The 144,179-nt window shown below is 43.4% G+C and overlaps 1 protein-coding gene across 9 annotated transcripts; it reads left to right on the plus strand.

Moving 5' to 3' along the window:
* Positions 1–712: 712 nt before the first annotated feature.
* XPNPEP1 (X-prolyl aminopeptidase 1) lies at positions 713–65,270 on the plus strand. 9 transcript variants are annotated; one of them, XM_033183343.1, is made up of 21 exons: positions 713–868; positions 11,074–11,162; positions 19,545–19,669; positions 35,631–35,694; positions 36,893–36,997; positions 40,111–40,203; positions 40,513–40,656; positions 42,347–42,442; positions 44,891–44,972; positions 46,811–47,021; positions 48,817–48,906; positions 49,554–49,604; positions 51,404–51,462; positions 51,594–51,671; positions 54,212–54,283; positions 56,717–56,777; positions 58,281–58,350; positions 59,235–59,408; positions 60,112–60,188; positions 61,348–61,446; positions 64,728–65,270. In XM_033183343.1, exons 1-21 carry the CDS (start codon positions 837–839, stop codon positions 64,854–64,856), a joined length of 2,001 nt encoding a protein of 666 aa, XP_033039234.1. In that variant the 5' UTR covers positions 713–836; the 3' UTR covers positions 64,857–65,270. The 9 variants fall into 9 exon arrangements, with proteins under 9 accessions (XP_033039234.1, XP_033039242.1, XP_033039289.1 ...); XM_033183351.1 differs by lacking the exon at positions 11,074–11,162 and having other exon boundaries at positions 725–868; XM_033183363.1 differs by lacking the exon at positions 35,631–35,694 and having other exon boundaries at positions 786–868.
* Positions 65,271–144,179: the final 78,909 nt, after the last annotated feature.

A 144,179-nucleotide genomic window follows, 5' to 3' on the forward strand; every position in this document is an offset into this window, starting at 1 on the left:
CCCGGGCTGGAGTGCAGTGGCGCTACCTCGGCTCACTGCAAGCTCCGCCCCCCGGGTTTACGCCATTCTCCTGCCTCAGCCTCCGGAGTAGCTGGGACTACAGGCGCCCGCCACCTCGCCCGGCTAGTTTTTTTTTTGATTTTTAGTAGAGACGGGGTTTCACCGTGTTAGCCAGGATGGTCTCGATCTCCTGACCTCGTGATCCGCCCGTCTCGGCCTCCCAAAGTGCTGGGATTACAGGCTTGAGCCACCGCGCCCGGCCTGGACGTTAAGTTTGAAGGGGCTATTTACTATCCAAGCGGAGCGGAGAGCTGGATTTTGAAGCTCTCTGGGGACATACTTTTGGGGACATTTCTAAAGCTTGAGACCCTGCTCCAAAGCCTCGAAGACCCTGTCGAGGTTCTTCCAGAGCCGGCCACGTCCCTCTCTTCTCAGCCCTCCTAAATTAAGCCGTAAAATCCCTGGGACAGTAGCCCCTTTATTCGGCAAAGTCCTTTTTCCTCTTTGAGGAACGACGACAAAAACGAATAAAAATGACGCGCAGCAGCACCGCGTCCTTTCCCCGCTCGCTGCACGGAGTGGAAACGCAGCCTGGTGTGCAAGAACAGGCCCCGCTCTGGGCTGCAGGCGCTGCGACCACTAACCCTAGCTCCAGGCGTGTGGGCGGGGCCTGCGTGTGGGCGGGGCCGCGGCGCCAGGGCACGCCACAGGCGGGGGCGTGGCCGACCCGGCGCTCGCCCGCCCGCCTGCTCTCGCGGTTCCCTGGCGCCGGCCCTTCAGCGAGTGATCAGCTGGTCTGCGCTCCCCTGACGTGGGCTGGGGCACGTCACCGCCGAATGGCAGCCTCCAGAAAGCCACCGCGAGTAAGGTGAGGGCACTCCGCCGGGAGCCGCCGTCCGGGCAGCGTGCAGCCCTCACTGCGCGGCCGCGTGTGTTGCACCTCGGCAGGCAGGGACGCGCGGGTGAGGAGCCCGGCCCACCTCAGTCTGGCTAGGGCCGCGCTCTCCGGAGCCCCGGAACGGGAGAAGGGGGAGGGGGTCCATGAAGCCGGGCGAGATCCTGTTCGTTTCCGGCGGGTCGGTGGGCACGGGGGCGGCCCGAGCCCGGTTCCTGGACGCGTATGCCCGCGGAACTGCAGCACTCGGCCCGAGGGGGCGGCGGCCGTCACAGATCCCGGCCCGCGGGAAGGCCCCGCTCATGGTGGAAGTTGGCCCCTCCTGGCCCCTCCTCGTGCCCGGCGAGGTGGGCGAGCCTCTGCCCTTGCTCCTGTTACCCAGGAATCTAAACCTCAAGTTACAATCTCGACAATACTGACTCCTGCAATTCGCTCTACTGATCTGTCACTGCCACAAGAATAGACGGTCGCGGGCTCTTCCCCACCCAAATGGTTTCAGAGGCTGTGTAAGGGGATATTTTGGTATAACCTCCAGGAAAATCCCCCCAGTAGCCTGCCCTGGGCTCTCCATGGGCACAGGAAGGTGAGAAGGATAATTTCCCGGCCTCAAGTTAAACATGTTTTAGTTTATTCCCCTCCCACAACCAGGCTATACTTATAAGAGCCTCTGATAAAGTGGGAGACGGAGAGAGGTGTTCAGAGTTCATGGAGGCCACAGGCCACTCGCTGGCCATCCCCAAGGGGTCACCCACCTGCTAATCACTTGAGACATGAAAGCAGTCACTTTGCAGCGTGGCCAGCCTTTCTTGCCGAACACAGACTATGGCTCTTGGCTTGTGTTTGTAAGTAGGGGGGTCCCAAACCTACCTTGACCTGGATTTGCCCTTGCCACAGCTTGTTAGCGGTGAACAGAAAACCAGACCCACCCTGTGGAAGTATGTGGGGAGGGGTGGAGAACTTCCATCTGGAAGGAGCTTCCTGTAAGTGAAGTGCTGGAAATGGAGTCAGGCAAGTGGATAATGATGAGTTAGGCTGTAGGCCTCAGGTGGCCTTCGAGGGCCAAGGTGATCTGTGCTGGATTTATGGACGCACAGCCTTTTAGGAGCAGAAGAGTCTTTTCTACACCAGCTGGTAGAGTCTTTCACCTCAAGGGAAAGTCCAGTGAAAGGCTGAGAGAGGGGAGGCCATTTTCCGTAGGTAGAATTTGAGTGCCATCCAGTGTAAAAGTGAGCACTTCTTTCAGTGTAGGTAATGGAAACTGAACTCAAATTGATTTAGGTAAAATGGGGTTGAGCTGGCTTCTAGTGTGGCTGACTCCAGGAGCACCACCAACATTGGCTTCAGACTTGACTTCTCTTTTGCATCTCTTGGCTCTGATTTATTCAGTATCGGCTTCATTCTCAGGCAGACTTTCTCCTTATGGCAGGTTATGACAGTTCTAGGCTGACAGCCCCAGCAGAGAAGTTGAACCCTCCTTCCTAATGGAGCAGAAGTCCCTGATCTGATTCTCACTGGGCTGACTTAATTCTCGTGTTCATCTGTGAAGCAATCATTATGGCCAGAGGGAGGGATTGACCAGCTCTGGGTCCCAGAACCTGATGGGTGTGTGGATAAGACTCCTTTGAATCCCTTGGGCTGAAATGGAGAGGGTACCTTCTCGAAAGGAAAACCAAGGTTCCCATCGAAAGAAGAGATAGTTTCTGGGTAGGCAAAGACAACATTGCTTACTTCCCAACCTTGGAACTTGTTCCAGTTTACCCTTGTCTCATCCCACTAGGTGTGATTGAGCATCTTGTTCCTTGTTTTGCCCCATGCTGAACACTACACATGTGTGATTCTCATGAACTGGGGATTGCAGGTGGGTGAGGTATTCGGAACCCTGCCAGAATTTCTTTGAAAAGGAGGGAGAAGGCTTTTTCTAGTCCTGCCATAACCATCTTACACAAAGATTGAAAGTGCTCTGCATGCTTCTTGCCCCTTACCCACTTTGTGGCTCATCATAAAGTTGAGAAGGTGAAGGTCGAAGAAGTTTTGGGAAGGGTAGGAGCACTGAGCTGGAAGTTGGGAGGCCTGAAGGCTGGTTCTGGCTGTGTCAGCAGTTAGCTGTAAGGCCTTGAGCTCGTCATTTGATCTCTGTTTCTTGGTTTCCTGGTCTAGAGGAAGGAATTGAGTTGGATAGTCCCTGAGGTATATTCTTCTAGCTCTTAACATTTAACGATAATTGTGCTTTAAAAGAGAACTTAAGAATTTTATTTGTCCAAACAAATGAAGGGTGGATAGATCTTGGACTCTACAGAGACCAGGATGTGACAAGAGCAGAGCAGCTGTAGTATTGAGCTGCTTTGTAGCTCCTGTGATCCTGACAGAAAGGTGGAGGTGTTGATGCTCACATAGAGAGTTTGAGCTCACCTGGCAGACCTGGTTTCTGGTCTTGGCTTTGCAGCTACTGAGTTATATGGCCTATGGTAAGTTATCTTTGCTTTTTTCTTTTTTTTTTCTTTTTTTTTTTTGAGACGGAGTCTCGCTCTGTCGCCCAGGCTGGATTGCAGTGGCCGGATCTCAGCTCACTGCAAGCTCCGCCTCCCGGGTTTACGCCATTCTCCTGCCTCAGCCTCCCGAGCAGCAGGGACTACAGGCGCCCGCCACCTCGCCCGGCTAGATTTTTGTATTTTTTAGTAGAGACGGGGTTTCACCGTGTTAGCCAGGATGGTCTCCATCTCCTGACCTCGTGATCCGCCCGTCTCGGCCTCCCAAAGTGCTGGGATTACAGGCTTGAGCCACCGCGCCCAGCCTTGCTTTTTTCTTCTGTAAAATGAATGAATAGGATTATCTCAAGATAACCTTGGCTAGGCATGGTGGCTCACACCTATAGTCCCAGCACTTTGGGAGGCTGAAGTGGGAGGATCACTTGAGGCCAGGAGTTTGAGACCAGACTGGGCAATGTGGTGAGATCCTGTCTCTTCAGAAAATTATTAAAAAAAATCAGGTGGGTGTGATGGCACATGCCTGTAGTCCTAGGTCCTTGGGAGATTGAGGCAGGAGAATTGCTTGAGCTCAGGAGTTTGAGGCTGCGGTAACCTAAGGTTGTGCAACTGCACTCCAGCCTGAGTGACACAGCAAGACCCTGTCTCTAAAAAAAAGATAACCTTCCAACTCTGTAGTCATGTGTCTGAACAAGTCATTGGGATCACTTACTTACCAGCTTAGAAACTTATGTATGAAGTAATGGGAAATTGGGTGAGAATCTGACTTGTATCTCTGTCCACAAGAAAGAGACGTTATAAAATTTATAACGGCTTTATTGAGATACAACTCACTTACATGCAATTCATCTGTTAAAATGTACAATTCAAGTTATTAGTATAGTCACAGAGTTGTACAACTATCATCACAATCATTTTAGGTCATTTTCTTCATCCCCAAAAGAAACCCACAATCAGTCACTCCTCATTTTTCCCAACTTCACCTCAGCCCTTGGCAACCACTAACACTGCATGTCTACTTCCTGTCTTTATAGATTTGTCTATTCTGGACATTTTATGTGAATAGAATCATATACTATGTGATCTTTCGTATTAGACTTTTTCCCTTAGCATGTTTTCAAGGTTCATGTATGTCGAGGTGTGATTTCTTTTTTCTTTTCTTTTTCTTTTTCTTTTTTTTTGAGACGGATCCTTGCTCTGTTGCCAGGCTAGAGTGCAGTGGCACGATCTCGGCTCACTGCAGCCTCCACCTTCTGGGTTCAAGCGATTCTCCTTCCTCAGCCTCCTGAGTAGCTGGGACTACAGGAGTGCACCACCACACTCAGCTAATTTTTGTATTTTTAGTAGAGGTGGGGTGTCACCATGTTGGCCAGGATGGTCTCTATCTCTTGACCTCATGATCTGCCCATCTCGGCCTCCCGAAGTGCTGGGATTACAGGTGTGAGCCACCGCGGCTGGTGTTATTTCTTTTTATTGCCAAATAACATTCCATTGTACGGATAGACGCTTTTATTTATCCATTTATCAGTTGAGCATTTGAGTTGTGCCTACAGTTTGGCTGTTACAAATAATGCAGCTATGAATATTTGTGTACAACTTTTTTTTTTTTTTTTTTTTTTTTTTTGAGACGGAGTCTGGCTCTGTCGCCCAGGCTGGAGTGCAGTGGCCGGATCTCAGCTCACTGCAAGCTCCGCCTCCCGGGTTTACGCCATTCTCCTGCCGCCGCCTCCCAAGTAGCTGGGACTACAGGCGCCCGCCTCGTCGCCCGGCTAGTTTTTTGTATTCTTTAGTAGAGACGGGGTTTCACCGTGTTAGCCAGGAGGGTCTCGATCTCCTGACCTCGTGATCCGCCCGTCTCGGCCTCCCAAAGTGCTGGGATTACAGGCTTGAGCCACCGCGCCTGGCCAACTTTTTCTTTTTTTTTGAGATGGAGTCTCGCTCTGTCGCCCAGGCTGGAGTGCAGTGGCCGGATCTCAGCTCACTGCAAGCTCCGCCTCCCGGGTTTAAGCCATTCTTCTGCCTCAGCCTCCCGAGTAGCTGGGGCTACAGGCGCCCGCCACCTCGCCCGGCTAGTTTTTTGTATTTTTTAGTAGAGACGGGGTTTCACCGTTTTAGCCAGGAGGGTCTCGATCTCCTGACCTCCTGATCCGCCCGTCTCGGCCTCCCAAAGTGCTGGGATTACAGGCTTGAGCCACCGCGCCCAGCCGACAACTTTTTATAAGGATATATATTTTCAATTTTCTTGATTATGTACCTAGGAATGGTTTTCCAAAGCCATTACACCATTTTACATTCTCATCAGGAATGTTTGAGGGTTCTGATTTTTTCCATACCCTCACCTGCCCTTGTTGTTGTCAGTCTTTTTTATTATAACCTTCCTAGTGTGTGTGAAGTGGTATCACATTGTAGTTTCGATTTGTGTTTCCCTAATGACTAGTGATGTTGAGCATCTTTTCATGTACTTCTTGGTCATTTGTGTACTTTTGCTGGAGAAATGTCTTTGAGATCCTTAGCCCACTTTAAAATTGGTTATATGTCTTTTTATTGTTGAGTTGTAATAGTTTTTTTTTTTTTGGCAGAGTCTCCCTCTGTCGCCCAGGCTGGAGTGCGGTGGCACGATCTCGGCTCACTGCAGCCTTCACCTCCCGGGTTCACGCTATTCTCCTGCCTCAGCCTCCCGAGTAGCTGGGACTGTATACAGGCACCTGCCACCACACCCAGCTAATTTTTTTGTGTTTTTAGTAGAGACAGGGTTTCACTGTGTTAGCCAGGATGGTCTTGATCTCCTGACCTCGTGATTTGCCTGTCTCGGCCTCCCAAAGTGCTAGGATTACAGGCGTGAGCCACCGTGCCCAGCGAGTTGTAATAGTTCTTTATATATTCTGGATACTAGACTCAACAGATTTGCAGATATTTTCTCCCGTTCTGTGGGTTGTCATCCATTTTCTTGATGGTATCCTTTGAAACACAAACATTTTAAATTCTGATGAAGTCCAGTGTATCTCTTTTTTCTTTTGTTGCTGTGCATTTTGATTTGTATCTCAAGAAGTCATTGCCTAATGCAAGGTCAGGCAGACTTATGTTTGTGCTTTAAGAGTTTTACAGTTTAGCTCCTATGTTTATGCCTGTGATCCATTTGTGTTAATTTTTGTTTATGGTATGAGGTGGGTTAAACTTCATTTTTCTTTTTTTGAGACAGGGTCTCTCTGTGTGACCAAGGCTAGATTGCAGTGGGGCGATCACAGCTCACTGCTGCCTCAACCTGTCTGGCTTAAGTGATCCTCCCTCCTCAGCCTCCTAAGTAGCTGAGACCATAGGTGTGCACCACCAAACCTGGCTCATTTTTGTAAATTTTGTAGAGATGTGTTTTGCCATGTTGCCCAAGCTGGTTTTGAACCCTTGGACTCAGGCAGTCTGCCTGCCTCAGCCTCCCAAAGTACTGGGATTACAAATGTGAGTAATTGTGCCTGGCCTTTTTTTTTTTTTTGAGACAGGATCTTACTCTGTAACCCAAGCTGGAGTGCAGTGGTGCTATAATGGCTCAGTGCAGCCTCGACCTCCAGGGTTCAAGTGATCCACCCCACCTCAGCCTCCAGAGTAGCTGGGACTACAGGTGCATGCCACCATGCCCGACTAATTTTTGTATTTTTTGTAGAAGTGGAGTTTTGCCATGTTGGAAACTTTATTCTTTTGCATGTGGATATTCACTTGTCCCAGCATCATTTGTTGAAGAGGCTATTCCTTCCCCCATTGAATGGTCTTGGCATCCTCAAAAATCAGTTGACAGTTGTGAGGGTTTATTTCTGGACTCTTAATTCTGTTTTACTCATTTGTAAGTCCATTCTTATGCTAGTACCACACTGTCTGGTATTTAGGTTTGAAATTGGGATGGAAGAGTTCTTTTCAAGATTCCGTTCTTTTTCAAGATTGTTTTGGCTATTCTGGGTCCCTTGCATTTCCATATGAATTTTAGAATCTGCTTGTCAATTTCAGCCTACAAGCTAGCTAGAATTTTGGCAGGGAATGCATTGAGTCCATATATCAATTTGGGAAGTACTGCCATCTTACCAATAGTAAACCTTCCAATCCATGACCATGGAATAGCTTTTGTTTATTTAGGTCTTCTTCAGTTACTTTCAGCAGTCTTTTTTAGTTTTTATGGTGTACATTTTGCACTTCTTTTCTTAAATTTATTTCTAACTATTTTTTGTTTTTGATGTTATTGTAAATGGACTTTTCTTTTTCTTTTTTTTTTTTTTTTGAGACGGAGTCTCACTCTGTCACCCAGGCTGGAGTACAGTGGCGTGATCTCGGCTCACTGCAAGCTCCGCCTCCCGGGTTCATGCCATTCTCCTGCCTCAGCCTCCCCAGTAGCTGGGACTACAGGCGCCCGCCACCTCGCGCGGCTAGTTTTTTGTATTTTTTAGTAGAGATGGGGTTTCACCGTGTTAGCCAGGATGGTCGTAAATGGACTTTTCTTAATTTTATTTTTGGATTGTTCATTGCAAGGATATAGAAGTCAAATTGATTTTTTTTTTTTTTGGAGACGGAGTCTCGCTCTGTCGCCCAGGCTGGAGTGCAGTGGCCAGATCTCAGCTCACTGCAAGCTCCGCCTCCCGGGTTTACGCCATTCTCCTGCCCCAGCCTCCGGAGTGGCTGGGACTACAGGCGCCTGCCACCTCGCCCGGCTCGTTTTTTGTATTTTTTAGTAGAAACGGGGTTTCACTGTGTTAGCCAGGATGGTCTCGATCTCCTGACCTCGTGATCCGCCCGTCTCGACCGCCCAAAGTGCTGGGATTACAGGCTTGAGCCACCGTGCCCGGCCAAATTGATTTTTTTAAGTATTGATTTTTGTATCCTGTGTTCTTGATGAACTCAGTTAATGGTTCTGATTTTGTTTGTGGATTCTTTAGGATTTTCTGTATTCAAGATTATGTCATTTGCAAATAGGGGTAGTTTTACTTCTTCTTTTCTAAACTGGATGCCTTTTGTTTCATTTTCTTGCCTCCTTACCCTAGATAGAACTTCTGGCACGAGGTTGAATAGAAGTGCTAAGAGTAGACATCCCTGTCATGTTCCTGATCATGGGGGAAAGCATTCAGTCTTTCAACATTAAGAATGATGTTAGGTCGGGCGCGGTGGCTCAAGCCTGTAATCACAGCACTTTGGGAGGCCGAGACGGGTGGATCACGAGGTCAGGAGATCGAGACTATCCTGGCTAACATGGTGAAAACCCGTCTCTACTAAAAAATACAAAAAACTAGCCGGGCGTGGTGGCGGGCGCCTGTAGTCCCAGCTACTCGGGAGGCTGAGGCAGGAGAATGGCGGGAAACCGGGAGGCGGGGCTTGCAGTGAGCTGCAGTGAGCTGAGATCCGGCCACTGCACTCCAGCCCGGGTGGCAGAGCGAGACTCCATCTCAAAAAAAAAAAAAAAAAAAAAAAAAAAATGATGTTAGCTGTAGGTTTATGTAATACCCTTTGTCAGGTTGAGGACTTTTTCTTCTAGTTTGCTAAGTACTTTTATCTTGAAGGGACATTGGAATTTGTCATGCTTTTTCTGCATTTGTTGAGAAGACCGTGTAGATTTTGTTCTTTATTCTGTTGATATGGCCTGTTATAGTAATTGATTTTTCATATATTGAGCCAACCTTGTATTCCTGGGATAAGTCCCACTTGGCGATGATGATCCTTTTTATGTTGTTCTAGATTCAGTTTGCTGGTATTTTGTTGAGGATATTTGTATTTATATTTTACAAGACATATTGGGGTGTCTTACTTTTTAATGAAAGAATAATATGTTTACCCTAGTTAAGAACATCCCATTCTGTCCAGTAAAACTAAAGTCACAGCCATATGAAAGCAGGCCTAGAGTCATTGGTAAAGCTGCCTGGTTATCTGGTTCTGGCTGTGTAGTAGACTGAGCTAATGTGTCCCTCTCTATCTTTACCAACATGTAAACATGTGGTTAAATTATAACTTAATCAACTTTGAGTTCATAGCTAAGTAAAATTCAAAACCTTTTCTATGGCCCACAGTAGGCCCCCTGGTGCCTCTATGACGTTGTCTCTGAAGCTCTTACCTCCCCATCCCCTGATACAATCACACTGTGCTGGCCGTCTTACTTTTCCTCAGGTACACTAGACATACTCCTGCCTCATGGTCTTTGCACTTGCTGTTCCCCTGGAACATTGTTCCCCTAGCCGTTCACATGGCTTGCTTCCTCACTCTTTTTAGGTCTGTGTTAAAATGTGGTCTGTTACCAGAGAGGCTGTCCCTGGCTACCCCATATGAAATAATCCTTCCCCTTACCTCCCTGATGCTTTCTTCTCCTTGCCCTGCTTTACTTTTGTTCACAAAACACGTTCTTATGACCTGACCTATTGTGTACTTGTTTTGTGTCTGTTGCTTTCTCTTCCCTATCCTCTCCCCAATCTCCCTGCCTTGCCCCGTGTTCATTTGTTAAAGTCAGAGATCTTGTCTATTTTGTTCACTGTTGTGTCCAGAACAGGGCCCGGATTATGGAAGATTTTTCAATAAGTATTTGTTGACTGAATGAACTTGAAAGAAAGAGAAATCCTCAAGTGCCAAAAATGTAGAGGGAACCTAACACCTGAATGGTATACTAGTAACCTCAGCCTGGGAAAATTATCAGATTCAGATATAGACCTTCGTGCCTGGTGTCCAGGGCATTAGACTATCCCCATATGGGAACAGGAAGTTTGTGTGCAAATCTTCTAGCTAAGACATTAATGTGGGCCAGGCGTGGTGGCTCACGCCTATAATCCCAGCACTTTGGGAGGCCGAGACGGGCGGATCTCGAGGTCAGGAGATCGAGACCATCCTGGCTAACACGGTGAAACCCTGTCCCTACTAAGAAATACAAAAAATTAGCAGGGCGAGGTGGCGGATGCCTGTAGTCCCAGCCACTCGGGAGGCTGAGGCAGGAGAATGGTGTGAACCCGGGGGCGAGCGGAGCTTGCAGTGAGCCGAGATTGTGCCACTGCATTCCAGCCTGGGCGACAGAGCGAGACTCCGTCTCAAAAAAAAAAAGAAATTAATGTGAAAGTCTTAGAAGCAAGCAATCACAGAACTGCTTATACAAACCAGGACCCATCACATTCTTATAGATAAATAGCCTCTATTGAAGATAAGCTGTTAATGAAAGATCGATCACAAAGCACAGAGGGAATGAACCACCAAGAGGGAGAGGCAGCAGACCCAACAGACATGAGGGTTAGTCTCCCAAGATCTGTTTGAAAGTATGGGAGAAATTATAAAATAAGGGCCTAAAATAATGAAGGCACAAAGAGAAGGCATAGAAACCAGAGTGAAAGAATAGGACACCATAAAGAAAGAACGGGCCGATGTGAAAAAGAATCAAATAGAACTTGTGTAAGGAAAAAACATAGTCATTGAAAATAAGTCTTCTTAGTCTAGTTAAACAGGAGGTTAGACATAGCTGAAGAGAATTTATGAACTGGAAGCTAGAACTGAGAAGGTTAACCTGCAATGGCGATGTTTTACACCTGCAAGTTTTACATCAAACTTTTATTTATTCTGCCACTGATAATGAGGGTGAGAGTTCTTCTGATTCATGTTAGAGAACTGTTAAGTGAAGCGATGCCTCCTCTGATTGAGCCTTGCCACCTTTATTGTGGTCAAAGTCTGCAACTTCCTGTTCTTTCTCTCGTTAAGGGCGAATCACCAGGATTTTCAGCTGAGAAATTTAAGAATAATTGAACCTCACGAGGTGACACACTCAGGAGACACAGGTGTGGAAACAGGTAATAATTTTGTCTGGAAATTAGATGGAACATCTGTAAAGGATTTTAGATCTCCACCCCAACCCCAGGTTGGGTGAGAAAAGAGGGAAAGGAATTAGTAATAGATCATGACTGGGTGTGAGTATCTGGAAGTTAAAAACCAGTTTGTTTTTTGGCTTCCTAAGTGGTTGGTTACTGTTTCTATATATTTACCATTTTTTAGAGAATTCCAACTTTTTTTTTTTTCATTTTCCATTTTTGTTGGGGTGGTGGTGGTGGAGTAGGAGATAGGTTATTATTGAAAATGTTCTGTATTTCTCTAGTATAGTCCTTTATTGATTATCTTAGAAATTAGCTTTCAATTTTGATCATAAGATTGCAAAATGAGAAAAGCTTATAATATATTATTGTGCTTTATAAATTGAGTGTGCATTTAGGAAAGTCTTTTTGGGAAATATTTCTTGGCTGTCCCTTCTCCCTAGAACTGGTGAATTGTCTGATGGGTTACCAGAAACCTGAATTCTGAAAAGTTGTGTATTACTGTATTTCTATCCCATGTAAGCCAGTACTGTTGTACCCACTACTCAGGAGAACCACTTTTTTGTTTTTTTTTTTAAGCTGACTGAAAAATTGATGTCTTTTTTTTTTTTTTTTGGCTCACTGCAAGCTCTGCCTCCCAGGTTCACGCCATTCTCCTGCCTCAGCCTCCCGAGTAGCTGGGACTACAGGCGCCCGTCACCATGCCTGGCTAATTTTTTGTATTTTAAAAGTAGAGATGGCGTTTCACCATGTTAGCCAGGATGGTCTTGATCTCCTGACCTCGTGATCCGCCCGCCTTGGCCTCCCAAAGTGTTGGGATTACAGGCGTGAGCCACCGCACCCAGCCTGAAAAATTGATCTCTTAAAGTATATAAGAAACCATGCCTATCTAATCTCTCTTTGGAAAAGTAATGCTATAATTGCATGCAATTTTAGATCCTTTTTCTTTAAAAAATATAGATGTATCCCACACAGTTTGGACCATATTAGGAGGTAGCAGAGGAAGGAGGAAAAAGAAAGTAAAGAAAGGAAAAACGTGATGGAATCATCAAACTTGGAATTGGAAGATAACTTCTTTTTCTTTTTGTAATGTATGAGGAAATAGAGGTTAGGAAGCTTCAGTTGCCTGAGGTTGTAGATCCCAGTTGGAAACTGGAGCTCACTTGTTTTGCTTCTGTGGGTCTTAGAACACTTTAAGCCTCTGTTATTCCCCCAGATAATATGGTGTAATAGAGCATGGACTTGGGAATTGCTAGACCTTGAGTCTTGGTTCCTGATGATCCAGCTGACTTGGGCAAGTACTTAACTCCTTTTAACTCCTGTTCCTTTATGTGTAAAATGAGAATAGTGAAACCTGCCTTGGAGAATTGTTGTGAGAATTAGCCACTAATGTATGTAAATCCCTTAGCCTTCCCTCAGCTGTGCAACAGAGAGACCAACCACTACCTCTAAAGCTATGGATGCTGAAAGAGCATCTATGCCTGTGTTAAGGTGCTGAAATTGGAGTAAATGGCCCCTTCCATTCTTATGATGAGACATGTGGGAATTCCAGCTAGTGCTTCAGATCCAGATTCAAATATTTCTTGAGCTCCTGCAGTGTATTAGATGCTGTGCATGGTGCTTTCACACACATTATCATGTTTAATTTGCCTGGCCGCCAGTGAGATAAGTATGGTGTGTTTTTTATGTACAATCAGTGAAAAATCTTGTTTGTGATAAAGGCTGAAGTTGTGGGAGCTTATTTCTAAAAGCAGACCTATATAGGCAAGACTTTTAAGTGAGTCATTCTCTGTAAGGCATAGTTTGAAAATATCTGGCAGTGTATGGGCTAATGTTTCATCATGGACTAGGCCTGTTGCTCTTGGCTTCCTACTTTCCTGCACACTTTGCTTAGCTCTTGACTGTTTCTAACATTTCTGAAAAGTCATAGGATATGGAATGAGCAGATGTCATAATACAGCACCTTGCAAGAGCCTATCTGTCACTGAAGATTCATTACTATTCATTGAGTCTGAAAAAATCATACACACGATGTTGTGAATTTGATTTAGCCATCTTCAAGTGAGCGTATGTATATGTTAGTTATAGATACATGGATACAGAGATGACATCATCCCTACCTTCAGGAGAAGTGGTATGTACACCGATTACACGATTTATCACATTGCATTTATGGTTAGTTGTTTAACTCTAATAACATTAAACATTTACATGACGTTTGTTATTTGCCAGGTACTGTTTCTAAGTGCATACGTATAGTAACTCATTTACTCCTTATTACAAATTACGAGGGTCATCAGCTACAACTTTCACTTCCTCCATCTTGGCTGCCTTTTCAACCAGTGCCTTAATGGCTAGGACTTATATAATTGCACCAATTTTGTTCTCACCTTAGCTCCAGCTGCTCACACATTCAGTCACTTTCATCACCTGTTTTCCTTGTGGCTACAGCTGCCTCAGCCACCAGGGCCCACTGTACTCACTTCAGTGGTAGCTGCCTCACTGCCTCAGTCATTGCCTGTTGCTGTCTTCTTCACCTTCACTGTTGCTGCCACTGCTCCTTACCACATCCTAACTGTTGGTTATGGCATTGGGACTTCTTTCATCATGTCTGATATTGATGATAAAGAAGTAGTTGCATTTCACCCAGAACATGAATGTGATGGGCCTGAAGGATGAGGAAGTAGGAAGAGGGAAAGTGTTGAGTGTCGATGGGGGCAGGTAGCATTGTGGAGGGGAGTGGCAGTGAGACTGATGAGGCTCATGATTCTGTGGGGGTCTGATCCACCAGTCACCAGGGGAAACGTGATGATATGATGGTGGTGGTGATGAACGTCGGAATGTGGAAATGAGGAGGGAGGCAGGTTGTGATGACCGGGAAGCAGAGGATGATTTTGAACAGCTCCAGTTTGTTTTTGTTGGTTTTTAGTTTGCAGTTGAAGATTTTGTGCTCATCATTGGTTGTGTTAACTTTATTGATGAAGTTAGTGACTGATAATATTGATACTATAATCAGTACTAAACATCCAGTAGTGCCACCAAAATCCATAAGTCAGAATGTACCTAAATGGAAGGCACATTCTATAAAGAAATAAATGATCTTGAAAGAAAGTATATTGGACTCTTACATTTTTGCATTTTAAAACTTCTGAAGCCAAGGATGTACTCCAGACCAGTTAAGTCAGATGTTCCCACGGGCCGGGCGCGGTGGCTCAAGCCTGTAATCCCAGCACTTTGGGAGGCCGAGACGGGCGGATCACGAGGTCAGGAGATCGAGACCATCCTGGCTAACACGGTGAAACCCCATCTCTACTAAAAATACAAAAAAAACTAGCCGGGCGAAGTGGCGGGCGCCTGTAGTCCCAGCTACTCGGGAGGCTGAGGCAGGAGAATGGCGTGAACCCAGGAGGTGGAGCTTGCAGTGAGCTGAGATCCGGCCACTGCACTCCAGTCCGGGCGACAGAGCGAGACTCCGCCTCAAAAAAAAAAAAAAGTCAGATGTTCCCCAGATAGTCCTAATGTGCAGCCAGTGTTGAAGTCCTGCTCTAAAGAAAGCTTTGTTTTTGCTTGACTGTTTTTAAGAATGATAACTTGCTCAGAAATATGATTTGAGGCCAGGCGCAGTGGCTCAAGCCTGTAATCCAAGCACTTTGGGAGGCCGAGGCGGGTGGATCACGAGGTCAGGAGATCGAGACCAACCTGGCTAACATGGTGAAACCCCGTCTCTACTAAAAATACAAAAAAACTAGCCAGGCGTGGTGGCGGGCGCCTGTAGTCCCAGCTGCTCGGGAGGCTGAGGCAGGAGAATGGCGTGAACCCGGGAGGCGGAGCTTGCAGTGAGTCAAGATGGCGCCACTGCACTCCAGCCTGGGCGACACAGCGAGACTCCGTCTCAAAAAAAAAAAAAAGAAAATGATTTGAAATCACAATAAATCTATTCTGAAGCTCCTGAAAGAGATCAGAGTAAAATTTTTAGATGCTGGCAAGCTTGTGAGATCACGATGGCCTTTATTTTCAACCCCCAGTGGAGGTGTTGACATATAAACTTGGATCAGACCAGATACTTCTGATCCCTTTTTCTCTGATAGGTGAGAAGTTATAGGCTCAGTAGATTAGGCAAAAGGAAAGGATAGCTGGATGCAGTGGTGTGTATCTGTAGTCCCAATTACTTGGGAGGCTGAGGTGGGAGGATCACTTGAGCCCAGGAGTCCAGCCTGGACAATGTAGTAAGACCCTGTCTCCCCTCAGAAAAAAAAAAAGAATGCTCCTCTGAACAATATTCAGAAGCAGCTGTAATGCAAGGAACATGGATGTGCTTGAATTATGAGGACAGTTTCCATTGACTCTTCCTTTGAGTACTTCTCTCTTCTGAGACTCCAGAAGTTGAGTCCTAGGGCCTGTTGTTGAAGTTGCCCTTGCTGCAGATGGTAAGTGAGGCACTTTTTCTAGCTCAAGATCAGTATGGTACCCCATAGGGGATTCTGTTGGAGATAACCATAACAACTGAGGCATAGAAGCCTAAGGTGCTGGTGATGATGAAAAGGAAGAAGCAAATGAGTATGCTAAAGAAAAAGATCCAAAAAGGACCTATGCCCAGCAGGGTTTAAGCTACAGTAAGTCAAGATGTCAGTCCTTGAAGATCACCTCATGTAATTGCCTTGATTTAACTCTCCATTACTTACAGAGTCGTATGTTACAATGTTTTTGATTAAGTAATTTTTTTTTTTAGAGGCGGAGTCTCGCTCTGTTGCCCAGGCTGGAGTGCAGTGGCGTGATCTCGGCTCACTGCAAGCTCTGCCTCCCGGGTTCACGCCATTCTCCTGCCTCAGCCTCCTGAATAGCTGGGACTACAGGCACCCACCACCACGCCCGGCTAATTTTTTTGTATTTTTAGTAGAGACGGGATTTCACCATGTTAGGCAGGATGGTCTTGAACTCCTGACCTTGTGATCCGCCCGCCTTGGCCTCCCAAAGTGCTGCGATTACAGGCGTGAGCCACTGCGCCCGTCCAAATATGTTTATTTGTTAAAAAATGAGTTGGCAAACTCCAAAACACCAAAAACACCAAATGAGTTGAAATCTTATGTCTACCTAAAACCTGCACACAGATGCAGCTTTATTCATGGTTACCAGAACCTGGAAACAACCAATATGTCCTTCAGCAGGTGAATGGATAAATGGTGGTACAATCCAGACAATGGAGTATTATTCAGGGGTAAAGAAATGAGCTATCAAGCAATAAAAAGACATGGAGGAACCTTAAATGTATATTCCTTTTTTTTTTTTTTGAGACAGAGTTGTGCTCTTGTTGCCTAGGCTGGAGTGCAATGGTGCAATCTTGGCTCACCACCACCTCTGCTTCCTGGGTTCAAGCAATTCTCCTGCCTCAGCCTCCCGAGTAGCTAGGATTACACACATGTGCCACTATGCCCAGCTAATTTTGTATTTTTAGTAGAGATGGGGTTTCTCTATGTTGGTCAGGCTGGGCTTGAACTCCCGACCTCAGGTGATCTGCCCGCCTTGGCCTCCCAAAGTGCTGGGATTACAGGTGTGAGCCACCGTGCCTGGCTTAAATGCATATCTTTTTTTTTTTTTTTTTTTGAGACAGAGTCTCGCTCTGTGGCCCAGGCTGGAGCGCAGTGGCCGGATCTCAGTTCACTGCAAGCTGCGCCTCCCGGGTTTATGCTATTCTCCTGCCTCAGCCTCCCGAGTAGCTGGGACTACAGGTGCCCGCCACCTCGCCCGGCTAGTTTTTGTATTTTTAGTAGAGACGGGGTTTCACCGTGTTAGCCAGGATGGTCTCGATCTCCTGACCTCGTGATCCGCCCGTCTCGGCCTCCCAAAGTGCTGGGATTACAGGCTTGAGCCACCGCGCCCGGCCTGAAGTTGTTTTTTTAATGTAGACATAGGACTACAGCTATGATGTTTATCAGAACATTAACTAATATCAGTGATTGTTGAGAAAAGGTCTTTTTGAAGAACCAACTAAAGTAGTTAAGTCAGCGTGCATCATCTGTGCTTCCACTTAGTGAGTACAAGAGACTATCCCTGACCATAGATATAGATGAAACAAGTTTACGAATTTCTAGTAGGACCACAGTTAACATCTTTTACATTTCATTTTAATTAGTTTTATATTTCTATTCCTATTTGTATTTTCTTTTTTTTTTTGGGACGGAGTCTCGCTCTGTCACCCAGGCTGGAGTGCAGTGGCCGGATCTCAGCTCACTGCAAGCTCCGCCTCCCGGGTTTACGCCATTCTCCTGCCTCAGCCTCCCGAGTAGTTGGGACTACAAGCGCCGCCACCTCGCCCGGCTAGTTTGTTGTATTTTTTAGTAGAGACGGGGTTTCACCATATTAGCCAGGACGGTCTCGATCTCCTGACCTCGTGATCCGCCCGTCTCGGCCTCCCAAAGTGCTGGGATTACAGGCTTGAGCCACCGCGCCCGGCCCTATTTGTATTTTCTAAAGCTGGTGATTCCAGCTCTGGTTTTATTTGAATGGTAGACTCCCCTGGAGCCTTGGAACTTCGTTTGAAAACCTTGAGTCTCATCCACTCTCGCCATAGTTTAGATGAAGTATTGAGACAGAGTCTCGCTCTGTTGCCTAGAGCTGCAGTACAGTGGCGTGATCCTGGCTCACTGCAAGCTCTGCCTCTCGGGTTCACGCCATTCTGCTGTCTCAGCCTCCCAAGTAGCTGGGACTACAGGCGCCTGCCACCACGTCCGGCTAATTTTTTTGTATTTTTGGTAGAGACGGGGTTTCACTGTGTTAGCCAGAATGGTCTTGATCTCCTGACCTCGTGATCCACCCGCCTCGGCCTCCCAAAGTGCTGGGATTACAGGCATGAACCACCGCACCTGGCCACTCCCGCCATACTTTAAAAGAGGAGAACAGAGCATTGAGGCCCTGGCCCCCTTCTCCCTTGCACAGCTGGTTGGTAGCAGGTATTCACTAGAAGATAAGACTTTTGACTCCTAGTGGACGGAACTTTCTTCTCTAACTCTGTAGCTGGGTATTTAACAAAAGGTTTATAAAACATACTTCTTTTTTTTTTTTTTTTGAGACGGAGTCTTGCTCTTTCGCCCGGGCTGGAGTGCAGTGGCCGGATCTCAGCTCACTGCAAGCTCCGCCTCCCGGGTTTTACGCCATTCTCCTGCCTCAGCCTCCGGAGTAGCTGGGACTACAGGCGCCCGCCACCTCGCCCGGCTAGTTTTTTGTATTTTTAGTAGAGACGGGGTTTCACCATGTTAGCCAGGATGGTCTCGATCTCCTGACCTCGTGATCCGCCCGTCTCGGCCTCCCAAAGTGCTGGGATTACAGGCTTGAGCCACCGCGCCCGGCCAACATACTTCTTTTAAAGCAGTCAAATTTAAAAAGCAGAAAAATACAAGAAGACAATAATCACTCCAAATTTACCTATTCAAAGGTAACCACTCTTAACACTTGGGTGACTGTCCTTATAGAAACTTCTCTCTGCATATATACATACACAACTTTAAATAAGAACAATCTATATGTTTTTTTTTTGTTATCTTTTTTGTTGTTGTTGTTGTTTGTTTTTTTTTGAGATGGAGTCTTAGTCTTTCGTCAGGCTGGAGTGCAGTGGTGTGGTCTCAGGTCACTGCAACCTCCGCCTCCCGACTGCAAGCGATCCTGCCTCAGCCTCTGGAGTAGCTGGGACTACAGGCACGTGCCACCACACCTGGCTAATTTTTTATATTTTTGTAGAGATGGGATTTCACCATACTGGCCAGGATGGTCTCTATCTCCTGACCTTGTGATCTGCCTGCTTTGGCCTCTCCTAAAGTGCTGGGATTACAGGCGTGAGCCACCTTACCTGGCCTGTCATCTGTTTTTAATCACCCACAAGTGTTCTCTAGGTATCTTTCCAAATCAAATATGTAAGTCTATGTAATTCTTTTCTAGGTCTGTGTAATTTGTAATGAGTACACAGTATATTGTTGTATGTATTATAGTTTAACTATTAACTATAAAATCATACACTTCTCCTGTTTTTTTCTACCATAAACAAAGATAAACACTTAAATTTCTGTATACTTGTTTATCTCCTATTCATGAGTGAAGTCCTAGGAGTGAAAGCGGTAACCAGTCAATTTGAAAATGGTTAGTAACTAAACTTTTCTGGCCACAAATGGCTATTTGGAGGTAGTATTTAAGAACTGTGAACATTGGTGTTTCTGGCAGCTTTGGTCTCGGTCTGGTGGTGGGGTGGTCAGTTTGAAGACCTAACTGGGAGTGGGTCAGAACGTGGAAGGCACTTCTCTCTGTGGCCCACTTTGAACTGGACATTGAATTGCAGGGGGCAGGCGAGTTTTGAAATAAACTCTCCTGTTGTTGCAGACAGCAGAATGCCTCCAAAGGTGACTTCAGAGCTGCTTCGGCAGCTGAGACAAGCCATGAGGAACTCTGAGTATGTGACTGAACCGATCCAGGCCTACATCATCCCATCGGGAGATGCTCATCAGGTACTGCGTGGAAATGGGCTGTGATGGAACCCCTCAGCCTCTCCTTTCTTTTCAGTCTTTTTTTTTGCCCAACCCTAATGCGTTTGTAGGATTCTAATTGTCAACCCACAACCAGGGCCACAACCAGGCCTTTCCAGGGCTTGCTATGGGGATCTGTGTCCAGTAGGTCTCACTGAATGCTTGTGGATTGGCCCTGGGTTCCTTGATTCCAGTGACTTAGCCATCTTTCAATGAAGAATTAGTGGGCAAATTAAGGGACAGAAGTTCTAGAACTTTCTGTTGCTGGCATACTCCACATCTCCTCTGCCACACTCTGTTCCTAGCAGAATTGTTTGCCCTGTCTTTCTTTTGCCCAATCCAGGAGAGTTGGAGAGGCAGAGACCTCGTGTGATAGGGTTGACGGGCAGTAGGGTAAAAGGATTCTAGGATCCAGTGTGAGGTCATTGAGTCAGCAAGTGTTTGAGTGCTTACACTGTGGTTATGGTGCTGTGGGGTTCAAAGATGAACTTAAGGTTGAATGTCTGCTCTCACTGGGGTTATGGTTTAGTGAGAGATGAAATAATATAAGAGTGCTATTCTTCCACAGAATCATCTGTAAGTATAGTTTCCCCAGCCTTTGCTTATGTATAAGGCCCTACCCATCTCAGGTGTTAGACATGATACAGAGATGAGAATTGTTCCTGGTTTTAGGAAGCATATAGCTTAATAATGGAGTTGAGATGTACATGCACATACCTGTATTGTAAAATGTGGTAAGTGTGATCAAGAAAATTTGGACAGAAGGCTGTGGAAGTTTGAGGGCGAGAGGGGAAGATGATAAAGAGCTTCATGGCGCAGGGGAGGCATTTGAATTGGACCTTGAAGGATGGGTGGAGTTTGGGTAAATAGAGGGATGGGGTGGAGAAGGAGGAAAGAGGTTCTAGGTAAAAGTATTAGTGGCAGTGAAGGCAAGAAACAGGGAAGCTTCGAGTGCTTTTCAGAAACAATGGGACAGGTTTCCCTGGCAAGAGACCAGGGAAGTAAAAAGCAGTAGTGGGAGATAAAACTGTTGTTACAGGATTCTTCAGCTGCAGGTTATAGAAACTGCCTTGAGATACCTTGATCAATAAAAATGCTTTTATAAGGATTCAAGGGCAGAACCACCATATTGGCACAATGCCAGATTGTGAATGGTGCTCTCAGAGTTATGCATGTCAGGGCCTCAGATAGGGTGTCTTGTGGAACCTGAGGGTAAGAATGCAGCAGGCCCTCAAGAAGAACTGGGACGGGAGGGTTTTCAGGTCTTGCTGCCTATCAGTTTCTTCTTTTCAGCCAACTGGGTGGGTCGTATAAACCTGACAACACCTACATTTATATCTTTTCCTCTCTTACTTTCAAAATACCAGATTGAGCTAGAACCTTAATCCCCCAAATTCAAAGTCCAGGGTGAGAACTTGATTGGTATGTGTAGCAACTTGGTTCTGTATGGTCCTGGTTACTCTGTGTGTGTGCACGTGCGCGTGTCTGTGTGTCTGTGTCTGTGTATCTGTGTGATGTCAGACATCACTAATGGGGGTCCACCAGTCCACCATAATGGAGGGGCTGGTAGATAAGGGTATTTCTGTAAGTTGAGCAAGATCCCAAAACATGTCCATTCTGGCTGGCTGACTTCTTGCCTCTCCCCAGAGGTCCTAGTCTACATGATTGCAACAGTGTCAGGCCTGTGTTAACCTGGGGACAACTCAACCACAAGACTGGATCTCTGCCTGGAGACATGGATTTCTAGCCTTAGGAGCAAATGAAGGGCTTGAAATGAATAACCAAGGGGATTGGATGTTTGAGGCAATGGTATGAAGTTTAGGATACTTTGTTTTTTTTTTTTTGTTTTTTTTTTGAGACGGAGTCTCCCTCTGTCGCCCAGGCTGGAGTGCAGTGGCCGGATCTCAGCTCACTGCACGCTCCGCCTCCCGGGTTCACGCCATTCTCCTGCCTCAGCCTCCCAAGTAGCTGGGACTACAGGCGCCTGCCACCTCGCCCGGCTAGTTTTTTGTATATTTTAGTAGAGACGGGGTTTCACCGTGTTAGCCAGGATGGTCTCGATCTCCTGACCTCGTGATCCGCCCGTCTCGGCCTCCCAAAGTGCTGGGATTACAGGCTTGAGCCACCGCGCCTGGCCTAGGATACTTTGATGTTTAGAACAGTGTTCCCCAAACTGTGTTCTTCAGTATTCCTGTTGTGTCTTGTAAGATGCTCTACAAAAAATATATTGGTTAGTTGAAAAAATAATGAAATGAGCTGAACAGCGTTTTTTTATTGTGGTAAAAAATGTATAATATGACATTTATTTTGATCATTTAAAAATGTACAATACTGTAGCGTTAACTACATGCACGTATTTTTTTTTTTTTTGAGACAGTGTCTCGCTGTGTCGCCCAGGCTGGAGTGCAGTGGCCGGATCTCAGCTCACTGCAAGCTCTGCCTCCCGGGTTTACGCCATTCTCCTGCCTCAGCCTCCCGAGTAGCTGAGACTACAGGTGCCCACCACCTCGCCCGGCTAGTTTTTTTGTATTTTTTAGTAGAGATGGGGTTTCACCGTGTTAGCCAGGATGGTCTCGATCTCCTGACCTCGTGATCCGCCCATCTCGGCCTCCCAAAGTGCTGGGATTACAGGCTTGAGCCACTGCGCCTGGCCTACATGCACATATTGTTGTGCAACAGATCTCTAGAACTTTTTCATCTTGCAAAACTGAAACTGTATATCCATTAAACAGCTCCTCCCAGTCTCTCTTCTCCCCTTCTATCCCTGGCAACCACCATTCTACTTTCTCTTTCTAAGATTTTGCTGGGCCAGTCATGGTGGCTTATGCCTGTAATCCCAGCACTTTGGGAGGCCGACGCAGGCGGATCATGAGGTCAGGAGTTGGAGACCAGCCTGATCAACATGGTGAAACCCCGTCTCTACTAAAAATACAAAAATTAACCAGGTGTGCTGGCACATGCCTGTAATCCCTCCACTTAGGAGGCTGAGGCAGGAGAATTTGCTTGATCCTGAGAGGCGGAGGTTGCAGTGAGCCAGCCGAGATTGCGCCACTGTACTCCAGCCTGGGTGACAGAGCGAGATTCCGTCTCAAAAAAAGTTTGCCTACTTTAGATAACGCATGTAATTGGAATCATGCAGTATTTGTCTTTTTGTGACTGGCTTATTTCACTTAGCATAGTGCCCAAGGTTCATCCATGTTGTAACGTATGACAGGATTTCTTTCTTTTATAAGGCTGAATAATATTCCATTTTATTTAGAGACTTTTTTTTTTTTTTTAACCTGTTCTGTGGATGGTCATTTCAGTTTTTTCCACCTGTTGGCTATTGTGAGCAATGTTGCAATGAACACGGGTTTGCAAATATCTTTCTGAGATCCTGTTTTCCATTCTTTTGGATATATGCCCACAAGTGAGATTGCCAGATCATATGATCCTTCTATTTGTAATTTCTGGGGGAGCTTCCATACTGTTTTCCACAGCACCTGTACTATTTTGCATTCCCACCGATGGTGCACAGGGTTCCAGTTCTTCCACTTCCTCACCAACACTCGTTATTTTTTGTTTTGTTGTGAGGTGATGGCTCATTGTAGATTTGATTTGTATTACCTGATGATTAGTGTTGTTGAGTATCTTTTCATATGCTTTTTGGTCCCATTTGTATATTTTGTTTGGAGAAAATGTTTATTCAAGTCCTTTGCCCCTGTGAGTTTCATAGCTGCAGGACTTCTCAGGGCCTTTAATATGCTGATGTGCACTCTACCTCTAAGGAGGGGATAAAGTATTCAACTTTTTGCGGACTTAAATGTCCATGGAATTTTCTTAGTTATTTCAGGGGTGGGGTGGGAGAATCTAGTGTTCCATGGAATACCTTTATGTGTTGTTCTGTGATAGCACTTTTCATCCGATGATGGGTCTTGCATGTAGAGGTGGATGAAGGGAGAGGTCAGAGTGAGAGGTATATTCAGGCACCAGCCCACTGGCTGTTCAGCCTGGCAGAATATAGGAAAAGTAGAATATCAAGCTGGAAGCGGGGTGGTGGCATGTGAGGAGGCCATGAGGCTGGGTACATAACTGTTAAATTTAGTAGGCAGTGGGAAGGTGAGGATAGACTTGGTGAGGTTCATCTGTGTTCTTTAGAATAGACAAATAAGATTGATCAACTTCAGGCTGGGTATGGTGGCTCATGCCTGTAATCCGAGCATTTTGGAAGGCTGAGGCGGGCCGATCACCTGAGGTCAGGAGTTCGAAACCAGGCTGGTTAACATGGTGAAACCCCCGTCTCTGCCAAAAAATACAAAAATTAGCTGGGTATGGTGGCTCATGCCTGTAGTCCTGACTACTTGGGAGGCTGTGGTGGGAGAATCACTTGAACCTGGGAGTGGAGGTTGCAGTGAGCTGAGATCATGCCACTGCGCTCCAGCCTAGGCAACAGAGCAAGATCCTGTCTCAAAAAGCAAACAAACAAACAAAAAAAACAACAAACTTTGACCAACTTCATATGAAGCAAAGTATCATCTTGACCAAGGACTGGATGAGTAAGTAGGCTGGCCACTGTGATTTGGGCCTGAGTTATGGTAGGAGTTATAGGTAGCAGAGGAGCTGGGCACTCCCCTGTTTAAGAAGGGCAGACCATTGCTTTGTCTTCAAGGAATTTTGTTTTTTCTTTGGGCCCCTCTGATGAGCCCTTCCTTGTTTCCTGTCAGTCCCAGGCCTCAGCCTTTGGATGTGGGCTTCATGTCACATGGATTCTCTGCTGGACTCACCAGTGGCATTTTTAATTTGCTGCCCTTCAAGCATTGGACAGTTGCCCTAGGCCAATTTGATTGCAGTCACCCTATTAGTGTTGAGCAGATGATGGTTCCTGCAACTGGAGCACATTCTGATTATGTAGCAGTTGGTTTGGCCAGTTCTGTAAGTCCCCTGGCACAGTTGTCTGAAATTGGGGCCCTCCTCCGAAGGGGTTCTCACAGGCCATCATGGAACCCCAGCTGAAGACTCCTTGATAGCTCTACTATTTGTGAATCTTCACGTCCAGGGGAGGCCTCAGTATACAGAAGGATTCGACCAGCTTATGTTACTTGAATTAAAAGTGGAAGGTTTCTGGTTAAGGGTGTGTTGGCAGCTTTGTAGTCTTTGTATTTCAGTTTCAGTTTTCTTTTGCCTGGAGTTAGGATATTATCTGTGTGTTTACTGGTAGGAGACACCGACATCTTGTAGCTAAGTCAAGTTCATCTTGATGTTCTTGGTTCTGGGTGCTGTTCCTTTTCCAGCTTTTTTTGTTTGTTTGTTTGGTTATCATAAAGCTGATTTTTGGATACCCTGACTGATACTTAAAAATGTTCTATCTTTGACAGTAGGTGTGGCCTAATACACCCAAAGCAATTCCTTCTGGGAGTGGCAGTGAGGCCATCCAAGCCACAGGGTATGTTCTAGGCTTTCCCTCAGCTCTTTATCTCCTGCTAATGATCCTGCAATATCGGAATTAGATGGCTTTTCCCTCCATGAGGAAACTGAGGCTTTAATCCCAGACAGATGTGTTTTCTAGCAACATCCTGAAAATACAGAATGTGTCAAGCTTGCTTGGTGTTAGCTGTTGCTCTTATTGCAGAAGTTGCTGTTTAGACTTCACACTCTTACATTTTTTGCACTCTTGCTGTCCTTCCATCTTCATCACCCCTCTCCACTTTTTCTTTTATAATCTTCACTGTCATTTCTACTGCTGTAGCTTAGCTGTCTGTCTTACGTATGTGGGGAAGTTGTGTTTTGTTTGCATGTTTTCTGACTGCTGCTCGGGCCTAGGTCCTGGGGCAAATGACTGCTACTCGGGGCTAGGTCCTGGGGCAAATGCAGAGGGCAGGTAGTTAGCATCTAGGTAAATGTATGAGCTCTAGAGCCTCTCTGGGTTCAGAAGCCAGATTTGCCACTTACTAGTTGCTTGACATCAGGCAAGTTACATGAAATTCTGAAGTGTCAGTTCAACTTTCTGGGTCTCAGTCTTTGTATTCTCAAAAAGGAGATTGTGACAGTATGTACCGCATGGGCTATTGTTAAGATGAAATGAGTTCATACTGTAGATGTGAATGCTTGAAGCACTTGAATACTTGCAGCTTCAACGCTTGATGTCACCTGAAAAGTCTCATCATATTAGCTGCAGCTGTTGTTGTTATTATTACTGTTGTAGAGACGAATGAAATTCCCTTTGAAGAGATTAAAGAATAGGTAAGCCACAGTCAGAAATGCGAACACAAAAAGAAATTGGTGCATGTCATGTGAAAGGACCTCATTTGCACTGTCTGGTAGAAATCTGTGAGATACATATGTAATATTAAATGTTCTCTGGCCGGGCGCGGTGGCTCAAGCCTGTAATCCCAGCACTTTGGGAGGCCGAGACGGGCGGATCACGAGGTCAGGAGATCGAGACCATCCCGGCTAACACGGTGAAACCCCGTCTCTACTAAAAATACAAAAACTAGCCGGGCGAGGTGGCCGGCGCCTGTAGTCCCAGCTACTCGGGAGGCTGAGGCAGGAGAATGGCGTAAACCCGGGAGGCGGAGCTTGCAGTGAGCTGAGATCTGGCCACTGCACTCCAGTCCGGGCGACAGAGCGAGACTCTGCCTCAAAAAAAAAAAAAAAAAAAAAAAAAAAATGTTCTCATAGACACATTAAAGTAAAAGAGCAGTGAAATTAATTTTAACAGCATATTAATCCAACATATCTAAAATATTATTTTAGCACATCATCATTATGAAAATTATTAAGAAGATACTTTACATTCCTTTTTATGCTGAAATTTCAAATATGGGAAGTATGGCCGGACGCGGTGGCTCAAGCCTGTAATCCCAGCACTTTGGGAGGCCGAGACGGGCGGATCACGAGGTCAGGAGATCGAGACCATCCTGGCTAACCCGGTGAAACCCCGTCTCTACTAAAAAATACAAAAAACTAGCCGGGTGAGGTGGTGGGCGCCTGTAGTCCCAGCTACTCGGGAGGCTGAGGCAGGAGAATGGCGTAAAACCTGGGAGGCGGAGCTTGCAGTGAGCTGAGATCCGGCCACTGCACTCCAGCTTGGGCGACAGAGCGAGACTCCGTCTCAAAAAAAAAAAAAAACAAAAACAAATATGGGAAGTATTTTACATTTCCAAAACTGTGCAGTTTGAATGTGAAATTTTCATTGGAAATATTTGATCTGTGTTTAGATTTCATAAAACTAACAGTTGAAAAGGTGGACTCACATACCCAGGTTTTTCTAAACCTACTTAAAAGTTTTCCAGTAACTGAATCTTGAATATCAGTTTTTAAATTTGTATTTCAGTTTATTAAAGTGAAATAAAATTAAGTATTCTGTTTCTCAGTCACAACAGCCACATTTCAAGTTCTTAGGCACATGTGGCTGGTGGCAACTGTAATGTAAGTTTACTTAAAGTGTGAACTGAATTCAAAGGTGACGATATTTTAAGCTGGCAGGATCAAGGAAGTCTTCATGGAGGAAGTAGGATTTAAATCGGAACGTGAACGGGTAGAATTTGGATGCATAGAAAGAGGGAGAGAAGTACAAGAAATACCATGGATATCTTTTTATTTTTTATACTTTAAGTTCTAGGGTACATGAGCACAACATGCAGGTTTGTTACACATGTATACATGTGCCATGTTGGTGTGCTGCACCTGTTAACTTGTCGTTTACCTTAGGTATATCTCCTAATGCTATCCCTCCCCCATCCCCCACCTTGTGACAGACCCCGGTGTGTGATGTTCCTCACTCTGTCTCCAAGTTATCTCATTGTTCAGTTCCCACCTGTGAGTGAGAACATGCTGTGTTTGGTTTTCTGTCCTTGCGATAGTTTGCTGAGAATGATGGTTTCCAGCTTCATCCATGTCCCTACAAAGGACGTGAATGCATCCTTTTTTATGGCTGCATAGTATTCCATGGTGTATATGTGCCACATTTTCTTAATCCAGTCTATCATTGATGGACATTTGGGTTGGTTCCAAGTCTTTGCTATTGTGAATAGTGCCACAACAAACATACGTGTGCATGTGTCTTTATAGCAGCATGATTTATAATCCTTTGGGTATATACCCAGTAATAGGATGGCTGGGTCAAATGGTAAGAAATACCATGGATATCTATGGAATTAGGAGAACATGCGTGACAATAAGCTTGAAGAAGAAAGGAAAACAGGGGCCTGATTAAGACTATCCGTGAGTTACCCCCGACTGGTCATGGTTGTTTTTGACCACGAGAATCAGGATTTTAGAGTGACATGATCAGAAGGAGCAGTGTTTAGTATGGATTGGAGAAAGGAGACTCTGGGAATTGAGAAACCTGTTAGGCCTTGCAGGATCTCATAGTTGGGGTAAAGAGGGCCTGGACTTGGGTACTGGGGTTAGGAGCAGAGAGGAGGGGTAGGATTTGGAGAAGTAGTAGAACCTGGATTAAATGTGGACCTTGCAGGCACGTGGCAGAGGGGATTGGGAAGGTTTGAAGCCTGAGAGTGTTTATGGTACCACCAACAGAAAGAAATGGGTTCCTTGTTTTAGTTCCTGTGGAGAAGAGAGACATAATTGGGGTGACTCTGTTAAGTGGGACTCTGGATCCTTGCTGTGATTGTGAGAACAAGAAGGAAGGGCTGGCTTCATGTGTGACCTGCCATAGTAGTCTCCTCAGTAATAGAGAGGCTGCTATTCCCTGCGGCTCTTGTTCCTAATTGTTTCGTTTCAGGGTAGATTCTGGGTTGATGGAGTTTCTCCTACGGTTGGGGAGGATAGGGTGTTGGAGAAGTGAAGGGGAATCTTGAATTCTGTCCTTTGTGTACTTTCCAAAACACAAATATACACACCCACACACTGTTCCCTGCTAGAGAGAAAACATACCTCAAATGCATAATTACGCAAGGACTTGGCACTCCAGTGGTCTGCTTCTCTCTGTCCTCTGTAACTCTTAAGGGTTTCTTATTTTTAAACTCAGAACAAGGGTTGTGGTATTAGGGTTGTGGATTAATGAGCTTGGGCCCTGGGGGACTTTTTTAGCAAGGGATTGTCTGTTCTCTCTGGTACAGACATGGATACTTTCATGTACCATCCTAGTCATATATCAGGATTTGTGGTCACCATTTGCCTCAAACCAGGAGAATCCTTGGTTGGAGTCACAGCTGTGCCAGCACTGCCTTTTAGAAATCCTGATTCCTCATTTTCCTCATCTGTAAGACCCCATATTATGTTGTTGGGCTTGGCTTAGTCAAAGGGTGATGTTTTGTCAGGGACTGACTCTGCCAGTGTGAATTTTTGGCTTTGTTTGTGGTTCCTCCTCCTGGAAGACGTGAATCAGATTTTCCTAAACTCTTTGGACCCTGCTCCTTTCTCCTGGAGTCAGCTTCCTGTTTTGTTTTGTATTTCATAAATAGGCTTTCTCTTGGGGTGGGGTTAATGATTTTTATCCCACAGTGATTTTATCGGTTGTGTTAGAATAATGCTAGCTGTGGTAACACATCTCGAAGTTTCAGTGGCCTGGTATTGTAAAGGCTTATTTCTTATTTCATGTAGCAGTATAGAGTGGGTGTTCCTGGTTGGTGGGGGACTTCCCTCTACCTTGAGGGAAAGTGATTCAGGGATCCAGTCTCTTTCCATCCCATAGTGCCATCATTTTAGCTGGTGGAAGGGGAAAGGGATGGACAGGGCACACTCATTTGTAAGAGCCCTGACCCAGGCATCACCTCTTACCCACATTTCATTGGTAAGAGTCAGTCATGTGACCTCACCTCAATGTAAGGAGGCGTGGGAATGAAGGCCTGGCTGGGCAGCTACTTTCCAGTGACTCTTCTACACTAAGGAAGGAGCACGAATCTTTGGACAGCTATCATTTTTTCCCACATACCCTGACTTGGTTTATTTAGGAGAGAAAAATATGCCAAAAACTTATATTTGGAAACAAGGAGTCTACATCTCCATTCACAGCCTAACCTTTGGTACTTCCTGTGGACCGATGGCCCTTTATTCATTCAGTTTCATTTTTCTTGAGAACCTTGTATGTTTGAGGCACAGTGCCAGGCTCATGACTGTTGGGAGAATAGGGTCAGGGAGGGGGAAAGATGTCACCCTAATGTGGACTCTAGTAACTTTAGTCGTGCTTATCTTGGCAGTCAGCTGTCAGCTTTACTTGGCAAGTTCCATCTCCATGTGACCAGCCATGTTGATCCCTCTTCTTAAAACCCAGCTCTGGTCATGTCACCACCCTCTCTTCAACTTTTAGTGTCTCTCTAGAACTTGCAGGATAAAGTTCAAGCCTCTTAGTGTGATGTTTGAGGTCTTTGACTATTTGTCTTCAGACGGCCTTTACAGAAATCTCTGCAGCTGCTCCCTTGAACTTCTTGCCCCTGCCATTAGGCTAATTGGCCTCTCGCCTCTTGCCTCTTGCTTCTCGGCCTTGTCACACCTTTCCCTCTCTCTGGACTGTTTTCCTGCTCTCTTCATCTGTCCTTGGTGGCCCAGTTAAACCTCTGAGCTTGGCCTGATGGATCTAAGGCACATCTGAGCATCCTTTAAACTGTAGCAAATACCACACTGCATATTCAGCATAGTTTATATGGCTGTTTATTAGTGTTAATGTTTCATGGAGTATCTGTCTAAAATTGCTGATTGTCTACTTCGAGAAGATAGTTTCTTATGTTTGCTGTAGAGTCAAGCTTGGTGCAGTACCTAGCAATAAGTGCTGCAGTTCATCAGATGTTCGGCATGCACTAATTGCTTTATGTCACACCTCAACCCTTCAAGGTGGGTATTATTTTCATCCCCATTTTACAGATGAGGAAGTTGAGCCCCAGGTTCACCCAGGTAGTAAGTGGGGAACCAGGCTTGAACAGAATTCTAACTGCTGGTTGTAGGAGATGTCTATTATGTGGCTGATGAAGGTAGAGGTAAGTGCAGCATACACCTTGTATTCCTTGTTCCCTCAGAATTTATAATTCAGTTGTGGGACTCGATGTGTACAACTTCTCTACAAAATTAAAAGAGGTTGCTTGGCAGCTTGCAAGGGTATGGGCTTTCAAAAGTCAGACCTGAGGCTGGGTACAGTGGCTCATGCTTGTAATCCCAGCACTTTGGGAAGTAGAGGTGGGTGGATCACTTGAAGTCAGGAGTTCGAGACCAGCCTGACCAACATGGCAACACCCTGTCTGTACTAAAAATGCCAAAATTAGCTGAGTGTGGTGGCGGGCACCCATAATCCCAGCTACTTGGGAGGCTGAGGCACGAGAATCGCGTGAACCTGGGAAGTAGAGGTTGTAGTGAGCCCAGATTGTGCCACTGCACTTCAGCCCAGGTGACAAAGCAAGACTCCATCTTTAAAAAAAAAAAAAAAATCAGACTTAAGGTTTTACTGTGGTGTTACCTTGGGGAAGTTAGTTATTTCTCTAAGCTTCATTTTTTCATCTGTAGATTGGCGAGGGAGGATACCTTCCAGAACTGCTATGAGGATTAGAATGAGAGGAAATGAATACAGTTATTGACTAGTAGGTGTTGAGACAATAATAAACAATACAGACTAAATAATCTTAGCTAACATTGTTTGTCAACATTACCCAAGGTAGGGTATGGATAAGTGCTAACATGGATGGTCCTATAAAATTCAGAGATGTGGGAGCCTCTGAAAGCTGAAGTGGGTCAGTCAGCTTCATGGAAGAGGGGGCACATGAACCAGATTTTTGAGAGATGACTAGCTTTTTTTTTTTTTTTTTTTGTAGTTTACAGATGCTTTATTTGGCTATGTATTGTTTATATTGTTGGAATTAAATGCCAACATTTAAAAATTGGGTAGTTTCTCATGAACCCATATTTCTAGCTTCTTCTGAAATATTGAAGACTGGCAACACATGGCCTGCATTTCAGAAATCAGAGCTGAGTAGGAGCTGCTGTCTTTAGAAAAGACATCCTTTGTCCTGTACCCTGAGGTATTTGAGTTTGAAACCCCATTTATAATCCCTTACGATCTTTTCTCCGTTAGATAATGTGTTAGTTTCCTATCACTGCTATAACAAGTTACCACAGTGACTTAAAACAAATTTATTCTCTTATGGTTCTGGAGGTCTGAAGTCTAAAATGGGTGAGCAGGGCTATGTTACTTCTGCAGGCTCCAGGGAGAGTCCATTTCCTTGTCTTTTCCAGTTTCTAGAGGCCACCTGCATTCCTTGGCTAATGGTCCCTTCCTCCATCTTCATAGAGATGGTTGAGGTTTTAACTGGATGTAGGGAAAAGCTTCATGTCTCCTTCTGCTTGTTCATTTATAATACAAATGTGGATTGAGGATCTACTGTGTGTCACCTGTGCTGAGTGCAGGAACAGTGACAAGACAGATACCCTGATCTCATGGAACTTACATGCTTGGGGGTAAGATGGGGCTTGAGGAACAAGACAATAAAAATGTAAAAAGTTCATTAAGAAGAGAAACATTGCCCAGCATGGTGGCTTATGCCTGTAATCCTAGCACTTTGGGAGACTGAGGCAGGCTGATCACTTGAGCCCAGAAGTTCGAGACCAGCCTGGCAATGTGGTAAAACCCCGTTTCTACAAAAAAAACAAAAACAAAAAAAAACAAAAAAAAAAAACACAGGGGGTGTCTCCCTGCTGTAGTCCCAGCTAGTCAGAAGATTGAGGTGGGAGGATTGCTTGAACCTGACAGGTCAAGGATATAATGAACCATAATTGTGTCACCACACTCCAGCTAGGATAACAGGAGGAGATCCTGTCTCCCCCCCCTCCCCCCCCCAAAAAAAGGCAAATATCTAGAGTATGTGTGAGCTATACAGAGACTTAAAAGTGGCCGGGTGGCTATTATAGCTGGGTAGTACAGGTAGGTCTCTCTGTAGAGGTGACATGTGATCTCAAGGATAATGATGAGAAGGACCTAGCCATGCCGTGATCAGAAAGACTTTTATAGGCACAAGGAAGCTCATGTGCCAAGGCCCTGAGGTAGGAATGAGCTCAGGATATGCAAAGAGCAGAAAGGAGGTGGGTGTGGCTGGAGCATGGTGAATGGGAGCAGAGCTGCAAGAGGACTGGCAAAGTCAGAGTACCTTGACTGGGCCAGAGTTTGGATTTTATCTTAAATATTATAGGAAGCCATTGGAGGGTTTTAAGGAGGTTGCTAACATGATCTTAGATATTTGGAAAAGCTCACTCTGAGTGTATGTGCAGAGTGGATTGTAGGGGCGGTAGTCCAGGTAGAGATGATGGAGGCTTGGACTGAGTGCTGCTATTAGAAATGGAGAGAAGTGGGTGGTTTTGAGAAAAAGCCAGCAGCTGTGCTTCTTTGTTCCTTTTTCCTAGCATGCTACAGCTTTGGTTTATTTTAGGCCCTATGCTGTGTTCTGAGGAGACCGCCCCTGGGCGTTGCCAGCTTCATGCCTGAGAGAAGGAGAGTGACAGTCCTGGGCACAGTGCTTGTCTGGCTTCTGCATAGCCTGTCAGTGTGGAGGTGATGCTGTGGCCAGCCTTGCTCAGCGATGTCTTTCTGGAATGTTGACCACTTAGGTCATGTCTGGACATTCTTACCCCAGACCTTGTCTCCATCCCAAACTAAACATGTCCATTTGCTGTTAATTCCACCTCCCTTTGGAGGAACTCTTTCCTTGCCTTTGCTGATGGAGAAGTCTAGCTAACCTGCGGATCTTCCATCTCTCCCAAGCTTGCCCAGAAAGGGATGGGGCATCCCTAGAGTGCTGTGTCTCTGAGTGGAAGAGTTCACCTGGGCTCAGACCTGCACTGCGTTCTCTGCCAGCCTTTGCCAGTATGTTCACCGTGTGTCACGGGTTGAAGAGCCCCAAGCCCATGGAGTCATGTTGTTGGTGGAGAGTGCCCTCACTGTATATTCCCCATTGTGCGCAGTGATTTTTAGCACGAGTTATTTTTAACTTAGTTTTCCCAGCCCCTTAGATGTCTTGTCACTGTTTAGAAAGAAGAGATTAATAATATCTCTTCCATTGCATATGTGTAGCACTTTCCGGTTTCTGGTGAGTTTTCAAAGACATTAACTTACTGTTTCTCACAAGAGTCCCAGGAGACGTGTGGGCCACCCTTCCCCCCCATTGTTACTTTTTAATAAAAAGTCTTGCACACAGTGATTACTGGGTTAATAAACACAGGAGGATTCTGCAGTTCTAAACGATGCTGGTGGCCATTTCTTTCTATTTCCTTAGTGCTGTTGACTGAATGTTCCTTTATGCTTTAGGAATAAAATGTGCTTGCTGTTGCATTTAGCAATCTGAAATGACCTGTCTTAGAGATGAGGAAATGAGGCTGAGAGAGCTGCCAGGACTTGTTGCAGACTATGCAGCTGGGCCTGGGCTAGAGGGCAGGTGGCCCAGAGCTGCTTTATCCTGCCATTGCGGTTCTCTATGCTGAACCTTCTGGTATCTCCCTGGAGGCTGGTTTGAGACTGTGATTGCTGGTGCCTTGGTGAAAGAGGCAGTTCTTTTTATTTTTTTTATTTTTTGAGACAATGTCTCACTCTGTTGCCTAGGCTGGAATACAGTGGCGCAATCACGCCTCACTGTGCAGCCTCAGCCTCCCGGGCTCAGATTATCCTCCCACCTCAGCCTCCTGAATAGCTGGCACTACAGGCACGTGCCACCGTGCCTGGCTAATTTTTGTATTTTTTGTAGAGATGAGGTTTCACCATGCTCTCAGGCTGGTCTCGAGTTCCTGGGCTCAAGCAGTCCTGCCACCTCAGCCGCCCAAAGTGCCAGGATTACAGGCATGAGCCACTGTGCCCGGCTGAAAGGGGTAGTTCTTAACCATATTGCAGGAAAGGAACATGAGGGCCTTTTCCCCCTACATCACGTTGACTGTCCTAAAAATGCCTTGGGTCTGGCCAGCAGCCCCATTCCCTACCCCGAACTTTCTTAACCTTGCCAGGTCCTTTGGCTTGGGAGAATCCTGATAACTGCAGAAGGAGCAGCAGCTCTGTACTCAGGCAGGCGTGGCTTTGGATCCTGGCCTACCATTAACTTGTCAGTGGGCAGGTTACTTAAAGATTCTCTCTTTGAACCTTAGTTTTCTCATTTGCTATTGGTCTTATCCTAGAGAGTGATGAGAGTGAGAGATAAAGTGTCATGCATTGGCAGCCTGGCATAGGGCTTCAGAGTCCAGACTCTGGAGTTGACTGCCTAGGTTCAAATCCTGCCTCTGCTACTTAATCAGCTGTGTGATTTCGGGCAAGTTACTTAAACTCTCTGTGCCTCACTGGCTATTACCAGAAGTTGCACACTTTGACTTGTACCCTTTGCCTAGGCATAAGAATTTCTTACTTTCTTCACTCCCTAACCCCCTTACATACAGAAGCAAAGGGATTATCAGCCGAGAAGACCTTGGTTTTGGACGTGACATTTTATTTTGCTGAAGCCTCCTCCTGGATTGGATGAAGCATTTCCGCTCACTCCCTAACAGGAAGGGATGGGGTCTGCATGGGAGAGATTGGTGATGCTACCTCAGAGGAGGACCCAAACAGGAAGTTTGGAAACAAGTCAGTATCTACAGAAACTAAGTTAGGGAATTATTGGTGCTTAACACAGAAATTCAGCCTTGCTCTTCAGAAAAATAACAGATGCTTAAAAGTCAGTGGCAAGGAGGGGAGAAGGCTATTGGTTTGATTTTTGAGTACGATCTCAGTGAAGAAAGAGCAGTTTTTATCTGTTTCTCCTGATGTGCTTTTGTTCTCCTAGTGAGGAAATAGAGGCTAAAGGGAACAGCTCTCTCTGCCCTTAATTAATTAGAGTCTTCTGCAGTGTGTGCTAATCTGTTGTTTTCAGCTAGACTATTGGCTTCTTGAGGGTGGGTGCCAAGGATTCCCCAGTCTTCGTAGTCCCCGCTGTGCCTAGCACAAGGCTAAGCAAGCAGAACAGTCTGCTCATGAGTGATCGAGGCCCACTTTGTTGTCATCTTTGTTTTCCAGAGTGAGTATATTGCTCCGTGTGACTGTCGGCGGGCTTTTGTCTCTGGATTCGATGGCTCTGCGGGTGAGTCACTGCATTTTCTCTGTTCTTTCTGCACCTTTGTTCGCCTCCTAAAAATAACTGAACCGAGTTTCAGCCTGTGATATAGAAGCAAAAAGAAAATGCAAACCAGATGCTCCACATTGACTTTCTGCAGAAAGGTGTGGGTTCCCAGCCTTTCCCGGCTCCCCAAGGTCGCCTTGCAGTAACCCTTTTTATTCCTCTCTGTACCTTTGCTTTCAAAGTTTCAACAATTCTTATTTTTAAAAAGTTTTTGAACTTTTTATTGAATATAATATACATATAAAAGTTCTATCAATTAAAGTGAATATACCTGTGTTACTAGCGCCCCAAATAAGAAATGAGACTGTAATATTATTTCAGACCCTCCTCTCTTAGCTTATTGGTCCCAAGCAATTCTCCCAAGTGCTTGGCTTTTGGTTTCTCTGTTTTCACTCTTGGCTTAAATAGCACAGGTTAATGTTAAGCTGCATTGGTGTTCCTCAAAACCATTATGCCTTTGAGTTTTAGGGTGGACTCCCCACTGCAGATTTGTCTCTAAAGCAAGCTGGACAAGGTGGGAGCTCCCCTTCCCTCATGGTTATTAGCACGCTGCTTCCTTTGGCGTAAGTGCTTGTGTTGGTTGGCACATTAGGATTGACTTTGGCTGACACCTCTGCCAAAAGCCCCAAGTTCTGCCAGGTCTGTGGGAACGGAGGGCGGATAGAGGTAGGAGGCATGAGCTTCCTGCTAGTGACCACAGCAGGAACACTTATAGGGCCCACTTGGTCTTTCTCCAGGAAAGGTGAAACAGCTCTTCTGGGGTGTCTGGTGGAGCAGAGGAGTGGCTATGATTGCTGAGCAGGAACCATCTCTCCCTGTGTCTTGATTATACGAGACCACTTTGGCCATATGTCTGCAGTTCTCCATTCTCTGTTTTTGACTTGTACTGCGCAAGTGCAGTCTTTTTTGTGCAGGGACCAGTGCCAGGCAGCTTGGGTCTCAGGACTGTTCTTTCAGAGCTTGACACACAGCTTGTCCTCAGTGGTGTGGTCTTCTCTTGCCCAGAAGTTTCTTTGGAGTTAAGGACCCATCTGCCCCACTAGGAGGAGCTGGTGCCTCTTACTGCTCTCACCTGCCTGCTGTCATTTTGTGCAGCTTCTGGGCAGTTGTTAGAAACCTTTCTTCTTCTTCTTTTTTTTTTTTTTCTCCCCTGCTTCAGGCACAGCCATCATCACAGAAGAGCATGCAGCCATGTGGACTGACGGGCGCTACTTTCTCCAGGCTGCCAAGCAAATGGACAGCAACTGGACACTCATGAAGATGGGTGGGTACAGGCATGGCTAGCCTAAACTGAATTGGCCTGGTCTCGGCAGGGATCCTAGAGGTCCTCAGGACTCCTGGATCGTACTCCTTTAATGCAATCATGGACCTTTTTGAGAATCCAGGGGAAACTGAGGGGAAAAAAATGGCATGCTTATACATACATACCAATGTACATTCAATTTTGGAGGACCCTGGTTCAGGATACTCATTTTATTGAGGGGAAACTGAGGGCTAGAGAGGACAGTTGATTTGCTGCAGATCACATTGCTGTGCATTTCACTCCGGTACTGGGGGCCTTCTACTATTTGCTGCCTCATGATTCAGAGTGAGATAAAGGCAAGGAGTCATTGGCAATAGGAGCCAGAAAGTTTTCCCCCGAGGCTCTCTCTGAGGATCTTGGATTTGCTTCTGGCAGTTTAGCTCTGGAGAGGAGCAGCATGCAGGACAAGCGAACGGGTCTGGAACTTTCTTGGGCTAGTCGCTTCACTTGCAGTGCTTTAGTTTCCTCATCTGTAAAATGGATTAATCACAGTAAGTAAATAACATATAAAGTGGTGAGAATTAAAGCAATACTATGTGGAAAGCGTATAGATCAATATTTATTGAATAATGTGTGTATGTACTCTGTTTTCATTTAATTTACTGCTGTGTGTATTTTCCTGTCATTAAAATAGTCTTTAGAAACATGGTTTTAGGGACTGTACAAAGTCTTTGCTTACTGATTTTTGAACTTGGGGAACAGAAGATAAGGAAGGGCCAAGTGAGAAAGAGAAGATGAAACAAAATACCTGATGCTTCTTATTTGTTGTAGGAAATGAAATAGTCCCCAGACTCACAGGAGGGAACAGAGGACTAGACCATGACCCTGAGATCCAGGCAGCCAGCTGACCGAGGGGTGTGTGCACTCAGGTGTACGCCACACACCCTCCACACACATACACGTGTTCTTTGTCTTTGGGAAGAACAAGGAACATTTTTGTCCTGGCATTGGATTAAGTTTCTATTTCTCAAAAATCATTTCATAAATATAAAAACACCAAAGCTACAGATTGTTGCCTGTGCTGCATTTGATTTCTCCTTCCCCTTCTCTCTCTCTCTCACACACACACACACACACACACACACGCGCGCGCAGGAAGGCATTTGAGACTGGCTGTTATAAATGGACAGGCTAGTGGTCTTTAAATTTTTTTGTTTGCGTGCTTCTGTTAATGGGAGTCAAGTACCCACAACGTGTATATATGTTTATATGTTATTTATATGTGCTAGTGTTCCTCTATATTCCAAATATCAAAAACTAACTTTGTAATTTCTTTATAAAAAATAAATACAAATAGAAGCTCTGATACTTTCTTCTTGTACCCAGTAGAACATTGTGTCCCCCCCTGGGGAGCAGGCATCTCTCTTTCGGGCCCACAGATTCCGTCTGTTAGGTCTGTTAGGTCTGTTAGCATTTTGGGGGTCAGAATGTTAAAGAGGTGTGAACACTGCCTACCTGTTCCTTAATGTAGGTATGTGGCAGCATGGGGGTGGCAGAGGGAGTGAATCCTCCTCTCTTCCAGGCTTCTCCCTAGTTTCCTCAATCAAGTCTTCTGTGTAGGGAGATTCTGATGGGTTTGGTTGGCCAGTGAGTGATTCATCCGTGGGGTTTTGCCGAAGATCTGTCTGCTAGGAAATGACATGGCTTCATCCTATGAAAGCTATGTACTATATAGTGTACTAGGGCATTCGGAGAAACTGTGTTAATAAGTGGCTTGTTTAGTGGTTTGAAAAAAATAGGAAAGAATCAAATAGCAGAATGAAACTCAATGTCAACTTCTAGGCGTTTTTTTGGAGTTGGAATTCATGAGCTTCTTTCTTTATAAACCTTTGCACTTCCCTTCTGTGGTTGTGTGGTTGTATCAGTAGTCAGCAGAGAAAAATAGTAAAGATAAGTTTCTACTGTTTTAGAATATGTGAACTTTTACTCTAAATATATGTTTATTTTATCAAGATGTTAATTATTTGGCCAAAATCTGATTGCTTAAAAAAAGTATACATCTCAAAGATAACTGGCTAGATATGGAAGATGTTGGCTTAGATTAAAGGAAAACTGGACTATAGAAGTAATTTTAGTTCCATTCTGGAGGCTGATATAGTGTCCTATGACTAGCGTCTTAGAAATAGAAAGGGCTGTCTCATCCTGGAAGTTGGGGAACCCAGAGGCCCATGTTAAAGACAACAGGACGGCCAGCACTTTGGGACGCTGAGGCGGGAGGATCACTTGAGGCCAGGAGTTTGAGACCAGCCTGGCTAACATGGTGAAACCCCATCTTTACTAAAAATATAAAATTACTTGGATGTGGTGGCATGAGCCTGTAATCCCAGCTACTTGGGAGGCTGAGGCTGGAGAATCACTTGAACCCAGGAGGTGGAGGTTGCAGCGAGCCGAGATGGTGCCACTGCACTCCAGCCTGCGTAACAGAGTGAGACTGTGTCTTCAAAAGTAAATAAATAAATAAATAAATAAAGACAGCAAGATGGGTGCCTGTGTGCCTCTCCTATAAACTTTGGGAAGATCTCTTTGCTGCCGAGACTTGTGCTTAGGCCTCTATGCAGAGGCTGGTTATGGGGCAGGGGCCTTCTCTTGGCCACCCTGCCGTTGCAGATGAGTGGCGGGCACTGGGAGCATGTTATCACCTTACCTGGTGTGTGATATGTGGGAAGTCCCAGTTCCCAGACTTCACCAAATCACTGCCCACATTCTCATCAGGTGACCGGTAGTGGGGAAGTGACTCAACTGAGGAGATTATCTTTGTGGTGACACCATGTGCCTACGTGGCAGTGATCCCCAGGATATTTTTATAAGGAGTCAAGTGAAAAATCGTACTTTTTTCCCTTGTGTCTCACCCTCGTCTTACGCTTTTCATACACACAAACTTAGACTTCTCCCTCTTTCTGTCGCCTTCCAGGATTAAGGGAGGTTCAAAGATTTTCTAAGTCATATCAATCCACTTTAAAGAAGCTGCTTAATAAAGACCCTGCTATCATGATGTTAGAGAATTGTATCCTTCTGGTGGGATACTAAGCGCGGCCCCACTGGGAATTGTTTCTTATCAGTTCTTCCCCGCGTAGGTCTGAAGGACACACCAACTCAGGAAGACTGGCTGGTCAGTGTGCTTCCTGAAGGATCCAGGGTTGGTGTGGACCCCTTAATCATTCCTACAGGTAAGTGAGCTTGGTTCCTTTCTGCTTGGGTAAGGAAGTGGCTTTTAGACTCCCCTCCATCCTTTTTGTTTGCTTGTGGGGTGTGGAGCATTGGGGGGCTCAGCATGACTGATTTTATAGTAGAGGTCAAGGTGAGGAGAGAGTTCCACTGTTGGTGAAGATGTGCTTTTACAGTTATTCATCCTGCACACCCAGCTCTGGGCCGCGGCAGCACCACCTTTCTGAAGGTTCTGGACTTTCAAGGCCCTGCTGCCTGCCCCGCTGCAATGGGCGTTCGGCTCATGGCTGGGCCACAATGTGTCTCCTCAGATTATTGGAAGAAAATGGCCAAGGTTCTGAGAAGTGCCGGCCACCACCTCATTCCTGTCAAGGAGAACCTCGTTGACAAAATCTGGACAGACCGTCCTGAGCGTCCTTGCAAGCCTCTCCTCACACTGGGCCTGGATTACACAGGTCAGAATCATGGTTCCACCCAGCAGGGACCCCGTCATTGTCCCCTCACCTCTTGCTGTTGTCTCCAACCTCCTTCTCTGAATCCAAGTCGAGTTTGAGCTGACGGGAGGATTTTGCCCTCCTCTGCCTCGGTGGGATATTTGAAGAAGCAGGAGCTTTATTTGTTTCCACTGTTGCCACCTACTTGCCACTTAGTTTGGCTTTGGTTATTTTTGCAAAGCTCGTTTGGGTGACTTTTTGGGTGCTGCTAAAAAGACTGAGTTTTTTTTTTTACCATTCAGCTGCTAACTGCCACTCGCACATATTTGATATTGGAAATAGAGCATAGAGGTTTCTCGGTTCCATTTCCCTTCTTATGTCAGCATTTGTAGATTTACCTTCCTAGGCCTCTGTCCTCCATCTTGTACCTTCTGCTTTAGAGGCTTTGGGGTGTGGGTGTGTTTCCCTGGCCTGTGTGATAGTGATGGGTAAGCAGCATGTTCTCTGAACCATTGTGTGGATTTATGAAGCAGTGAAGGGGCAGAGGGAGAGACCTGGAGGTGGGGCTGCAGGGGAGGGCGTCTTGCTGTAGAAACAGAGGTAGATGGGAGATGGCTGTGGAATGTAGGCAGGTTGCCCAGAGGGGTCCTGGGAAGAAAGCATGACAGCCTAGATTCTGGGCCAAGTTTTAAACAGCATTCCCGAGCTGATCTTCAAAGCGTCCCCAGCCTGCTTTCTTGTGTGACATCCTCACCAGAGGGATATTGCTGAATGGGGAGGATGGGTCCAGTGAGTGGCCCAGGGTCGGCTCAATATTTTCTATCAGCGTGGTTTGAAATTTTTTTCACTAGAGCAGAAGCTCTGACTTGTTGCTTGTAGGAGAGGGGAGAGCAAATGTTGGTGATAAAGCTTTTGTTCAGTACACATTTGGGTGCCTACTGTCCGCAGGACGCCGTGCAAGGTGCTGAGTGAGTAAGACAGACGCCCACCCAGTTGGCTGTTCCCTGAGTTGTGAATGCTGCCCTGGTAGGGTGGTTGTGGTGGCAATGGAGTGAGCTCCTCTAGCACCACGATTTCATCTTGCAGAGCAGCAGGGAGGCCTTGGCAGTGTCTGAAAGGGCAAGTGTGATTTGGAAGTGGTTATCACAGAGAGTCAGACTACAGGGAATTCCTAGGTCTTAGCACCCAAAGGCAAGTCTTGCAGCCCCAGGAGCATCAAGGGGTGGGTGCTGTTCCCCTGACCTCTGAGACTGGGTGAGTTCCCTCTGCTGGGTGGTGTGTTGATGTAGCTCCCTGTGTGTCCCCTATTGCATCAGTATTTACAGTAGTGTGTTAATTGCTGGATTCATTGTCTGTCTTCCCTTCTATATGATAAGCCCCATGAAGACAGGGACTGGGTCTGGCTCAGAGCTGTAACCACAGTGACCAGCAGAGTGCCTGGCATGTATCTATGCCTGGCAGATCTAGATGCTACACAGGCATTTGTGGGATGTGTAAATGAATGAATTTTACTGGTGAGGCAATCAAGGCTCATGACAGTTAAGTGGCTTGGACACCTCTTGTATAGGGCTGGAATCCAGGCCTCCTGTCTGTGTAAATATAGCGTGCTCCCTGTAAGAAGTGGTGCTGATGTTTGGCGTAGGTTCTTTCACTGGGTTCCTACTGCTTTCTGGGACCAGGGCTGGAGTTAAAGCACATTTGTTTCTTGCAGGTATCTCCTGGAAGGACAAGGTTGCAGACCTTCGGTTGAAAATGGCTGAGAGGAACGTCATGTGGTTTGTGGTCACTGCCTTGGATGAGATTGCGTGTGAGTGCTCTGGTTTCGCTGTTTGGGCATGTTACCTGATCTCTCCTTTGGGTCTCTGGGAATCTGTGTGCTTATGCCATTCAGCTTTTCTGAGTGGCCAGGGAATAAGCAGAAGGCTGTGTCACCAAATGGGTATAGGAGATGCCAACTAGGATGAAGGAGAAAGAATTACAGGGAATTGGGGAGGGGAGTGAGGCTTGCCCAGAGCACTATTACAGCTGGGTGATGCCCACCTCTGGCCCGTCCCTCAGGACCATGGCACCTCTAAGGAAGGGCATTTCCTACAAATATTTTATGTCTGTCAGCCTCTCTGTAGGTGTAGAAGTGGGATCATAGCAGAAGCCTTCTTTCTTTACACTTGTCCTGTAGTTTCCTAAGGTCTTTATAGTGAGAATGTTCTGGGAACATTTCTACCTCAGAAAACTAGGAACCAAAAGTTCTTCCCCAAGCCCTTTGATATAATAGCAGTTTCTCAATCTTTAGACCTAAACCCACCTTCATGCAATTGTTCAGCACCTTCTTTCATCTAAAACCTGATGGCATCTGGTTGAACCTTCCTGTCCTGTCTTCTGGTTTCTGAGTCGATTTGACCCAGAGAAACTGAGAAGAGGCACTGCTTTATCCTTTTGCCTTCTTGCTAGAGAATGAGACCCTGCTGCAGTGTCCTCTCTCTTCAATCCCTGCGTCTTCCATCCCCAAAACATTGTCAGGTGTATCAGTGACCTACATCCCTAATTAACTTAATGACCTCAGCGTCAGAGAAAAACACACGGAAAACTTTTTTCTCTCCCTGATTGTAACAAAAACACAATCCCATGATAGAAAACTTGGAAAATGCAGAGGAAGTAAAAAGAAGAAAAAAAAAAAATCACCCATAAATTCTGTTACTCAGAGATAATCAGTGTCAGTATTCTATGCATGTATCATTTTATAGCCTGATTTTTTTCACTGTATCAGTATACTATAAGCATATATAAGCATAATTTTAAGGGAGTATTAAATATTCCATCATGTGGTTATACCATAATTTATTTAACTGTTTCCCTAAGGATGACCTTTGGGTTATTTGCAGTAATCCCAAAATTTATTATGATGCTACCATCAAAATCTTGGTTCATGAATTCATGTCTTAGTGTTTGATAATTTTCTTCCTATTTCTGGTTGGCTTTTAGGGCTTTTGACCCATTTTGCCCTTTGCCTGCCAGAAAGTTTGCACCTTGGTATTTGAATTTGTCCATCTTGCCACACCCTAACGCCAGTTACTGTCATTTTTTAAGAAGTGCTAGTACGGCCGGGCGCGGTGGCTCAAGCCTGTAATCCCAGCACTTTGGGAGGCCGAGACGGGTGGATCACGAGGTCAGGAGATTGAGACCATCCTGGCTAACATGGTGAAACCCCATCTCTACTAAAAAATACAAAAAACTAGCCGGGCGTGGTGGCAGGCGCCTGTAGTCCCAGCTACTCAGGAGGCTGAGGCAGGAGAATGGCGTGAACCCGGGAGGCAGAGCTTGCAGTGAGCTGAGATCCGGCCACAGCACTCCAGCCTGGGCGACAGAGCAAGACTCTGCCTCAAAAAAAAAAAAAAAAAAAAAAAAAAAAAAAAAAAAGAAGTACTAGTACGATAGGTAAAAAATGTTGCCTCATCACTTTATTTTGAGAAGCCATTATTTTAAAATAGAGGTTGTATGTTTAATGCCCAGGCCTTTTTTTGCTCTGATCCTCATGAGAACAAGTGATGGAAGCTGGAAGTCGTGGGACCGGAACTGTGCTCTCTCTTGGTCTCTCTAGTTCTCAGACGTTCAGCAACATCACTGAACCTGGCTGACCTGGCTGTCCGCAGGTCCTCCACCCAGTCGTGGTGCCGGAGCAGACCCGTGGGTGGGCTGCAGGCTCTGATTTCATTCGCGAGCTGCAGCCTCGCTGACTCACTGCTTTTCTTTCCACCTCTGACAGGAAGCTCTGTCTCCATGGGGCTCACTGACCCTTACAGAGGAGGCTTGCCTGGCTTCCCTTGTGTGAGGGTCTCAGTTTTTCTACCCTAGGTCATCTGCCTCAGAAGGGAGAGAGTGCTTGTCTCCTTCCCTGTTATTTGGGAGTGCTAGAGGTTTGTCGGCTTCAAGGCCAGGCCTGGCAGGTCAGCACTAGGCGGATCATTTCAACTGCTTGTGGGGGCAGTTCTCAGGATTTTGACTGATAACTTTTATTCCCTTCTCCCGGCAGTGATATGGAAGCATGAGAAACAGCTCTGGTGCCCTCACGTGGTGGACATGAGCAATTGCAGTTCAGAGGTGGCACCAGACGGGAGTCAGGCTTCCAGCCTTTCTGTGCGATTCCATTGAATCCTTCCACAGCAGCTGGACTCCAAGCTGAAGCTCTTCCCTCCCCCGACAAGCGACCCCTTAAAATCTTAAGTCAGACAGGTGACAGGGACTTTGATTTCTTTTCTAGGGCTATTTAATCTCCGAGGATCAGATGTGGAGCACAATCCAGTATTTTTCTCCTACGCAATCATAGGACTAGAGACGATCATGTGAGTGTTTGCCCCGCTTCTGGAACTCCCTTCCACAGCTCCTCAGAGCCCTCGTGTGCCCTTTCTGGTCCTGGCCCACCCGTCACTGTCTGATAGTTCACGGATGTGCTTCTTTTTTCTTGCCCTTTTCACATTTTCCCTTCTTGTCTTCCTTAGCAGTAGGTGTTTATTTATATCCTGCCTCTCTTTGAGCCCCCAAAATGATTTGAAACGCATGAAAGTGTCTGTAGTACTATGAGACTAAAAAACAAGTAGATGAGGACGTTAGGACCAAGCTGGAGTGAGGTTAGTTCACAACATTTTTGCTGCAAGGTCTTGTTCAGGCCACACATTCTTTGGCAAGTTTTCTAGCAGCCGGTGTAAAGGGGTATATGTGTTCAACTGTACAATTCTGGGTCCACAATGCAAATAAATGCAGTCATTTTGAAGGTCAAAAATAATATGGGAAAACCCCTCCAGCTACGCTTTGTTGAATTGTCAGTTTATTTTTTCAAAGCATTTCTTGTAGCCTTTTTTTCATTACTGTTCTAGTTAAATAGCTTTTTGTATGAAGACAACACATTTATTAAGTGCCGGTGATGTGCTTAGGGTCTCTGTTAGGTGCTAGGGTGACTGAAACAGGACGGGGTCCTGGGTTGGAGTCAGGGAGATGAGCATGTCTTCTTTCTAAAGTATTTGGGCACATAAGTGGGCACCAGTCTGCCTGTGGGAAGGATGTAGGTGTTATGAGAGGGGCCTGACCTAGGCTTGGAGATCAGAGGAGCCTCTTAGGGAAAGTAATATGGAAGCAGAGAGTAAGGATAAATGTGGGTGAGTTAGGTGAATGGCAGGGTGAGGAGGAGCGGGGAACCGTGATCCAAGCAGAGGGAACAACATTTTCAGACACTCTGGGCAGTAGAGAGCACAGTGCATATGGGGCCCTGAAGAGATTCAGTGAGGTCAGAACATAGTGAGGACAGAGTGTGAGCAGGGGCCACAGGAAAGAAAGGCCTTGGGGGCCACATTCAGGAGCTTGGGTTCTTGTTCTGAACAAGAATAGTGGGAAGCTGTTGAAAGAATTTTTCAGAGGGAACCACGTGTTAGACGTACAACTTGTAAAGAATAATAGGACTGAAACATTGGTAGACGGGGAGAGACTTAGAGGCTGTGGCACTAACCCAAGTGAGAGATGGTGGGACCTGAACCTGAGTGGTGACTGGGCGAGGCTGTAGTTGAGCTGGACAGATTAGATGGAGATTTAGGCTGTGGGTCCCAAGGTCTTTTTTCTTTTCTTTTTTTTTTTTTTTTGAGGCGGAGTCTCGCTCTGTCGCCCGGGCTGGAGTGCAGTGGCCGGATCTCAGCTCACTGCAAGCTCCGCCTCCCAGGTTTACGCCATTCTCCTGCCTCAGCCTCCCGAGTAGCTAGGACTACAGGCGCCCGCCATCTTGCCTGGCTAGTTTTTGTATGTTTTAGTAGAGACGGGGTTTCACCGTGTTAGCCAGGATGGTCTCGATCTCCTGACCTCGTGATCCGCCCGTCTCGGCCTCCCAAAGTGCTGGGATTACAGGCTTGAGCCACCGCGCCCGGCCCCAAGGTCTTAATGAAGGACGGGAAGAGGGTTATCAATGAATGAAATGCCCAGATTTCTGGCTTGGCGAATTGGGTGGATGATGACAACATAAACAGGGACAGGGAATGCAACTTGGAGGGCAGGATTTGGGAAAGGAGTGGGGAGGAGAGAAAAGGGGCTTCATTTTGGTTGCCAGGAAACAGAGCCTGATGTGTATGTGTGTCTGTGTTGCCACCCTCTCACTCATGTTCCCTCCTTTTGCTGCCACCTACCTCTCCTCCATCTGCAGGCTCTTCATTGATGGTGACCGCATAGATGCCCCCAGTGTGAAGGAGCACCTGCTACTTGACTTGGGTCTGGAGGCCGAATACAGGATCCAGGTGCATCCCTACAAATCCATCCTGAGCGAACTCAAGGCCCTGTGTGCTGATCTCTCCCCAAGGGAGAAGGTGTGGGTCAGCGACAAGGCCAGCTATGCTGTGAGCGAGGCCATCCCCAAGGTTGGTGGCCCCACTTTGATCCATCTAAACTCTGCCACCCTCTTCCCAGTTCTGGTATTGTCTTTGGAGCAGAGGCAGATTTCTGAGGCTGCCCGTTGGATCAGAACTGTGGTCTCCCTGGATGAGGCCTTAGAGCTGGAGCCATATCAAGAGCCTGAGGGCCCTTATTGCTTGTTGAGTCTTGCGTTTTCCAGAGCGTGGCATGAGAGATTATTTTAGGTGGTACACATTATTATTTAGTTTACTTAAATGTATCTGTTTTAACAGCATTTAGCATATAGTAGAAAAACCATAACTAGCATGAGTTCGTGATACTATAATTATTTAAAATAAAGTTGAATTTAATAAAGCTGATTTAAAGATGGTCTAAAGAAAAGCCTGTAATCCCAGCACTTTGGGAGGCCGAGACGGGCGGATCACGAGGTCAGGAGATCGAGACCATCCTGGCTAACACAGTGAAACCCCGTCTCTACTAAAAATACAAAAACTAGCCGGGCGAGGTGGCGGGCGCCTGTAGTCCCAGCTACTCGGGAGGCTGAGGCAGGAGAATGGCGTGAACCCGGGAGGCGGAGCTTGCAGTGAGCTGAGATCCGGCCACTGCACTCCAGCCCGGGCGACAGAGCTAGACTCTGCCTCAAAAAAAAAAAAAAAAAAAAAAAAAAAAAAAAAAAAAGAAAAGTACTAAGTGAATAAGGGTACAATGGATAAGAAGCTAGGGTAAAAACTGTGCAGGTGGTATGAGAATGCTTGAAGCTTGGGAAATGCTTCTCTACCCCCTCCTTCTGCCCCACCACATTTTATAGCTAAGGACACTTGAGGCCCAGAGAGGATTGGGGAGTTGGGGACTTGTCAAATTCAAGTGATAGTGATAGGCTTGTCCTTTACTGAGCCCTTGCTGGGCAGTGCTAAGCAGCTGACACTTGTTGCCTCATTTTAATTAGGGTCTGGGATAGGACTAGAATCCAGGCCTCTTTAGAGGTAGGCTTTTCTACTGTCCTGCCCTTGGCCTCTGGCTGCCAAGTGGCCTTTGGCAAGCCCAGTGATGTTCTCTCTTCTCCACTGATCAGTGGGCCATCCTGGGAAGAGACCAGGCCTGGCTGTCTAGATCTGGCTTGCCATTGTACCCCTGCCACCATCACACACAGTGTCACTCCTCCTCTCTCTCTCTTCTCTCTCTGGAGAGAAAGAGAAAAGGAGATAAGATCACGAAAGCAATTTGAGAAGCTCTGTGCAAGTGTCAGGTGTGCTGAGGCCCGTCTGCTGGATTCTAACTTGTTCTCAAATTGGAAAGGGTCTTCTCTAGCCTTTTAATATCAGATCATTATCAGTAGCTGAGATAGGACCACTGGGTGGGAAGGGAGGGAGCAGGAGACCTCACTCATCAGGTCATGTGCATCGCCAGACAGGGAGAAAAAGCCCCTTTTGTACAGCAAGAGAAGGGTGATTTCGGTCAAGCTTTCAGTGGTTAGTGAACTCTAACCACAACCACAGTGGCTTGGAAAGCAATGTCTTGCTGATGGCAGGCAGCCAGCAGTCTCAAAGAGCTAAGGGAGTGAGGGATGGAAGAGAGACACCTTGTTTGATGTACCTACTCTTTTTGGTTGAGCTTAAGCTCAGGGTCATCAATCAAAAGGTACAGGTCATTGGGGCCCCAGGGGACAGCTATGTGGGTCCCCAGGGGAAGCTCTTCAAATGATTGGTCTAAAGTAAGTTTTGCTAAGCAAACAGGTTGTTGCCTTGGTCTTGGGTGGGTGCAGCAGGTTTGGTTTCCCACCCTACTGCCCTTTGCCTCTAGGACCACCGCTGCTGTATGCCTTACACCCCCATCTGCATCGCCAAAGCTGTGAAGAATTCAGCCGAGTCAGAAGGCATGAGGCGGGCTCACGTGAGTAGAGGAGCTGGTGCAGAAGATGGGATGTGAGGTGGTCAGAAGGCCTGGCTCCTTCACCTCCTCTGTGGCATTGAGCCTGGCACAAGGTTAGAATCTCTCTGAGCCTCAGCCTCCTGGCCTTCCAGAGTTAATGAGGGAATGAAATAAAATACTTGATGGATTAGATCTTTACAAAGTATAATACACAACACAAAAGGAGATATTGATGATAATAGTGTAGATGATGGTGATGACATGATGCTGATGAAGCCTCATAAAAGAGCCAGATTGTGTTTCAGAACAAAGGATGGGTCTTGAAAGATTTTGGGCTCAGAGGTGGCTTTTGATAGTGGCCTATTTTTTCCTGGCCCCTGTAGGGTTCTTAACCTTTAAGTTAACCTTTTGGAGGAGCTCCCTGTGCTCTGAGGTGGGGCCTTTCCTGATTGTACCTGAGCTACCGAATAGCAGAGGAGCCTTTCCCCGATAATGGGAGTTGCTGCACACACCGGCTTCCCAGAAATGTCCACATGTAAAGCTCTGGTTGCTGATGGTGTGTGACCCTGCAGGTACAGCCTTCTCAGTATTGCATTAGGGCTAGGCTCTGAATCTGGTCATGTGACTTTCAGTAATAACTTAAAAAAATGTCTCCATTGTTTGCACAGATTAAAGATGCTGTTGCCCTCTGTGAACTCTTTAACTGGCTGGAGAAAGAGGTTGGTTCTTAGTCTTTGTTTAATATGTGGGTATACATTATTCAGACCTACCTATATGTGATTCTAACTCTAGCATCCCCCATGCTCTGCTGACCATGAGGTCTGAGATCTTGATCAAATTTTTGGGCTCTATTTTAATAATACTCTCTGGAAATTTGGTGTGTGTAGATTTCAAAATTCCTTAATTATGAAAATGGTAACAAGAATGAAGAAAGAAGTTCCATAATAGAGTGGATGCTTTTTGGGTTAGGGAATCATAACTAAGTGGAATTTCATTATAAGGAAAAATGATTCATAATATTATTATAGGCAAGCTGATTGTATTAGGAGAAAAAGATCTTTGTGTACATTTTGAACTTCAGTTTAAGCCATGAACCTTTTTATATTAAATTGACTCTTGGCCGTTAATTTCTTGCTCTGATTGGCAAGAGGGTGGTTTCTCTGTGCTGTTGTTAAACAATATCATGTTCCCTTTAAGTACTGTATAAACAACTCTTTAATTGGAAAAAGAAAATATTGTCTTTATTCCCACCAGTGTAACTTTTTTCCTCATGTTTCCTTCTGGTGATTGTTCATCTGTGTAAATTATTATTATTATTTTTTATTTTTATTTTTTTTGAGATGGAGTCTTGCTCTGTCACCCAGGCTAGAGTGCGGTGGCACAATCTCTGCTCACTGAAAGCTCTGCCTCCTAGGTTCACGCCATTCTCCTGCCTCAGCCTCCCAAGTAGCTGGGACTACAGGTACCCACCACCACACCCAGCTAATTTTTTGTATTTTTAGTAGAGACGGGGTTTCACCGTCGTCTTGATCTCCTGACCTCATGATCCACCCACCTCGGCCTCCCAAAGTGCTGGGATTACAGGCGTGAGCCACCACCCCTGGCCGTAAATTATTTTTAAAAATATAAATTATTTTTACATGTCTCTTAGTGTGCAGATACATTTTTTTTTCTTTTTCTTTTTTTTTTTTTTGAGATGGGGTCTCATCTGTTGCACGGGCTGGAGAGTAGTGGTGTGATCACAGCTCACTGCAGCCTCAGCCTCCCCAAGCTCAGGTGATACTCCCACCTCAGCCTCCCGAGTAGTTGGGACTTCAGGAGTGCATCATCACGCCCAGCTGATTTTTTTCTGTTTTTTTTTTTTGTAGAGATGGGGTTTTGCCATGTTGCCCAGGCTGATCTCAAACTCCTGGGCTATCTTGACCTCCCAAAGTGCTAGGAATATAGGTGTGAGCCATCACACCTGGTTTAGATATGATTTTGTGTTTTGTTTATTTTATTCTCTTAGACTCATAGTGTGAACCTTTTCCATTTACGTTGAGGCCTTAAAAAAGCATCCAAATGAAAACTCATCTAGTGGCTGTTCTGATTTACTAACCCAGTCCTCCTATTTTTAAATGTTCGGGTTGTTTTTAATTTTTTGCTGTTATCAGTAATCCTGCAATAGTATCTCTGCATTTATCTTTTTTATTTCTCTAGAATGATTTTCTTAGGATGATTTCTTAGGAGGGGATGCTTTTGAATTTTTAAACTTAGATACATTGTTTTGGGAGGTTTTAGGATACAATATTGAAGCACAATAGTTGAGTGAAAAATTAAATGAATAGAAACGGTTCTATTTTAGATAGCTTTGGTGAGAACCTTTGGGAGTTCTCCCTTGCTAAGGATGTGTCTTGTAGATTGGGCAGTTGGGATGAAGAAATTGAGGAAAAAGTAAGCTTTTAAAGTATCTCCTCTAATTTGTAAGAGGCACACATGAATTTATCTCACCAGATGATTATAAGCAATTTTCTCATAGGTTCCCAAAGGTGGTGTGACAGAGATCTCGGCTGCTGACAAAGCTGAGGAGTTTCGCAGGTAAGGATCCATTTGGGGGGACCCAGGAACCTCATGCTGATTTTCTTGCAAGTTGAATGAGGCTGGAAGGGCCCTGAATCTTAGCACAGTAAAAACCTTTAAGCCACTCTGCTTCTGTCTTTCTGTTACAGGCAACAGGCCGACTTTGTGGACCTGAGCTTCCCAACAATTTCCAGTACGGGACCCAACGGCGCCATCATTCACTACGCGTAAGGCATGCGGAGGAGCATGCTGCCGGGCATTGCTGCTTCTGCACAGGAGCCTGAGCAGGGGTGACATTATTTTACCAGAGGCCTCTGTGCCCACCTTCATCTGTCTGTTGAGACTGTAAAATGAAGAGAAATAAGACCTCTAAGGTTTTATTTTCTCCCAATCCCCAAGTCTCTGCCTTTTGGGAGCCTCCTTTTAGGCTCAGTATGGCACTGGCATTCTCTACATTGTAGTCAGCTGGGTGTCCCTCTTTCCTTTTTGAAGCTGCAGGAACTATATGTATAGCCCTTGCATCTTGATGACTGGTTTTTTTTTTTTTTTTTTTTTTTTGAGATGGAGTCTTGCTGTGTCACCCAGGCTGGAGTGCAGTCGCGCGATCGCCGCTCAATGCAAGCTCTGCCGCCTCCCAGGTTCACGCCATTCTCCTGCCTCAGCCTCCCTAGAAGCTGGGACTACAGGCGCCCACCACCATGCCCGGCTAATTTTTTTTTTTTTTTTGTATTTTTAGTAGAGACGGGGTTTCACCGTGTTCGCCAGGATGGTCTCAATCTCCTGACCTCGTGATCCGCCCGTCTTGGCCTCCCAAAGTGCTGGGTTTACAGGCGTGAGCCACTGCGCCCTGTGGGGTTTTTTTTTTTTTTTTTTTTAAAGACAAGGTCTTGCTCTGCTGCCCAGGCTGGAGTGCGGTGGTGCTGTCACGACTCATTACAAGTTTGAATTCCTAGACTCAAGCAGTTCTCCTGCCTCAGCCTCCTGAGTAGCTGGGACTAAAGGCGTGTGCTACCACTCCTGGCTAATTTTTACATTTTTTTTTGTAGAGACGAGGATCTTGATGTGTTGCCCAGGCATGTCTCAAATTTCTGGACTCAAGCAGTCCTCTTGCCTCAGCCTCCTAAAGTGCTGGGATTATAGGCGTGAGCCACTGTGCCTGACCCATGGCTGGAATTTTTGAGTGGTTTTCTTTCCTGGTAACAGCAGTTGTTTTGTACTAGTCCGTATATCTTGTGAGCTCCGTCAGTTACATACCAAAAAACCTTAGCACTAGGTTGTGGGGCAACCTGTTTTGGGTGGAGAGTGCCCTCTCTTCCTGTCTCCCTGAGCCTGAAGCCTGGCATCCCAGTATGTAGTATTTTTGCCACATGGTCTACAAGAACCCATGGACCCACAGGGCCGAGCCTCCCTTCCCTGTGAGACAGAGGGGCACTGATATGTTTAGGATTGACAGATCTTCCTGTCAGTCCTAAGACAGGATGGTGGGAAATGTCATTAGGTATGGCCGTTGGGCTTCAGCCTCGGCTCTGCCTGATTCAAACTGCTTTGCTTTGCATTGGGTATTTTGAGTTCTGTGCTTCCCCATCTGTGATATGCACAGCCAGTGAAAGAACACTGTCTCTCTGTGCTGTGCTTGGGCACACATTTTTCCCCCTTTGAATAATTGCTTTTAGAGTTTTCGTCTTGGGGCAGATTTTGAAGCTGTGTGTGGGAGACAGTCACAGATGTGACAGTACAGTTCCCTCGCTTAATGCTTCTGTTCCAGATAAAAATATCAGAGGGACTTCAGTTTTTGTTTAACTCAGGATGAATTTCCTGGCTGGATACTATCCTAGAATTTTGTGTATAATTAAAACATTAAACAATTTCAGCCAGTGGGGAAGAAATTTGCCCCTGCTTTGGCATTTCTTCATTGTGGGTGGTTGGAAGCCTGTTTAGAGGCAGGGTTCTGGAGGGCACCGGTTGTCTTTTTCAGTTGTTCAGCTTGTGTGTGGACTGGTGCCCTTATTGCTGAAGAGGGGGTGGTACCTGGAGATGGAGGACAACCTCACTTCAGCTGCAGGGCAGAGGCATGGAGTGCTCTCTTCCCTTCGGGCGTTTCCCAGTGCAGTGATACTGTTTCGAAAATGGCGTGGGGAAAGCGATCACTTTTTGAAAATTCCTCATGTTTGTTTGAAAAAAGTGCTCCAGCAGAAGAATATCATGATCCATTCCTTTTCCCAGCAAAATTCCTTTAGTTTTTCTCCCAAATTGAGACATTGACTCCTGCCTGTCCAGTGGTCTGGGGAGCGAGTGGGGAGGTACCTGCTGGGGTCAGGGCTGAAGGAGGGGCCTGGAGGCTGAGGCAGGGGCCTGGGGCTCCCAGAGACAAGCAAGTGTGCAGTGACTCCAGGCTGCTCCTGTCCCAGTTCCCAGGACTCTAGCTAGGTCCTGTTGCTTCTAAGGATTCTCATTTTTTTTAGCTTTGACAATTATCTTTTGAACACCTGTTTTATTCCAGACACAAACAGAGGTAGACATAAAGAAATGTGTTATTTTTCCCCTCTTGAGCTCTTTATCTCAGTTGGGGAGATAGGTTGATTGGATTTTTGAAAAGTAGAAGTTTAATATTAGGTGAAATAATTCATTTATTGGGTAACTTATTTTGATATGATTTCAGGCTTATGTAAGTTGCAAGAATAGTATAAAGAGCTCTTGTGTGTCCTCCTCCCAGATTCACTAAGTGTTTACATTTGTGGAATAATTAATTTTTAATTAACTTTGTTAGGCCAGTCCCAGAGACGAACAGGACCTTGTCTCTGGATGAGGTGTACCTCATTGACTCGGGTGCTCAATACAAGTAAGTAAACCAGGACTGCTGTGGAACTTGACTCTGTGATTCAAGGCAGTTGAGAAGGTGGACAGCTGAGCTCCAGCTGAGAGTACTCAGCTGGTCATCACACCCTGTGCTGGCCACTAATGGAATCGTTCCTATGTCTTGTCCTTTTTTTCACCCCTATTTGAAATAGCCCAATTGTGACTCTGTTCTCACAAAAGACTGTTTGATGGAAATGTTATAGTCCTTGGCCGGAAGTTTTAAAAATATCATTAAACAACTGTGAAATAAAGCAAGCTTTTGGAACTGTTGAAAGTTTTCCACACCAGCCCATGAGCCGCCTGCCGGTTCCCTGTACTTGCAGCCGCCCCAGGGCCTTATGAAGTCAGGGATTCATTTTGAATGAATGGGTGAGAAATGAGGGCTGCCGCCAGATTTCTGAATTCCCTTCTCCATGTTTTGCTGCTTTCACAGCTACCTTCTCTGGAAAAGTTCCTCAGAGAAGAACCCAAGATTTGGTTGGGTCTTGATACGGAACCCAAGAGAAGGAGTAAGAATAGACCCTGTCTGCGTTAAGAGAGCACGAGCAAGGCCTTTTAATGCTGCTCCATTCCCCACTGAATTTGGGACTGTGGCTAAGGGAGGACCTAATTATTGAATGAGCTCAGCCAATTATGTGGCAGCCATGCCTGGCCTTGGGACACAGGGGTGTTAATAATATTAGCCTAGAGCTAAGGATTGCTTGGTAATGGTGTAAACTTTTGTTTGCTTCTAAATTTTAGCAGAATTCTAGAAGTTATCCTTTCTATGTCAGGGATATAGTCTAGTATGTGTTAAGATACGTACTTGGATACTTTTAGGGTCTCTGTCCAGGAATGCCCCTGCTGTTCTAACAGGAGGAGTTGGGTTTTGGCCCTCTTTTGCTAGAGATGGTCTCCTGTTTTCTTTGCCTTCTTGCGTCTTGTTCATAACCCCAGTGATAGTGTCTCTCGTAGACCAAGAATGTGTGTGTCAGGGGCTGATGTCACTCCCACTTTATTTAGCCATCCCTGCATTCACATTTTGTTTCATTTTTTAAAATAACTTTACTGGGGTAAAATTGATGTGCCATGTAATTCACCCACTTAAAATATACAATTAATTTTGTGTGTGTGTGTGTGTGTTTGTGTGTGTATTCACAGAGTTTTGCAGCCATCAGCACAATCAAGTTTAGAACATTTTCATTACCCCAGAAAGAAACCTCATACCCAATAGCAGTCACTCCCCCCTTTTCCAATAGCCTGGAGAACCACTACTCTCCTTTTTGTTTCTATGGATTTGCCTATCCTGGACACTTCATAGAAGTGGAATTGTATTATGTATGGCTTTCTGTGTCTGGCTTCTGTCATTTAGCACAGTGTCTTCCAGGTTCATCCGTGTTGCAGCATGTATCAGTATTCCATTCCTTTTTTTTTTATCTATTTATTTTTTGAGACGGAGTCTCGCTCTGTTGCCCAGGCTGGAGTGCAGTGGCTGGATCTCAGCTCACTGCAAGCTCCGCCTCCCGGGTTTACGCCATTTTCCTGCCTCAGCCTCCCGAGTAGCTGAGACTACAGGTGCCCACCACCTCGCCCGGCTAGTTTTTTTGTATTTTTTAGTAGAGACGGGGTTTCGCCGTGTTAGCCAGGATGGTCTCGATCTCCTGACCTCGTGATCCGCCCATCTCGGCCTCCCAAAGTGCTGGGATTACAGGCTTGAGCCACCGCGCCCGGCTCCATTCCTTTTTATTACTGAATAGTATTGCACTGTGTGGATAATCCCCCATTTTGTTTATCTATTCATCAGTTGTTGGACATTTCAGCTGTTTCCACCTTTTGGCTGTTATGAATAATGTAACCTTCATGTACAAGTTTCTGTGTGGATGTATGTTTTTGGTTCTCTTGGATATATAACTAGAAGTGGAATTACTGGGTCATATGGTGACTATGTTTTTTTTTTTTTTTTTTTTTTTTTTTTTTTTGAGACAGAGTCTCGCTCTGTCGCCCAGGCTGGAGTGCAGTGGCCGGATCTCAGCTCACTGCAAGCTCTGCCTCCCGGGTTTACGCCATTCTCTCGCCTCAGCCTCCCGAGTAGCTGGGACTACAGGCGCCGCCATCTCGCCCGGCTAATTTTTTGTATATTTTAGTAGAGACGGGGTTTCACTGTGTTAGCCAGGATGGTCTCGATCTCCTGACCTCGTGATCCGCCCGTCTCGGCCTCCCAAAGTGCTGGGATTACAGGCTTGAGCCACCGCGCCCGGCCTATGGTGACTATGTTTAACCTTTTAACGAACTGCAAACTAGTTTCAAAGATGGCTGTGCTATTGTACATGCCCACCAGTATTGTGTGGTGGTTCTCACTTGTCTGCATGCTTGCCTGTGTCATATTTGACTTAAAGCTTATTTTGACGGGAAACCAATCTGTCCTTTTTTTGGAAAGGGATGGCACCACAGATGTGACACGGACGATGCATTTTGGGACCCCTACAGCCTACGAGAAGGTAAGGCGGAGGCCAAAACCTTAAGAGGTCCTCTCTGCTTTCTTAAGAAGAGCATTGCTTTTATGAAAAGAGATAGTATAAAGAAGTAAAAATTACATGTGGGGTAGTAAAATTACTCACTGCTGTGGAGTCAGACTTATCTGCTTTACAAGGTTCATGTAATTAATTATTGGAGTAAGACATTTGGAGAAATTTTTAAAGCATTCTGCTCTGGTTAGGGCAGCTCAGTTGCAAGTTTAGATATAATAGCTTTGGCCTTCTCGAGTCAGGAAATGCCTTTGAGGCTGGGGATGAGATAGTGAAATATATGCTTTATAAGCAGTGTCTAGATTTGATTTTGAAGGCCACCCCCTTCTTTTTTCGAGATTCTTATTTATAGGCTTAACTCTCTGGGAACTTTCCGAAATGACAGACTCTATTAAGTTTCTGGTATGATTGGCATGGAAAGGGGAAAGAGAGCTGTGAGGCGGAGAGATGTGTACCAGGGGTCTGGAGACACCTGGCTTCAGAGCTTCTCTGCCATTTACTAGCTCTGACGTTGAACAAAGCAGTCACCATCCATAAAAATAAGAATAAAAGGACTCACCTTCCCAGCTGGCTGTGAATTCCCTTGAGCCCAGCCAGTTCCTGGATCATAGTCACTGCTCAGCAAATGCTGATCGAGCACCTAAATGAATCTGTTTGTCCAAGGGAGCTCCTTCAGGAAGATTATCCAAGGAAAAGGGTTTTATGCAATGTAGTGGGGCAGGTTTCATTGTCTTGGTCCCTTGCCTTGTCTCTTTGTATGCACCAGTGCCTTAGAAGACTTTAGACCTTGCGTCTAGGATTATTTTGGTGTGACTCTTTTTGTGCTTTTCAAAGAGCTCAACCAGACTGAGGAGAAAGGAGTTTTAGTCCTGACTCTGCACCTTACTGGCAAGCTGCTACACTTCTGGGTAGCACTTCTCTTGTCCGGACAGTGGGGATAACCCCTGAAGATAGGATGGTGGTAGGAAGCACAGGTGCTGAAGCAAGACGGCTTGGCCCCAAGGCCAGATGCTGCCACTTCCGCACTGTGTGATCTGGGCATGCTACTGAATCTCTGTGAAGCGAGGATAACAGTAGTGCCTCCATTGTGAAGTGTGGGATCAAACACGCAGTGCTTATAATAGTGTGTGGCACAGAGGACTCGCTCAGTAAATGTTAGCTAGGGTCATCAGTACTTTTTATTACTTTTCCGTTCTTTCTAAGGCTCACATGATGGAGTATGTCAGAGTGTTCATTATAGAGTCCTGTGGGGTCATCTCTCTGACAGTGCTCTTCTACTAAATTGAATTTCAAGATTTTCTGGGAAATTGGCCCCATGGCCAGGCTTTTTTTCCACCAGATTTTTTTCTTTTTACTTACGTTGTCTCTGTGATATTGCTAAAAACTTTAGCAGGCAGGATTTTGTGAACTACCAGAAAACTACAGGATTAGGCATCTGTCCCCATTCTGCAACATGCCCCTGGGTTTTCTTTGCAGGAATGCTTCACATATGTCCTCAAGGGCCATATAGCTGTGAGTGCAGCTGTTTTCCCGACTGGAACCAAAGGTAGGTGGTGCATTCTGTCACATGGCAGGCTCTTTTTCTTGTTCGAGAATCAAATATGTCTATGTTTGAGTGAAAGAACATGTCCTTCCCTCACTGTGAGGTCCCCAGCCCACTTCAGGCCCAGCCAGGTGCTCATGGGGTGAGTCTGCAGAACCCACTGACTGAGCCCAGAGGCCTCAGGGAGCTGGGGTTAGGACTGGGCCCAGTACCCACTGTGCACCTTTCTCCTGACCACTTAGGTATTGGATGACACATGTGGATGGCCCCCAGGAGAGGCCAAACCAGATGGGAAGGTCACAGGGCCTGAGTCTAAGTTGGTGCAGCCTCCTGTCTGCCCTTTAGTACTGAGTGCTTCCTTTCTGGATTTTTAGGGTTTATTTTACTGGGGCCCTGACTTCAGCTATGTGCTGCTTTGCTTGAGGCCTGGTAGGTGGAGCATTGGACTGGGCATTGACGAGACCCGGTCTGCCTTGCTTCTGGGCAGATGAGATGTGCACTCATCTCCCTAGGCCTCAGTTGCCTCATCTGTCATTCCTGCCTGCCTGCTTGCAGTCTGGTTAGAGTCTCATCTTTGTAATTCTGAAACCTTAGGGTCGCAGAGCTGGGAAGGGAATGTCCTTGTCTTCTGTGGCCTCTGTGTGCTGTAGGTGTCTATCGCGCCTCACCAGCATCCTGAATGGATGATTGCCTAGCTTCAGACTGAACTTTGATTGTTCCTCAGGAGAGCTGATCGTTAGAAAGTTCTTCCTTGTGCTGTGCTGAAATCTGAACCCTCCAGTAACTTACCTGTTGGTTTCTGTTTCACGTTCTGGAGCCAAACGTAATAAATCTAATGTCTTAAAGCTCTGTACAAATATCATTAAGTGGCTCTTTCTATCTTGCAGGTCACCTTCTTGACTCCTTTGCCCGTTCAGCTTTATGGGATTCAGGCCTAGATTACTTGCACGGGACTGGACATGGTGTTGGGTCTTTTTTGAATGTCCATGAAGGTCCTTGCGGCATCAGTTACAAAACATTCTCTGATGAGCCCTTGGAGGCCGGCATGATTGTCACCGATGGTAAGCATCCATCACATATAGGGCATGCATGGATCCTTGAGCCTTTTTGAAAGCTATTTGTTGTTTTTTATTTTTTAATTAGTTTAAATTGGCAATAATTTTCCCTTCCTAACAGTAATGAAGTTTTCTGATTATAGAACTGATACAAGTTCATTTTAGAAAAAATGAGATGGGAACTGTGTAAAAAGAAAATGAAAATCATTTGCAATCTAACCACTCAGGGGAAACATGACTTAATGTTTTGCTGTATTAGCTTTTGGTCTTTCAGATATGTAGATACCATTTTTAAAAAAAAAACCACTGAGATCATACTGGGCGTCTTGTCTATGTTCTGCTTTCTTACTTGATATACTGCTTTCCCCAGGTCATTGCCAAGTCTTTGTAAATATATTTTAATGCCTTCATTATTGTGTCTTATGGATGTGAACCATGATTTATTTAGTGGATCCACTGTTATTGTACTCCTTACCCCGTAGCCAGTGTGCAGGGACTTCAGAGTCTAGCTTTCTGTACCTCAAATGCTTATAAAAAAGTGGCCATATGAGAGAAGGTGGCATCTCTGGGCTCTTACACCGGATAGAGTGGGCCCTTCACCTATTTCTTCTCCTCTGGAGTAGGGCAGTCATCCCAGGAGTGAAAGGTTCTCTCTGTGGACATCGTCATTGTGGGCTGCTTCTCATTTTTGGGATTTGGTTTGTTTTAGAGCCTGGGTATTATGAAGATGGGGCTTTTGGAATTCGCATTGAGAATGTTGTTCTTGTGGTTCCTGTGAAGACCAAGGTGAGTATTTATTAAAAATTTTTTTCCTGTTCCTTAATGTGGGAAGATGAAGACTTAATGTCTTTGGAGCCGAGAGTATGCCATTCTGGGGCCGACGTGGAGCCTTCTTCTCCAGATATCAGGGACTTTCCTGGAAACCACACTCCTTGCCTGTACAGCCAGAAAGAAAATCCTTAATGAACTGGGATCCAGAACTGGGATTCACGGACCATCAGGCTGATGCTTGCTTCACATAATTTGGGGCTCAGAGTTTCCTATAGGCGGCCTGTTGTCTCTTCTGCTGGGGATGCTTGTTCAAGGTGCTAATTTCCAGGCCCATCCCAGACCCTAGAATCTCCAGGGTGGGGGGCCTGGAAGCTGTAATTTTGTCACCCTCCCCAGGTGACTTTTATTAGGTAAAAGTTGAGGAACCCTGAGTTATCTAAGGGTCAGCCTCAAAGGCAATACAAGACAGGTGTTTCACCCTCTTCCCCCATCAGTGTTACCAAGGCTGCAGGGTTTTAGGCCCTAGGCTTTACCTAAAAGACCTGTTTGTGCCTCCTCCATTGGTGGAATTGAACAATTGGAGGGAAGTAGCTTCCTGTGTCAGCAAGGAGGTTGACTGCGGGGATTTGCTGTCTGCTTTGGCATGGAAGTCACTATTCTTGGAAGTGACCTCCCATCTCATTCCCAAAAGCTGCCATGAACAGAAACCCAACATGTTCTTGTGTGCTCCAGTGGATAGATGTGTTGTCACCTGACGGGCCTGGCTGGGTCAAGGCAGGCCACACAGTTGACTGCTAAAAAAATGAGATTGAGGACTTACACCCCTGCATCCTAGAGAATCAAAACCAGAGATGCCCTTGAGCCCAGACACCCCCATGCCCTGCCCCTGTTTCCGGTCACAGTAGACATTAGCCTTGTGGAACTGCTGCTGGGAGCCCCTCAGCACCCTTTGTTTGGCCGTTCCTGATGGCACAGGCCGTTGTTTGCCCAGTGGAGGAGCTCTTAAAGTGGCATCAGGTTTCCTGTGTGTCTGTGAAAAGTGGTGACCAGCTCACCACGTCTTGGCTCCCAGTTACCTCTGGCTCTGAGGGATGGCATGCTGATGGAATGACCTCATGGTGCTTCAGCATAGTAAAGAGGAGGAAAAACGTCTATTTTCTTCTTTCTCCCACAGTACAATTTTAATAACCGGGGAAGCCTGACCTTTGAACCTCTAACTTTGGTTCCAATTCAGACCAAAATGATAGATGTGGATTCTCTTACAGACAAAGAGGTAATGGGGAAGTCTTGGTGGGCAGGTATGTTACTAGGGGAGATGGAGACTACCCTAACTAGTTCTAATCCATTCTCTAAATCCTAAATTCTCTAATTCATTTTCACTTTGTAATTTTTAAATTTAGAGGTCTAGGCCAGTTGAGTCTGAAAGCCCTAGGTTTTCTGAGGACTCTTGAGCTTTTCCTGTATTTGTTGGGCCTCCAGGTGGAGATAGTCCTGTTCCCTACAGCCATTCTAGGGCTGTAGGGTTTTGTGGGTGGAACTCGTATGCCATTGTTTAGCTGCACTGTTCCTCCATAGCTGCACTGAGGCGTGTTTAGCAAATATGAGCCTATGTGTGTTCCCTACAAAAAGCCAGATGGATGGTGGGGCCTCTTGGCCACTGTACATACCAGATTGTTTTCTTGTGTTACATGAAACAGTAACGAAATGCAAAGCAAAATCTATTATCGTCTGTCCCATTTTCACACAGACAAGGAGAAAGATAGTACCAGCCCTTCTCGGTTACTACTGTGGTCACTCTGGGGCAGTGAAACCCTTCACAAGGCCTGGGGCACAACAGTGCTTACTTGCTTAGCTCAGAGGGTTATGGGTCTTAACTCCTTCAGACCCTGGACTGGTAAGGCCAGGTGAGATCGCAGTCCTGGGGACATGAGTAAGGCCTGAAGAGTCACACAGATGATCAAGGTCAGAGCAGAAACAAGGGTAAGAAGTGGGGTAGGAACTGTTAGCACTAGACAGACAAAACAGTTCCCGAACCAGGAAACTGGAAGCCAGGAGGACACAAATTCCAGAGCAAGGCAGGGGTCAGAAGTTTCAATGAAAAGCAAATGACTGGTGGGAGCCGAAGGCAGGGTAAGCACGATGGGTTACTCTAGCAATAAGATTTTGTTATTTGAGGCAGCCACTGGCCTTTGAGTGCCTCTCAAGGCAGGAAAATTTCCTCACTGGTGCCCACTTGGGCCTTGTTCTTGGCACTATAAAGGAAAGGGTCTTTGGGGGTCAAGGACCTTCCCTTCCACAGGAGCTGTGGAACGGGATTCTCCCAGCTAGAAGCCTCCTGCCTGTTCCAGCTCACAGGTGGGTGACGAGAAAGGCCATCCACTTCCTGCTTGGCTTTCCTCTGTGCTTGAGTGCCTCTGCTTAACCATCCGTGCCCTTGGTTCAGCTAAACATTCGCACTCACAGGACCCACATGGGCCCTGTACTGGGTGGGTTATGCAGTTTGCAGATGGATATGGAAAAGGAGACTCAGCCTATCAGCACAGTGTCCAGTGTGTCTCTTCAGCAGGAAGAGTCCTTCCAGTGTCCAGGGCTCTTGTCCAGCCCCTGTAAGTGTTGCCTTAGCTGAGAGGAAATGAGAACACATAGGTGGGCATGGGAGCCACCCTGCTTAGAATCCCTCTGCCCCATAGGAACCAGTGTCTTTTGTAATGGCCCTTGGGCACAGCTTCCAGGGACTTAGCAAGGGGCTTTCCAGTAATATGTCATTTCGTACTCTTGGGAGTCCAAGGCTATGGCTTCCTGCCAAGTAATTCTAGGTCATGCTGTCTTTCCTGTCCACATAAAGTGTACCCATCAGGAGGCATTTCTCCCATATGACATTCCGCTTTATCCAGGGAAGTAGTGTATGAGGAAGTTTAAGCGAGGCCATTTTTCCTTGAAGGAGAAAGAATCAGTCTACTCCCGTGACATTGGACATAGACCAGGGATCTGTGTTATGCTGTGGTTCATTGCTGCACCTTGCATGCCCACATCATTGAGCTATTCTTTTGGCCAGTTACTCTTTGTGGGGCAGATAATGTCTTCTTAAAATACCTGGCTTTTAAAATACCTGGTCATTTGCCCTTTACTATTTAGCCTGTCTTTTTGGAGTCACTTTAGGGACTCCTTGGTTTGGGTCTGCATTCTCATCACTTATCACCAGATGGCAGCAGAGGACCTTGTTCGGATGGGAATATGGCCAGCTGCAGACTGTCAGGGCCTTGTGATGGTCCTCAGGCCCCGCCGAGGCTGTCCACACTCCCACTTTTCCCTCCCTGCTCCCAACCAAAAGGGCTTTGGGAGTTTGGCTGTGGCCCCAGGCTTACACCAGGATGCTGCCTTCAGCTTACTGTTGAGCTGCTTTGGACAGTAGGCTGCTTTGTAGCCTTGCTGGCCTTGCTGTGGACACATAGCAATTTTGCCTGCTTTTGACATCGTCCCCTGCCCCCATCACTTCCCTGACTCCCAGAAGGGGCTAGTAGGCTAGTAGGCTCTTCTCATTAGGGATTGGAACCCTGGCTGGGTCACAGCCAGTTGGTAACACCACTCTATCTGTCTGCCGTCAGTCCTTTGTAATTAATGGGCTTGTGTGCCCATCCTGACCCCAGCTGGGGTTATTTAAAGCCAGCTGGGCTTTGGTACCTGGCTGGATTGTAGTCCCTGAAGCCAGTACTTTTGTAACATCCTTGCCCTCCAAAATGGCCTTTGACTCATTTATGACAACCACACCCGTGGCACTATCGGTCTCCTCAGCTTCCAGACAGCTACCCCATAGACAGTGATGAGAGTGGCTTGTTGTCCTCTTGGTAAAACCTGCTTCACTCCAGACTTCACCTTTTTCCCTGTACAACCAAGGGGGATTTTGCCATCATGTCTAGTGGATCAGCCCCTGCCCAGGCACCAAGTCCTGCCAGCAGGTCCTTCCTTTCACTCTCTTTTTTGTCTCCTGCTCTTGTGGCATGTTGAGTTGAGAGTCTGAAAACTAAGCTTACTCCCAGCCCCACTCTGCTGCACCACAGTCTTTAACCACCACAGGTTTTGGGTTCATCTAGGCAGCTACACTCAAAAGACACTCATGGGCTTGACTGATCCTAGTTTTTTATTCAACTTTTTCAGCGGAGATAGGATCTTATAGCTCAGTGTGTTGGCAGGACAGTTTCGGGTGTCTCTCTTAGTAGGAGCTTTCAGAGAGTCCAGGGGCTATTCCCCAGCTTACCACCTCCCAGGATGAAGCCACACAGGTGGGAGCAGGAGCTACTGGCTTAGAGTCTACTGTTTATAATAGTAAACTGTTCTGGGGGCCTTTTCACCAGAAGTCATGAAGTCTGGTCCTATGTATTTCCAGGGAAACTGAACACAAGGAAAACACTTGTCTGTGAGTAAGGAGAAAGGGTGTTGCACACCTTTTCTCTCAGCTTATGATCTTAGCACATGGGGACCCTTGCTGTTGACCTGTTTATCCAGTTGTTAAAGATGGGGTGGTGAATACTGTGTCTGTCCTTCTCTCCCCTGCAGTGCGACTGGCTCAACAGTTACCATCTGACCTGCAGGGACGTGATTGGGAAGGAATTGCAGAAACAGGGCCGCCAGGAAGCTCTCGAGTGGCTTATCAGAGAGACGCAACCCATCTCCAAACAGCATTAATACCTCCCTGGTTTTGTTTTTACAAAATGCTCTGGGGAAAGGAAGAAACGTGGCAGATCCCTGACATCTTTCCCCTTTCCTCTCCTTCTTCCCTACCTCCCCTTTTTACTTTAGACTTTAAGAAGAATAGAAAATCTTCTTATCCTCTTTGATATTTTATTGCAAACACTCAGTCTTTTATGATTTTTTAATTGTTGAGAACGAGCCAAGAATAAAATTGCTGCACCAGAAGGAGGGCCCCTCCAAAGTTGAACACTTGATGAAAGGGAGTTGCCCTGACTTCTCTGGCCAGTGATGGGGAAACAATGAGTGCTCCATGATGGTCATGTTCCAGGTGCTAGTACATCATTCATGATCACCTTAATGCTCATGAGACTATATTTATGATCAGTGAATAAAAATGTCAAAACTGTGCTTTGTCTTAGCTGTCTCTTTCTTCATGGTGCTGTCCCCTGGCATGTCAGGTGAGCTGATCTCCAGGGCTGCTGGCTCTGTGGCAGACATTTCCTAGGTGGTAGGGCCCCTTTGAGAAGAGACCCCTGGCTTTGCTGCACATTTGGGGGCTTAGTTGTAAGCTTTTTCTTTTCTCTAGAAAACCTAATATGGTATTTTTATCTCAGTTTTTTTTTTTCTTCTGATTTTAAAATGTGTCACTGCTATGCAAAACACAATAAAAATTATGTCAAAAGTCAGTTTTCCAGAACTCATCCTATAGTAGATGCCTCAAGTGTCTTACCTACATGGCCACAGCTCTCATTGTTCTGTTACTTGTAGGCAGGATTCTGTGACAAGTGTCTGCAGGATTTCTTTTGACTTGTATATGTGGGGCAAGCTCCAAGGGTTGGAGAGTTAATGTCCCTGAGATCTCAGACCATCGTGTTTGGGGATGGGCAAATAGACTTCCTCATCCCTTGGCTAGGATATCTGAGATGTGTCTTACATTGTCACTTAGGGTTTTCCAGTGGGTTTGAGCCCCACTTGCCCACCATGGTAACTTGCTCAATAACCAACCCTTTGTTTTCTTTGTTCTCTTCCGTGTCCTACTTTCTCCCTGTCCCATTAGTGTTTCCTGGTACCATCCTGAATGAACTATTTACATGCGAATCCTTGTTTTAGGGTCTGCTTTTTTATTAATCCAACCTGACATACTCCTTATGTATAACCACTATTATCTGCTTTATATTTTTGCTGACTCCTTTTTTGTATTCAGAATTCACTAAAATACTGATTAGTTGTATATGTATAAAAGAATATGCCACATATGAACATAACATACCACATTTACAAATAGTGGATCATTCTGTATGTATACAATTTTATCTTTTAACTTGGCAATACATTAGATCTAAGTATTTTTAACGACAATTCCATTGTATAGTTATATTGTTTTTAAACCAGTCTCATTGACTTTTTAAAAACAATAATACTAGCATTTAGACATAATTTTTAAAAAATTGTATTAGTCTTAAATCATATAGAAAACAAAAACTGGAATCTCAAGCTATTGGTACAATAATACTGGTTTTTTAAATTGCCCAATGTATTTATTTTTCTTGAGATCTTTATTTCTTCATATTGCTTTGGGTTACTGTCTAATGTCCTTTCATTTTACTTTGTGGAACTCCTATAAGCATTTCTTGCAGGGTGGGTCTAGTGGTAATGAACTCCCTCAGCTTATGTTTACCTGGGAACCTCTTAATTTCTCCCTCAATTTTGAAGGACAGTTTTGCTGGATATAGGATTCTCTGGTTGCCAGTTTTTATTTTATTTTATTTTTTTCTTTTAATGTTTTGAATATATTGGCCCACTGCCTTCTGGCCTCCAGCATTTCTGATGAGAAATCTGCAGGTAATCTCATTGAAGATCCCTTTTACTTGGTAAGTAGCTTCTCTCTCACTGCTTTCAAGATTCTCTCTGTTTTTGACTTTTGGAAACTCAACTATAATGTATTTTGGTGTGTATGTCTTGGAGTTAATCTTACTTGGGGTTTACTGGGTTTCTTGGATGTTTACATTCATGTATTTTACCAGATCTGGGAATTATACAGCCATTATTTCTTCAGATATTCTCTCTGCTGCTTTCTCTTTTCTCCTGGGACTCTTAGAGTATGTATTTTGGTCAGCTTGATGGTGTCCCACAGGTCTCCTAGGCTGTTCCCTTTAATCTTTTTTCTGTTTTTCAGACTCTAAAATTTCTATTATCCTGCCTTCAAGTTCACTGATTTTCTCTTTTGCCTGCTCATATCTGCTATGAATCCCTCTGGTGAATTTTTCATTTCAGTTTACTGTACTTTTCAGCTCCAGAATTTCATTTTGGTTTCTTTTTATGTTTATATCTCTTTATTGATACTTCCTTTTTTTCCGGTGGATTTATCTTTTCCTCTGAATGGGCCATACTTTCTTGTTTCTTTGTATGCCTTGTGAGTTTTGGTTGAAAATTGGATATTTGAATCTAATAATGTAACTCGAAATAAGATTCTCCTCCTTCCCTAGGGTTTGCTCTCTTTTGTTAATGTGTGTTGTTATTATTATTATTTATTGTTATAAGGGAGTCTCTGGGCCAAGTATTAGTCTGAGGTATCAACTTAAGGTCTCTCAGGTTTTTTTCTGAGCTTGAGCCTTTCCCTGGATATGTGCAGTCAGTTTCTAATTTCCGCTATATGTGCAGTTGTTTTTTGAATGTTGTAGTACTTAATGTCTGGCTCCCAATGAGGGAAAAAGAAAAATGAAGGGCAGAAAAAGGGCACTGGTCCTTTAAATCCTCTGGAAGTCACTTCAGCCAGAGGGGAAGAAGGGACTTCTAACTGTCGGGGGATGGGATATACAGCAACAGTGGCTGCTCACCTCTTTGTCTGCATCTCTGTGTTCAGAAGCACTTATCAGAACACAGGTCTCCAGCATTTGGAGGGCAAGTTTCCTATTGTTCATTTTGGCTCCCGCAAGCTGTATGCTGGTTGCTCTGGGAACGTGTGCATAAGTGCCTGCCAAGGGGTTAGAAGTAGACATTGGTAGCTGCTACTGTGCTAAGAGCTGAAATTGATTGAAATTAACGTTAATTCACCATCCAAGTTGTCCCCTGGAAGCTGCAAGCCTTCAGTAAACTCCAGAGTTCTAAAGTAGTTACATCAGGCAGATTCTGCCAGTGCAATTGTTGTCTAGGTGGAGAGACACTTTCTGAGTGCTTCCCACCACCTTCCCAGAATCTTCTCATTAAATCTTAAACCATAACTTTAATTTGAATGGCTTTGACAAATGAATAAATATAAGCATACTTTGGCCATTTACCAAAGCATGGTTGTAAGTGCCCATTACTTGGAGAATCCACCTGGGGGAGCAGAAAATGAAATGAAACAATCTCTATTTACCATTCAGAACCAGAGTGGTCCTAAATAGAGTGCCTACAAACACATGAACCAGCATTTATTTGCTTTTCGTCTCCCACCCTCCTCCCTCTCTCTCTCTCTCTCTTTTTTTTTCTCTCTTTTTTTTTTCTCAAGGATCATTGATTTCAATGTGCTGTGTGGGAGGAAGCAAGACTCACTGCTGCCTCTCAGAGTATATTTCTAACGAGGTCAGGAAAGCATAGACGCAGTGCCTCCTGATAATAGGACATATTTTGATCCATCAAAGATCAATTCTTGAATGCCTTTTGTTCATGCTTGGTCATATTTCTAATATGTACCGTAACACTGGACTTAAAAGAGAAATTTCTCCCCAAATGATAGAACGTAGTGAGCATGTTTCTCATCTGTCATTCCTCTGGAAGTTGGAAGATTTCCCTTAGGACTCAGGCTGTTGTCTTCTCTGATATCCCAAAGGCTTCTCTTGCTAAGGAAATGTGAGGCATGAATCACAGTTGATTTGGAGTTGAGATAGCCATAACTCAAGTGTGACGGCAACTCCACTGTTTGTTCATCAGGCTGTTAAGCCTGTTACTTCCCAAGGCAGCCTCAGAGCAAAGTTTGATTTAATTGGCTCTAGCCCGAGAAGCAAAGGTAACAGGTGCTGTGTGCTTGGAGCTTCCTGCCTGGACCTGCTTTGTCTTGGCGTTAAATCCAAGAGACAAACTAGGCAAGATGGCCCCATAAGGATTGAGGACCAGAATAAAACTCTAATGTGCCAGAGCTCAGAGGGAAGATGAGGAGATAAAAATGTAGATCAAAAAAAAAATTACTCTTCCTCACTTTTAAATAAATGATAAAATAGATGTTGGGTAGGAAAATGGGCATTGTGTTGAATTTAAAGAAGGAAGCTGATCTCGTTTCTTTATCTTGCTCACTGAATTCCCCGGTGAAGTTTTATGTATAAGGTAGGATTCAAGGAAGGGGACAGGTGTGGTGCCCCTGCTGTGAACACTCCAGGGGCTGACTTGTGGGAAGCTGGTTCGCCCTTTGGAAAGAGTCCATCTGTGCCTCCTGCCGATGAGGGGGCTGCCCCCACCACCCCAGCTCTCATTGCTGCTTTAGTTTGAGGGCTGTGCCTGGCATCTGGCTGCCTGACAGTAACCATCAGTTGTTTCAGTTGTTTCTCATCAGGCTCATTCCCGGTTAGGGGTGGGCAATTGTGAAAGGAACCAAGGTTGAACTAACAAGCCACGAGGGAGGTGTTGCCCTGGTGTTTCCCAACAACTGGGGGTTAATACCGGCGATGATAGGAAGACAACGTCGAGTTCTTTGTGGCATCTTTCAAGCACTGTTGGCCTCTAGCAGGAGACAAAATGGGGGCCTGGGAGGGCTGCGAGAGGGGAGGAGGGATACTGTGCTTGCTAGTTCCTGCAAGTAGTTGGTGCAGCGATTAAGAAATTTATAGAATCATGGATTAAGAACAATGATTCAGATCCTGGCAAGGTGGCAGCAGTTGTGCCATAGTGTTTGAATCTCTCCAAATAACTTCATAAAAACACGGAGAAACCGGTAGAAAAACTAAAATTCAGGGATGAGCGTTGCACCAAATACACAGGTGTCAAGCATCTCCACAAACCCTTAATAAGAGCACGTGAAGACAGACTAACCAGCGTATTATCAGCATCTGTGCAGGGGGAAGCCGAAGGACGTGATGGTGTGTCTGATGGACCTGAGAACAGAACCCCACAATAGCCATCAGGAGCTCAGAGTCTCAGTGAGCCAATCTGAGAACAGCCAGTAACGCTGGGAGCAGTTTGCACCTCCAGTGGGTGAGTATGAGAGGTTTTTGGTAAGGCCTGCAGGGCCTGGAGCAGTCTGCACCCCAGGAACTCCCAGGACAAAGCCGCACGCTGAGGGATAGAGCCAAACAGGAGTAGGACAGGTACAATGGAGGCAAAGGAGAAAGAAGGTTCTTTTAGAGGGGAACAGAGCCAGGAGATTACAAAAGTAAATGCTGTATTTTTGAATACTTCAGAAAGTCAACAGAAAAGGGAGCTCTAGAGCCCTAAATAAGAAAAAACTATTCTAACATCTCCCAGAAGTTCAGAAAAATTTCACATAAAAATAAACAGAAAAAAAGATTGAGGTAAAATGCTATGCAAACTTAGAAAGGAAAATAAGGTGCGGAATGAGAGACATGCCCATAAACAGATGAAAATCGGTAATGTTCAAAGCACATTTACAGGTTTAAAAATAGTGTATGTAAAAACAATATACAACAGAGAATTAGAGAAGCTGAGGAATTAAGCGAGGGAACTCAGGAAAGAATGAGAAAAAAATCAATTTAAATAATGAAGACTAAAGTAGGAGGAACACAGGAATGAATAAACACCGCAGATAATGTCTTAAGATAAACAGGAGATGACTAAAAGGAGAATTGAAACCAAAATGAATAAAAATTATTTAAGCAAAAGAAATATAGAAGATAGGCAACAACATTCAACATTTACATAACAGGTTTCAACAAAGAAAGCTAAAGGGAACAGAACAAATATAAAAAAACTATAAGAAAACACTCCTGAGAAAAAAAAGTTTGAAACTACACTTTGAAGAGGCACATCCTATAACTGAATAAATAAACCTAGATTGGCCAGCAGGGCATACTTACGGTAGAATTACTCTACTTAAAAAAATTCCTTGGTTAATCAGACAAAAGACCAAGTAACTTATGGTGAAAAAAATATATTGCCATCAGAAATTTTCAAAGCCACAGTTTAGGTCAGAAGAAAATAAAATGACACGAGTTGTAGTGACACGGGTGTTCATTAGGTAATTCCGTAAGCCCCATGTTTGCTTTACATGGTGTTCTGCATCTGTGTTAAGTTTAATAACAAAGTTTAACCCAGCCATCCCATTACTGAGTATATACCCAAAGGATTATAAATCATCCTACTATAAAGACACATGCACAGGTATGTTTATTGCGGCACTATTTACAATAGCAAAGACTTGGAACCAACCCAAATGCCCATCAATAATAGACTGGATAAAGAAAATGTGGCACATATACACCATGAAATACTATGCAGCCATTAAAAAGAATGAGTTCATGTCCTTTGCAGGGACATGGATGAAGCTGGAAACCATCATTCTCAGCAAACTAACACAGGAACAGAAAGCCAAACATCTCATGTTCTCACTCATAAGTGGGAGTTGAACAGTGAGAGCACATGGACACAGGAAGGGGGGCATCACACTGGGGCCTGTCAGGGGGTGGGGGACAAGGGGAGGGAGAGCATTAGGACAAACACCTAATGCATGCGGGGCTGAAGACCTAGATGATGGGTTGACGGGTGCAGCAAACCACCATGACACATGTATACCTATGTAACAAACCTGCATGTTCTGCACATGTATCCCAGAACTTAAAGTACAATAATAAACCCCCCAAATTTAAAAAGAAACAGTACCAACAGGTGGGCAAGGGAATGAATTAGAGCTGGTGGGATTAGCCTATGATGGATGGGAGAGCAGTACCCTATGTAAAGGCGGCAGGAGGTCCCATCTCCAGCCTGTCTGCCTTGGGATAAAGAGAGCTCACAGGGGAAGAGTGAAAATGTGGTTTTACTATTTTTATGTCTTTTTTACTTTTTGTGAAGAACAGGGTCTTGCTATGCTTCCCAGGCAGGCGTCTAACTCCTGGGCTCAAGGTAGTGTCCTACCGTCTCTGTCTCCCTAAGTGCTGGCATTGTAGGCATGAGCCATCGCATCTGGCCTGAAATGGGATTTTAAAGAGGAGCTGAAACTGTGTGTGTGGGCATATCCTAGTTTTTAAACATTTACAACCAATGTAACATTTTACAAACCCAAGCAAAATCTCATGTAGATCTAACAAAACACATGTGTGATCTCAAATTGGTTCTCGGGCAGAAGTTGTGGTTTCTTACTGCACTGCAAGCTCTGTAAGGACAGGTACCCAGCCAGGATCTCCCTCTTGGCGGCCTGGAAGCCAGGGAAAGCTTGACGGCTGAGCAGCATCACAGATACCTGAGGCTTAAGTGTTCCCGTTGCACACTCTGAAAGCAGAAGCTGCAAAAGACAAGCTAGGTCATTTGGTTGGGGATCTCTTACTTATTTAGAGACAGGGTCTCACTCTGTTGCCCAGGTTGGAGTGCAGTGGCACAATCATAGCTCACTATAACCTCAAACTCCTGGGCTCGCACAATCCCCTTTCTTCAGCCTCACAAGTAGCTGGGATCACAGGCGTGCATCTAGCTAATGTTCTTATTTATCTCTTTCTCAGTCCACAGTGCTCTGTTTTCTAATTGTTAGGGTGGATTCTAAACATTTTTTTTTCTTTTTTTTCTAAAGAGTGTTGGAAGGGACGGGTACGGTGGCTCATGTTTGTAATTCCAGCACTTTGGCAGGCTGAGGCGGGCGGATCACTTGAGGTCAGGAATTTGAGACTAGCCTGGCCAACATGGTGAAACCCCGTCTCTACTAAAAAATAAAATTATAAAAATCAGCTGGGCATGGTGGCACATGCCTGTAATCCCAGTTACTCGAGAGTCTGAAGCAAGAGAATTGCTTGAACCTTGGAGGTGGAGGTTGCAGTGAACCCAGACCTCGCCAGTGCACTCCAGCCTGGGTGACAGAGCAAGACTCCGTCTCAAAAAAAAAAAAAAAAAAAAAAAAAGGCCGGGCGCAGTGGCTCAAGCCTGTAATCCCAGCACTTTGGGAGGCCGAGACGGGCGGATCACGAGGTCAGGAGATCGAGACCATCCTGGCTAACATGGTGAAACTCCGTCTCTACTAAAAATACAAAAACTAGCCGGGCGAGGTGGCAGGCGCCTGTAGTCCCAGCTACTCGGGAGGCTGAGGCAGGAGAATGGCGTAAACCCGGGAGGCAGAGCTTGCAGTGAGCTGAGATCCGGCCACTGCACTCCAGTCCGGGCGACAGAGCGAGACTCCGCCTCAAAAAAAAAAAAAAAAAAAGTTGGAAGGAACCATATGAGGTCCAGATTGAAGGCTAAGACCCAACTTCACATCAATTCCTGGTCTCCTGGCTCTCAGGTTTGCACCAGGTGGATTGTGCTTCTTCCTTAACACTGATTCTGCAGGCAGAGAGGTACAGTCACTGGCTCCAACCTCTCTTCCTGGAGGGCTTCCTCCTGTCCTTCCATTTTGAATTCCTTCCCATCTTTAGAATCTAGTGCAATTCCTACATAGCTTTTTCATGAAGTGTTTCCCAATTATTCCAGCTACAAGTCCTTGCTCTAAGTTTTGTTGGCGTTCATTTTCTTCACAAGCTGTAATTGACATTCTCTTTATGAAATTTAACCTTTCCCATGTCTCTCCAACCAGACTTGTAGTTCCTTGGGGCCCAGCCCCAGGTATTGCTCAGGACCAGGCACATAATAGCTACTCAATAAATATGTATTCATTGATACATTTTAAAATTGAAGACATTCTGAACAAGTTTACAACAGAATGGATGATGGGAGCAGAATTGAATTCAGTCCCATAACTTCTTAGCTGATGATCTTCATTGGGTAAATTATGTATTTTCTCTGACCTCCAGTTTCATCCTTTACAAAATGAGGGTGATGATATTTTCTGACAGCATATTTGTGAGGATTAAAAGAAATAATGTGCACACATCACTTAGCATGCTGTCAGACGTGTAATCAGCTCTCAGTAAACGTTAGTTGTTTATCATGACCTATATTTTTAAACAAGAAGGAGATGTGCAATTCTGTTTTGAATCTCTGTTTATTGTCCCTTATTTCTTCCTTCCCAAATACCTCCCAAATTTCCTATATCATTATTTTTAAAAACAAACTTCATTGTTTAGAACAGTTTTAGATTTACTGCAAAGAAAGTATAGAGAGTTTCTTTATGCTCCACACCTAGTTTTCACTATTATTCACATCTTAGTATAGTGAATCTGTCACAATTAACAAACCAATGTTATCGCAGTAGTGGTAATGAAAGCCTCACTTTATTCAGATTTCCCTAGTTTTTACCTAATGTCCTTTTTCTCTTCCAGAATCCCATCCAGAGTCCCACATTATTATATTTAGTTGTCATGTCTTCTTAGGCTGTGACAGTTTCTTAGATTTTCTTCATCTTTGATGACCTGAACAGTTTTGAGGAATACTGGTCAAATATTTTGTGGAATATCCTTATATTGGGATTTTAAATGTTTTTCTCATGATTAGACTGTGGTTCTAGTTTTGTAGGCGGAGTCGATGGAGGTAAAATGCCATTTTTGTCACATCATGTCAAGGGTACATACTATCAACATGGCTTTTGACTGCTGAGGTTAACCTTAGTCATCTGGCTGAGGTAGTGTTTGTCATATTTCTCCACAGAAAAGTGACTCTTTTAACCCCCTTGTTGTCCTGTATTCTTGGAAAGTCACTACGTGTAGCCCATACTTAAGGAGTAGAAGTTATGCTCAACTTTCTTGAGGGTACAGTATATATGTAAATTATTTGGAATGCTTCTGCACCGATTTGTCTCTTTTTCCACATTCATTTATATTTTCGTATTTGTATAGGCTTGCAGATACTTATTTTACACTTTGGATTATAATCAATACTACTTTAAATTGTTCCAGCTTTGGCCACTGGGGGCTCTTTCAGCTGTCTCCTGTGTTCCTTTGATATATATCCCATCGTGTGTGTGTGTGTGTGTGTGTGTGTGTGTTTGTTGTAAGCACTTCTTTACTTTCTGGCACTACAAGTTGCTCCAGGCTCATCTTGTGTATTTCCTGCTCCAATTCTAGAATCAACCATTTCTTCAACGAGCTCTACTAAAAAAAAATCCAAAAATCAGCTGGGTATGGTGGCATGCTTCTTCAAGAAGCTCTAGTTCCTTTTACCGGAGAAAGGTATTTAAAACCAAGATCTTGGCTGGGTGTGGTGGCTCACAACTGTAATCCCAGCACTTTGGGAGGCCGAGGCGGGCAGATCACTTGGGGTCAGGGGTTCAAGACCAGCCTGGTTAACATGGCAAAACCCCATCTCTACTAAAAATACAAAAATTAAACCTTGTCTCTACTAAAAATACAAAAATTAGCTGGGCGTGGTGGTGGGTACCTATAATCCCAGCTACTCCAGAGGCTGAGGCTGGAGAATCACTTGAACCCAGGAAGTGGAGGTTGCAGTGAATCCAGCCTGGGCGACAAGGGTGAAACTCTATCTCACAAACAAACAAACAAACAAATAAAACCAAGATCTGGGCACTAGATCAGTTCTCTTACTGGCTTGTCCTTGCTTCTAGGCTGTCTCAGCTGAGAGCAAGAAGAAAGAGGTATGCATATGTATATATACATACACACGTACAACTATCAGTGTTTCTATATGTAACCATCTTTTTCTATATAATGCTAAATATGAGTTCATACTGATGTCTCCAACTCTAATTGGTGATCATCTCTCCTTGCTTCTCTGTGACCTCCTACTTCATCCATGAGAAACTGGCTCCCACCATCTACAATCCATTTCACTTACATTTCACTTAATTGTTCAATTCTAGTGTACATGTATAGCAGTGTTAAGATTGCTACCCTGTACCACTGTGGGGAACAGCTTTATCAACTTGAGTATAGTGTTTATATGCAATTATTTTTGCTTCGGTTTTACAGACTCCACTCATTTATTTCCAAAGTTGCTTAGGTCAGCACCTTCCTTCTCACCCCTTCCCCTTCTTTCAGTGAGGTATTACAGTTTCATACATTTTAATATAGTTAGATCATTTTGTCACATACCACATTTCATCCTGGGATTCTTTTGACCTCCTAAATGGTTTTTTTTTCAATTTGCATACATTATGGTTCACTCTTTGTGCTGTAAGGTTCAGTAGGTTTTGATAAATGCATAGTGTCATGTATCCACAATTACAGAATTATACAGAATAGTTTCACCACCTGAAAAAAATATCCCTTGGGCTTCACTGATTTCAACTTCCCATTTACCCACAAGGTCCTTGCAACCAGTGATTTTTTTTTTTAACTGTCTTTATAGTTTTGCTTTTTCCAGATATCATATAATCAGAAACAAACAACACATAGATTTTTTCAAGTTGGCTTCTCTCACTTAGCAAAATGTATTTCAGGTTCATCCATGTCCTTTCATGGCTTGATAGCTTATTTCTTTTTATCACGGAATAATGTTCTTGTTATAGATACACAAGTTTGTTTATACATTCACCTGTTGGAGGACATCTTGGATACTTCCTACCATAACTTTTTTTTTTTAATCAAAAAAGAAAGTTTGTTTTTTTCTTACAACAAATTTTTCTTTTATTTTTCCTTTGTAGAAGTAACATGTGAAAGAAGAGTATCTAGTGGTTTGGAACATGGGTCCTAAAGCAGATGGCACTGTGTACCAGCCGTGAGTCCTTGGACAAGAGCACAGCCTCTCTGAGCCCCCATTTCCCGCTCTGTAATATGAGGTTAGTGGTGACGTCTCCTCGTTTGGCTGTGAGGATGGAATGAGAAAGCTCCTGTAGCGTGTATCCTTGAATGTTACCTTTGTGTATACATCCATGCTCCTCAACCCAACCCGAGACAGCTTTAAGCAAAAACTGAGCGTAGGCCGGGCGCGGTGGCTCAAGCCTGTAATCCCAGCACTTTGGGAGGCCGAGACGGGCGGATCACAAGGTCAGGAGATCGAGACCATCCTGGCTAACACGGTGAAACCCCATCTCTACTAAAAATACAAAAACTAGCCGGGCGAGGTGGCGGGCGCCTGTAGTCCCAGCTACTTAGGAGGCTGAGGCAGGAGAATGGCGTAAACCCGGGAGGTGGAGCTTGCAGTGAGCTGAGATCCGGCCACTGCACTCCAGCCTGGGAGACAGAGCCAGACTCCGTCTGAAAAAAAAAAAAAAAAACTGAGCGTAGCCTTATTGAGATAAAATTCATACATGATGCATTTCAACTATTTAAAGTGAGTCACATTAATACTGGTGCTTCTTGATCTCTCCAGAAGGTGTCAAAGTTTTCACACAGAGACCTTGTGACTCTAAGATGCATCCTCATTTCTGAGTTGTTGAAATGTGAAACGAACAATTCACAGATCTCGCTATAGAAAATCTAACCAAGCCTGCTCGGGCATCATGATCTGTAGTGAAGTGCTTTAGAGAAGGGCTGAGCTGCGGAGTGGAAGGTGTCTGGCTGTCTTCTGTGCTCTCTTTTCTCTACCCCAGGGTTAAAGGAGTCTGCAGTATGCCCAGGTGGGATGGTGGAGGAGGACACGTTTCTGAACTAGAGAAAAATTTGTGAAGAAAGGGAGGATGAGTCCAGGGAGATGCTTGGGAAATCACAAGGAACAGAGCCTGCAGCTTCCACGGCGGACACTGTCACATGCCAAGGCTTAGGAGGGCGTGACTCTGAGCATCAGGCATTGGGAATTGCCGCAGGCCCTGCAGGGTGGGCACATCGGCATTGAGATGCTCCTGCGCCTTCTGCCAGCAGATGGCAGTGTGGATCTGTGGAGCGAGTGGAGCCGGCCAGCCAGCTGAGGAAGCGGGTGGGTTATAGAGAAGGACGATACTGGGAGGACCCTCTCGAGCTCTCCTACTGACCTGGAGGCGCTCAAGTGGCTGCCACTCAGTGTCCTCTCAGAGGCCATTGTACCCAGCCCATGATCGTAGGCAGGAATGTAGGGAGAGTTGATTTAATAAAGATGGGCTGAATGCCAGCTCTGATGGGACCCTCAGCTGGGTGTGATTTGAACAGAAAGATACATCCTACGGGGCCCCTCACAGAGCCTGCGCTTTCACGGAGACTTGACATGCCCAAATGTGACTACAGTACAGAGGAGGTTATGCTTATGATGCAATGGAAAAGGTGGAAGGCGTCTGTAGAACCTCTCTAGGTTGTCCCCTGGCTGGGTCCCGGTGCTTTGTCCCATCGGCATGGCCTGTATCCGGCTCAGACTTCCCCAGCTATGTGCGAGTCCATTTCATTAGAACAGCCTACCTCTGGCCTCTGTGTAAGGCGGCTCACCGTGCCAGCACGTCGCCCCAGCCTTTTTATCTTCAGTGTCAACAATCTCACCTCCCTTCCCTTTCCCTCTGGGACTCTTCTGATGCATCCCTCTGTGACTTTCCTCTGACTTTGTCCCAAACAGGAAACCTAATGAGGATTCTATTCTCTGCAATAGGAAGGGGAGGGCTAAGGGCTCCCTTCTATCCTGCCATTTCCTATTTAAACAAAGGCTTTGTGCTGTGATACCACTAGGCGTTTATGTTCACTCTGACCCCAGAATCCTTTCTTCTCTCTCTGTGTGTTGTGCTTTGTAGTCTGTCGCCTCAGGTAGTCTGGTTAGTTCAGTGGTTTGGAGCTCAGCACCGATAAGATCAAAATCCTTTGCTGAAACTGTTAAAGAAAAAATGTTTCAATGATACTTGTTAAAGCAGTGTAAGGCAGAGTTTATTCAGGACCATTGTGATAGCTAGAGGGACCCCTGCAATGGGGTCTTGCAGTTGGGGAGAGAGGTTTAGCTCAACTTTGACTACATCATAGCATGGGCGAGCAGCAATTTATAGTCAAGGTGCAGAGTGGGGTCAGTGGATGGAAAATTACTTAGAAGAAACATCAGGGGCTAGGAGGTTCTGGCTACACTGACCTAATAGGATTCTTCCTGAAGAAAGGTGGAGGGATCAGATATCAGTTGGACAATGGAGGATGAGAAACCTGATCAGATTTTGAGGGTGGTCTGATATCAAGGGTGGGAGTGGGGATTCTTGCTAAACTGACTTAGCAGGATTCTTTGCTAAAAGTGGACTTTACAAGGGAGTACATAGCTGGGCCTAGGAGAAGTTTCCAAAAGTGGACTAAAGTTTGGCCAATCAAAGAATCTTTGTCAAGAACTCAGGTGATCTAGTAAGTTTCATTTGTTCCATGATCACAGCCAATACCTTTCACCTTGGCCCTGTTGTCACGATGTCCTGGCTTTACTTCCTGCATCCCCATCTCTCCAGATCCAAAATGATCTCCTTTCATCCCCATCTTCAGAACCAGCCCTGCCCAGACTCCAGGACCAGGGCCGCCTCTGTGAAACTGAATGCTGAGCAGATTCAGAGTCTTCTTTTTGCAGCCTGTTTCCCCCTTCTGCCCACCTTTTTTTTTTTTTTTTTTTGAGATGGAGTCTTGCTCTGTTGCCCATGCTGGAGTGCAGTGGCGTGATCTTGGCTCACTGCAACCTCTGCCTCCCGGGTTCAAGTGATTCTCCTGTCTCACCCTCCTGAGTAGCTGGGATTACAGACGTGTGCCATTACATCCAACTAATTTTTGTATTTTTAGTAAAGACAAATGGGGTTTCACCACGTTGGCCTGGCTGGTCTCAAACGCCTAACCTCAAGTGATCCGCCTGCTTCAGCCTCCCAAAGTGCTGGGATTACAAGCTTGAGCCACCGCACCCAGCCCCCTTGTGCCCACTTCTACGAAAGGGCCTGGGCGTCTGAATTACCTTCTCTGCCTGAAATTCAGCTTTGGTGTCTTGCTCAGCCCTCTGGTGGCTTCTGGACTCTGAGAGGGCAGAGGTACTAGCTTGGTGGGGTGGAGCTTACCTACCATTTTCCCACCATATGCCTTGACTTTGTTCCCTGACTTCTCAGAAACACACTTTCTTCCTTTCTTAAAAATACAAAAAGTTAGCCAGGTGTGGTGGTACATGTCTGTAATCCCAGTCACTCAGGAGGCCGAGGCAGGAGAATCGCTTGAACCCAGGAGGCGGAGGTTGTGGTGAGCCGAGATCATGCCATCGCACTTCAGCCTGGGCAATAAGAACGAAACTCCGTCTCAAAAACAAACAAACAACAAACAACAACAACAAAAAAGGGATGGGAGTGGCTCATACTTGAATTTGAACAAAATGGACATCAGTTAATGCTAATTCCAACTCTCCCACTTCCCCCATCTTTGCATTCCTAGAGCCTAGAAGCTTAAGCTTGATTGATGCCAATTATTTCTTGAAAGTCTATGCTCTACTCACCCTCAGACTACAGAGCTCCATGTTCCTTTATATCTGGTGGAACAGGCCCCTTTTTGCTGGACTCCTCAGAGGAGGTGCCACTAGCCTAGACCACCCACTGTCTCTCACTCCCTCTCTAACACCACTTCCCTGTCACTGTGTATTGTGTTGCTGCCTGCCCCAGGGATTAGATCCCTGATCTGGCCTGTCTACCCACTACCCTTCTGTTCCCTGGGGAGTCATAGGACATGTTGCCTACATCTCTGTAGCACTGGATTTGGTGGCAGCCAGGTAAGAGAGAATGTGAATGAATTAGAGCAGCCCATTACCATCCTGGGCACCTGCTTCATGGAGCATTTGGCAAGGAAAGTGGTAGCCTGCAAAAAATAAAACCAAACAAAGCAAAGCCAAAAAGTCCCCCAAACATTAGGAACCTTTGGGTCTGTGGGATTTTTGTAAAGATGGACAGAAAGGTCTCCACAAAGTGTACAAAGTTGCAGGCACAAAGTTGAACTCCACAAAGTTGAAGGCAGAGCAATAGCAAATGCTTATTAAACATTTCCTAAGTGCTGGGTTATTTTCTAAGTGCAACACATGTTATTTCATTTAGTCCTTGCAACACCTCTGTAAGGTGGGTACTATTAATAGTCCAATTTCCGGCCGGGCGCGGTGGCTCAAGCCTGTAATCCCAGCACTTTGGGAGGCCGAGACGGGCGGATCACGAGGTCAGGAGATTGAGACCATCCTGGCTAACATGGTGAAACCCCGTCTCTACTAAAAAAAAAATACAAAAAACTAGCTGGGCGAGGTGGTGGGCGCCTGTAGTCCCAGCTACTCAGGAGGCTGAGGCAGGAGAATGGTGTAAACCCGGGAGGTGGAGCTTGCAGTGAGCTGAGATCCGGCCACTGCACTCCAGCCCGGGCGACAGAGCGAGACTCCGTCTCAAAAAAAAGAAGAAAAAAAAAAAAAAGTCCAGTTTCCCATGTGAAGAAGCTAAACCTGAGAGGAGTGAAAGGAATTGTTAAGGTTGTACAGCTAGTAAATGCTGGAATTTACAGGTAGTAAAACCAGGAATTTCACCTGGCAGGCTGATGCTGGAGCCTGCACTGGCGTCTGAGAGGCAGTGTTGCCTCCAGCCCTGCCTGATCTCATGGAGGCAGCTACCATTTGCAGACTTGGACACATCCTCACATAACCTGGTTGTAGGGGAAAGGCTTGGGGACCTGGGGTTGCAGGGGCACTCTTGGTGGTTTCGTTATGAGGGAAATTGGATTTGCCATGATTACACATCAAGGAATGGCATCTACAGATGCAGCTGTAGATATTCCAGATGTCCTTTGGCAGGGAGGTGACAAAAAGTGAGCCACCAGTGGGTGGAAAAACTCATATACATAAAGTGAGAGGTCATTAATTTCCCCTGGGCCATCCCGGCGTGCAAGTGAGGAATTAGAGGACATATGTATAAAAGATAGATCTGATGCTAATTGGCAGAAATGCTCCTCATTGCCTTGTGAAGCAAGGTTCATTAATTAAAACATAATGTTCAGTGTGACTTTAAAATTAAATACCTAAGACGTAATGTCTGCTCACGAGGCAGACATGAAGTGTAGTTATTTATATTCTTGTACTTTAGTATATGAACTTACTGTATTATTTACAACCCAGTCTACTCTAGAAGACTTTTAAGAAGCTTCTATTTGGTCTCTTCTCATTAACTTCATGCTAAGTTTCAATATCTTGACTTCGAAGTCCATACTGGTTAGTGTCCCCCAGCTCTTTTGTTGGTCTGTTTCATTGGTGGAATGGGAAGAGATAACAGAAAATGTGGTCTCTACTATCGAAGAACCTGCAATGTATTAGGTGCAGAGTCTGTTGGGAAGGCCTGTGGCACCTTTATATTTGGGCTAGAAACAATGTTTCTCAGTTTCCCAGCTGTGTTCTCATTTGCAAGAATCAGAAACTCTGCCCGTATTTAGGGAGACAAGGTGGAAGGGGGAGGGATTTATGAAAAGTTATTGGTGGGATTGGTGTTGGGATATCAGGAACAGTTGGTGTCAAAAGGCTTCAGTCACTGTGCTGAATCTGTCCCTTCAAATATTCCCTCTGACTTGACATCACTTGGCCAAAGCTCAAAGTCCCAGGAATGAACATCTGACCAGTCAAGCCTGGCATGGTGTGGTGGAGAAATGGTGTGGCCTCCTTGACTTCCAATAGTAGAGCAGGTGGTGCAAGGTGGCAGGGGCTGGGACTTACCTTCTGCCAAGACCTTAAAACTGGGGAATTCTCTCCAACAGGAGATGGAGGTGCTAACAGAAATGGACAGTGGGGTGTTGTTGAGTGCTGGACAGCCAAAACAAACAAACAAACAAACAAAAACAAACAAGAACAACAACAACAAAAACCCAGAACTCTCCCCTATGGAAACAATGGCAAAACAACCACCTATGGAGAGATGCTGGTATATATCTTGCTTTTTGTAGTATAAAAGCCTTCTAAGAAGATGTATGCATAAGGAATCGTATGTTGAACGGAGCAGGACACCATCTATTAAAAGAAACTCTTGGTACATCCTTTTGCAAACTAGTGATGCAAGCAGAGCCTGACATTGATTTTGTTTTATGTGGAATTGTCCTGTAATGGATTGCTCCAAAGAAGATTCAGCTGCATATATAATTGTGCACTCCTGAGGAACAGAGATCTTTTTCCTTGAAGGTACATCTCCTTGAATAGATTTTGATGGAAGATTCCATCACAGACTCTGCATAATCACAACAGACAATTATTCCTTAAGAACTGGGCATGCCAGGGTTCCCCCTTTTTTTATTTTATTATACACTAAGTTCTAGGGTACATGTGCACAATGTGCAGGTTTGTCACATATGTATACATGTGCCATGTTGGTGTGCTGCACCCATTAATTTGTCATTTACATTAGGTATATCTCCTAATGCTATCCCTCCCCCCTACCCCCTCCCCACAATAGGACTCAGTGTGTGATGTTCCCCTTCTTGTATCCAAGTTATCTCATTGTTCAATTCCCACCTATGAGTGAGAACATGCGGTATTTGGTTTTCTGTTCTTGCGACAATTTGCTGAGAATGATGGTTTCTAGCTGCATCCATGTCCCTACAAAGGACGCAAACTCATCCTTTTTATGGCTGCATAGTATTCCATGGTGTATATGTGCCACATTTTCTTAATCCAGTCTGTCACTGATGGACATTTGGTTTGATTCCAAGTCTTTGCTATCGTGAATAGTGCTGCAATAAACATATGTGTGCATGTGTCTTTATAGGAGCATGATTTATAATCCTTTGGATATATACCCAGTAATGGGATGGCTGGGTCAAATGGTATTTCTAGTTCTAGATCTTTGAGGAATTGCCACACTGTCTTCCACAATGGTTGAACTAGTTTACAGTCCCACCAACAGTGTGAAAGTGTTCCTATTTCTCCACATCCTCTCCAGCACCTGTTGTTTCCTGACTTTTTAATGATTGCCATTCTAACTGGTGTGAGATGGTATCTCATTGTGGTTTTGATTTGCATTTCTCTGATGGCCAGTGATGATAAGCATTTTTTCACGTGTCTGTTGGCTGTATGAATGTCTTCTTTTGAGAAGTGTCTGTTCATATCCTTTGCCCACTTTTTGATGGGGTTGTTTGATTTTTTTCTTGTAAATTTGTTTAAGTTCTTTGTAGATTCTGGATATTAGCTCTTTGTCAGATGTGTAGATTGCAAAATTTTTCTCCCATTCTGTAGGTTGCCTGTTCACTCTGATGGTAGTTTCTTTTGCTGTGCAGAAGCTCTTTAGTTTAATTAGATCCCATTTGTCAATTTTGGCTTTTGTTGCCATTGCTTTTGGTGTTTTAGACAGGAAGTCCTTGCCCATGCCTATGTCCTGAATGGTATTGTCTAGATTTTCTTCTAGGGTTTTTATGGTTTTAGGTCTGACTTTTAAGTCTTTAATCCATCTTGAATTAATTTTTGTATAAGGTGTAAGGAAGGGATCCAGTTTCAGCTTTCCACATAATGGCTAGCCAGTTTTCCCAGCACCATTTATTAAATAGGGAATCCTTTCCCCATTTCTTGTTTTTGTCAGGTTTGTCAAAGATCAGATGGTTGTATATATGTAGTATTATTTCTGAGGACTCTGTTCTGTTCCATTGGTCTATATCTCTGTTTTGGAACCAGTACCATGCTGTTTTGGTTATTGTAGCCTTGTAGTATAGTTTGAAGTCAAGTAGCGTGATGCCCCCAGCTTTGTTCTTTTGGCTTAGGATTGTCTTGGCAATGTGGGATCTTTTTTGGTTCCATATGAACTTTAAAGCAGTTTTTTCCAATTCTGTGAAGAAACTCATTGGTAGCTTAATGGGGATGGCATTGAATCTATAAATTACCTTGGGGAGTATGGCCATTTTCACAATATTGATTCTTCCTATCCATGAGCATGGTATGTTCTTCCATTTGTTTGTGTCCTCTTTGATTTCACTGAGCAGTGGTTTGTAGTTCTCCTTGAAGAGGTCCTTTACATCCCTTGTAAGTTGGATTCCTAGGTATTTTATTCTCTTTGAAGATATTGTGAATGAGAGTTCATTCATGATTTGCCTCTCTGTCTGTCTGTTACTGGTATATAAGAATGCTTGTGATTTTTGCACATTGATTTTGTATCCCGAGACTTTGCTGAAGTTGCTTATCAGCTTAAGGAGATTTTGGGCTGAGACAATGGGGTTTTCTAAATATACAATCATGTCATCTGCAAACAGGGACAATTTGACTTCCTCTTTTCCTAACTGAATACCCTTTATTTCTTTCTCTTGCCTGATTGCCCTAGCCAGAACTTCCAACACTATGTTGAATAGGAGTGGTGAGAGAGGGCATCCCTGTCTTGTGCCAGTTTTCAAAGGGAATGCTTCCAGTTTTTGCCCATTCAGTATGATATTGGCTGTGGGTTTGTCATAAATAGCTCTTATTATTTTGAGATAGTTTCCATTAATACCGAATTTATTGAGAATTTTTAGCATGAAGGGCTGCTGGATTTTGTCAAAGGCCTTTTCTGCATCTATTGAGATAATCATGTGGTTTTTGTCTTTGGTTCTGTTTATATGCTGGATTACATTTATTGATTTGCGTATGTTGAACCAGCCTTGCATCCCAGGGATGAAGCCCACTTGATCATGGTGGATAAGCTTTTTGATGTGCTGCTGAATCCGGTTTGCCAGTATTTTATTGAGGATTTTTGCATCGATGTTCATCAGGGATATTGGTCCAAAATTCTCTTTTTTTGTTATATCTCTGTCAGGCATCAGGCTTTGGTATCAGGATGATGTTGGCCTCGTAAAATGAGTTAGGGAGGATTCCCTCATTTTCTATTGATTGGAATAGTTTCAGAAGGAATGGTACCAACTCCTCCTTGTACCTCTGGTAGAATTCGGCTGTGAATCTGTCTGGTCCTGGACTTTTTTTGGTTGGTAGGCTATTAATTATTGCCTCAATTTCAGAGCCTGCTATTGGTCTATTCAGGGATTCAACTTCTTCGTGGTTTAGTCTTGGGAGAGTGTAAGTGTCCAGGAAATTATCCATTTCTTCTAGGTTTTCTAGTTTATTTGCGTAGAGGTGTTTATAGTATTCTCTGATGGTAGTTTGTATTTCTGTGGGGTCGGTGGTGATATCCCCTTTATCATTTTTTATTGCGTCTATTTGATTCTTCTCTCTTTTCTTCTTTATTAGTCTTGCTAGTGGTCTATCAATTTTGTTGATCTTTTCAAAAAACCAGCTCCTGGATTCATTGATTTTTTTTGGAGAGTTTTTTTTGTGTCTCTATCTCCTTCAATTATTTGCTCTGATCTTAGTTATTTCTTGCCTTCTGCTAGCTTTAGAATGTGTTTGCTCTTGCCTCTCTAGTTCTTTTAATTGTGATGTTAGAGTGTCAATTTTAGATCTTTCCTGCTTTGTCTTGTGGGCATTTAGTACTATAAATTCCCTTTACACACTGCTTTAAATGTGTCCCAGAGATTCTGGTATGTTGTATCTTTGTTCTCATTGGTTTCAAAGAACATCTTTATTTCTGCCTTCGTTTCGTTATGTACCCAGTAGTCATTCAGGAGCAGGTTGTTCAGTTCCATGTAGTTGAGTGGTTTTGATTGAGTTTCTTAGTCCTGAGTTCTAGTTTGATTGCACAGTGATCTGAGAGACAGTTTGTTATAATTTCTGTTCTTTTCCTTTTTTTTTTTTTTTTTTTTTTTTTGAGACAGAGTCTTGCTCTGTCACCCAGGCTGGAGTGCAGTGGCCGGATCTCAGCTCACTGCAAGCTCCTCCTCTCGGGTTCATGCCATTCTCCTGCCTCAGCCTCCCGAGTAGCTGGGACTACAGGCGCCTGCCACCTTGCCCTACTAGTTTTTTGTATTTTTTAGTAGAGACGGGGTTTCACCGTGTTAGCCAGGATGGTCTCGATCTCCTGACCTCGTGATCCGCCCGTCTCAGCCTCCCAAAGTGCTGGGATTACAGGCTTGAGCCACCGTGCCCCGCTGTTCTTTTACATTTGCTGAGGAGTGTTTTACTTCCAACGATGTGGTCAATTTTGGAATAAGTGCGATGTGGTGCTGAGAAGAATGTATATTCTGTTGATTTGGGGTGGAGAGTTCTGTAGATGTCTATTAGGTCTGCTTGGTGCAGAGTTGAGTTCAATTCCTGGATATCCTTATTAACTTTCTGTCTTGTTAATCTGTCTAATGTTGACAGTGGAGTGTTGAAGTCTCCCATTATTATTGTATGGGAGTCTAAGTCTCTTTGTAGGTCTCTAAGGACATGCTTTATGAATCTGGGTGCTCCTGTATTGGGTGCATATATATTTAGGATAGTTAGCTCTTCCTGATGAATTGATCCCTTTACCATTATGTAATGGCCTTCTTTGTCTCTTTTGATCTTGATGGTTTAAAGTCTGTTTTATCAGAGACTAGGATTGCAACCCCTGCTTTTTTTTGTTTTCCGTTTGCTTGGTAGATCTTCCTCCATCCCTTTATTTTGAGCCTATGTGTGTCTCTGCATGTGAGATGGGTCTCCTGAATACAGCAAACTGGTGGGTCTTGACTCTTTATCCAATTTGCCAGTCTGTGTCTTTTAATTGGACCATTTAGTCCATTAACATTTAAGGTTAATATTGTTATGTGTAAACTTGATCCTGTCATTATGATATTAGCTGGTTATTTTGCTCGTTAGTTGATGCAGTTTCTTCCTAACATCGATGGACTTTACATTTTGGCATGTTTTTGCAATGGCTAGTACCTGTTGTTCCTTTCCATGTTTAGTGCTTCCTTCAGGGTCTCTTGTAGGGCAGGCCTGGTGGTGACAAAATCTCTAAGCATTTGCTTGTCTGTAAAGGATTTTATTTCTCCTTCACTTATGAAACTTAGTTTGACTGGAAAATTCTTTTCTTTAAGAGTGTTGAATGTTGGCCCCCACTCTCTTCTGGCTTGGAGAGTTTCTGCCGAGTGATCTGCTGTTAGTCTGATGGGCTTCCCTTTGTGGGTAACCCGACCTTTCTCTCTGGCTGCCCTTAACATTTTTTCCTTCATTTCAACTTTGGTGAATCTGATAATTATGTGTCTTGGAGTTGCTCTTCTGGAGGAGTATCTTTGTGGTGTTTTCTGTATTTCCTGAATTTGAATGTTGGCCTGCCTTACCAGGTTGGGAAAGTTCTCCTGGATGATATCCTGAAGAGTGTTTTCCAACTTGGTTCCATTTTCTCTGTCACTTTCAGGCACACCAATCAGACGTAGATTTGGTCTTTTCACATAATCCCATATTTCTTGGAGGCTTTGTTCATTTCTTTTTCCTCTTTTTTCTCTAGATTTCTCTTCTCGCTTCGTTTCATTCATTTGATCTTCAATCACTGATACTCTTTCTTCCAGTTGATGGAGTCAGTTACTGAAGGTTGTGCATTGTCACGTAGTTCTCCTGTTATGGTTTTCATCTCTATCAGTTCTTTTAAGGACTTCTCTACATTGGTTATTCTAGTTAGCCATTCGTCAAATCTTTTTTCAAGGTTTTTAGTTTCTTTGCGCTGGTTACATAGTTCCTCCTTTAGCTCTGAGAAGTTTGATCGACTGAAGCCTTCTTCTCTCAACTTGTCAAAGTCATTCTCCATCCAGCTTTGTTCTGCTGCTGGTGATGAGCTGCATTTCTTTGGAGGGGCAGATGCGCTCTGATTTTTTGAATTTCCAGTTTTTCTGCACTGCTTTTCCCCCATCTTTGTGGTTTTATCTGCCTTTGGTCTTTGATGATGGCAATGTACTGATGGGGTTTTGGTGTGTGTGTCCTTTCTGTTTGTTAGTTTTCCTTCTAACAGCCAGGACCCTCAGCTGTAGGTCTGTTGGAGTTTGCTTGAGGTCCATTCCAGATCCTGTTTGCCTGGATATCAGCAGCAGAGGCTGCAGAAGATAGAATATTGCTGAACAGCGAGTGTTGCTGTCTGATTCTTGCTCTGGAAGCTTCATCTCAGGGGTATACCCAGCCATGTGAGGTGTGAGGTGCTGGTCTGCACCTAGTGGGGGATGTCTCCCAGTTAGGCTACTCAGGGGTCAGGGACCCACTTGAGCAGGCAGTCTGTCCGTTCTCAGGTCTCAGCCTCCATGCTGGGAGATCCACTGCTCTCTTCAAAGCTGTCAGACAGGGGCATTTACCTCTGCTGAGGTTTCTGCTGCTTTTTGTTTAGCTATGCCCTGTCCCCAGAGGTGGATGCTACAGAGGCAGGCAGGCCTCCTTGAGCTGTGGTGGGCTCCACCCAATTCGAGCATCCCAGCCGCTTGGTTTACCTACTTAAGCCTCAGCAATGGCGGGCGCCCCTCCCCCAGTCTCACTGCTGCCTTGCAGTTAGATCTGAGACTGCTGTGCTAGCAATGAGGGAGGCTCTGTGGGCGTGGGACCCTCCGGGCCAGGTGTGGGATATAATCTCCTGGTGTGCCATTTGCTAAGACCCTTGGTAAAGTGCAGTATTAGGGTGGGAGTTACCTGATTTTCCGGGTGTTATGTGTCTCAATTTCCTTTGGCTAGGAAAAGGAATTTCCTTCCCCCTTGCGCTTCCCAGGTGAGGCGATGCCTCACCCTGCTTCAGCTGTCGCTGGTTGGGCTGCACCCGTGGACCAGCACCTTACATACCCCAGTGAGATGACACACCCCAGTGAGATGAACTCGGTACCTCAGTTGAAAATGCAGAAATCACCCGTCTTCTGTGTTGCTCACCCTGGGAGCTGGAGGCTGGAGCTGTTCCTATTCGGCCATCTTGGGCACACCCTCCCGGGGTTCCCTTTTTAAAAATTTTATGTTTATTCTGTCTCCTGTATGGCTTCTTGAGAATAGGGAATAAGCCCAAGTCATTTTTTTAAGGTTTCCCGTGGGGTGCTCACGTTAAATGGATGCTGTTGCAGATAGACTGAAACCTCATAATAACTGGTATTTTTTGCGACAGCACAGGTGATTTTTGCTTCTTTCTGAGACCTTCCTTACCTCTTGCCCTTCTGCCAGATAAGTCAGTGCAGCGAACTTTTCTTTTTTCTTTCTTTCTTTCTTTTTTAAACGGAGGTCCTGCATTCTCCTCGAGGTCCTGCTTCTGGTCCTGAGGCCTCCTGAGGACACAGCCCACACCCCATCCTCTCCCCAGCGTTCCATGGGGACCCCGAGTTAAGGAGACTCTGACTTGAGTTCGTGCTGCCTTGCCCCATTCTCTAGTCCTGTCCTACAAAGGAGTTACACGTTTCCCTCTGCCCACCTCCTCCCTCCCCCACCTCCCAGCCCAGACTTCTTTGCTGCCTGATAAAACCTCATCTGGTCTGTTTCAATGGGGAGATAAAACTGCTGTTTATGTCACTGTGTGGACAGTGTGTGGAGGTTTCAAGCCTCTCCTCCCCTCTCCTTTTCTCTCTCTTCTTCAGAAAAGTCAAGAGTCTTATGTCTGTGGCTTCTGCAGACACTGCTGAGAGTCTGTGGCTGTCTCTTTCATATTCTGTCATCAGAGGGGACTCAAACCGGGAAGCTCAGAGTCTCAAAGCTTGGACTGGTAAATTACACTGTCCAGAACCCTAGAGCTCAGTTACACCAGCAGGGTCCACATCTGGGGATGGCCTAGCCCAGCCAAATTTCTGGACAATATAATTTAGAGGTTGAATTTTCTAAATAGGAACAAAAACACGTATCTCAACAACAAAAGAAAACAAAATACCAACCAAAGTTCCAGTACTTTGGAGAAATTTTTAAAAAGGACTATTTATACAAAACAGATGAAAGAACATTATCTCAGAATAAAGGACAGTCATTTAACTTAAACACATTTAGCTTGATAACAAAATTTACAGTATTGTCTTTATTTTTCACATATGTAGGAATGTATTGTAGCAAACTTCATAGATGATTCTGAGTGGAGGAAATTAGACATAATATAGTGCGTATTCTAGGAGTGTACTTGGAGATGGGGCAAACACAGGTGAAACTAATCCATGCTGTTAGTGATAAGGATATAGTTACCCTGAGGGAGGGGTTAGTGAGCACAATGGGGATTCTGAGCTTCTGGTTATGTTGTGTTTCTCATCTGAGTGTTGATTTCATAGCATGTTCAGTTTGTGAAAATGCAGAGAACTGAAAACATATGAAACATGCATTTTTCTGTCCTTATTACACTTGAATTGTTAAAAACACACAGTTCATCAATGTCTAACCTGGGTCTCTAGTTCTCTGGAACCCACTGATAAAGTTCAACCTCTGCATTTCATAGTGAAGAAAACTGAGGCCCTGAGAGGGGAAGGGACTTGTTCCAGGTCACAAAGCAAGTCAGTGGCCAAATTAGAAATTGGTCCCTGGCCCCTGGACTCTGCTTCCAGCTTCCTAGTTCTGGGGTTACCATGCAGCTGCAGGCTACTCTAACGAAAAGGGTGCTGGCTGCCTCAGGAAACCCGTTCATGGAAGACAGTCAGTACATATTTGTTGGGTGAAACGTGGAGTGGGCACTGCCAATATCCTGCCCTCGCCCCAAGGCTCTTCAATTCCATCTCCTGAGTAGCTGTCTACTTCCTCCCTGCACGCCCTTTCCTTATGATCCCTGCCTTTTATATATTTTCCAGAAGAAAGTTCCTCTGCTCCATTTTAAGGCAAACTATTCTCCCACTTACTTCCTTGAGGCTCTCTTTATTTTATTAATTTATCTTGCATTTGCGTCTTTTATCCTCCTCTGCCAAAGGATCATCTCTTTCTGATTACAAATATACTCAGTACTTTTCTTTCCTAAAAAAGAATTCTTTCCCTGGCCCCGATTAATGAGTCAACAGGCATTTCTGAAGTGCTTGTGCTTGGCACTGTGCAAGGTGCTGTTCCTGCTCATGGTTGAGCAGGTCTTACCTGCCCCCCACCCCAAGTTCTTTTGAATGTTTTCAGACTTTTTTGAGGTCGCCGAGTTCGTCTTCCTTTTCTCCAGCTCCTCATGTCCTATTTCTCTTCTCTTGCTGTTACCAGGCTTCCATGCTCACTGCCATTGTTATTTATTTTATTTTGTTTTAATGACCAATGCCCTTTTCGTAGGATGAACACACGTCCTGGGTTGCTTGGGAAAGTCCCATCTGACACCAGTTCTCCCAGCATAATTATTGATAGCATCCATTTCACTCTCTAAAGTGCTCCGGTTTGAATTTTAAGCTCTATAGTAACCTCCTCACCAGCCACCACTTACTAGCCATATACCGTGGCCTTTTCTTTTTCTCATTTGTGTTGATTCTTGGGTCTGTTTTGACAAAGTATTGGTTAAAAGCTCAGACTTTGAGGACAAACAGAGACCTTTGTCTTTTTATCCCAGCACCTCATCTATGCACAAGCTACGAGCTTCAGTTTCTTTACCTATAAACACAGGAATGAAAGGAAAGTGCTTGCTTCATAGGGTGGTTGCTGGTTCCGGGAGGGAAGCAAGTGCAGTGCCTGCAGGCTCTGGTGGAGGGGGTGCCCAGGAAGCAGGACCCTCCCACCCTTGCTCCCTTCTGAAAGCTCCGTTCTCCCTTGACCCCTGGACTTTCTGTAGTCTCCTTCTTGCTCTCTGATGCTTTCTAGACTCCTTTTCTGTCTCTTCAGCCTTTGTCCACCCTAACCTGCTGGAATTCTTGGATTCCTGATTTCTGCAACTCAGCCTAGCTTTGTGATGAAGAGGGTGGGCTGTGGAGACAGGATCCCCTAGTTCAAACCTCAGTGCTGTCACTTACCAGTTGAGAGCACCTGGGCAAGTTATTTAACCTCTTGATGCCTCAGTGATCACACTTGTTAGATGGCTATGCTTACTTCATAGGTGCTTCTGAGGATCCCATGGGCTGGGACCTGTATCAAGTTCTCTGCATAATGCCTGGCACTCAGTAAGCATCCAGTATCTACTTTTCCTGTCCCAGCTTCCCACGTGTCCTGCGTTGACTCCTTCCTTTCCCACACCCCCTTGGTGGAATCTGGTCCATTCTATCCCTTCCTCTTCCCCTTTGTGGAATCTTGTCTATTCTGTCTCTGTGGCACTCAGAACCCCCTTCTCTCCTTTGTGTCTGCTGCTACCCTAGTTGTTTCAGATCGTCTTCTTTCTTTGTAATCTTCTGAAATAATGTCACACAAGTATCCTTGCTACAAACCTCTCCCCTTTTCAATGCAATTTCCATGTTAATAGCAGGTACATTTTTCTGAAGCACATTTTAGGTTATGCTACTCCCCTATTCTAAAACCTTGAATGGTTCCCTATTGTCCACAGACTAGTGATCCAATCCTCAGTCTTGCCACTCAAGCTCCCTGCATCTGGACCCCACCTGCATAACCAACTTAATTCCCCCGCTGCACCCTTTTGCCTCCAGCAATCCAGCTAGATGGACATGTTCTTTGCCCCTCATGTTCTTCCTGTGATTACCCGCCTTGGGGCTTTTGTCCTTGCTGTTTATTTGGAACACCCATTCTCTCTCATGTACTCAACTTCTTCCATCCTTCAGAGCCCAGAGGAAATGTCATCTTCTCTTTGGAGCCTGCTCTGATTTTTCATATACTCCACATTGGAAAGATGCTCTGGAACTCTGTGTGAACCTTTCCAGTGGCTGTTCTGCTTTCTACCCTGCATTTTATCTGAAGATTATTTATTCACAAACAGGTCACCTGTTGCTAGTCTCATGTTAGCCTGTCTCCTGCCTACTGTCATTAGTCATGGCAGTCTTTCTCGGCATTTCCATGACAAGAGCTATTTCTTGCCACTGTATGCAAGAACCACACAGCCATAGAAGAACCCTGTTTTTCTCCGCCACGAGGGAGCATAAAGCTGACTTGAGGAAAGTGTGTGTGTGTGTGTGTGTGTGTGTGTGCGCACTTAGGAACATTCTCAGAGCAGCACGGCTCATAAATGAGTGCAGATTAAAGACAGGGCCCCAGAGAATTGGCAAGTGCTGAGAGGCTGCAGAGCAGGGAGGGCTCAACCTTGCATATAACGGGGCATGGCTCAGTGGAACAGGGAGTTCTGTACAGTGACCTGAAGGCAGGAAACACGGGGATTGGCTGGCAGTAGATGGGAATCCTGGGAGGGGGCAGTCATGTCTGTTTCCTGACATATTCATTGGCCTGAGGGACAATTTGCAGTCCCAGTCATGGTACTGCTCTAACTCTGTTTCCTCATCTTCCTTCAGTATGGTCTAGTGACTCACATCGCAGGCTTCGGTATCAGAGTGACTTGGTTTTAAATCCTGGATTTCCTAATTGCTGACTGAGTGACTTTGGGAAAGTCATCTGAGCTTCAGTGTTCTCATCCTCACATGACTGCAGGAGGTAGAGTGAAATAGCAAGCTGAAGTGCCAGGCAGATCTTAAGCTCACCAAGTTTAGGATGCAATTAGAGTCTCAAGCTCTTCACCTATAAGATGGAGACAACTAACAACCTTCTCCGAGGGTTGTTGTAAGCTAGGCTCTCTAAGGGCTGGACACACAGCACTCAGTGAAATCTCAAGTTATATCCCAAAGCAAGATGTATCTGGGGTTATTTAAAAACACTCAATACCACTCTGTGTATTAAAATTAACTGTCTTTCCATCCTTCTAAAAAGTGTTAAAAGATATTTTTTAAAGTTAAAATCATGACTTTCTTACATACATAAAATGAGTGTGTGTCAAAGATTTCACTTAAGTCATTATGAATGAAGCGGCCGCTGCTTCTGCCCCCACAGTCTCCACTTCGGTGTTATTGCTCATTCTGATTTTTTCCCATGTTTCTTAATTCCTATGGGACAGGTAGAAAAAATGTGTGTGTGTGCATGTGTGTGTATGTGTATGTGTGTGTGTGCACGCGTGTGTGCATGTGTTTGTAGGTGGGGCGAGTGTATGTGAACAACCTTGGTTTTAGGAATGTGCTTTCCATTTTGTAGTTATAGTGTGTTTTGTTGTTGCTTTGCCTAATTAATTATAGATTGGATTAAAATATAACTCCTCTAATTAGGTTGGAGGACGAAGGAGTTCCCTGACAGTGAATGCTCTGGAGAAAAGAGACAAAACAGAAAGAAACAAAGGAGAAGAGAGCTTCCTATGGAAATCTAGCTGAGCCAGGCTGCAGCTTAAACAGGGGCCAAGGGCTTTATTCGTCAACACTTACTAAGCACTTCCTGCATGCCATGATGCCATATGCAGTCCCAGGCAGTGTGAGGATTATAGAAATGTTCATGATCAGGACCCCTGGTCTCATGGGCTACAACCCTTGCTTGTCACCTGGTTGGGGGGATAAAATCACCTGAAGCCAACCTGTTGAGAGCCTTGACTTAGTAGTCAGAGAAGAAAGACCAGCATGGAGAAGCAGCTTGGAAGCTTGTCCTAGGAGAGAAGTTTTAGCAGGAAGGTCAGGTAAACATATACATATACATATATATCTTGTAATGATTACGCATCAGAATCTGAAAGGGTGGTATATGGAAGGAAATCAGACTTATTCTGTGTGGCTCTGAGAAGCAGAGCTAAGACTCATTTATTCATTCATTTGACTGATACATATTGAGTGCTACTCTATGTGAGGTTGTATTCTAGACATTGGGGTTACCAGCAGTGGAACAAATTTTAAAAAGGACAAAAATCCTTGCCATCAGGGTGCTAACTTTTTTTCCCCCTCAACAGGAGAAAGTTGCAGGGAAGAAAGGCTCAATATCAGGATGAACTTCCTATAGCTAGACCTGTGCAAAGATGGACTTTGAATTCCTTGAAGGGATAAAGAGAGCATTCAGGTGTTCTGGTTTGGCAGTCTGGGTGATGATGTGTTTTTTCACAAATGACAGAGCCAAATGGTTTTTTAATTCATCCTCTTTTTTTCTGCCCTGTTTTGGCTCTTTTGGAAGACCTGGACAGACCTTCTTTCTGCCTGGGTGAGAGTATTTTGGCATAGGGTAGCCTGGCATTTGACGGAGTCCATTTCTGGTGCTGGGCTTGGCAGTAGCAACATAGTGCTGCTCTCTGCCATCAGCTGTTGAGATTGTGCCGATAATATACAAAATCTTTTTCTGAGTCTCGCTATGTCACCCAGGCTAGAGTGCAGTGGTGCAATCTCAGCTCAGTGCAACCTCCGCCTTGTGAGTTCAAGCGATTCTCCTGCTTCAACCTCCTGGGTAGCTGGGATTACAAGTGTGCGCCACCACAGCAGGCTAATTTTTGTAATTTTAGTAGAGATGGGATTTCACCATGTTGGCCAGGCTGGTCTTGAACTCCTGACCTCGTGATCCACCCACCTCAGTCTCCCAAAGTGCTGGGATTACAGGCGTGAGCCACTGTGCCGGGCCTACAAAATCTTTTATTTTATTTTTTCTGTGTGTGCACTTCTGTGCCAGGTGGTTGAGGAATACTGGCAAGACCCAGCCCCTACCCTTGGATAACTCAAAATAGAGCTGGGAGAACAGAATACCTTTTGAGAGGGGGGATGGGCCATCTTATTTCTGTGGTTTGAAGAAGCCCAAGCAGTCAACTTTATTAAAGATCTAGGTTAGGCTTTATCATCTGCAGTTATCCTTTTAAACAAGGATATCTGGGAAGTGGTAACACATTGCTAGTAACGTAGTTTACTCTGATCGTTATGGCAAGGCATACCAGAAATCAGTTTCCACAGATATTTATGGAGCTTCTGCTACCAACCAGGGATAGTTCTACTACCAACCAGACTACTTTGGATATAAAGATAAAAGCAGCCTCAATTCCTTAACAGTGTAAGTTTCTGTAAGGGAAGCAAGCAACTGCTTACATAAATAATTTATGAATACACTTGTGAACTGCGTATACATAGTAACTGACAGGCATTCATTGCTCTCTTTAACAATTTTCACCCATTTATACACTTAGGATTGCAATTCTCTCAGCCACAAAGCTTCTCTCATTTGTTAAGTTTGGATTCATGTTGATTATTACCTTGGCAGCAAGAAGGCCCAGCCCAGCTGATGGAAAGAGCAGCTTGAACATGAGAAACATATTTTCCTACATTGTTGAGACAGCCGTGGGAGGGCTGATAATTAAGTTGGGGTTCTCAGGGACCTTCTCGAGGATACCGTCAACATGTCGAGCATCCCCGGAAGACTATGGCACGTACTACTAGGTACTCATTGTGAAGCCCCTGCCTTCAAGCAACTTACAGCCTAGGGAGAGTGTGTGTGGCATTGGCATAAAAGGAAAAATTGTGATATAAAAGCTTTGGAAGATTTAGAGAAGAAAGATATCATGGCCTCTTAAGGGGTAGTACTCAGGAGAAGCTCAACAAGGGAGATATTATCATAATATAGACCACGAAGATTGGTGTAATTTCTTTTTCTTTTTCTTTGGTTTTGAGATGGAGTTTTGCTCTTGTTGCCCAGGCTGGAGTGCAATGGCGCTATCTCAGCTCACTGCAACCTCCATCTCTCAGGTTCAAGCGATTCTACTGCCTCAGCCTCCCGAGTAGCTGGGATTACAGGCATGTACCACCATGCCCGGTTAATTTTGTATTTTTGGTAGAGATGGGGTTTCTCCATGTTGGTCGGGCTGGTCTCAAACTCCCGACCTCAGGTGACCCGCCTGCCTGGGCCTCCCAAAGTGCTGGGATTTCAGGCGTGAGCCACTGCGCCCATCCAGATTGGTGCAATTTCAACTGAGGGATAGCAAAAGGTGGCCTTATGGAATTGTGTTTGGATTCGCAAACATGGTGTATTTGACAATCAGCCCTCTCCCCAAGAGATAGGCTATTCAGTTTAATTAGGAAGACAGAATTAAGAATAAAGTTTCATATTTTTAGTTAGAATGTCTTTGTACACAGGGAGTTTATGAGGACTCCCTCATAAATAAACAATATTCCCAAATTGTGTCCTGTGATCCATAAAAGATGGTTAAGTGCCCAAGTGGCTAACAGTCCCACTTGAAAAGCTTCCTCAGTTATGGAGCTGTCCTGTAGCATGTACCAGAAGCTCAAGGTTACAGTGAGGAATCAGATGTCATTTAAACACTATAGAGGAAAAGTAAATAGGACATTGATTCATATGCAGAATTGATGTGATGAACCTATGGCCCTAAGTCATAGCTGGGATGTCTTGTAGGAGTGAGGTGGCATGTGACAGGGGCCGTTATTCAGTAATGGTCATCCTGGGGCAGGAGAGCAGTCTGCAGTCTAGAGTTGGGCTACACAGCGACACTGTGCTTCCTAGTGGCCACGGTGTCCTGCGAGTTTGTGTCCAGTGGAAGCTGAGTGAGCTCATGACCACCAGGAGGTGCAGCGTACTTCCGAAGGTCAGGCCACAGACTGATGATCTTTCCCTCACTGTTTTCATTGCGAAGATAGTAGCTCCGCAGGCCAAAAGGCTACTACTACAGGAGAGTTGGTCTCCAATCATCTTGGATGATTCAAACAGATGATTCCTCTAGAAACAGATGTGCTGATGTAGCAACAGGAGTGGGGAACAATCAGAACTCAATAATGAAAGCATATTGTTATTATTAACCTTGCAGTTCATATTTCTCTCTTCCCATAAGCGGTTCTACTTCTGCTTTCTCCTTTTGTGTTAATGATTTCACTCTGGTTTTGAAACCCAAATGCAGATCTGCCAGCCCTCTGCTTAAAATCCTCCAACGCTTCTGTGGCTTTTAGAATAGAGACCTTGGACTGGTACCAAAACAGAGATATAGACCAATGGAACAGAACAGAGCCCTCAGAAATAATACCACATATATACAACCATCTGATCTTTGACAAACCTGACAAAAACAAGAAATGGGGAAAGGATTCCCTATTTAATAAATGGTGCTGGGAAAACTGGCTAGCCATATGTAGAAAGCTGAGGTTGGATCCCTTCCTTACACCTTGTACAAACATTAATTCAAGATGGATTAAAGACTTAAAAGTCAGACCTAAAACCATAAAAACCCTAGAAGAAAACCTAGGCATACCATTCAGGACATAGGTATGGGCAAGGACTTCATGACTAAAACACCAAAAGCAATGGCAACAAAAGCCAAAATAGACAAATGGGATCTAATTAAACTAAAGAGCTTCTGCACAGCAAAAGAAACTACTATCAGTGAACAGGCAACCTACAGAATGGGAGAACATTTTTGCAATCTACCCATCTGACAAAGGGCTAACATCCAGAATCTACAAAGAACTTAAACAAATTTACAAGAAAAAAATCAAACAACCCCATCAAAAAGTGGGCAAAGGATATGAACAAACACATCTCAAAAGAAGACATTTATGCAGCCAACAGATGCATGAAAAAATGTTCATCATCACTGGTATCAGAGAAATGCAAATCAAAACCACAATGAGATACCATCTCACACCAATTAGAATGGCAATCATTAAAAAGCTAGGAAACAACAGGTGCTGGAGAGGATGTGGAGAAATAGGAACACTTTTACACCATTGGTGGGACTGTAAATGTGGAAGACAGTGTGGCAATTCCTCAAGGATCTAGAACTAGAAATATCATTTGACTCAGTCATCCCATTACTGGGTGTATACCCAAAGGATTATAAATCATGCTACTAGAAAGACACATGCACATGTATGTTTATTGTGGCACTATTCACTTGGCAAAGACTTGGAACCAACGCAAATGCCCATCAATGATAGACTGGATTAAGAAAATGTGGCACATATACACCGTGGAATACTATGCAGCCATAAAAAAGGATGAGTTCATGTCCTTTGTAGGGACATGGATGAAGCTAGAAACCATCATTCTGAGCAAACTATCGCACGGACAGAAAACCAAACACTGCATGTTCTCACTCATAGGTGGGAATTGAACAATGAGATCACTTGGACACAGGGTGGGGAACATTGCACACTGGGGCATGTTATGGGGTGGGGGAAGTGGGAAGGGATAGCATTAGGAGAAATACCTAATGGAAATGATGAGTTAATAGGTGCAGCACACCAACATGGCACATGTATACATATGTAACAAACCTGCATGTTGTGCTCATGTACACTAGAACTTAAAGTATAATTATAATAAATTAGAGACCCTGGAACATGGACCTAGAAGTCTGTGTGACCTGATGTCTCTCATTCTCTCTGGGTTTCTCTCTCACCACACACTCCCTAACTCTTTGCTTCAGTCCTTCAACCTTCTTTCAGCCCTTGGGAACTTCCAGATTCCTTTCCACAGAACTTTGCACATGCCATTCACTCTGCCTGGGACATCTCATCTCTCCCCACTTGTTACCTCTCACTCACAATTGAGATTCTCAGTTAAAGCTTAGGTTTCTCAGGGAAGCACTCCCTTACCTTGCTGACCAGCTCAGAGCCCCTTACCCTAACCCTTCTTAGAACCAGGCATGCTGCTCTCTCTTAGCACTTAATGCATGAATAAGTCAGCATTTATTTTGTGATGATTTGACTGGTGGTCTGTCTTCCCCACTAGACTTTTAACTTTGCAGTGTGATCGGCCATATTTATTTTTCCACAGTTTCATCTCTGGCATCTAGCACAATACTTGTCATGTGGTAACCAAGTATCATAAATAATTTTGTATTCATTCAACCAATATTTGTTAAGTATTCACTGACTGACTTTAGTGACTATTGCACAAAGTGAGCAAGGAAAACAAAACAAAAGATTAATGGTAGAATCACTGTAGAAAAGGAAGTTGCAGTATAACTCGATTTGAAGAGGCAAATGAATAAAATGTAGAAGTTAGTAAAACAGTTCCAGTCTCTGACCAAGAAAGGTGCTTGGCATGTCCCACTTTAATGTACCTGCTACTACTAAGTGCTTGTGGTTTCTCAGGATTACAAACTCCGTGATGTCCCAGCGCTTCCTATGAGACATCAAAACAGCAGTGGGGAGTTGCTCAGAGCTCTGGGAAATTCCACTGAGAATTTTTATTTCATTTAGCAAATATGTACTTAGACGTAGCCTTTTATGGGGCAGCTCTAAACTGTTAGGAGCAGCAGGAACAGCCTCACCTGTTCAGAAGTGATTCAGCCACAGGCAGAATGTACTTTGATGGCTGTACGAAAGAGTTATAGCCTAGATGTATTTATGTCATCTAAGGCATATCTACAGGCAGCCTCTTTCAGAATGGAAATCAAATTCTGGAGATGAAGAACTGTTTTTGAAAGAAATTGTGTTTGTACTAACATGATAACTTGAGAGCATCAATTTGAGGCTTTGTATCCAGAATTTACTGAACTGGAGAATAAATATACAATACATCATGTCTCTTATGCATTGCATTGTGAATATTTCATGGTTTTAAATATGTGCCATGATTAGGTATGTGCTTTAGTAATCAACCGAATAAGAGTTTAAAGCAATGAAATCAAAGTATCTCCTTTCAACTCAGCATGTTTCCTTGTGGGAGGTTTAAAAATATATCACAAAGAAAATTCTATTGCCAAGGCTAAAGCTCTTCTGGTGATATCAGAATTGAGCAATGGGATCCCAAGTCTTGGTCTTTAGTGCTCCATTTTTTAAATAAGAAAATCCCTTAAAGTGCTCATAGAAGTCTTCAGCTTTTTCACAGATTTGTGTTGCAGTTAGATAATATTACTCCAAAGGTGAATAAAGAATGAGAGTTTTAGCATAAAAGTGGCCTTGAAATGAAATAATAAACAAATAACATTCAACAAATATTATTGTATACTTATATACTTTTTTTTTTTTTGAGACGGAGTCTCGCTCTGTCGCCCGGGCTGGAGTGCAGTGGCCGGATCTCAGCTCACTGCAAGCTCCGCCTCCCGGGTTTACGCCAATCTCCTGCCTCAGCCTCCCCAGTAGCTAGGACTGCAGGCGCCCGCCACCTCGCCCGGCTAGTTTTTTTGTATTTTTTAGTAGAGACGGGGTTTCACCGTGTTAGCCAGGATGGTCTCAATCTCCTGACCCCGTGATCCGCCCGTCTCTGCCTCCCAAAGTGCTGGGATTACAGGCTTGAGCCACCGCGCCCGGCCTACTTATATACTTATATTGAGCTGTTTAATATCCAATTTGAGATGCCAACTAGTGGCTCCTGGCACCACAGAAATCAAGATAAGGTTTGTTCAAACCCCTAAAGCCATGTCCTGTGAAAGTCCATATGTTTTAGCCTTAACGGAATGTACCATTTAGGAGGGGAGATAAGGCAAGTTCAGCAATGATGATAGCAGTGAAGTAAAGTACGCAGAGGAGAAAGAAGAAAATGTTTAGAAGAGAGGGAGAGGAGCACTTCCAGCTGGAATGTTTCTTGGAATTTTGGAGATGTGTGGAGATAAGCAAGAGAATACAATCACGAACTGAGGAAATAGTATGTTGGCAGGAAAGTGTGAGGCAGGCACAGGAAAGGGCTGTTCTTTGTTCTGACTGAAGGGGAGTGGTGAGGATTACATGGGAAGGCGAGGAGAAGAAGGCCACTTTACTGGGGGTTTTGGAAGTGAAGTTAGGGATTTTGCTCTTTATTCTGTAGTCCATGGAGAAATGATCCAGATGTCAAGCAGTATAAAGGCTGTTCTTATCCCCTGCCACTGATGACATTCATGCACCACGGTTTGTTTGAGTACCTGTTTTCAGTTCTCTTGGGTATATACTTTGGAGTGGGCAAATGTCATTCTAAATCTTCCCTTTATGGAAGAAACCCATGAAGCTTTTACAGTTTGGTTCCAGATCCAAATCTTCCCTGTGGAGCTCCGAAGCACCGTTCCCATGTTTTGCTTCAATATTCTCTTTAAATAGGACATATTCTTTTTGTTGAAAGGCAGTGTGGGATAAGATAAAACACATGATTAGAAGCCAGAAGACCCATAGAATAGGACTAGCTCTATCATTTGGTTAGCTCATTGTACGTACTTCAGCTTAGTGAAACCTCAGTTTACTCAACTGTTCCCTTTTTTCCTCTTAAGCTCATAAGCATCAAGACAATTGGTCTTTTGGAAGGCATTTTCCAAATCTTTCTGATTATTTCATAATAGGCTTGTACTTGGTCTTTAAAACTTCAAGCTAGAAAGGACTTTTACAGATTCATTGCTGCAAAAATGCTATCATTTCACAGAACTAGCGGATGCCCAGAGTGGTTGCCTAGTTATGGGCTGAATTAGGGGTAAACACCAAGTCTTCTGCCTTTAAAGTCTGGGCCCTTTCAACGTCACCCTGGCCAGCCCTTGTCCTGAGGCTCAATCCAATTTTTTGTCTTTTCTTTCTCTAGTTTGAAACAAACAACAGCAAAAATGTACCTCTGAGTCATTCACTGAGTTAGTGGAGCTCAGATTTATCTCCAGGTCTGGCTGCTTTGTGACCTTTCCTGTGTTTTGTTCTCTAGGCGTGGGAGGGAAGCCAGCCTTTCCTCAGCCCCACTCATTAATATCATTGGGAATTCTCTTATTTGTATTCCTGTTAGTGTCACATTTAATGTGCAAAGCTTGCATTTAAAGCAATAACCAGCCTGAAGTGTATGAAATAAAAGATTGGTATCAGCTTCATGAACTCAGGCAAAAGCAATATCTTTTCTTTATCTTGTTATGTCCTTAACTCCAGGAACCTTCAGACTTGGTAGCCATTGAAAAGTGAAATAACAACAACAATAATAATGATGATAACAAAAAAGGAGGTACCTTCCAAGAACTGCAGATTTTCAGTAATGTTGATTAATTTCTTTATTGATTTAATGACAAGGGAAGATTATACTTACTACTTCCCTCAGTTTCCAAGTATATTTTCACTTTTAAAAGAAAGATTCATAGTATGCAGTATGTAGCTTGAAGGTTAATATTTTTTCACCTGTCTTATTTATGCATTAGGGACCTGGGCAGCTGAAATGTATGGCCGCGGCCACTCTGTTTATGAAGAAGATAACAATCAGGAGATGGGAGAAAGGTTTGCTTTCCATATGAAGTAAAACATCCTGAAAAGGAAGCTTTATACCTGTTCTTCCAGCAGGTCATGCCATTTCATAGACTTGACTACTTATTTGCACACAGAAGGCACATGGGCCTGTAGTAAGTATAGGACTTGACATCCATGACCCAGCATAGCTTGGCTTCAGTCAAACTTTCTAGCCTATCTCCCATTAACTCTCCAAACCTGAGGAGTTGGTCAAATTGGACACTTGCTATTTTCCATATGATTATTTTCAATTTTATTTTTTTCTAGCTGGATGACCTCCCCACTTTAATTGGCATGTTTGTTCCATTTACATTTAACTGGGATTGAGTCTACCATTTTGCTATTTCTTTTCTACTTGGGTCATATGTTCTTTGTTCCTTTTCCCCTTCTTTCCAGGATTTTTAAGGATTAACTGAGTTTTTTTTTTCTTTTTCTTTTTTTTAACGTCCTATTTTATCTCCACTAATGGCTATATTAAAGTTCTTTCTGCTAATTCCATCAGCCTTTTCTTTTCAATATCTGTTTCTATTGGCTAATTTCTCTGTTGGTTAGGAATCACATTCTCATGCTTTTATACATAACTAGTAAATTTTAATTGTATGTTGGATGCTGTAGTGTTGACTATCTGGATTTCATTATCTTTCTTAATAAAAGTGTTAAGTTTTATTCTGGTAGGGTTTACTTGTGGATCAGGCTGATTCTTTTAAGACTAGTTTTATGTACATGGTGAAAAAGGAAAGTGATTCAAGGCTAGAAAAATATTTAGGAGCCAAATCATCTAGAACGTTGTAGACCCCCATGAGGAGTTTAGATTTTATTGTAAGTAGTCAAGAAACCATGAGATGAGTTTCAGCTAAAGAATGAAATCTATCTGATATATCTTTTTTTTTTTTTTTTTTTTTTTTTGAGACGGAGTCTTGCTCTGCCACCCAGGCTGGAGTGCAGTGGCTGGATCTCAGCTCACTGCAAGCTCCGCCTCCCGGGTCTACGCCATTCTCCTGCCTCAGCCTCCCGAGTAGCTGGGACTACAGGCGCCCGCCTCGTCGCCCGGCTAGTTTTTTGTATTTTTAAGTAGAGACAGGGTTTCACCGTATTAGCCAGGATGGTCTCGATCTCCTGACCTCGTGATCCGCCCGTCTCGGCCTCCCAAAGTGCTGGGATTACAGGCTTGAGCCACCGCGCCCGGCCTGATATATCTTTTTAAAAAGACTATTTTCTTTTAAATAATGTTTAAAATTATCTTTATTATAATAAATTAAATTAAAGTATAATTATATTGTATATAATTATATTAAGTAAAAATAATTTAATTATTATTAAATTTTCTTTTAAATAATCTTTAAAATGTTCAACTAAATAAATATTATTGAAGACCCATTAGAGCAAGGGGCATGTGATGGGTAGTGGAGACAGGAGCATGAATGAATATAGAATATATGCCCTTGAAGAGGTCACAGCATAACTGGGGTTATTGTGTGTGAGTGTGTTGATGGAAGCAAGCACAGGAAAGTATTGGGAGACTGACCAGGGGCCTCAGGGATGGCTTCCTAGAGGAGGCTAATCTCAGCTGACTCTTAAAAAAAAATGACAGGACTTGTCCAGGTGAAAAGAAGAAAGGTATCACAGGCAGGCAGAATGTCTTGATTAAAGGTATAGAAATGTGGAAGAGCATGGAGTGTGTGGAGCAACACAGTTCAGTTTTGTTAAGTGTGAAGTGCAAAGCTTTGTTTACCAACTTTCTCCTGCCTTGATTTTGCCTTCTGCCCTGACCTGAGTTTTACCTAGCCAGGTGCATTCATGCAGTCTTCAAGGTTCGATTCAAATGCCCCCTTCTTCGTGAAGCATTTCCTGGTGCTCACAGAGAAGTGATTAGTGCCTATACTGATGGTGTTTCTATTATGCTCATATCTAATTGGCCATGTCCAATATACTGTGTTTCAACCTCAGAGTTCAATAGGGATTGGCCCACAGTCAATGCTCAATAAATATTTATTGATAAATAAATTCAACAAATCTCCCACATTGGTGATCTCTAAGTTCATCACTAATTCTGCCTTATTTCTCCGGACTCATACATCTTTCCACCACTTTTGGCTCAGCCTTTCAAAGTTTCCCCAAATCATGAGGCAGCCATACCTTCAATTTACAACACACCCCGTCCACACACCCCGTTTGGCCCAAACAATGGGGTGTTTATATTTTCTTGATTTTGTTGTATCAAGTATGTGGTACTTTTAATCTTAATCCTGGAAGAGCTCTTAAGAATCATCTAGTTCATGGGGTTTCAAATTTGGCTGCTCATTAATATTAGCTGGGGGAACTTAAAAAAAATCTATGCCTGGTTATGTGGTTTGGCTGTGTCCCCACTCAGGTCTCATCTTGAATTGCAGTTCCCATAATCCCCATGTGTTGTAGGAGGGACCTAGTGGGAGGCAATTGAATCATGGGGACGGTTACTCTCATGCTATTCTCACGATAGTGAGTTCTCACAAGATCTAATGGTTTTATAAGGGGCTTTACCCCTTTTGCTGATTCTTCTTCTTGCTGCCACCATGTGAAGAAGGACATGTTTACTTCCCCTTTCACCGTGATTGTAAGTTTCTTGAGGCCTCTCTAGTCATGCTGACCTGTGAGTCAATTAAACCCCTTTCCTTTATAAATTACCCAGTCTTGGATATGTCTTTGTTAGCAGGGTGAGAACAGACTAATACACCTGGGATCCGTACTCTAGAAATTCTGATTTAATTGGGTTGGGATGGGGCTTTGACATCCTATTTAAAAATGTATCTTCCCAGGTGATTCTGGTATGTAAACAGGACTTAGAACTACTGATCTATGTTCCTCATATGACACAGGATGAAACTGCTGCCCCTGGCAGTGCTTGCACATGTAAACTTGTTCCTAGAGTAGGAAACTCTGTTTCATCTTCCCAGGAGGTAGCTTCCCATACCTCCTGGCTCCTGGCACAGACCTCGGCATAGTATGTCCACTCCCAAGGTTCACTCTCATGTTCTGATTCCGAATGAATCTTATGCCTCTGCTTTATTCAGCTCCAGTGAACTGTGACTAAGGGCTAGGATCACACAAGAGGAGGAGGGCCCTGGCTGGAGAGGCCAAAGTGAGTCCTGGTGTGAAATCTTCCTTCTGTATGAAGGATATGTCCAACTTCATCAGGCAAGCAGAAGGTGACATTGCTTCTTCTTGACCAAGAATTAGCACTGTCTGGGCATCCACCTTGCTACCTTTGGGCAAGTTTGGCCTGTATCCTCTGTACCTGCGAATACAGTCTTTCACTGTCTACACTGATGACAAAAATGGCTTCTGAAAAAAATATCAAAACCACATTAATCAGGATGGCCAATTCAAGCCTGGCCTGTTTTTGTTTTGACAAGCCACATAATGTTGAGAGGTACAGCGGTGTTCCTTAATGAGAGGAGAAAGATAAATACTATTAAAAGGCAATTAATACATTCAGTCAATCACCATTTATTGAGTGCCTACTATATGCCAAAGATTCTACTAGGTAATGGGGTATTTGAATAAAACATGTCACCTCATCAAATACAATAAGCAAAGAATTTTACATGCAGGCTTATCTTTTTTTTCATGTTTTTAATAATGATTCCCAGAACTGCTCATCCACTGTTTGTTAGGGATAAACAAACCGATTAAAAATAAAAGGGGAGAGCCAACTAGAATTTCTGCCCAGATTTTGAGCCAAAGTTTGTTTTTCAAAGAGCTTCCTCAGCTTACAAGTCTGGCCCAAATATCCTAATTCTCCTTTCTTCACTCCAGGCTAGAAACATACACAAAAACTCTATGTTCTGAAAAAGAAATGTGTAGGGAGAAAGAAAATGCAGCTATTGAACAGGCTAGACTTGCAAAAGTATCCCTGACTCAGTGAGCCACAATATAGGTTGGTGGTTCCTGAAATAACCTGGATATGGGATTCAGCTCCACAAAACTCTAGATGTGGTGAATAAGGGGTCACTGCAGAGTAAACCAGGATTGAACCAAATCTTTATAATTTCTCTGATTCTAGTTCTTCAGAGAACAGCCCCTTTGATCAGTCTCTTCACTCACAGAAACACTTTATTTTCATTGCTTCTCATATCTTCAATTCTAGTGGAAAAGTTACCAGTGTGATAAATATACTGAAAGTTATAGAAGTCCAATAATCTTAAAGGCAATTCTTTCTTTTGGAACTTTCTGCCTTGTCTTTCTAGTTCTCTCTCTGAATATGTCACAAATAGAGAGCTGAGAGAGAGAGAGAGAGAGAGCATGAATAATCTTTCTTTGAGCAGACTATTGGCCGTATAGATTAACATATATATAGAAAGAAGGTCAGCGTGAGAGGGTGAAGAATACAGCAGAGTTACTTTCATTCAGTGTGACGACTTTGACATTTACCTGAGCCCTGTGCTCCTGGAGCGCAAGAGTGATGGTTGAGAAATCTCCCCAGTAAAGAACACCCTTCGTTATATGATTTGGATAAAACTTAGAGTCCATTCTTTCCCATGATTCTTATAAGACTCATGGGTGGCTCCCTTGTTTACCCTGTGACAAGGCCAAATACAGACCTTTCCTCTTTGGTCTGAACCTGCTAACAAGGCTGGACACAGCCCCTCCAACTCCTGTTCTTTTTTTCTCATAATTGATTAACTGGATTGGAATGGCTTGTACCCCTGAAATTAGTTAACCATAGAGAAAAATATTTTCTGGCCTGATAACTGACATAGATTTGCCGTGCTTACAAAACAGCTCCAACTGTAAATTACCTCCTTTGCAAGCTATTTACCCTCCATCCCCTTCCCTAAAAGTTTAAGGCAAAGCCACCTTGTTGAGACATTCTGGTCTTCAGATCTTTTCACCTTACTGTAATTACCTGAATAAAATCAATCTCCTTACTCATCTGATTTTTGTCTTTGACAAGCTCCCATAGGTTTTATTGAACCTCTAACATATATGCGGAAAGCAGAGAGAATTATGGCACTCTCACCTCTAAGAGCTCACCTTGTAATGGAGAAAATGTACAAAACTCAAGCAGTCCTAGTGCCTGGCTGTCTGTAAAACGTGCTCAGATATAGGTGAAGAGCGGCAAGGTAGCTGTAGAGATGGAGAGAAGAATTCTACCTGGGACTGTGGGATTTAAAATGGGGAGGGAACAACAAAGCAGTCTTCCCAAGTGGGTGTCTCCCACTAGTAGTGAGGCAGGATAGGTAGTCAAGGAAATGACCATGTCTTCAGGATGCAGCAACCATGGTGATGGTACAATCAACATAGTAAGTCCAGCATCGCATTGTAATTGAGCTCATTCAAATAAAGATATCTTCAGTAGAGAAATTCCCCTGTAGATATCGGGTATACTGTGATTTTACCTGTTCTCAAACTGACCCCTTGCTCATTATAATAGTAAAAATCACACCCCGGATGGAGATTTAAGATGCTAATGTGACAGACGATGTATGAACAAGCATGAACAGCTACTGCGCATGTATGCCAGAGGACCACCCAGGACACGCATACTAATAGTACCTCATCCCACTTATCTTATGAATAATCAGATAAGACTCCCATAAAGGGAGTCTCTCTAGCACCAGTCTTAGCTGTCTCTTCCTTATGAGCCACCCTCTCTGAATTCTGTCTCTCTCAGGGTGTACTGTCTATTCTGTACCTAACTTTCAAAATATTCTTTTTATTTTGCAATAAATTATTCTACAGAATAAATTCTAGAATATTATTCTACAGAATAATTCTAGAATATTATTCTACAGAATAAATTCTAGAATATTATTCTACAGAATAATTCTAGAATATTATTCTACAGAATAAATTCTAGAATATTATTCTACAGAATAAATTCTAGAATATTATTCTACAGAATAAATTCTAGAATATTATTCTACAGAATAAATTCTAGAATATTATTCTACAGATAAATTCTAGAATATTATCTACAGAATAAATTCTAGAATATATTCTACAGAATAATTCTAGAATATTATCTACAGAATAAATTCTAGAATATTATTCTACAGATAAATTCTAGAATATTATTCTAGAATAGAATACATCTATTCTAGTCTAGATATGTATCATTTGCTGTGTGTCTGTTGCTTAACTTCTTTTAAACTAAGAAGACAAGAAGCGAGGTATCACAACAGCTGTCAACAGTAGTACTGAGGGGTCATCTGGGAGAGTTCTCACTACTCTGTGCCATCAGCTCTCTCCACGCCATCTCAAATAAACACATAATTGAATAAGCCCAGTGTCCTTTCCATACAAATATAATAGCTTCAGAGAAGTCTCTGGCCCTGACTTATAACCACATTGCTCCTTTTTTAGAGAAAATTGGTGGCAGACACTGTTTTCTGAAAGTTACCAGAGCAGCCTGCATGAGACCAGCTCACATAGGGCAGGGGAATGTAGTACGTGGGCAGCCTCAGGAAAGTGTCAGGGACTGAGTTGCTGAACTGATTTCTTTTCTTTTCTTTTTTTTTTTTTTTTGAGACAAAGTCTCGCTCTGTCGCCCGGGCTGGAGTGCAGTGGCTGGGTTTCAGCTCACTGCAAGCTCCGCCTCCCGGGTTCACGCCATTCTCCTGCCTCAGCCTTCCAAGTAGCTGGGACTACAGGCGCCCGCCACCTTGCCTGGCTAGCTTTTGTATTTTTAGTAGAGACGGGGTTTCACCGTGTTAGCCAGGATGGTCTCGATATCCTGACCTCGTTGATCCGCCCGTCTCGGCCTCCCAAAGTGCTGGGATTACAGGCTTGAGCCACCGCGCCCGGCCGCTGAACTGATTTCTGTGGGAAGCTTATTTACAAAAGCCCAATCTGGTCCTGCCAGCGAAAAGAAGACTGAATGGAATTATCAGTTAGTGGTTCATGGTGACTTCAGCCTGGCCTAGTTTGCATAGGCTCAGATTACAGCAGATGGGTTGGTTTCCCTCTCTTTCAAAATTGAGGATGGATGAAGGGGAGATACATTTGCCACACCAAACCAGATTGTAGAGGGCAGTCTATCACAGCTTCTAGGGGAGTCATAACGGGCATCATCTTTATCATAAGTCATAACTGTATACACATTTAAATGCACACGGCAGTAGCTGAAGCCTAGCTTAAATTGGTACATTTTGTTTCAATAGCATTTGATTATTCTTGTGATGTTATGACTATGATCACAACGACTGCAATTTGCTAGTGTATAGAGATGACTTGTCCAAAGAGATGCAGCTTGAAATCAAGAATCACAGAGATGATTTGCTGTGAGCGCCCATTTGGAGGGCAAATGGTCAGGCAGCATTCCACTTAGGAAGCTCAGGGTGTTAGGGAGTGTCTGACCACTTACAGCCGGGGAGAAGGATGCACTGGAAACCATCCTTGACCCCAAGACTTGCGGTTAAACAGCTGCAGGACCTTGGACAAGTACTTCATCCAGGCCCCCTGTTATGAAGTGTCCTAAACACACCATACTGCAAACGAATCATCCAGATCTTTGCATAACCTCTTCTCACTTTCGAGAATGCCCTCTTCCCTGTTCTTCCAAGGTCCACTTAGTAAATTGTCTTTCTTCAGTTCCTGTTAGAGCATCACCTCATTGATCTTTTTCTGGTCTCATCATGGGGGGCAGACAGTAAAATTTTCTCACTAGGAATAAGGACAAGCGGCCGGGCGCAGTGGCTCATGCCTGTAATCCCAGCATTTTGGGAGGCTGAGGTGGGCGGATCACGAGGTCAGGAGATCGAGACCATCCTGGCTAACACAGTGAAACCCCATCTCTACTAAAAATGCAAAAAATATTAGCCGGGCGAGGTGGCGGCCGCCTGTAGTCCCAGCTACTTGGGAGGCTGAGGCAGGAGAATGGCGTGAACCTGGGAGGCGGAGCTTGCAGTGAGCCGAGATAGTGCCACTGCACTCTAGCCTGGGCGACTGAGTGAGACTCCGTCTCAAAAAAAAAAAGAATAAGGACAAGTATTAACATTTATTAATACTATGCATATAAGATGGAATGGTGGTAGTGGGCTTCATTTGTCACATGGTATTATAATTGTCTGTCTGCCCTTTCAGACTGTGTCTTAAAAATAAGATGTCTGCTGGCTCATCTTTCTGTCCACAGCCGGATGATGGCACTTGGCAGACATTCAGTCAACGTTGGTTGAATAAGTTTCTTCCCCAGCATAAGGAAAATGCTCACAGAATTGTGGAAAGGATCAAGTGAAATGGTATTAAAGTACCTAGTAATGAACTGTCTGTACACATACCACATGTTTTCATAATCTCCCAGGCAGACAAGGAGAATCTGGGTGAGAAATCACACAGCTGCTTAGAAACACAGCAGATGTCTTCTGATCCAGGTCTCTGAGAATGCAAGGCTCCTACATCAGCTGCTGACCTGAAAAAGAAAATCCCATCTTACTGCAAGTCAGAAAGGGGAAGCTGCTGCCATGCTTTAAAAGAGTAAGGAGAGGTGTAATGAATGGCAAGACAGAGGGATGCTTTGAAACAAAATCTACTTCTCAAAAATTGTATTTATACACAATGATTCTGCCATAGTCTCATACTTCACATAGCAGGTTGGCCTCTGAAGTCCCCCTTCTTAGGAGAGCCAGGGAAGAGCAAGGTTGCTGTGTGGTGGTGCCTGCCCCTTCCACAGGGTACAGGGAGACATGAGGCATGGGAGGCCAGAGAAAGGAGTTTGACTCATGGGGGAGCCAGAAGGGGAAGCCACTTGGCTATGCCACCCCTGAGCCACCTCTGTTACTGCGGGGCAGGATGGTCACTCAGGCGTGGATGGCCTTAATCTCCATCCTGCCCCCCACACCCATGGACACAGGTGGGAGGCAAATGACAGGAGACACTACCAAGAAACAAGGGGAGAAAGTCCTCAGGACACACAAAGGCCATGAGTCTTGGTCTTAGCACCAAGATTTGTTCTCCTGAAGTTAACCCGAGGCTTCACCATCAACAGGTAAGTATTTACCAAAATAACTCAGTTTTTTTTTTTTTTGTATTTTTAGTAGAGACGGGGTTTCACCGTGTTAGCCAGGATGGTCTCGATCTCCTGACCTTGTGATCCGCCTGTCTCGGCCTCCCAAAGTGCTGGGATTACAGGCGTGAGCCACCACGCCCGGCCAATAACTCAGTTTTATAATTTCAGTTCCACTATTTGCTGTGGATGTATTTTATGGGAGTAGGGCAGGACAAGGAAGGGGTGGTTACTTACTTTGGCCAGGGAACCAGGGCAGAGCAACCCTGGCTGCTGGTTTCCAGAGGGTCAAGGATGGTTTCCAGAGCATCCTTCTCCCCGGCTGTAAGTGGCCAGACCCTCCCTAATACACTGTGGGAAAGCAAACTGCTTTCTTTGTCATTAAGACTCCTGCCGGGAGCTAGCTGCAGTGGCATACACCTGTACTCCCAGCTACTTGGGAGGCTGAGGCGGGAAGAGCCAAGGAGTTTAAGGCCAGTCTTGGCAATATAGTGAGACCTCGACAAAAAAACAGAAGCCTCTTGGTGGGTGAAGGTGAAGAGAGGAAGGAGAAGGTACACCCTGTGTGAGGCGAATGTGTATTAATCTAGGCTATCTTCCTGCTAGGATAGACTGTAGGCTTCCTGAGGGAAGAGGTGATGGCTAGCTTACTTAGCTCTGTATTTCCATCAACATTTACAGAATAAAAGTGAACAAATGATGAATGAATGACAGAATTGAAGAATGATCTCTCTTAAAAAACCATCCCTGCAGAGAGAAGGGAAGCTGGCTCTATTTGAGTGGGAGAGTGCTGCAGGAGGGTGGAGAGAAGCATGGGATGAGATAAGGCTTGAATCCTGGACGAGGACCCAGCACCATTAGCCCAGGGGCCAATGATTCCTCCCCAGAAACAGCAGCCAGCCAATCGGTTTCTACCCCAAGGGTCCTGGCTGGAGCAAGGGAGACTGAGCAGGTTCACCTCTCCAGGTTCTATACAACAATTCTTGGTGCAGCCTCTTGCTCTGTTGAGGGTCAGAGGAAGGGTCCTAGAGGATGAGAAAGTGGAACCTAGTTCCAGCTCTGTCTATAGACTCAGGATGGCCTGGACAAGACCTTGTTCTTTCCTGGACCCCCTTTCGTCATGACAGCACTGGCGGGGAGGCAGTTCACTCTGTGCTGCTCTGACATTTCCACTGACTTGGTGGCAGAGAGAGATGGCCTGTGGGTTTGGAGCACAGCTGAAAGCAACTACCTCAATCAATAAAGTTCTTTTATAGTGCCATTTTTCAAGTTCAGGTACATTTCTCATTTTACTTGATTGTATACCTGTGTTTGCTTTAATATATAGTAATGCTATGTATGGATAGAATTCTCTTGGAAGCTGTCACGTTTGCCTTTGATTTCGACCCCTCACTGACATTAGCACCTTGTTGCTTCAGTGTTGGGAAGCTCAGAGCTAGATGACTCCAGGGTTCCTTCCAGTTCCCAAACCTCATGATTTTTAAACAAAGGTGAAGCAGATGGCTCCTCTTACTTTCCCCTAAAACAAATCCACACTCCCTTTCTTTGTTCCACAATATTTGGATGTGAATGGTGTCCTTTGATGAGAAAGGGCATAGCAAGCCTCAGTGAAGTTATTTAGTAAATCCTTGAATTCAGCAAAGTAGTCTTTGTTTCACTTATTCCTGACCGATCGCCCTGCTTGTCAATATCCCTCATAAGTTTAGGTGTAAAACATTCAGGAAAAACTCATTTCCAGATATATCTCTTCTCTAAAATCATCCTTTAACCCTTGTGGTGAATGCCAGCTAAGCTATTTGCTTTTTGATAACAAGTTGGTGAAAAAATTGCAGGAAAAATGCTTATTCATTTTTTTCTTTTTGGTGTTCGTGATTCATGTTATAATTGCTAGACTGTGTTGGCACAGGTAGAAGCTGTTTGCCGTTTTAGAAGCATGCCTGAGTTCTATATGGTGATGAATGATAGGATTCTGTGGCAACAATAATGCATGATATCGCTGATGTTGCTGTGTGGAATTTACCAGCTTGCCCTATATAGTCCTAACAAACTCAATGGAGACCTGCCTCACTGTGAGGGACCAAAAAGCAAGTCTCCCTGGTTGCCTCCATTAGCAGAAAACACTGGTTCTGCTGACAAGGAAATTACTTAGTCTTTTAAATCATAAAGTCATCTTCATTTCTGAGACAAGAAGGCCAGAGTTGCATCCTCCCAACCTTCATAGCCACAGGGACTTATGACCCATTTGAAGGAATATCTCAAGGACATCTCTCAGGCATTGCTTCTGACAGTTGCATGTCACTAACAGGAAATTGCCAGCTCAGAACATGGGCTTATCAGTGCACTCAGCACTTTGTCTTCTGGGAGGACAAATACCACATGTTAAATGGGAATTAATATGAAGGGGAAAAAAATTGTTGCCCTTGCGGCTGACTATTCATTTATGTTTTGTTAAAAAAAATCACCTTACTGAGATTTAATTTATAATACAATAAAATGACTCATTTTAAATGTACAGTTTAATGGTTTTTTTTTTTTTTTTTTGAGACAAAGTCTCACTGCTTTGTTGCCCAGGCTGGAGTGCAGTGGCATGATCTCGGCTCACTGCAACCTCCACCTCCTGAGTTCAAGCAGTTCTCGTGTTTTGGCCTCCCTAGTAGCTGAGATTACAGGTGTGTGCCACCACGCCTGGCTAATTTTTTGTATTTTTAGTCAAAATAGAAGCCCATAGAGATGAGCTTCGCTATGTTGATTAGGCTGGTCTTGAACTCCTGACCTCCAATGATCTGCCCACCTCAGCCTCTCAAACTGCTAATGTTTTGACAGATATAGACACCCACATAACTATCAGCACAATAAGATATAGAATATTTTTATCATCCTCCAAAACATTTTCCTGCCCCTTTGCACTCAATCCTCCAACCTCCGGCTCCAGGTAACCACCGCTTTTTGCCACTGTAGATTAGTTTTGCCTATTCAGGAATTTTTAATGAACGAACAGCATGGTACATACTCTTCTGTTTCTGGCTCCAGTTGTTCAGCATATGGTTTCTGAGAGTCATTCATATTTCTATACCTACCAGTAGTTCTTTTGGTTTTGTTTCTGAGTAGTATTCTGTTGTATAAACATATCACAATTTGTTTATGCATTTACCTGTTAATGGACATTGCTATTATGAATATTGTTCTGTGATAAAAGACTTAGTTTGTAGACCTATGTTTTCATTTCTTCTAGATAAATACTGATATGGTTTGGTTGTGTCCCCACCCAAATCTCATCTTGAATTGTAACTCCCACAATTCCCCCATGTTGTGGGAGGAACCCAGTGGGAAGTAATTGAATCATGGGGGTGGGTCTTTCTTGTGCTGTTCTTGTGATAGTGAATAAGTCTCATGATATCCGATGGTTTTATAAAAAGGAGTTCCCCTGCACAAATTCTTTTTGCCGGCTGCCATCCATATAAGACATGACTTGTTCTTCCTTGCTTTTCACCATGATTGTGACGCCTCCCCAGCCATGTGGAACTGTAAGTCCATTAAACCTCTTTTTCTTCCCAGTCTCCAGTATGTCTTTACCAGCAACATGAAAATAAACTAAGACAGTAAATTGGTACCAGAAGGGTGGGGTGCTGCTGAAAAGATACCTGAAAGTATGGAAGTGACTTTGGAATTGGGTAACAGGCAGAGGTTGGAACAGTTTGGAGGGCTCAGAAGACAGGAAAATGTGGGAAAGTTTGGAATTCCCTAGAGACTTTTTGAATGGCTTTGACCAAAATGCTGATAATGATACGGACAATGAAATCTAGGCTGAGGTGGTCTCAGATGGAGATGAGGGACTTGTTGGGAACTGGAGTAAAGGTGACTCTTGTTATGCTTTAGCAAAGAGATGGTGACATTTTGCCCTGCCCTAGAGATTTGTGGAACTTTGAACTTGAGAGAGAGAGATTTAGGGTATCTAGTGGAAGAAATTTATAAACAGCAAAGTATTCAAGAGGTGACTTGGGTGCTGTTAAAGGCATTCAGTTTTTTTTTTTTTTTTTGAGATGGAATTTCACTCTTGTTGCTCAGGCTGGAGTAAAATGGCATGATCTCAGCTCACCACAACCTCCGCCTCCTGGGTTCAAGTGATTCTTCTGCCTCAGGCTCCTGAGTAGCTGGGATTACAGGCATGCACCACCATGCCTGACTAATTTTGTATTTTTAGTAGAGATAGAATTTCTCCATGTTGGTCCAGGCTGGTCTCAAACTCCTGACTTCAGGTGATCTGCCTGCCTCAGCATCCCAAAGTGCTAGGATTATAGGTGTGAGCCACTGCGCCTGGCTGAGGTCTTCAGTCTTATAAGGGAAGCAGAACATAAAAGTGTGGAAAATTTGCAGCCTGACAATGTGATAGACAAGAAAATCCCATTTTTCTGAGGAGAAATTCAAGCTGGCTGCAGAAATTTGCATAAGTAATGAGGAGCAGAATGTTAATCCCCAAGACAATGGGGAAAATGTCTCCAGGGCATGTTGGAGATCTTTATGGCAACCCCTCCCATCACAGGCCTGGAGGTCAAGGAGGAAAAAATGGTTCTGTGAACCAGGCTCAGGGTCCTTGTGCTGTGTGCAGTCTAGGGGCTTGGTGGTGCCCTGCATCCCAGATGCTCCAGCCATGACTAAAAGGGGCCAAGGTACAGCTCAGGCCATGGTTTCAGAGGGGGCAAACCCCAAGCTCTGCGGGTGCAGAAAAGTCAAGAATTGAGGTTTGGGAACTTCCACCTAGATTTCAGAGGATGTATGGAAATGCCTGGATGTCCAGGCAGAAGTTTGCTGCAGGGGCAGGGCTTTCATGGAGAACTTCTGCAAAGGCAGTACGGAAGGGAAATGTGGGGTTAGAGCCCCTACTCAGAGTCCCTACTGGGGTGCTGCCTAGTGGAGCTGTGAGAAGAGGTCCATTGTCCTCCAGATCCCAGAATGGTAGATCCACTGACAGCTTGCACTGTGCCTGGAAAAGTGGCAGACACTCAATGCTAACCCATGAAAGCAGCCAGGAAGGAGGTTAGGCTGTACCCTGCAAAGCCACAGGGACAGAGTTGCCAAAGACCATGGGAACCCACCTCTTGCATCAGTATGACCTGGATGTGAGGCCTGGAGTCAAAGGAGGTCATTTTGGAGCTTTAAAATTTGATTTTACTACTGGATTTTGGACTTGCTTGGGGCCTCTAGCCCATTTGTTTTGGCCAATTTCTTCCATTTGGAATGGCTATGTTTACCCAATACCTGTACCCCCTTTTATTTTGGAAGTAACTAACTTGCTTTAGATTTTACAGGCTCATAGGTGGTAGGGACTTGCCTTGTCTTGGATAAGACTTTGGACTGTGGACTGTTGAGTTCATGCTGAAATGAGTTAAGACTTTGGGGGACTGTTGGGAAGGCGTGATTGGTTTTAAAATGTGAGAACATGAGATTTGGGAGGGGCCAGGGTTTGGCTGTCTTCTCACCCAAATCTCATCTTGAATTGTAACTCCCACAATTCGCCCATGTTGTGGGAGGAACTCAGTGGGAGGTAATTCAGTCATGGGGGCAGGTCTTTCTCGTGCTGTTCTTGTGATAGTGAATAAATCTCATGATATCTGATAGTTTTATAAAAAGGAGTTCCCCTGCATAAGTGCTTTCTTTTTGCCTGCCACCATCCATGTAAGATGTAACTTGTTCCTCCTTTCCTTCCTCCATGATTGTGAGGTCTCCCCAGCCATGTGGAACTGTAAGTCTATTAAACTTGTTTTTCTTCCTGGTCTCAAGTATGTCTTTATCAGCAGCATAAAAATGGACTAATAAAAATATCTAAAAGTGAAACTGCTGGATCATATGGTAAGTATAGATTTAAATTTTCTTTTTTTTTTTTTTTTATTATATTTTAAGTTCTAGGGTACATGTGCATGATGTTTATATCATGTATAACTCCCCAATGCAATCCCTCCCTCCTCCCCCCTCCCCATGATAGGCCCCAGTGTGTGATGTTCTCCTTCCCGAGTCCAAGTGATCTCATTGTTCAGTTCCCACCTATGAGTGAGAACATGCGGTGTTTGGTTTTCTCTTCTTGTGATAGTTTGCTAAGAATGATGGATTCCAGCTGCATCCATGTCCCTACAAAGGACGCAAACTCATCCTTTTTTATGGCTGCATAGTAGATTTAAATTTTCAACAAACTGCCAGATGATCTTAAAAATGATGGTACTATTTTACATTCCTACTAGCAATCATGAGAGTTGCTCCATATCCTCACCAACACTTGGTATTTTTAGTCTTTTTAATTTTAGTCATTGTAATGATATTTACTGGTATCTCATTGCAGTTTTAATTTGCATTTTCCTAGCAACTAATAATGTTGAGCATCTTTTCATGTGTTTATTGGCCATTGGCATATTTTCTTTTGTGAAGTGTCTGTTAAATATTTGGCCATTTTTTATTTTTTTGTCTTAGTATTGTTTTGTAAGCTAAAAAATCTTTGAGTACAAGTTCTTTGTTGAATGTATGTAGTGTACATATTTTCTCCCAGTCTGTTACTTGCAGGTTTTTATTTATTTTTTTCTAAATTATTTTATTTCTTCCATGATGATTTAGAGGGACTATCTTTAAAGCAGTACAAGTATTTCATAAATACAATCTGGTCATTTTCCAACCAATTGAGTAATTTGTTGCACAATAAACTACCTCACATCTTTCAGCAAGAAATACATTAAATTTGAATAGTAAAGACATTACACAAATGAATTAGGACATAATTAAAATTTGCTTTAAATATTTCTTTGGGAGAGGACCACACTTCTACTCAATGAAGAGAAACATTTCTACAGTCCAGAGGTCTTTTATTTTATTTTTTAACACCTACTATACATGAATGCATAAGGAAGAGTTTCCTGCAGCCCAGGCTCCTTCTCATTGGTTCTCACAAAGTGTGCTTCCCTGGGTGGAGCAGGCTGGCACTTCAGTTGAACCCCAGTACTTTTCTCTTTGGCTTCCTTCTTTTTCTGATCATTTTCCTTCACATAATTCAGGAAGCTATCTCAGCTCTTAGAGTGCTTAATGTGCTCAATATGCACATTAATTCGCTTGACAAGAATCTTGCCCTTAACTTGTTTGTTTACAACAATGCTGACAACATGCTGGGTCACATTGTAGATTCTTCCAGTTTTGCCATGTTAACACTTACGGGACATTTTGTTTTGAACAGTGCTCATTTCCTTGATGTCTACGATATTACTTTTCTTACAGATTTGCATATACATGGCTAAAGGAATAACTATGTTTTCTAAAAGGCCTAGAGAACATCTATCGGGTGCCTCTCCTCTTTCCCTTTGTGTTTGTCATTTTGGTAAATTACTGGAAGATGGCAGTTCTGGCTGAAAGGCTGCAGTTTTATTTTTAATAATGCCTTCCAATGAGCAAAAGTTTTAAATTTTGATTAGGTCCAGTTTTTCTTTTCTTTTTTTAAATCATTCATGCTTTTTGTATCCTAGTTGAAAAATAATTTTCCATCCAAAGTCACAAAGATCTTTTCTTCAGTTTTATTTTTCTAGAAGTTTTTGAGTATTAACTCTGCCCATAGAATCCTATGACCCATTTCAAGTTAATGTTTTATATATGGTGTGAGGTAAGAGTGAAGATGCTTTCCCTCATATTTATATCTAGTTGTTCCACAAACAATGTTGGAAAGACTATCATTTCCCCGTTTTACCTCAACAAAATACCCCAAGTCAACTGACTATAAATGTATGGATCTATTTTTGAACTTTCTGTTCTATTCCATTAATTTATATATTTATGTTTATGCCAGTACACACTTTACTTACTGTAACTTTGGAGTAAGTCTGAAATTGGGTAGAACAGGTCGTCTGTATTTATTATTTCTTTTTCCTAATTGTTGAGGCTCTTCCAGTCTTTTGCTTTCCACATAAATTTTGAAATTGGCTTTTTTTCTGAATACAAAAATAGCCTGTATGGATTTTAAGATTACACTGAATCTATAGATAGGTGTCTCTTCCATTTATTTAGGGCTCCTTCAGTTTTTCTCAGCAATGTTTTATGGTTTTCATTTTACAAGTCTTGCACTCATTTTGATAAATTTATCTGTAAGTATTTCATTGTTTTGGATGCTATCGTTGTTTGTTACTTGTATATAGACATAAAATTGTAGCTATATCAACCTTGTATTCTACAAACTTGTTAGACTCACTTCTCAGTTCTAGTAGCTTTTTGGGGGGATTCCTTAGGGTTTTCTACATATACAGTTATGTCATTTGTGCATAAACACAGTTTTACTTCTTTTCCTATCTATATGCCCTTTGTTTTTCTTGGCTTATTTCATTGACTAGGGCCTCCACTACAATGTTGAATAGCAGTGGTGAGGGTGGACATCTTCGTTGTCCCCAGTTTTACAGATGACACATTCAATCTTTCATCATTTAGTATAATGTTAGCAGTAGGATTTTCATAGATGCCTTGTTATCAGGTTGAGGAAATTCTCCTCTATTTCTAGTTTGTTGAGAATTGTTATAATGAATGGGTGTTGAATTTGGTCAAACATTTCTTATGCCTCTAAGAAAATGATAATACACATTTTCTATTTTATTCTGTTAACATCAATAATATGTAAAAATAAATATATGTTATTAATAATAAATTATATTGATTGATCTTTGAATGTTTTTTAAATTTTCTTTTCCCACTTTTATTTTTGGTTTGTGGAGGTACATATGGAGGTATGTAACATGGATAAATTGTGTGTTGCTAGGTATAGAAATGATTTAGTTACCCAGGTACTGAGCATAGTATCTGATAGGTAGTTTTTCAACCCTCACTCTCCTCCCACTCTCCACTCTCAAGTAGGCCATGGTGTATATTGTTTCCCTATTTGTGTCTATGTGTACTCAATGTTTAGCTTTCATGTATAAGTGAGAACATGTGGTATTTGATTTTCTGTTCCTGTGCTAATTTGCTTAGGATAATGGCTTCCAGTTGCATCCATGCTCCTGCAAAAGATATGATTTTGCTTTTTATGGCCGAGTAGTATTTCATGGTGTATATGTGTCACATTTTCATTATCCAGCCAACCACTGATGGGCATCTAGGTTGATTCCATGTCTTTGCTATTGTGACTAATGCTGTGACGAACATATGAGTGCATATTTACTTTGGTAGAATAATTTATATTCTTTTGGTTACATACCCAGTAATGGGGTTGCTTGGTTAAATAGTCTATTTTAAGTTTTTTTTAGAAATCTCCAGCTTTTTTGTACAGTAGCTGAGCTCATTTACATTCCTACCAGCAGTGTATAAGTGTTCTCTTTTCTCTGCAACCTTGTAAACATTTGTTATTTTCTAACATTTTACTAATAGCCATTCTGAGTAGTGTGAGATGGCATCTCATTGCGGTTTTGATTTCCATTTCTCTGATGATTAGTGATATTGAGCATTTTTTCATATGCTTGTTGGTTGCATGTGTGTCTTCTTTTCAGAAGTGTCCGTTCATATCTTTTGCCCACTTTTTAATGAAGTTGACTGGTTTTTGCTTGTCGATTTAAGTTCCTTATAGATTCTGGATGTTAAACTTTTGTAGGATGCATAGTTTGCAAATAGTTTCTCCCATTCTGTAGGTTGTATTTTATTCTGTTGATAGTGTTTGTGTGTGTGTGTGTGTGTGTGTGTGTGTTTTCTGCACAGAAGCTCTTTAGTAGGTCTCACTTACCTATTTTTGTTTTTGTAGCAATTGCTTTCGGAAACTTTGTCATGAAATTTTTGCCAAGCCTTATGTCCAAAATGGTATTTCCTAGGTTTTCTTCTAGGGTTTTTATGGTTTTAGGTCTTATACTTAAATCTTTAATACATCTTGAGTTGATTTTTGTATATAGTGAAAGGAAGGGGTCCAGTTTGAATCTTCTGCATTGCTTGTTATTGTCGACTTCGTTGAAGATCAGATGGTTGCAGGTGTGCAGCTTTATTTCTGGGTTCTCTAACCTGTTCCACTGGCCCATGTGTCTGTATCTGTACCAGTGCCATGCTGGCTTGGTTACTGTAGCCTTATAGTATAGCTTGAAGTTGGGCAGTGTGATGCATCCAGCTTTGTACTTGTTGCTTAGGATTGCTTTGGCTATTTGGGCTCTTTTTTGGTTCCATATAAATTTTAAAACGGCTTTTTCTAATTCTGTGAAAAATTGTATTGGTAGTTTGATAGGAATATCATTGAATCTGTAAATTGCTTAGGGCAATATGGCCATTTTAGCAATACTGATTTTTCCTATGCGTGAGCATGAAATGTTTTTCTATTTGTTTGTGTTGTCTTTGGCTTCTTTCAGCAGTGTTTTGTAATTTTTGTTCTAGAGATCTTTCACCTCCCTGGTTAGCTGTATTCCTAGGTATTTTATTCTTTTTGTGGCAATTGTGAATAGAATTGCACTCTTGATTTGGCTCTCAGCTTGGATGTTATTGGTGGAGAGAAAAATGCTAGTGATTTTTGTACATTCATTTTGTATCCTGAAACTTTACTGAAGTTGTTTTAAGAGCCTTTGGGCAGAGACTATGGGGTTTTCTAGGTATGGATTCATATCTTCTATAAAAAGAGATAGTTTGTTTTTCTGTCTTCCTATTTGGTTGCCTTTTATTTTTTTCTCTTGCCTGATTGCTCTAGCTAGGACTTCCAGTATTGTGTTGAACAGGGAGTGGTGAGAGTGAGCATCCTTGTCTTGTTCTGGTTCTCAGAGGAATGTTTTCAGCTTTTGCCCATTCAATTGGATGTTGGCTGTGGGTTTGTCATATATGGCTCTTATTATTTTGAGGTATGTTCCTTCAATACCTGGTTTGTTGAGGGTTAAAATGAAGGGATGTTGAATTTTATTGAAAGACTTTTCATCTATAGACATGATAATGTGGTTTTTGCTTTTAGTTCTCTTTATGTGATGAATCACACTTATTGATTTGCATATGTTGAACCAACTTTGCAACCCAGGAATAAAACCTACTTGGTATTGGTGAGTTAGCTTTTTGATGTGCTGCTGGATTTGATTTGCTAATATTTTGTTGAAAATTTTTGTGTCTATGTTTATCAGGGATATTGGCCTGAAATTTTCTTTTTTTTGTATGTGTATCTGCCAGGTTCTGGTATCGAAATAATACTGGCCTCATAGAATGAGTTAGAAAGGAGTCCTTCCTCCTTGATATTTTGAAATAATTTCAGAAGGATTGGTGCCAGCTCTTTATAGACGTGACAGAATTTGGCTGTGAATCCATCTGGTCCAGGGCTTTTTCTAGTTCATATGTTTTTTGTTACCGATTCAATTTTGGAACTCGTTTTTGTTCTGTTCAGGATTTCACTTTCTTCCCGGTTCAATCTTGGGAGGGTGTATGTTTCCTAGAATGTATTAATTTTTTTGTAGGCTTTCTAGTTTATTTGCATAGAGGTGTTCATAATAGTCTCTGAGGATTTTTTTGTGTGTTTCTGTGGGGTCAGTGGTAATGTCACCTTTGTCATTCTAATTGTGTTTATTGGCATCTTCTCTTGTTTTTTCTTTATTAGTCTAGGTAGTGGTCTATCAACTTTATTTATTCTTTCAAGGAAAAAAAAACTTTTGGTTGCATTGATCTTTTTAGCGTATTTTCACATCTCAATTCTGTTCAGTTCACTTCTGATTTTGGTTACTTGTTTTCTTCTGCTAGCTTTGGGGTTGTTTTGGTCTTGTTTTTCTAGTTTCTCTAGGTGTGATGTTAGGTTGTTAATCTGAGATCTATCTAACTTCTTGTTGTGGACATTTAGTGCTATAAGCTTCCTCTTAACTCTGCTTTAGCTATATCTCAGAAATTCTGGTTTGTTTTAATTTCATTTTCATTAGTTCAAAGAATTTTTTTTTTTTTTTTTTTTTTTTTTTTTTTTTGAGACGGAGTCTTGCTCTGCCACCCAGGCTGGAGTGCAGTGGCCGGCTCTCAGCTCACTGCAAGCTCCGCCTCCCGGGTTCACGCCATTCTCCTGTCTCAGCCTCCGAGTAGCTGGGACTACAGGCGCCCGCCTCGTCGCCCGGCTAGTTTTTTGTATTTTTTAGTAGAGACGGGGTTTCACCGTATTAGCCAGGATGGTCTCGATCTCCTGACCTCGTGATCCGCCCGTCTCGGCCTCCCAAAGTGCTGGGATTACAGGCTTGAGCCACCGCGCCCGGCATTTCAAAGAATTTTTTTTTGTTTCTGCCTTAATTTTATTTTTTATCCAAAAATCATTCAGGAGCAGGTTGTTTAATTTCCACATAATTGTATGATTTTGAGAGATCTTCTTGGTATTGATTTCTATTTTTATTGTGCTGTGCTTCAAGAGTGTGGTTGGTATGATTTCAGCTTTTTTGAATTTGTTTAGAATTGCTTTATGGTTGAGCATGTGATCAGTTTTAGAGTATGCGTTGTGTGCAGATGAGAAGGGTGTATATTTTTGGGGGTGTTGTATTCTGTAGATGTCTTTTAGGTCCATTTGGGCAAGTGACGAGTTTAGTTGCTGAATATCTTCATTAGTTTTCTGCCTTAATGCTCTGTCTAACACTGTCAGGTGGGGTGTTGAAGTCTCCCACTATCATTGTGTGGTTATCTAAGGTCTCTAAGAACTTGTTTTATGGATCTGGGTGCTCCAGTGTTAGGTGCATGTATATTTAGGATAGTTAAGTCTTCTTGTTGAGTTAACCCTTTATCATTATGTAATACCCTTCTTTGTCTTTTTTTAAAATTATTTTTGGTTTAAAGTCTTTTTGTCTGAAATAAGAACAGCAAGTCCTTTTTTTTTTTTTGTTGTTGTTTTTTTTTGTTTTTGTTTTTTTTCCATTTGTTTGACTGATCTTTCTCTATCCCTTTGCTTTGAGCCTATGTGTGTCATTGTATGTGAGATAGGTCTTTTGAAGACAGCATATAGCTGGGTCTTGCTCCTTTATCTAACTTGCCAATCTGTGTCTTTTAAGTGAGACATTTGGTCCATTTACATTCAAGGTTAATATTGATATGGGGGGATTTGATTCTGTCATTGTGTTGTTAGCTGGATGTTATGTAGACTTGATTGTATAGTTGCTTTACAGTGTCAGTGAACTATGTACTTAAGTGTGTGTTTTCATGGCAGGTAACAGTCTTTTGTTTCCTTGTTAAGCACTCTCTTAAGGATCTCTTGTAGGGAAGGTCTGATGCTAACAAATTCCTTTAGCATTTGCTTATCTGAAAATTATTTAATTTCTTTTTTGCATATGAAGCTTAATTTGGCTGGATATAAAATTCTTTTACATCTAGTCCATTGTATCTATATGCCTCTTAGTTTTTTCTTAATTCTACCTTGGGGTTAATTTGCTTTATTTTTTCCTACTTTTTTAAGATGGAAATTTAGATAATTGATTTTTATACCTTTATTCTTTTTTAATGTAACAATTTAAGGTTCTAATATTTTCTATAAACACTTCTTCAAATGCATCATACATATTTTGATATGCTATCTTAATTTTCATTAAAGACTAACCTAACACTAATCCATATTTAGAGATCATTGCAAATCCAGTGCTTTCAACTGGTTCTTAGCTAAAAGGAATTGCTTCTTGGTATCAGCATTTTTCATTTTTAATTATTTGTCCACTGAAAGCAGGTAAAAGAAGAAGTCCAAATTACTTGCCTTTGGCTCTAATATTACGTAGAACTGTGTGTTTAAAAATGACCAGAGGAAAACCTACAACTGCTAGATAATGTTACCTTTGTAGATAGATAATTTAACTTTATCCATGGTTAAAATTTAGAAATGATTTATTATGTGATAAATTTGAAAATTATGGTCAAGGTAGGTAGTTTCTTACCTTAATCTATAGTCCATAATCTTACTCAAAATTAATTGTTGAAACATATTATATTTTAGAAACCCATCAATTAAATTTGATCTGTGAAAAGTTAATTGACTACGTAAAAAATATTCTGCATTAAATGACGAAGGTGGTAATGGTGGCTGAGAAAAAGGAAGGAAGAAGAGAAGTAAGAGAAGATGAAAAACAATTCAGTCTCTCAAAAGGGGAGCAGAAAGGAATGACTATGGTCAGCATCTGGTGGGTGTCCCATATAAGTAGCTTATATAACTTTTAAAATTAAACTTTTAATTAAAATTTTATATATAAATATATACAAAAATATGCACCTTACTGTCAGGTCAATAAATTTTCATACACTGACACCTTTATGTAACTACAACACAACATTTTTTTTCATTTCTTTTGTGATTTCTTCTTTGACACTTAGGTAATTTGGAGGTATGTTATTTACATTTTAAATATTTGGAGATTTTTAAATATTTTAAAAATTATTTTCTAATTTAATTCTATTATGATCAGAGAAGATACTTCGACTTCAATTTTAAAAATTTTACTGATACTTGTTTTATGGCTTAGTATCTAATCTATTGTGGTGAATATTACATGTGAAATTGAAATGGAGCATTGTCACACCTCCAGGAATCCTCTTGTGCACCCTTCTGGATATCACTGCTCAGGGAGAAACCACTATCCTGACTTCTGACAGCATACGTCAGTTTATTTTTGTATTTTATATTAAAAGAAGCATATAGTGTATACTCTTTGGCATTTGGCTCTCTTAATGTTGTGTTTCTGTGAAATTTATCCATAGTTTGTTATTTGATTCTCATATAACATAATAATATATTATATTGTAATTGTAGTGATGTGGTTTGGCTGTGGCCCCACCCAAATCCCAACTTGAAGTGTATCTCCCAGAATTCCTTAGTGTTGTGAGAGGAATCCAGGGGAGGTAACTGAATCATGGGGGCTGGTCTTTCCTGTGCTATTCTTGTGATAGTTAGTAAGTCTCAAGAGATCTGATGGGTTCATCAAGGGTTTCTGCTTTTGCTTCCTCCTCATTTTCTCTTGCCGCTGCCATGTGACAAGTGCCTTTCACCTTCTGCCATGATTCTGAGGCCTCCCCAGCCATGTGGAACTTTAAGTCCATTAAACTTCTTTTTCTTCCCATTTTTGAGCATGTTATCAGCAGCATGAAAGCAAACTAATACAGTAAATTGGTACCAGTAGAGTTGGGCATTGCTGAAAAGATACCCAGAAATGTTGAAGGGACTATGGAACTGGGTTACAGGCAGAGGCTGGAACAGTTTGGAGGACTCAGAAGAAGACAGGAAAATGTGGGAAAGTTCGAAACTTCCTAGAAACTTGCTGAATGGTTTTGACAAAAATGCTAATAGTGATATGAACAGTGAGGTCCAGGTTGAGGTGGTCTCAGATGGAGATGAGGAAGTTGTTGGGAACTGGAGCAAAGGTGACTCTTGTTATGTTTTAGCAAAGAGACTGGTGGAATTTTGCCCTTGCCATAGAGATTTGCGGAACTTTGAACTTAAGAAAGATAATTTAGGGTATCTGGCAGAAGAAATTCCTAAGCAGTTAAGCATTCAAGAGGTGCCTTGGGTACCGTTAAGGGCATTTGCTTTTAAAAGGGAAGCAGAGCATAAAAGTTTGGAAAATTTGCAGCCTGACTATGCGGTAGAAAAGAAAAACCCATTTTCTGGGGAGAGATTCAAGCCAGCTGCAGAAATTTGCATAATTAGCAAGGAATCTAATGTTAATCCCCAAGACTATGGGGAAAATGTCTCCAGGACATGCTGGAGGTCTTCATGCCAGCCCCTCCCATCACAGGCCTGGAGGCCCAGGAGGAAAAAGTGGTTTTGTGGGCTGGGCTCAGGGTCCTCATGCTGGGTGCAGCCCAGAGACGTGGTGCCCTGTGTCTCAGCTGCTCCAGCCGTGGGTGAGAGGGCCCAACATACAGCTTGGGCTGTGGCTTAAGAGGGTAGAAGCCCTAAGCCTTGGCAACTTCCATGTGGTGTTGAGCCTGTGGGTGCACAGAAGTCAAGAACTGAGGTTTGGGAACCTCCACCTAGATTTCAGAAGATGTATGGAAATGCCTGGATGCCTAGGCAAAAGTTTGCTGCAGCAGTGGGGCCCTCATGGAGAACCTCTGCTAGAACAGTGTGGAAGGGAAATGTGGGGTTGGAACCCCCACACAGAGTCCCTACTGGGGCACTGCCCAGGGGAGCTGTGGGAACAGGGCCACTGTCCTCGAGACCCCAGAATGGTAGATCCACCTACAGCTTGCACTGTGTGCCTGGAAAAGCTGCAGACACTCAATGCTAGCCCATGAAACTGCCAGAAGTGGGGCTGTACCCTGCATAGCCAGAGGGGCAGAGCTGCCCAAGACCATGGGAACCCACCTCTTGTATCAGTGTGACCTGGATGTGAGGTCTGGGGTCAAATGAGATCATTCTGGAGCTTTAAAATTTGACTGCCCTACTGGATTTTAGACTTGCAATGAGCCCCGTAAGCCCTTTGTTTTGGCCAATGTCTCCCACTTGGAATGGGAGTTTTTACTCAATGCCCATACTCCCATTGTATCTGGGAAGTAACTAGCTTGCTTTTGATTTTGCAGGCTCCTAGGTGGAAGGGACTTGCCTTGTCTCAGATAAGACTTTGGACTGTGGACTTTTGGGTTAATGCTGAAATGAGTTAAGACTTTGGGGGACTGTTGGGAAGGCATGATTGGTTTTGAAATGTGAGGACTTGAGATTTGGAGGGGCCTAGGGAGGAATTATATGGTTTGGCTCTGTCCCCACCCAAATCTCAATTTGAATTGTGTCTCCCAGCATTCCCATGTGTTGTGGGAGAAACCCAGGGGAAGGTCATTGAATCATGGGGGCCAGTCTTTCCTGTGCTATTCTCGTGATAGTGAATAAGTCTCAGTAGATCTTATGGGTTTATCAGGAGTTTCCACTTTTGCTTCCTACTCATTTTGTCTTGCTGCCACCATGTGAGAAGTGCCTTTTGCCTCCTACCATGATTCTGAGGCCTCCCCAGCCATGTGGAAGTGTAAGTCCAATTAAACCTCTTTTTCTTCTCATTTTCGAGTATGTTGTTATCAGCAGCATGAAAGCGAACTAATACAGGTAGTGTATTAATTATATATTACAATATATGATCATGATATACGCTGTATCTTATGAACTTTCTCTTCTTAGGAACACACGGGTTCTTTAAAATAGATTCCAATTATCCCTCACTGTCTTCCCAAAACACTGGTGCAGATAGGGTTACCAGGTCTTCTTTGGGAGAAAACTTTCTACAGCCAAATATAATTGAGAAATATACATATATACATACATAATATAATATACATAATATATATAATATAGGAATATAATATATACATATAATATATAATATATAATATAATATATATTGTGCAGCCTAGAGACTGCACAAATTATATTTGAGGTTCCCAAACCTCAAATATAATACATAACATAATATATAATATACATAATTATATGCATACAATATATTATTATATACATATATACAGAATATAATATATTTTATATATAATAATACTATATTATATGAACATAACAAATCAATTTATCCATTCTGCTTTTGAAGGGCATTTGAATAGTTTGAATAAATTAAAAATATGTTTTATAGAATCTTTTTATATCTGTGGTTAAAAATTCATGTTACACAGAAATACATGTATATATTTATCTACACATGTATACAAACATATATACTGTGTGTGTATACATACCTGCTACATATTCTTTGGAGAAAAGATTGTAAGAAGTATATCAACGTGTTAGCCCTGAGTACTACCTCTAACTGATTTTTTCAATTGTCTTTCTTCTATCTGTTCTTTTCAATTTTCTCTGATTAGTAGCTATTCATTCAGCACTCAAAATAAAAAGTCAGCTCATAAAAGACTTATGCCCTGCCAGATTAACCGAGCCATACGCTATTGGCACTTACTAAAATTTGCCAAGCCCATGGCACAGAGCAGAGCTTCTCTGAGTGACAGAAGCCAGTAACCAAACGATTTGTCTGCTGGCCCATGCAAGTGCAAGTTTACTGATCAATCTGAGTTCCGTCTGTGAAAGTAAAGCAGACCATTGGTCCCTAAATTCTCGAGTCTGTTTATCACAAAAAGGAAAATCTGTTATTCAGTTGTCACAATGTGGCATATGGAGAAAGAGCAAAGACACACCAAACAGCAGATCAACGCTGAGGTTCTGTGCCAGTGCTGGCAGTGATTTTTGCTTTCTCTAGTGTTATTCTCTTGAAGTTGCTTCTCTTCAAGGAATGGTAGCAAAATTTTACTTGGCTTAATTCCCCAAGCCCTCTTTTTAAAATGAGAGACCAGAATATATTCCTTTGTCTTCTATCTTTCATATATTCTGTTTCCCCAACCTCTCTTCACTCCCAGATTGTCTGTAAGCTTTACCCTGAAGACCTTGTTTGGAGAATATGTCTATGCAATGGACAGAGCTTGTGATATACACTACATCTTATGACCTTCTCTTCTTATGAACACACATAAGTTTTTTTTTTTTTTTTGAACACACATAAGTTTTAAAGAACCCTTTAAAACGTATTCTAATAATTCCTGGCTGTCTTCCAAAAACACTGGTGCAGATAGGGTTACCAAGTCTTCTTTGGGAGAAAAATTTCTACAGTGAAATATATTTGAGAAATATTAGGTTAAAACAATTAGACAGATTTATTCCTTGAAATGTTTCTAGAACCATAAGTGAGTTGTGAGGCCTCAGGTGACTGAGGAGTTATTATGAAGCGTTTTCCAATAAATGTGACCAAGGAGACTGTGTGTGCATGTGTGTGTGTATCAAAAATGTGTTAGCATACAGCAGATGTAGGGATTCTAGGAATATCTTTGTTAAGTGCTGATTTGAGTTCCAAAACTCTGAAGCCCACAAGGGCTGGACAGAAAATACAAATGAGTAGAGTCTGCAACATAGGTGTAAGGTGGGTTCTTCGGAACCAGACAGACACTTCCCAGCTCTAGCTAATTGTTGCCATGCTAAAGTCCAGCCCCAGGACTGTCAGATCTTTTGATTTGTCAGGAGAGAAGAAAAATCTAGATTTTTATATAAAATATTCCTAAGTTTTAGGTGTTGAGAAACAATTTGAATGTTTTAAAAAGCACTGAGTGGATCATACAAAACATGGCTGCCAACTGGATTCAGCCTACAAGCTAACAGTTTGCAAACTCTGAAGGCTATACATCCATCACTTACCACAGAGTGCTCTGTGCTGTCTGATATAGTTCAGGGTACTATGTATGATATTTAAACCATGCATTATATTATGTACTTTGCCATATGCATAATGATAACAAATGAGTTCATTCACTGACTAATACTAATCAAACAAAGTGATAAGAACTCAACTATAAGGTGTTTAACTGAATCTTTGCCATATGAAGGCACATATTAACTAAATTTTAAGGTGAAGAAATGGAGAAATTAAAGAAATTAAGTCAATCATTCAAGGTCAAAAGTTAGTACATGGTAATAGGTGAAAGAGGCAGGATTTAAATCTGAGGTGCTTGACTCCAAGTTTGTAAGGTTTACCATGAATCTTATGGTCATATCTTCTGTCTTTAACTAGGTTGGAGAATGCATAATAGGTATTCAGTAACTATCTCTTGCATTTATGATATTAAATATAAACTCTTTGAAAATGACAATCATACCTACTACTTCTATAATGTAGTTTCTTCCATGTAGAAGGTTCTTAGAAATATTGGTTAGGCAAATGAGTAATTGGAAAACTGACTTATTTATTCATTCATTCACTCATTCATTCATTCTTTCATTTACAATAATGAACCCCTAGAACTGAGCACATCGTTGGTTCTCAAAAATCCCTAATTAGGCTGGACAAAGATTTTTAAAATAAGACCTCAAAAGCATAGATAACAAAAGCAAAAATAAACAAATGGGATTATATCAAACTGAAAAGCTTTTCCACAGTAAAGGAAACTATTAACAGAGTGAAGAGATAGCCTGTGGAAGGGGAGAAAATAATTGCAAACTATGCATCTGACAAGGGGTTAATATCCAGGCTATATAATAAACTTAAAAACTCAACAACAACAAAACAAATAACTTGATTAAAAAATGGACAAAAGATCTTAACAGGCATCTCTCAGAAAAAGACATACAAATGACCAATAGGTACATGAAAAAATGCTCAACATAACTAATCTTCAGGGAAATGCACATTAAAACCACAATGAGATACCATTTCACTTCAGTTGGAATGGACATTATCAAAAAGACAAAAGAAAACAAGTGTTGGTGAGGATATGGAGAAAAGCTAACCACTTACACACCGTTGGTGGGAATAGAAATTGGTACAGCCATTGTGGAAAACAGGATGGAGGTTCCTCAAAAAATAAGAAATAGAAATACCATATGATCTACCATACTATTCCAATACTGGGTATATGTTCAAAGGAAATGAAATCAGTATGTTGAAGCGATACTAGCCCTCCCATGTTTATTGCAGCACTATTCAAAAATAGCCAAGGTATGGAATCAACCTAAGTGTCCAACAGTGAATGAATGGATAAAGAAAATGTGGCATATGTACATAATGGAATACCATTCACCCATAAAAAAGAATAAAATGTGATCATTTGTGACATCATGGATGAACCTGGAGAACCTGAACTAAACTAGACACAGAAAGACACATACCACATATCTCACTCATACATGGAACTTAAAAAAAAGTTGCTATCACAGAAGCAGAGAGTAGAACAGTGCTTACTAGAGACTGGGGAGAAGAGTAAGGGGAGAGGTTGTTTAAGGGGAACAAAGTTACAATTAGGAGAAATAAATTCTGGTGTTCTGTTGAATAGTAGGGTGACTATAATTTACAGTAAAATATTGTTTATGACAAAATAGATAGAAGAGAGTCTTCTAAATGTTCTCACCACAAATGAATGATGAATACATGAAGTAATGGATATACCAACTACCCTGATTGGATCATTATACAATATAGATATGTATTGAAACATCAAATCATACCCCACAAATATATCCAATTATAGTATGTCAATTAAAAACATTAAAAATGAAGAAAATGACTGTCTAATACATTCTTAATATAGTATTAAAGAAGTATATAGTAGTGGAATAAAGTCATTTGACTTCAAGTCAAGAAATTTGATCTCGATAGATAACTTGTCACCTACTAGTGGGCCTTTCTCTCCAACACTGTAGACTTTAAGTCTTCCAATCTGTAAAATAAGTGTTTTGTACTAGAAACTTGATGAGTTCTATTCTAACCCTAAAAAAGTCCATAACTCTGACTGATCTGTTTCTGTGGAGACCAGCCTGGGAAACTAGACTTTTGGTATGAGTTTGCCAGTGGCAGTGTTTTGGTTAGGACAGTGGCTGCTGCCAAGTAACAAAAAACAAAATACAACCCTCTTCCCATCCCAATCATCCTAAGCCAAAAAAGAGCTCAGAGAGCTTCAAAGTCCAGAATTGATGTTGGCTTCACGTATAGTTTAAAACATTTTCACCAGAACCCACCTTTTTCCCTCTCTCTGCACAGGCTGTGTACCTCTCATGCTCCTCAGGGTCACAGAATCTCCAAACTTTATATCTTTTTAGTTTCACCTCTAGCCAGAAAGAGAGAACTTTGTCTTCCTTTCCTCCTCTTCCAAATAGACAAAAGTTTGGGGGTCCAGGTTTCCCTCTGTTAGGTAATGTTGAATTCCTGTTTCTGAAGCAATCACTAGAGCCAGGAGGATAGGATGTGCTGATGAGGTAAACCAGTGGTTCTGTGTTCTGGCTTCACATTATAGTTACCTAGAGTAGTTAAAAAATATTTAATGACTGTGACAGAATGATGACAGAATATCTGGGGTTGGGATACAAGCATTAGCGTTTTCTAAAAGCTACTCAGTTGACTGTTGTGCTTCCATGTTTGAGAACTATTGATTTAGGCTATTCAGTACCCAACCCTGGAAGGGTGATTAAAGCCAAGGCTATATGAAACTCATGGACTGAGAGTATGGGAGGGGTAATCTAGCAAAGGAAATTTAGATCATGATTTTTCCAAAGAAGGGTGAAGTGATCCTGGATGGTATAAAATAATAATGTCCTCGTCTTTGAAATAAACATAATTTGACTCCTCTTCTTTCCTGTTTGTCTCCATGTTTTTCCCTAGGTAGGTAGAAACTAAGATTCTTCTAGGATTCTGTGGCCTGACGATTCAGCATCAAAAAGCCTGAGAGTTAGAAGTGCAAACCCAGTTGGGTTTCAATTGGACAGTCACATATTCCTCTCTCTAGAAAAGTGACAGGTTGTCAGAGGATGGAGTATGGTCTTTTCCCTGGGGTAGTATGGGAGTCAGGCAAAGAGACAGGAAGTCAGTGAGACCTTGCCTTCTCCTAGAGATGTTCCTGCCTGTGGATTCCATCCCAAGAATCATACTATTTCCAGTTTACCTTGAAATATAATACCTTTAGGGCCAGCCAACCTGTTTTCCCTAAGGAAAATGCATTCCCAGCTTCATGAAAATATAGAACATTAACTCCTGGATTCATAAGCCAGCTCTATTACCAGGCAATAAAGCCTCTGAAAAAGACAAAAAGCACCAAGAAAAATAAGATGAGTCTTACAATTTCCCCCAGAGCCCGGACTGCATCTTCCAGGATACAGAGACTCTTGCCAAGGCCCATCCTGGCCTCACTCAAGGTCTCAGAAGGTCTCCAATTGCCATTAGGTCTAGAGTCTTGCAGTGATGTCTGGTGAGGTTGAGTTTGTTGGTCCTCAGTCCTCCTTTCATTGTTCCAGCCAAACAAATTCTTGCACAGCCCTGAATGCTACATATCTTATACTGAGATCCACATCTAGGTCTGGCCTCACAGGTCCCCACCATCTCTAATTATACCCATCCTAGATTCTGTCCTCTCATTGGCCTGCGCTCTACAAGAATCTTCAGAAATAAAAGCCATGTGACTGGGAAGAGAAAATAAACTTTCCTATGCTAGGTTCTGTGTCAGATGCTTTACATACTTTATCTTCACAACATTCCAAGAAAGTGGATCTTATGATTGCCCAGCTAGTAATTAAGGAGACTTAGTAAATCTGCTTAATTACTAGCTGTATGTTAAACATAACACACCCATTTTATTTTATTTTATTTTTTTGAGACAGGGTTACTCTGATACCCAGGCTGGAATGCAGTGGTGTGATCTTGGCTCACTGCAACCACCACATCCCAGGTTCAAGCAATTCTCCTGCCTCAGCCTCCCAAGTAGCTGGGATTGCAGGTGTGCACCACCACACCTGGCTAATTTTTGTATTTTTAGTAGAGATGGGGTTTCACCATGTTGGCTAGGCAGGTCTTGAACTCCTGACCTCAAGTTATCTTGAGGTTATACAGCTAGTAAATCACTGAGTTCAGATTTGGTGCCATGTTTTTCCAATGTATCAAGTTAACCATATTAACCTTTCTGGTAATTATAGTTTTCTTTCCCATGAGGATCACCAGGGTCATTGAAAGTAGTGCCTGTGTCTAGTACCCTGTAGAAATTCCTCCTGGCCCAGAGTGGCTACTCAGGGCATATGCGTTGCATAAAAGATATGGTGGGTGGTAAAGATATTTTTGACTTGGGACAGAAGTTTCAGCTTCCCCTTAACTGATAGTCAACTCTTCCAGTTCACTGACCAGTTTTGTCAAAATTAAGACTATAGATGTGTCTATATTCCTTCTGGCAGCTCGGACATGCCCCAGTACACCCTAGCACTTATTCTCAGGGTAAGAAGGTGCTGAGGAACTTTCCAGACTCACAAAATCCCTTCTTCTTTTGCCCTTCTCCCAGACTGCCTATGCAAGGGCCTCATTCTTAGAGCTCCTCCTCAGGGCAAGAGAACCTCACCAGAGTGACTTTAAACCAGGGACATGTACTTCCTATAAAAACCCATGAAAAAGACTTACGGTGGGTCCTCAAAAACATTTGGAGTTTTGGAATCAAAGCATATTAAAGGGTGAATGACAGCAAACTTGATTTAGTTCATCTGCCTTATTTTATTACCTTTCCAAATTATAAAAGCAGCAAATATGGTGTATACTATTGACTGGTTTTGTACAGAGGACAGATTCTCCTGTTGACTCTGTATTAGACAGGTTGAGAATTATAACACTGGAGGTATGTCTAGAACATTTAGCTATTTAATCCCAAGGGGTTCAAAATAAAAGTGAAAGTGAGGAAAGAATCTCTAGAGTCCCATCGTCAGTCTTGATCCCCTGACCCTGTGAGCACTGATCAGTGCCTACGTTCAGGACTGGATAAGACAGATATTCTGGCAGAAACGGCTGTGGAAAAAGCATTCTCATAGCAAAAATTGAGGGATTTTTGAAAATGTAATTAATACCTGAAATCTGTTCATTTTGAGTTAATCAAAAGGGAGACTATTCTAAGTAGACCTAAATTAACCTGGTGAAAGCCCTTAAGAGGGGAACTGGGGTCTCTCCCTGAGATCAGAGACTCTGTCCCCAACTCGCCTTGAAGAAGCAAGTCCCCATGATTCTACACTGCAGGAAAATGAATTCTTTCAACAGCCTGAAGGAGCTTGGAAGCTCTTTTCCCAGTGTGGCCAGTACCTTGATTGCAGTCTTGTGAGTCACTAAGCAGAGAACCCAGTTAAACTATGCCTGTATTCCTGCCCCACAGGAATTGCCAGATAGTAAATGGGTGTCATTTTTAAGCGTCTAAATTGGTGTAGTGTGTTACAAAGCAACAGAAAACTAATACACTGCCTCTCCCCCTATGACTTTGTGAAGGGTAATGGTGGGTCATTTTAGTTTGGATTTTGGGTGGGGGTGGGAACAGTGCTGGTGCTTTCCACAATTTTTATACCTCTAATGTCTAAGACAAATCGAGTCAGGGGACTATTCAGCATAAACTTAGTTAACAAAGATATTACTTGTAAATATGATCATTACTGACCTTTGGGGGCATAGCTGCTTTGAAAACCCCTCAAAAGCGGAAAATAAACCTAGGTTGTGGGGGAAAACATACATGATTTATACATCCGATGTCATCCAAATCCTCCAACTCTATGAGGTAGTATTAGCCCCACTTAAGGATGTAAACCAAGATGTAGATAGGGAAATCCACTTAACCAGGGCCATTTAGCTGTTAAGAAAAATTGTTGAAAACACGACAGTGTACCCATTTGATGTCTAACTCACCCCCTCAGGTATTATTAATTCTTTAGGTGAATGTACCTTTTTGTATGATGTATTAGTTTTCCATTCTTCTGTTGATGAAATCCATTTTCTTATGGTTGTAGGAATGAGGGCCCCAGTTTCTTTCTGGCTCTTATTTGGAGACTGCTCTCAGCTGCTGGAGGCTGCCTGCAGTTCCTAAAGGCCACTCACAGTTCCTAGAGGCTACCTGCAGTTTCTTTCCACATGGACATTTGCAACATAACTGTTCCTTTCTTTGAGCCAGCTAGGAGCATCTGGTAGAAAGACGGAGTATTCTATAATGCAACCTAATCATGGGAGTGGCGTCTCATTACCTTAGCTATATTCTGTTGATTAGAAGCAAGTGTCAGGTCCCGCCTACCCTCAAGGGGCAGTGATGAGTTTTAAATTCTTTATTGAGGTCCCCGTGTGTAGGGTATTAATTCTATGTTTGCAAGGTTATTTCTTTTCCTCTTTGTCATCCTTAAGGTCAATTTTTGCAGGTTTTGATGGTTTCTTGTAATTGGCAAAGAGAAACAGCTGCAGAAGACAGAGAGCGCCTGCTTAAGACATTGTGAGGATTTATAGTGCTTGATCTTCTCTAATCAACAGTAAGTTATTAATACGCCAACACTATTTTCACAAAGCCCAGGGAAGCAGCTTTAAGCACTCTAGTCTAGTGAGGTAAGGAAGCTAGGGGGAAGATGGCTCTGCAAAAAGAACAGGAAGAATGGACCCAGTTTTCGAGTAATCAGGCGAAGGCTTAATTCCTTCAACCTGGAGACAAAGTCCAAATTAATTTGCATGATTTTTTCCCTGTGAATGAAAAATGCTTGAAAGCCATCAAGCAACGATTTCATCTGGGCCACTGACTAAAATACTGTTTTTATTAATACACTGTCTCTATTTGAATGTATGGTTTTTTGGCCTGGCTTGTATAGTGGATGTATTCAGCATATAAAACTCATCATCTGTATGTTCCTAGAGGCTCCCAAAAGCCCTGAGGAGCACAGGGTAGTAGAACAGGAAGAATCCAGGATTTTGGAGTCAGATCCCAGATTGTGTTTTAGCCTTCCCCTTGCTAACTCTGTGCCACTGAGCAAATTATTTCTTCTTTTGTGAGCTTTAGATCTTTCATTTGTAAAATGAACTTAATAATACCCAAACTGAAGATCAAAAGAACAGATACTTGTGAAAGAGCTTATAAAGTAGAAGTACTCTATATATGAAGTACCATTGGATTATTAAACCATGGTAGATTTTTTTCAATGAAGTTTTGAGTAAAGTCAAGGGATATTTTTAGCTGACAATGTCAGTATAGAAAACCACAATGTTTTTCCTTAGACTCTAGAGTGCTAGGTAGTAAGGACATTGATTTGCCTCAGTGTAATAATGCTTATATTTCACATATTTTGAACCTGATAAGATTTCTACAATGCTCTGCAAGGATTTATAAAAAAAAAATCGGCTGGGCGCGGTGGCTCAAGCCTGTAATCCCAGCACTTTGGGAGGCCGAGATGGGCGGATCACGAGGTCAGGAGATCGAGACCATCCTGGCTAACACGGTGAAACCCCATCTCTACTAAAAATACAAAAACTAGCCGGGCGAGGTGGCGGGCGCCTGTAGTCCCAGTTACTCAGGAGGCTGAGGCAGGAGAATGGCGTAAACCCGGGAGGCGGAGCTTGCAGTGAGCTGAGATCTGGCCACTGCACTCCAGTCGGGTGACAGAGCGAGACTCTGCCTCAAAAAAAAAAAAAAAAAAAAAAAAATCAATGGACTTCAGAGAAATTGCCATAAACACATAATGGGAAAACAGGTGCTGTTTAGGGGAAAAAGCTTTACTTGGTGGACAAAAATTATATGCAGGAAGCTTGTATAACATGGCAATTTCTCCTGTTTCCAGAAAATTTATCCTTTGATCACAGAATAAAGAGCAGGACTAGGATAAAAGCTGAGAGTCCTACACTGATTTTCTCCCATGGGACCAGGGGGTTTCTTGATAGTTGAAGGAAGGATTCTTTAATATCCCCTCCCATGTTTTGTTCTAGTTTCTGATGAATTTGGCCACAGGAAAGCAGTGAATCCTGCTGTCTATGGATATAGCTGATTTCAGCATGAGTTAAAGAATTCAGTCTAAAGAAAAAGTGAGATGAGGAGATAAAAGTTCTATTAGTATTATTTTCTTCATTACAATGCAGTTGAGACTAGGGCCTTTTTGCCAGCACATCCTTGGAGACTTTGTCCAGTTGATTTTCAAATAATTTGGGTAATTGGCCTCCTCTTAATTCTCTTGGGCATTCGTTCTACCATGTAATGGAGCTGACTCTTAGGATGTTCTTGAGATCATATTATTGTATTCAATTTCTCGATACATTTTCCTCTATTTAATTTCATGTCTATAAATAAATCAGAATAAAAAAGGGAGAAGAAAGTAGTTAGGAGATGGACTGGGCAGGGAGGAACAGTTGTTGGTTGGTGGGAGGAGGGAGAGGAGGCAGGACCTGCGATAGTGAAGGGCTAGTTGGGGGAAAATGGCTCTCAGAGTGGGTCTGAAGAGGCAGCAGCAGCCCGGGATTAACAGCGAATTTCCTTCCTAACTTTGAGCTCCCTCTAAGCTGAAGTGTGCCTCAGGATGTTTACTTCATTAATCTGTATGGATTTGATCAATTTTCTGGTTGTTAACTTCAAATTGATATTTAATCCATTTCAAAATTCTATAGCTATCCATGTTAACCTGCACAATCCAAGTTTTTAACATCAGTCCCAGGAGGACTGGAGAGTGAGGGTGAGGAAGATAGCCTAACTCTCTTCTTCATTTTGACTTAGCCCGCCCTTTTCCCATGGACTCAACCTATCCCTTCCTCTAGTTTACATTCCCATGTTGCTCTGCTGTTGAATGCTGGCTTACAAAGTAGTAGATTTCTGAAGGAAACACAAGAGTGCAGACCCACAGCGTACAAGAGGGCTCCAGAGCCCAAACAGAACCACAGTCATCTCCATTCTACCTCTCAGGGCAGTCAAGAGTAGAGATTCCAGATGGATGCTGGAAAGACAAAAGTAACACATGGCATTCTTACAGTTCCCTTGCAAAAAGATACCCACAAATAGGAGAGGTATTCAAAGAATTGTTAATATCAGCCAAAGGTAAGCATGCTTTACATATTTGAGCTCTGCTCTGCTTTCTATTGTTACTGGACCCCAAAGCCAACTGTTTAACTGACTTCAGTGACTTGCCATTGCTTTTGGAATAAAATTCACAATCGTCAGTGTGAACCACAGGACTCTACTTGATTGGGTCCTTGTGCTCTCTGGCCCCACATCTGACCAGTCTCGCCTGCATTCTGGCCACACTAACCAACATCCATTTTCTTAAAAATGTCAGCCTCTTTACGCTTCAGGGCTCCTGTATGCTACTGGCTTCTCACCCCCTGCTATTTCCCTGATTAATCCCCACTTACTTTTCATACTATCTTAATTATCCCATCTTCGGGGAAAGCTTCTCTGACCACCTTGCTCCCAAACTAGGTCAGGCCCCTGTTGTGAGCTCTCACAGGACTTGGCCTCTAGAGAAGGTGTAATTAAACACATAATCTCATGGTACACAGGTAAGGGTATCCACTTCCCTGGACTGTAAACTCCAGGAGGATAGATACCTGGTCTGCTTTGCTTGTCTGCATCCCCGGAGCCTGTTAGTGTTTGGTGCATACTGGAAACTTATCCCTTTCTGTAGGAAAAAAATGGCAGTGTAGCTTATTGCCCATGCTCAGAAAAAGGTCTCTTTATGGCAGGGTGTGACCCCTCCAGGAATAGCCAGGGAATGACCCCAGGACGCAGTGGCCTGTGGTGGTGGTTGTTCAAAGTGATCTGAACAATTAACATCTCTTGTTTAAATGGATTAAAGGAAGCCTTTTCAAACGGGAAACTAGTTTGTTGCCAGTTTAAGTCATCAAAGTAATACTCTAAGGGTGTCACAGGTACCTTCTAGTAGATTCCTGGGTTTATTAAACACATGATTAGAAATATACACCCCTTCATGCTGTTAAAACATCTTTACAAATGAATTCTCAATTTCCTGGGTATTTTATGTGCTTTCACTGACTTCATAGTATATACCTATATATTTACATAATAGGTATATACTATATTACATTTGAATTGTTAACCCACTGAGAAATAAAGACATCTTTCTCTTTGCTTCTTCACAGCAGCTGGTGCATTGTTAAATAATGTTTACAATAATACTTAAGGATAACAACCGTAGCATATGTCTTGGGAAAATTAAAAGGCTCTTAGAATACCTTTAAAAAATTTTTCTTATATAGTGGATAGCTCACTGGGATATTTAGGTCCAGTAAAATGTGGATAAGGAGGGTGAAGACACCCAGTGGTGTTCCATGGATAAGCACAAATCAGCCATTATCCAGAAACTGTATCATCCAAAGGCACCAGTTCCTTTTACTGGTGAACAGGAAGCCTCGTGGTTTCAAAGTCACTAAGACACACTAATACGCTAGTAATTTTGGAAGAAAGGAGACTCTTCAGAGGCCTTGTTAGGGAAAGGGGCCATGAAGATTTGGAGAAATGGGAGTGAATAGTATTAAGGGCCCTGAGAGGAAGACATGAGGCCTGAAAAGAGTCCAAGCAGGACCATGACACCATCATCATTGCGCTGTGTTAAGGTTGAGTTGGTGAGGAGCTTCCCACACAGCCTTGGCTGGTGTTGGGGACACAAGAAAGCAGCGCAGAAGCAGGAGTTCATGTTCCCAACTTTTGTGTAAGTCCTGAGTAGGAATGAAGAGGTCAGTAGCAGCTGATGCTATAATGGCCCAAACTGAACCACCACCAATATTAAGACACATGGGCCCAAGAGGAGGTGATTAGGGAGGGGGACAGATCCAGGATATTACCTTTAAAGTCCTTCTTCACTCCCATCCCAGGATGGCGGCTGTGGGGCTGGGTGTGGGGGCAGGGGTTCAGCAGGATTCCTCCTGCTCTTGCTGCCTGTTTGCTAGCAGCTCTTGCTGTCTCACCTGGCACTGATGTTTCGCTGCTTCTGGTGCATGTGTGTCATGAATGTGTCTTTGCAGTTAGATTAAGGAGACTGTGGTCCATCCTCTGCCACTGTCTTGGCCACCTCAGTGCATGGTACAGATATGGTTTCTGTACAAATCTTACATTTGAAAATAGTCTTGGTCTTTATTCAAGTCACACATGTAGAAGTCGTCAGGTCCACACTACCAATCCATCCTGATATCATTTGGTCCTAATGCCAACCTCCTAACTGAATGACTCTGCATTTTCACACCTGGCTACTTATTGCACACATCAGAAACCACAGCATGCTTTTCTTGGAATCAACTACAATTGTAGAATTTTCCTTACTTTTTCTTCTTCTCTCAGTGTTCAAACAGTGCTACAATTGTTTGAGTAAACCCTGGTTATTGATGATGCAGGTGGTCCAGCTTCATTTCCTGCTGTGTACTTTCACTGGCCTCCTTTCTGGGTCATGCTGTTGGCCTCCTGCTGGGTGTTGCTGGATGCTGGGCCATATGGGTGGTCTGAGATAGTGCCTGTATTTCCTTACTGGACTCTGCAAAGCTTTTTAAAGATTTTTGGGCTCCACGGAATTACTTTGTTCTTGCTGCTTTCTGAAATAAATCCATAATCATGCCTGTTCCATTATCTTCTGATTTAAAAACTTAGATGCATAGTCTAGAGCCAAGATGAAGTGGGAAAAGAAATTAAACTAAAACCAAACTAAAATTTTTAAACTAAAAATTTAGCAGGAAGCCAACCAAGAGAAAATTGTGGTATCTTCAATTTCAGCTGTTAGGTGGAATAACAAATTGGAAGAAGGACTGAAGTATATGTTAATCTGTACTTTGCTACTATCTGGCCAAAGGACCTCGAAGCAGTCATCTTAACTTTTGCGATCACCGTTTCTTCATCTATACAATGAAAAGATTACAATACATGGACCAACTTGAAGGCCCTGATTGGCTCTAACATTCTAGGTAGATATAACACACAAACCTGAAAGGCTTATAGAGGAATGGAACTGTTCTAGTCCAGTGAGGAATTTGGACATGACTAATGTAAAGATTATTAGAAGTTGGAATAATTATGACATGATCCCCTTCATGAAAAGAAGTCTCATGCATGGGGCTACTGTGTGCAAACCTATTACACAAGGCGAGTAGAAGAGAAAACAGCAGGAAATAAAAAAAAAAAAGAAAGTACTTAATCTATATAGTAAGCATAGAGTAGTGCTAAGCACTTGGTAGAAATTATGATTTTCACAACTCCATACGTAGATATTATAATCTTCACTTGGCAGATGAGAAGAATGAGGACTAGGAAGGTTAAATAAATTACCTAAGGTGGCCGGGCGTGGTGGCTCATGCCTGTAATGCCAACACTTTGGGAGGCCGAGGCGGGTGTATCACGAGGTCAGGAGTTCGAGGCCAGCCTGGCCAACCCCATCTCTACTAAAAATACCAAACCCCTCTCTACTAAAATACAAAAATACAAAATTTTTTGTATTTTTCTACTAAAATCTACTAAAAATACAAAAAATTAGCC

This window comes from Trachypithecus francoisi, unplaced genomic scaffold, assembly GCF_009764315.1.
Source record: "Trachypithecus francoisi isolate TF-2019V2 unplaced genomic scaffold, Tfra_2.0 Contig01579, whole genome shotgun sequence".
Taxonomy (NCBI): Eukaryota; Metazoa; Chordata; class Mammalia; order Primates; family Cercopithecidae; genus Trachypithecus; species Trachypithecus francoisi.

Coding starts and splice junctions, on each gene's coding strand:
- XPNPEP1 (XM_033183343.1), top strand. CDS start 837: ATGGCAGCCTCCAGAAAGCCACCGCGAGTAAG. Junction 11,163..19,544: donor AGACACAGGTGTGGAAACAG/GTAATAATTTTG, acceptor CTGTTGTTGCAG/ACAGCAGAATGCCTCCAAAG. Junction 48,907..49,553: donor AAGGCATGAGGCGGGCTCAC/GTGAGTAGAGGA, acceptor TTGTTTGCACAG/ATTAAAGATGCTGTTGCCCT.